The sequence below is a fragment of the Oncorhynchus keta genome, chromosome 17 (genome assembly GCF_023373465.1).
Source record: "Oncorhynchus keta strain PuntledgeMale-10-30-2019 chromosome 17, Oket_V2, whole genome shotgun sequence".
NCBI lineage: Eukaryota > Metazoa > Chordata > Actinopteri > Salmoniformes > Salmonidae > Oncorhynchus > Oncorhynchus keta.
This window is the reverse complement of record NC_068437.1, coordinates 16198534-16342712: the sequence shown is the minus strand read 5'-3', so window position 1 is coordinate 16342712 and position 144179 is coordinate 16198534. Positions and strand designations below refer to the sequence as shown.

At 42.3% G+C, this 144179-nt stretch overlaps 3 protein-coding genes and 2 long non-coding RNA genes across 12 annotated transcripts; 1 reads left to right on the top strand and 4 right to left on the bottom strand.

Moving 5' to 3' along the window:
* Positions 1-804: 804 nt before the first annotated feature.
* On the bottom strand, positions 805-4348 carry LOC118396522 (cyclin-dependent kinase inhibitor 1B-like). Its single transcript, XM_035790778.1, has 3 exons — positions 3672-4348; positions 3134-3263; positions 805-2229 (listed from the first exon to the last, which is right to left on the bottom strand). The coding sequence occupies exons 1-2, from the start codon at positions 4099-4101 to the stop codon at positions 3145-3147; spliced, it is 549 nt and encodes a 182-aa protein (XP_035646671.1). The 5' UTR covers positions 4102-4348; the 3' UTR covers positions 805-2229; positions 3134-3144.
* A 1789-nt stretch (positions 4349-6137) lies between these two features.
* On the bottom strand, positions 6138-15744 carry yars2 (tyrosyl-tRNA synthetase 2, mitochondrial). The gene is made up of 5 exons (XM_035790777.2): positions 14780-15744; positions 14372-14539; positions 13878-14033; positions 13577-13747; positions 6138-8571 (listed from the first exon to the last, which is right to left on the bottom strand). Exons 1-5 carry the CDS (start codon positions 15667-15669, stop codon positions 8412-8414), a joined length of 1545 nt encoding a protein of 514 aa, XP_035646670.1. The 5' UTR covers positions 15670-15744; the 3' UTR covers positions 6138-8411.
* An 18164-nt stretch (positions 15745-33908) lies between these two features.
* LOC118396520 (peroxisome proliferator-activated receptor alpha-like) lies at positions 33909-95662 on the bottom strand. 4 transcript variants are annotated; one of them, XM_052465616.1, is made up of 7 exons: positions 95560-95662; positions 56470-56712; positions 52721-52878; positions 48649-48787; positions 43868-44067; positions 39391-39847; positions 33909-39198 (listed from the first exon to the last, which is right to left on the bottom strand). In XM_052465616.1, the coding sequence occupies exons 2-7, from the start codon at positions 56663-56665 to the stop codon at positions 38954-38956; spliced, it is 1395 nt and encodes a 464-aa protein (XP_052321576.1). In that variant the 5' UTR covers positions 56666-56712; positions 95560-95662; the 3' UTR covers positions 33909-38953. The 4 variants fall into 4 exon arrangements, with proteins under 4 accessions (XP_052321576.1, XP_035646669.2, XP_052321575.1 ...); XM_035790776.2 differs by lacking the exon at positions 95560-95662 and adding an exon at positions 94806-94981; XM_052465615.1 differs by lacking the exon at positions 95560-95662 and adding an exon at positions 94811-94981.
* A 33991-nt stretch (positions 95663-129653) lies between these two features.
* Positions 129654-132930, bottom strand: LOC127908205 (uncharacterized). 5 transcript variants are annotated; one of them, XR_008066291.1, is made up of 4 exons: positions 132457-132930; positions 132381-132418; positions 132134-132190; positions 129654-132095 (listed from the first exon to the last, which is right to left on the bottom strand). It is a non-coding gene; the product is annotated as an uncharacterized LOC127908205 (long non-coding RNA). The 5 variants fall into 5 exon arrangements; XR_008066292.1 differs by having other exon boundaries at positions 129654-132038; positions 132096-132190; positions 132362-132930; XR_008066290.1 differs by having other exon boundaries at positions 129654-132190; positions 132362-132418.
* A 5097-nt stretch (positions 132931-138027) lies between these two features.
* Positions 138028-144120, top strand: LOC127908206 (uncharacterized). Its single transcript, XR_008066295.1, has 2 exons — positions 138028-139330; positions 143577-144120. It is a non-coding gene; the product is annotated as an uncharacterized LOC127908206 (long non-coding RNA).
* The last annotated feature ends 59 nt before the right edge of the window (positions 144121-144179 follow it).

The following is a 144179-nucleotide window of genomic DNA, read 5'->3' as shown; positions in this document are numbered from 1 at the left end:
TGTGGAGAGCAAAAAGTGAATCGTTTCAAACATGCCGTTAGACAAATGTAACTGGATGCAACAGCCGTGTGCTTTCCTTAGACATAACCGGATTGGAGGACTCAAACGTCAATCACCAGGCATATTTTTTTTTAAATACTCCACGATTTCATCATATTGGGAGTGTCACTGCGCAGACTGCGGCAGCCGTGGCACAGTTGATTTTAAACACAAGCTAAAATATATTGAAATAGCCTGATTTTGTAACCGTAGTAGTAGCAAGAACATCGTTTGTATTTACCGGATCCTATTACGTGCTACTTCAAGCTTCAAACATGCAAACGTAATGTGCCAAATGGTACTCAATACGCACGGTTTGGTTCCAGTTTGTCCTCGAGCCGAAGAGAATACACCAATTGATAAACATGTTAACTTAATTTACTGAAATACTGTATCTAATCATAAATCCTATGAAAATCACTAGAACCACAAAAATACGTTTTTATCGAGTTAAATCTTTGCATGCCTTTGACTTCATTCCAAAATGGTAAATGGTGTAAATCATACTTAAAGCAGTGGATATGGAGAGAACTGAGGTATAACACAATCACAGCAATCTGTTATTTTCTTATGCCTAAAAGCAGGGCCCTGAGGCATTTTTACTTGTGATTCACAAATAGGCTATATGAAACAAGTTATGAAGCAAAGGAATATAGATGTGAGTGTAATCTAAATAGAATAACTTTTATACTACTGGCTGAGAGATAGGAATGCTCTCCAGCCTACACAGTCTATCAACAGTGCAAACATGACCAACAAATCAAATAGATGTAATTTCTCAGTTTTAATTGATTGCAACATATCTTATAACCACACAATACAAAATGCACATCAAATATTTTTTTAATCAGGCTCAGGTTGCAACCTTATTTGATAAAATAAAAACTAGCAAAAATATGCTTTTACAAAAAAAACAAAAAAAAAGTATAATGTAAATGCCACTTTGGATAACCGTAATCAAAACCCCATTTTATTCTACATTTAAAAAAGCCTGACATAAATAAGTTAGTATAATTTCTCAGTGTTTTTACACAGTTATGTACACTTCAAAGATTTACACGAAATACACAGGCAGAGTGACTGCTTTTTTGTGTGACAATTCTTAGCCTCTGAACAAAGGCTGATTGTAACTGGGTGAAAAAAGTTATTTTCGAAGCTACATTTATATGATCAGCAGTCTAACAATGACATGGAGAAGAAGGGGAGGGGGGGGGGCGAACAAACTCTATTACCTTTCTTAATCACGCAGGAGTACAATGTCAAGGCAACCTGATGGTAAGTGAAAACGTCGACAGCCATATTGAAGCAACCAGGTATTTGGTATTGTAGGGCATTATTCCACCCATATGGAAACGCCTCATTAAAAAGTAACAACCATTAAACTAACAAAGACATATTTGAGCATGTCAGGGAGAGGATAGTCGATTCATACAACCAGTACAGTTAATTAACATAGACTATCCTTCACCAAATGATAACCTCCCACAACTTCAAATAGGCTACATTTTCAAAAAGGGTGAGAAGGAAAAATGTGATATTCCGGAATCTCTCAAAATACAAAAAAAATATTGGCTGACTTCAGATCTTTTTGTTGTTGTTGTGTCATAACAGAAATAGTTTGTGGGGTGGATGAGAACCCAGATTGAGTGACACTTAAATGACGTTAAAAAAACAACAAGGCCACACATTAAGTACCGTCCTTCTCTCCTTACATACAGAGATGACCTATGAAGATCTATAATGACGAGGAACAATTATTTTATCCATAATAATTCTCAATGGAGCAGATTTATTATACTTCAACAGGTTACACTCACTGCCTTAAGATACACAGCATTTTGAAAACAAAAATACACTGCAATTCTTCAAGTCAAATCAAATTCACGCCTTTTACATAAAGGATTAAAAAAAAACATAATACGTTTTATGTGCTACATATGAAGAGAAATATATACACAGGTAGTAAAAAAAATGAGCAAAAAAGGAAAACCTAATTGCACACTGCTACATTGACTGCTTTTAGAGGCAGTAACTTTATGAGTGCCAGAACTTTAGTGTTTATATTCAGTGCTTGCACAGCATCCCCATCCTTCAGGAGAATTGATATGTTTCATTTTCTTTGTAGTTCCTCTTCAAAAATCAACCAACACTGAGGCTTTTGATGACAAAAGGGGAAATACGGCTTCAGCTCTGCAGAGAAATTTTAAAAAGTTATGAGATCAGCTCTAATTTACAACCGTGAACATGATTACATACAAATGCATTCAAAAACAGTGGTAGTTTTGACATGACAAAACATTTCTAAGAAAGCTAAAGACAGCCAAATATTGAAGTCAAAAAGACACCCTGTGGACTCATTCAAAGCACCAAGACTCACCAGAAAACTTTCACTTTCCAAATTATAATTTGTTCTCTCCAACACACACTTGAAAGATTCATTAAAACTTTAGGCCTATTAAAAAAACGTTGATAGGCTACTATGCGTTCATTCACGAGAATGGACAGATGTTGAGAGGGGCCTAGCGTGCATAAGGCACTCTGAGGAGACCAGCCTCTTCTCCCTCTGGTGAGGGCAGTGGTTGCTGACGTTTTACTATAGTGTTGTTCTGAGACTTGTTTACAGTTTCGTCGGAAACTCAACCTCACCGTGGCAATGGTTGTAGTAAACGTCGCCTATGTGTAGCCTCTTGGACTTTAACCCTTTACTAGACCACATTGAACGTCACGATATAGTTCATTATGCATTTCGAGCTTCATTAACGCGAATAGTCACTTGGCAATTGCGCAAAACGTGAGAAATTCACAACTACTTAATATATTATTTAGACAGTAGGTCTTAAATGTTTACAGGAACACACGTCAAGTGATGTCTCTCTTCACAAAACCCAACTTGAGCAGTTTTACACACCCTGCAAAAAAATTGCCAATATATTGGGTGAGTTCCAGAACAGCATAGTCCATCTCACTGAAGCCAGTCAATATCTAACGAACTATGAAACTAGTTGCCTGAGCTAGAAATAGAGAAACTCCAGCATATTCCAAGCTCCAAGAGACCATAGTCCTTCTGTCCAGTTGTATCAGATAAGTTACTCACCTTTGTCATCTTCACGTTTGAGTCCTGGGACTGGTTTTCAAGGGTGTATGTTCTACAGAATGCGCCAAGGCTGGGCAACGAGTATTTTCATCCGAACTGCTGTGTGACCTTTTATTTTGGGACGAGAGGTCTGGAAGAGAAATAAAAAAAAGTTAAGATGTCAAAATTATATTCTCGAAATGAAGTTTTGCCAATAGCGCCGGGCGTTACTTTTTTAAATTATCTTTTGTGATTTTGCTTATCAGATTCTATGCCGTCTCAATTTGACAGTCATATACTACCGGTAAAGCCTAGTAAAAACGATGATAATACAGTGCAGTAACGCTTTTATTTAGAATAACTAAGTGGGCCATCTAACTGGTAAATTTCGACCATGTAGCAAACAAACAGTTTGCTACAAGGTTACAACGTCGAGCCTGGCTGATACAAAATTACATCAGCGAATGGGCCAGCACCGGAAAAGTAGCCAGAAGGCAGAAAGACAAAGTAGCCAGACTGACATCATGATCAGAATTTATCATTATTCATAAACGCGTACCATGGCAGGCTGGTCTTTTTCTCTGCCCGGTGCACTGCTCTTTGCTCTCCGACCTTTCTGTGTTTTCAGAGGGCTGCGGTGGAGTCACACAACTATTCCCATTAAGATCCACATTATTATTCCCAGAGGGGCAAAGGCCCTTTGCCGATCGTTGAGTTCTGCTGTAGAAACGTGGAATGTCGTTACTATCCACTAATTCCCATTCGAATCTCCCGTTTAATAGGGGCGTTTGACTTGAAAAATCGAAGTTCCATTTCGCTGAGGACGTCTCTTCAATCTCTTGCAAATGTCCCTTTAAATCCCTCCTTAACTCTTCGTGATCCACCGGGCCGAAAAGGTTCCTGCAGGCTGACGGTTTGGGGTGATCCGAAAACCGAGCATCGGTCCGTTCAAATGTTGGGCTCCCATTTGAAACACGAACATTTGACATTTTCCGAGAATCAAAGAACGTCCAAATAGAACACTTAAAAATGCTTATTTCCTCCTTGCTCGCCGCGATCCAAAACAAGAGTAAATCGGCTGATCAACACAAACGCATGCATAGGTCTGTAAAGAAACGCTAACTTCCAATATGGCAATATGAGCTAAAGTAGTCTCGACAGACCATCAAAACAAAGTGCCGTAACTGAAGCCACTCCTGTCAATTTCGTCTCGTAGTAAGAGAGAAGAAACAACAGACAAACCTTTTCAGTACCCAATATGGCGATCGAGGGAGGCTGACTAGGGTAGAAATGATTGACACAGAGAACGATTTAAAACGAAGAAGGGCATTCATTGGTTAAAGAGTATAGACCCGCCCATTTCCCTTAAGGTTATCTACACGCTACAAAGGCTTTCTTCTATACGTTAAACTTCATGAAACCTGCTGTAATCACAATAGGCATCTGTAACATTGTAGCAGTGGATGTAACGAAATAAAGGCCACTATAAGGAAACGTCAACAAACGAATAATGGATACTTTATGTTGAGAGAATACTTGAATGGCTCTGTGTCAAGAGTTTTTCAGCACCAAAATGTAACAATAAATATACAGGGGGAAATCTAATTTTATTTGTGAATTATAGAATTCTAATAGTTTTTCAATACATGTGGAGATTGAAATACCACCTTAATGATTTGAAACGTTTGAAAATACACAAGTCAGTGTGAAGCAACTTGTTGCATGAGGGAGGCACACTTCCATTGTCATATCTGTTAAGCATTCTACAAATCTGAACATTTTAATCATTTTACACACCGTTGACTTATTTCTCTCCAGGATTTAGATGACAATATTTACTTATTTGGGCGAAGTCAAAGTCACCAGTGGTCACCCCAGCAAAAGGGACAGGTCTCACAGTAGTGGCAAGCATCTCTCATTGGGAGAACAATCTTAATCTGCAATATATCGAAACAAGACAATTTTGAAAAAAATAATCAAACCATCAATGAAAAACTACCTATATAAGTTCCAATAACTTCTTCGCCATCTGCAATAGAGACAGACTTGGCAGTACAATGTGACAAACATACACTTGTTTTTAATTAGTGTGCATGGTGAAGGCAGGACACTGGATTTCTTACATACTTCTATTTATTACATTTAGAGCTGAAACTATTTAAGATATTAACAAGAAACCAACTTTCAAATGTGCAGACGGCCCCAACTTCCATTGATTTCCATTAAATATTTTTTTCAAGCAAAGGGCCATAGACTTCAATGTTAAAAATTATACAATTTGGCCGTGCATCTCTTCCTGAACCGTTTAACCTATTAACACCAAAAACAACATTGAGATGTTCAGACGGACCTTACTTAGATTGGTTGTCAAAGACTTTGATACCATTTACACTTTTTGAACTATTCTGATTTAAAATGTGCAATATTAACTTGAGAGTCAATGGTGACCATGAGAAGTAGATACAGTATTCACAGTGCCACTGCTTTCTAACCATTCAAGCTAGAAACTCCAAACCAACTTCAGGATGATGGAAACACTTCGTAGATTCATTCATTATTTAATTCCCCCATCCTTTAATCAGCTGACGTATAAGCTATAAACACAAAACCAACTTTCAAATGTGCAGACCACCCCAACTTTACTTGAGAAAATTCTATAAATATTTTTCTACAGCATCTATACTTTTTTTGTACTACAACAATATTTAAATGAGCTCCCAATGCACTTCAATGGCAATGAAAGAGCTATAGACTTACATGGGGAACATTTGGCAACACAACTCCTCTTGAACCATTTAACACTAGAACTGGGGCCTCGAGGGACCCCCCTTCAAGCTAATAAGCAGTCAATCTCACTGCAACAATCTAACAGTGTAATTAATACATGTCATATATGCTATTGCAAAAATAATAATTTGTGTTTATGATGAGCTTAGGTAAGATTAGAATAAGATTTTTATTTTTTTAATGTATAACAATAGCATTTTCATTAGTTTATGTTACTGTAAAACTAAAAACACCAACATTCAAGTGTTCAATCAATTTTAATTTGTGGAGTGCCTTTGTTACAACTATGAAAATCAGAAAGCATGTGTTGAAACACATTAACAGCTTATTTTAACAACAACCAAATAAAAAATACCCCAAACACCAAGCCTGTGTTCCACCTATATGCATCTGGTAGCGGCACCCACCAAGCTAGACACCATTCAAGCGAGACACCATTCAAGCTATGCATTCAATCAATCAGCCAATCAATCTTTCCATATACATACTTTTCCAACTATAACCTACTATCACCACCCATTATTACTGGAGTCACTACTAGTGATGCGCGGGTTGACTCATAATCCACATGGCGGATGGGTTTAGGGTCACTAAATATTGTGTGGCTGAAGGGTGGGTGCGTGGCAGGCGGGTTGAACAAAGAGAAACAATACCTTTAAAAAAAAATCCATAAAAAATGTATAATTCTTGTGCAATTTATATAGGCTACATTGAGGTTTTTCTGTCATTATTTTAGGCTACCTGGTATTAGTGCATAAACCTAAGCTCTAGATCTTAACTGTATGCTCCAAATAGCCTACACAGCCAATCACCAAATAATGCTTTTGGGAACGGGAGGAAAAAGTTAATGTCAATCCACGGAGGTTAAAAATGACATTGTGGAAGTTTAATTCAACAAGACCAAAGCTGTGAAAGAAGAGTTGACAAAGAAAAGGAAGGGCCAGAAAAGTCATGTTTGGGAAAGATTTGGTGAAGTGGTAAAAGAGGATGTTATGTGTGATGATTGTGAGGCGCTGTATAAATCCCACAGTCACAAGACGGGACTTCAAATAGGCCTATGGCACGTCAAGGGAACTGTTCAGATGGGTTAAATGGAAACTGAAATCTGGCCACTGACTCTAGATCTATAACCTCTCACATAGCCTTAATATTAACTCCTGCTGAATGAAGCATTTATTACAGTAAAATTATACACCAAATGTAGGCTAAATTTGGACTTAGGAACAGGAGTGGAGAAATATGATTTCTTTCTTTCTGCATTTTGATAGAATGCATTGCTCAGTTAGATAGATCTGCAGAGGTGCTGTCTTCATCATAAGAACAGCATAAAAGCTGATAGTATTTCAAACACATAAAATATGCATGGAAGCCAAACTGAAATATTATAAGAAACACTTTGGGTCATTTTCACAACTTTCTTTTCCCTCACAACTGGTCAAACTGATGTCATTTGGACATTTTGCACAGAAATCATTTTTGTTGTTGTTGCGTCATTGTATTTTCTCCCCAGTCCCTAAACGTATTTGCTCTGCAAAAGAAGACGGAAAAAACATGACTCATGTCAACTAGATTGAAGAATTCACTCTAGGGATCTATTACATTATTCTGGTGAGCAAGGGTTTATGTAGTCTTTTAGGGAAACATAATAATGACAGAAGAGAAGCTACATGCATCCAATTATTGGCAAGTTGACTAACAAACAGCCTACAAATATGTTGGAAATTATAAGCAGAATCATGACTAACAAATAACCTACCAATATGTCGGAAATTATATGCAGAATCATGACTAAATCATGCCTATAGCGCATTTTCTCCATCTTATTTCATCACATGTAGTCGTGCGGTTGCAGATGGGTTATTAGCAATTGCGGGCGGGTGCGGGTGAACAAACAGCTGACCCGCGCACCATTAGTCAGTACCACTACTATAACTTATTTCAAAAACCATAAATACTTTAAAACAAGCTAGCAAGCACACATTTTCTTCAGGAAATATACTTCCTTAATTTCCCATTCCTATTGTCATTTATTTTTATTTTGAATTATCATTTATTTTAGCTGTAAGATATTTCTGCCATTGAATTTTAATTTGTGGATGTAACTAGGGTCTCACAACCGAGCTTTGCTTCAGGCTTGCTAAAGGAGGCTTTTCCCGGTCCTCATTGAAAGAGAAGACAATACTGACACCTAGTGGTGAAATTCAATAGTAGGCAAATCTGCTATCTAATATCGAATGATCACAAAAATAAAACAGTTTACGGACACAGTATGTAACATACAACTAACAAGACAAAAACCGAACAAATATACTTATATACTTAATACCACATCTTACAGCATCATTCAATCCACACATATATAGTGCACTAAATCCCCTCAGACACCAACAGGTGTATTGAAACAATACAGGTCCATTTCCAATATCCATCTCCCTTCACCTAAGCCTCCCAGCTAGCGTTCCTACCTCCAGTCCACAAACAGTTCATAGTAGTTTTAAGGTCCCAGTGCCACTCACAGATTGAGCCACTTGATGATGTGGAAGTTCTTCTTGCCCACTTTGAGGAGAGAAAGTCCGTTGGCCAAGAGGTGCTGACCAGGGATCAGTACCTGCTCTGGGCTGTCTGTCTTACTGTGGTTGATCCATACAGCTCCTTCTGATACCATGCGATACCTGCAGCACATCACAACACATTACAGCACAGAAATAGTCAGTTAACACCGTTTGAAAGTCAGACAGACAAAAAAAGGAAGACTTTGAGAGAGAAATAGAGGGAGTGAGAGACATAAGCAAATAAATTAAGACCAGCCCAAAATAGCAATGTCCTGCTCTTTCCCTGACTTTACTGCTCATTTGTCTGAATTTTTTAATCACAAACAGAAAAGTATTTGGAGCTTAAATAAAACATTTAAAAAATCCCCCCACACCTATTCCCAACTTAACCCACCAAGACAATGCATTGTAAGACTTTGGTACCCAGTCCGGAGCTAATGTGTCTCTCTCACCTTCCTGAATGAATAACAAATGGATAAATGGGCAATAATTACACACGTTACTTTAAAATTTTAATTAGGACTAACTGAATGGTAAGGAGGTTGAAGAGGTTGATTTAATTAAAAACAACAGTGTAATGATGAGTTTGTATTATGCCTATTTATCAGCGTTGGCGCTCATGTTTATAGCAAATCATTTGACCGTGCGACTCGCAGGCTAATATTCTCTTTTACATTTCTGTGTGTTATTATGTTATAATGAAGTCTGATTTGATAGAGCAGTCTGACTGAGCAGCAGCAGGCCCGTAATCATTCATTCAAACAGCACTTTAGTGCGTTTTGCCAGCAGCTCTTCGCAAGCACAGCGCTGTTTATGACTTCAAGCCTATCAGCCTAATGGCTGGTGTGACCAATGTGAAATGGCTAGCTAGTTAGCTGGGTGTGCGCTAATACTGTTTCAAACATCACTCGCTTTTAGATTTGGAGTAGTTATTCTCCTTGCGCTGCAAGGGCAGCGGCTTTTGTGGAGCGATGGGTAACAATGCCTCGAGTGTGGCTGTTGTCGATGTGTTCCTGGTTCGAGCCCAGGTAGGGGTGAGGAGGGGGACGGAAGCTATACTGTTACACTGGCAATACTATAGTGCCTGTAAGAACATCCAATAGTCAAAGGTATATGAAATACAAATGGTATAGAGAGAACTAGTCCTATAAATACTATAATAACTACAACCTAAAACCTCTTACCTTGGAATATTGAAGTCTCATGTTAAAAGGAACCACCAACTTTCATATGTTCTCATGTTTTGAGCAAGGAACTTAAAACATAGCTTTTTTACACGGCACATATTTTACATGGCACACATTTTTACATGGCACATATTACTTTCTTCTCCAACACTTTGTTTTTGCATTATTTAAACCAAATTGAACATGTTTCATTTTTTATTTGTGGCTAAATTGATTTTATTGATGTTTTATATTGAGTTAAAATAAGTGTTGAATCAGTATTGTTGCAACTGTCATTATAAAAAAATATATTTAAAAAAAAATGTATTTAAATCGGCCGATTAATCGGAAGCGGCTTTTTTGGTCCTCCAATAATCGGTTGACCTCTAGTGGACACCCCTTCAAATGAGTGGATTCAGCTATTTCAGCCACACCCATTGCTGACAGGTGTATAGCCATGCAATCTCCATAGACAAACATTGTCAGTAGAATGCCTTAATGGCCTCAATAAGTCAAATTTCTACCCTGCTAGAGCTTCCCCGGTCAATTGTAAGTGCTGTTATTATGAAGTGGAATGTCTAGGAGCAACAACGGCTCAGCCATGAAGTGGTAGGTCTCACAAGCTCACTGAACGGGACCGCCGACCGCTGAAGCACCTAGGCCCCTTAGTTCCAGTGAAGGGAAATCTTAACGCTACAGCATACAATGACATCCTAGACAATTCTGGGCTTCCAACTTTGTGGCAACAGTTTGGAGAATTCCCTTTCCTGTGTCAGCATGACAATACCCCCGTGCACAAAGCGAGGTCCATACAGAAATGGTTTGTCGAGATCAGTGTGGAAGAACTTGACTGGCCTGCACAGAGCCCAGACTTCAACCCCATCGAACACCTTTGAGATGAATTGGAATGCCGACTGCGAGCCAGACCTAATCGCCCAACATCAGTGCCCGATCTCACTAATACTCTTGTGGCTGAATGGAAGCAAGTCCCCACTGCAATGTTCCAACATCTAGTGGAAAGCCTTAGCAGAAGAGTTGAGGCTGTTGTAGCAGCAAAGGGGGAACCTACTCCATATTAATGCCCATGATTTTGGAATGAAATATTCGACAAGCAGGTGTCCATATACTTTTGGTCATGTAGTTTCTTTAGACCTGCATAAAATAAAGATTATATTTATACAAAAGGGATGTATTCCATATCAAATGGATTTATTTGACTTTGTAAACGCAGATGTTCCAAAGGCACGTATCAGCATCTTGTACGCTGAGGCCTGGAGATGCTAAACATGTTGATGTTCAATGACAACATTTTGAGACTGCCACAGCCCTATGCACGTTACCTCACAATCGAATTTCAATGAGGCCTAACTGACTGATAAGGAGGGTGAAGAGGTTAGAACAACAATAGTGTAAAGATCTTGTGTTATGCCTATTTATCAGGGTTGGGACCCATTTGAATCATTTGACCGCGGGCCTTGCGAGTTGATATCATTCTCTTTTACATTTAACTTTTTAAAAAGACGCTATTGCGGGACAGTTTTATTTACTATAACTCTATTACTAATAAAATGCAAGATTGGGGGGGCAGGGTAGCCTAGTGGTTAGAGCGTTGGACTAGTAACCGGAAGGTTGCAAGTTCAAACCCCCGAGCTGACAAGGTACAAATTTGTCGTTCTGCCCACTGTTCCTAGGCCGTCATTGAAAATAAGAATTTGTTAACTGACTTGCCTAGTTAAATAAATGGTTCAAAACAATTATATCCATGACTCTTTCCAAGTTGATGAGTGCAGGGAAACAAACAATGCCAGTCAGCCTTCGAAGCTGGCCCACGAAACTACACCTAAACTAACCTGAAACTATTTTCACACATAATAAAAGTTATCCTGAAGACACTATTAAATTGATAATAGTCTGATGAGTGACAATATGACCAGTTGTCAAAATGCACATGAAGAGATGAGAGCACAGCTTGGAATTGACAGATGCAGCATAACTTCATCAAATCCTCCTTCAGAGTCACATGCAGGTTAAATGTTTTGATTTCAATACTGAACACAAATACAAACGCAACATATACAGTGTTGTTCCCATGTTTCATGAGCTGAAACAAAAGATCCCAGAAATGTTCCATATGCACAAAAAGCGTATTTTTCTCCAATTTTGTGCACAAATTTGTTTACATCCCCGTTAGTGAGCATTTCTCCTTCGCTAAGATAATCCATCCACCTGACAGGTGTGGCATATCAAGAAACTGATTAAATATCATGATCATACACAGGTGCACCTTGTGCTGGGGACAATAAAAGACGTGCAGTTTTGTCACACAACACAATGCCACAGATGTCTCAAGTTTTGAGGGAGCGTGCAATTGGCATGCTGACTGCAGGAATGTCAACCAGAGCTGTTGCCAGATAATTTAATGTTAATTCCTTTACCATAAGCCACCTGTGGGAACATCTGAGACCAACCACCCGGACAGCTGATGAAACTGAGAAGTATTTCTGTCTGTAATAAAGCCCTTTTGTGGGAAAATACTCATTCTGATTAGCTGGCCCTCCCAGGCCCATCTCTGGCTGCTCCCCTGCCCAGTCATGTGAAATCCAATGTCATGTCATGTGAAATCCATATGAACTGCAACTCAGTAAAATCGTTGAAATTGTTGCATGTTGCATTTATATTTTTGTTCAGTATATATAGTATCAGAAAGAGCATATTCTGCAGTTTCTATAACACTTACTGTGGTAAAATAAGTTAAAATTCAAGAAGTGCATCTCTATTTCCAAGAATAGCTGCGCTGTCCATGCGTTCAGCACATGCATGTCCACTCCGCTGTCCATGCGTTCAGCACACGCATGACCACGCCGCTGTCCATGCATTCAGCACACGCATGACCACGCCGCTGTCCATGCGTTCAGCACACGCATGACCACTCCGCTGTCCATGCGTTCAGCACACGCATGACCACTCCGCTGTCCATGCGTTCAGCACACGCATGACCACTCCCGCTGTCCATGCGTGTCCAGCAGCACACGCATGACCACTCCGCTGTCCATGCGTTCAGCATGACCACTCCGCTGTCCATGCGTTCAGCACCGCATGACTCCGCTGTCCATGCGTTCAGCACACGCATGACCACTCCGCTGTCCATGCGTTCAGCACACGCATGACCACTCCGCTGTCCATGCGTTCAGCACACGCATGACCACTCCGCTGTCCATGCGTTCAGCACACGCATGACCACTCCGCTGTCCATGCGTTCAGCACACGCATGACCACTCCGCTGTCCATGCGTTCAGCACACGCATGACCACTCCGCTGTCCATGCGTTCAGCACACGCATGACCACTCCGCTGTCCATGCGTTCAGCACACGCATGACCACTCCGCTGTCCATGCGTTCAGCACACGCATGACCACTCCGCTGTCCATGCGTTCAGCACACGCATGACCACTGCGCTGTCCATGCGTTCAGCACACGCATGACCACTGCGCTGTCCATGCGTTCAGCACACGCATGACCACTGCGCTGTCCATGCGTTCAGCACATGCATGACCACTCCGCTGTCCATGCGTTCAGCACACGCATGACCACTGCGCTGTCCATGCATTCATGGACAGCCGGAAGTGTCGAAATATGGCTTTAGGCGTACGTTCTTCACTCAGACTTTGTAGAACTACACAAAACATATCCTTGACTCTATCTAAACAAATATCGATTGATACATGTTTACATGGATATAATTCCACAAATATGTCTTCATGCCATTCATCATTTACAATAGTTGATGCACTATTTATGGTGCTTATGTGTTGGTGCTTGTGTTTGCGCACCTTGAGGGTTGATATGCATATGATGCGTATGCTAAAGGTGCGAGTAGCGAAACAGAGAGTGAGTGACCCTCTGTGTGAGGTAGTCGGGTCAGGTATAAGGAACAGAGGAACGTAAAGTGGGAGCCCTACCCTTTGCCCCCCTGGGGGATGGCCTCTGCCCTGCGGCAGGCATCCAGTACTGTGGTCCCTGGCTCCAGCAGCAGCTCATGGAAAGAGGCCTCTCTGAAGAGCTCCTGCAGCTCAGCATCGCTCATCTGCTCCAGGGCCTGTATGTTACTGTGGTACAGGGCATTGGTGCACCTGGAGGGAGAGAAACAAACAAACACACACACACAGCATTACTAATAGTGCCAAGCGAGACCTCATTAATGACACACGAATGACCTATGCACATGTGCACTCACATAACACACACGGACACACTCCTCACCTTTTGGCACTCTCCAGACCCTCCTTACCGTGGACCAGTTTGGTGATTTCGGCGGCGAGGCGTTTGTGTGCGGGCCGTTTGCCTGGCTCCTGTCTCTGGTGCTCCATCACCCTCTCCACCTCGGCCAGGGGTAGGAAGGTGAACAGCTTCAGATACCTGCAGGTAGCACAACCAACCCCGACTCAGTCTCCAACACCACCATACATAGGCTGCACTCAGGTGCTAATACCACCAGGTCCCATGTTCACAAAGAATCTCGGAGTAGGGGTGCTGATCTAGTTGCGCCTTTTAAATCATAGAGGGGGGACCTTGTCCTAGATCAACACTCATCACCTGAGACGCTTCAATACGGGCCCAATGCCGGTTTCACAGACTCTGGTGGTCCTAGTCTATACAAACAAACCATCAAATTATACCAGAATGAATATAAGCCTAAATAGAAGTTTCTGATAAGTGGGCCAGTTCTATTGCGGTCTCAGTCTCCAGCCACCTACCATTCCACACTGCTGTCAGGCTGCCTGAGGAAGAACTGATAGAGGTCAAACGGAGATGTCTTGTCCCTGTTCAGCCACACTGCATTGCCTGCTGTCTTCCCCAGCTTGTCCCCCGCAGAGCTGGTCACCAGTGGGATGGTCAGCCCATACACATCCTGTCCAGTCACCCTGTTACAGAGAAATTGATACACTGGATATTAAAGAGGCCATCAACGGTCAGTTAATGTTGAGGCAAGTGTGTGTTATTGCATGTTTACTACTGCGGGCTATTTATGGCCTTGAAGCATCACTCTGGTGTCTGATGCACCATGCAAATGCTAGGCTACAATATCTGGAATCAATGTGATAATTGGTCAGTACATTTGCAAATGTCTCCGTGTGTGTCCAATGAATCTGATGCAACATTACTTGTGTATAAACTCGTGCCCAGACATCAGGTTGCCCAGCTGGTCTGTCCCTCCCAGCTGGATCTTACAGCTATGATTCTGGTTCAGGTGGTAGAAGTCATAAGCTTGAAACAGCTGGTAAGAGAACTCAGTTAGGCTCATGCCCTCTGCACTCTTCAGCCTGGACTGGACACTGTGCCTACTGAGCAGGGTCCCCATTCGGAAACGTCTGCCAACTTCTGACAGAAAAGCAACCACATTCCAGTCTTTGTACCAAGCTAAATTGTTCAATAGGGTTACAGTGCCAAGCTTTTTAGAGTCGTTGTGGAAATGCAGTTCATGGTTGGTGAAGATTCGCTGCAAGCTGTCCCTGATAGCCCTTGTATTGTCCTCCACTACATCAGACGGTAGCTGCTCTCTCTCGCTCGTTTTCCCGCTTGGGTCTCCTATCTGTGCTGTTGCACCACCGATTAGAGCGATGACATTGTGTCCTGCGCTTCGAAAATGCAATAGCCCGACGATGGCGAGTAAATTACCCACGTGAAGGCTGTCCGCGGTGGGGTCGAATCCGCAGTACACGGTCTGGCACCCAGACTGCAGCAGTTGAGGAAGTTGATCTTGGGCTGCGTTTTCGGGGAAAGCATCCTTCAAAATGCCCCGTTTATTTAGCGAAAAAAGAAGTCCACTTTGGGTTGTTGCAGAGCGATGAAACGTGTATCTTAACGATATACATGGGAGTGTGTTTTTCAAAATAATACAAGAACCATGCCACGATACACGTGAAAAAAACCTGGCTATGGATGCCGCCATATTGGAAACTGTGACACACCGGACAGGAAAATGAAAGGGACTAATTAATGTATGACAGAAAAAGTATAGCGCCATCTGGTGTATTGTGTAACTATACCACATCCTGCCTGTTCCTCCTGACCTGTGGCCTTTTTATTCAAAGGAGCATCACCCTCACCACTGTGCACTGATTTCATCTGTAGTAAACTGCATGCTTTCCCGACGAGTGGTAGTGGGAGGACCACACAACATGTCATCACGTGACTCCAAATTTACTTCGGCATGATGGTTATTACAGTATATCATTCAAAACGATTCCACCAACATTTCTCACATAATTCATTTGACCAACACAAAAAGATTCCACCTTGTATAGAATATTTTGTTTAGTCAACATTTGGAAGGTTTAGCCTACCTGTTTCCATCAGGCCTGTCATGACATGTTTTATCCGATATGTAGGCTACTGTACTAGCATAAAGAAATTGGAAGGAAATCGGATTATTTTCCAGATGTCTTCTGCCCGTTCCCAAAAACTTTTGGCGATTGACGTGTAGGCTATTTGGCGTGCGTACATTTAGACTCTAAAGTTTAGATTTACACTCTTAATGCCAAAGTTCCCAAAAATTCTGGGGAAAAAAAATCTCAATGTACTCCATGGATATTAATTGCACAAAAAAATCTAAATGTATGGATTTTTGATTGTGTTCTCTTTATTCTACGATTTTGAAGCAACCGCACTGATTCCACTTGTTCTAGTACCTTTTCTAACACATCTGCCCCCAGAAAATCGAGCATTTTATGCAGTTGTGCAAGATTTTAGTTCTGGGTTTCCGATATTATACATTGTGTAACATTGTTCGTACATAGTTTCAATATTAAAATACGATCTCTAATATTGAGAATTAAGTGTCAGGACGACACTGACATTTTATATCAGCCAGTCGAAATTATGAATCAACATACATTGTATGGATATATACAAAGACATTTTAAAAACAGGTCAAACTTCGCTGTTATCCCCCAAAATAAATGCACTACTAAGCAGGTGGGGGGGGGGGTGCTTTTATTTTTAGTCTCCTTGTCTTTTGTCATTGACATAGAGGAGTAAGAAAACATGGTCAATTACACATGATTTCCATTTTCCAAATGATCCAGATTTAAATTCGTGAGATTTGAATGGGATATCCACATAACAGGCAAACGCACAACCCGAACAAATACTTTCTTTCATTATCAACCTGAGAGGATAATAAGACACACTATGTAACATTAAAATCAAATATATATAAATATTGAGGTTGTTATTCTGGTGACATGATGATCGTGTTTGGCTGCCATTTGACAAATTAAAATAATCTCACACTTTTGTCCATAATAATTTCATCATGTAGTTATAGGTATTCCCAAACTGGGGTACGTGTACCCCTGGGCAATGCCGTCAGGGGTTCGCCAAATAAAAACATTTAAAAAATATATAGTACTTTTTTTTTTTTTTTTAAAAGAACAAAAAAATGCAAATTTTCAAACATTCCATTTATATTTTCCAACGGGGCTGTACGTTTCAGTGAGGTTTTTATCTCACCCGAGTAGCATCGTTTCACTGCCAAATATAACATTAAACTATCCAGTGTTCAGCGTAATAACATCACAATGTCAAATACAGGTAGCCTAGTCAATTGATTAACATCCAATCACAATCACATCCAATCATCCAATCACATTAACCGTTACTCTCTCGCGGGAATTCCACGTTACCAAACGTAGCTGCTGCTCATTCTGTTTGCTCAAAAATAGATAAATGGTAAAAAATAAATAAATAAAAAAGTAAGGCCTGCGTCCATAGAGACACATACCAGCTCTACTGGTAGGACCGCTAATACCAGCATTACTACACCTGCACCTGTCGACGACACAAGTTGTTCTGCTTCCACGAGCACGTCCAATGCTTAGCTTCAGTAATTATACATTTGTTGTTAGCCCAGCTAGCATGGACACTGACAGTTGTGAATCTGATGCAGAGGTGCATTCCCTGAAAGAACCAAACAACAGACAGGGACGATGGACAATCGAAGAGGCACAAATATGATGATAACTACATTGATTAGGGGTTCACTTATATTGGGAGTAGTGCCTTTCCTCAGCCACAGTGTGTTATATGTGCAAAAGTACTATCTCACAACTCGATGAAACCTTCACTCTTGTGCAGACATTTCGAAACAAAACATGCCAATTAGAAAAATAAGCCACAGGAGTTTTTTGAGTGAGAAAAAGAGACGACTTTCGAGTAGTAAGACATGTATAAAAGCAACAGATATCATTAATAAGAAGGGGCTAGAAGCGTCTTATATGGTGAGCTACCGAGTGGCTAGGACAGTCAAGCCCCATACTATTGTGGAGGACTTAATTCGTCCTGCTGCAGCGAATATGGCTGGGGGAAAGGCCAAAAAAACTATATAGACAATGTCTTCATCAAACAACACTGTTTCACGACGCATCAGTGACATGGCAGGAGATGTTTTGAAACAATCACTGCTTTGCATACAAGCCAGTGAATTCTATGTGTTACAGCTGGATGAGTCAACAAACGTGGCGGGCCTGGCACAGATCCTGATATATGTTCGTTCCGTTTATGGGTGGTCAATTAAGGAAGACATCCTCTTCTGCAAACCAGTGGAAACCAGGAAATTAAATGTTTAAGTACTGGACAGCTTTGTGACATCAAATGGACTTTGGTGGTCAAGATGTGTTGGTATCTGCTCTGATGGCACAAAGCCATGACAGGGAGACATAGTGGAGTGGAAACGCGCGTGCAAGCAGTTGCTCCCAACGTCACTTGGGAACACTGCAGCATCCACGGAGAGGCTCTTCCTGCCAAGCTTGACAGCTTGAAAGACATTTTGGACACTACAGTGAAAATGGTTAACGTTGTTAAAGCAAGGCCCCTGAACTCTCATGTATTTTCTTCACTATGATATGGCCAGCAACCATGTAACACTTTTACAACATACAGAAGTGTGCTGGTTATCAAGGGGCAAAGTATTGACACTTTTTTTAAAATTTAGAGACAAGCTTAAAGTTTTCTTTACTACTGACCATCATTTTCACTTGTCTGACCGTTTGTATGATGACGTGATTCTCACACGACTGGCCTATCTTGGGGATGTTTTTTCTTGCCTGAATGATCTGAATCTAGGATTACAGGGACTCTCCACAACTATATTCAATGTGCGGGACAGAATTACAAAAGTGGCTCAGGTTACAAAGTGGCTCAGTGACTTGTGTTTGCATCTCAATGTGAAAAAAACTGTTTGCATGTTCTTCACAAAGAGGGCAACAGATGCTACTGAGTCAGATGTCTATGTGTCAGGGGAGAAGCTCCAGGTGGTATCCGATTTTAAGTACCTTGGTATCATACTTGATTCCAACCTCTCTTTTAAAAAGCATGTGAAAAAGGTAATTGAAATAAATAAATTCAACCTAGCTAATTTCCGATTTATACGAAATTGTTTGACTACAGAGGTAGCAAAACTGTACTTCAAATCTATGATACTCCCCCACTTAACATACTGCTTGACTAGTTGGGCCCAAGCTTGCTGTACAACATTAAAACCTATTCAGTCTGTCTACAAACAGGCTCTCAAAGTGCTTGATAGGAAGCCCAATAGCCATCATCATTGTCACATCCTTAGAAAGCATGAGCTCTTGAGTTGGGAAAATCTTGTGCAATACACCGACGCATGTCTTGTATTCAAGATTCTTAATGGCCTGGCTCCCCCTCCACTCAATATTTTTGTTAAACAGAAAACCCAGACATATGGCAGCAGATCCACAAGGTCTGCCATGAGAGGTGACTGTATAGTTCCCCTAAGGAAAAGCACCTTTAGTAAATCTGCATTCTCTGTGAGAGCTTCCCATGTCTGGAATACACTGCCATCAGACACACATAACTGCACCACATATCACACTTTCACAAAATGCTTGAAGACATGGCTAAAGGTCAATCAGGTTTGTGAACATGGTCCCTAACTGTGTGTTGCCGCTTTCCATGTTGTCTGTTGTCTGTAGCTTGTGAGGTGTGGAAACACTTTGTTGCTTTTATGACTTTTGTTTTGCTGCTTTTTGTTCTATGTTGCTCTGTCTGTATGCTACGTCTTGCTTGTCCTATGTTGATCTGTCTGTATGCTATGTCTTGCTTGTCCTATGTTGCTATGTCTTGCTTGTTCTATGTTGCTATTGTCTATATTGTAATTGTTTTTATTAACCTGCCCAGGGACTGCGGTTGAAAATTAGCCGGCTGGCTAAAACCGGCACTTTTACTGAAACGTTGATTAATGTGCACTGTCCCTGTAAAAATAAAAAATAAATAAACTAAACTAACTAAAACTAAATTGAGGCTATGATTAAGAAGTTGAAGCTCTTCTCTGTCTGCATTAACAAGGACAACATACAGGTCTTTCCATCTTTGTATGATTTTTTGTGTGCAAATGAACTCAAGCTCACGGACAACGTCAGATGAGATATAGCGAAGCACCTGAGTGAGTTGGGTGCTCAATTACGCAGGTACTTTCCCGAAACGGATGACACAAACAACTGGATTCGTTATCCCTTTTATGCCCTGCCTGTCACACCATGATCTGTTTCACCTGTCCTTGTGCTTGTCTCCGCTCCACGAGTCGCCCATCTTCCCCATTATCCCCTGGGTATTTATACCTGTGTTTTCTGTCTATCTGTGCCAGTTCGTATTGTTTGCCAAGTGAACCTCCTGTTTTTCTTCTAGCTGCTGGGTTTCCCCAGTTTCTGATTTCCTCATTCTCCTGGTTCTGACCCTTTCCTGTCCTGAATCTGAGATCACCTGCATGACCATTCTTCCTGCCCTTGACCTTGAGCCTGTTTACTGCCCTGTACCATTTTGGACTCTGACCTGGTTATGAACTCTTGCCCGTCCCCGATCTGCCTTTTGCCTGCCCCTTGGATTATAATAAATATCAGAGCTCAAACCATCTGCCTCCCGTGTCTGCATCTGGATCTCGCCTTGTGTCGTTATACTGCCTCCAGTCCACTTACCAATATCTGAACAAGAGAGCCTCACCGAAATTGCAACAAGCGGCTCTATGAAAATGGAATTTAATCAGAAGCCACTGCTAGATTTCTGGATTGGGCTGCGCTCAGAGTATCCTGACGTTGGCAAATCGTGCTGTTAAGAAACTGATGCCCTTTGCAACCACGTACCTATGTGAGAGTGGATTCTCGGTCCTCACTAGCATGAAAACTAAATACAGGCACAGATTGTGTGTGGAAAATGATTTAAGACTGAGACTCTCTCCAATACAACCCAACATTGCTGAGTTATGTGCATCCTTTCAAGCACACCCTTCTCATTAACCAGTGGTGAGTTATTCACAATTTTCAATGAACAAATAAAGTTTTATATGTAAGATGGCTAAATAAGGAGAAAAGTATTGATTATTATATTACTATTTGTGCCCTGGTCCTATAAGTGCTCTTTGTCACTTCCCACGAGCCGGGTTTTGACAAAAACTCACACTCATTCTTATGTTTAATAAATGTATCGTATAGTGTGTGATGCAGGCTTACAATGATGGCAAAAAACAACATTTGAGAATGTGCTGTACCCTGGTACGCAGCTGGGGGTTGAATGTTTGAAGGGGTACGGGACTACAAAAAGTTTGGGAACCACTGATGTAGTAGGTTAGAGCCAGAGTGGGCATATTATAGCCTATGAACCATAGCCGCGGGAAGTAGGGGTGCTGAGGGTGCTGCAGCTCCCCCGAAAATAAATACAAATAATAATAATTTAAAAACCTGTGCACTGGGCCTTTACTAGTATTAGCGGACCAATATCAGTCTGTCGCACTGGCAAAACATTTTTTGCAAGAACTTCTTTTTGGTCAAACAAAAGTTAGCTGTATAATTAAGAACAGTATCTTGCAGGATTCAATAGCTGGAATTGTAAGAGTTGTTGCCCCGTCACTTTGAATCCAGAAAGAAGAAGAAGAAGAAAAAGCAGTTTTTGTGCAATATTAATTTACCATCTTTACAAACCACTTAATGTAAATGTACGTTACTGTATTGTACATAGGCTGGTCATCTAGGTTTGTATCTGTATACTTTCCATCACCATGAAGAAAAACAATGTTCAATACAGTAATTGAGTACATTGAGACATCCAGTGGTTTGTGATGATGTGGCTCAGTTGGTAGAGCGTGCCACTTGCAATGCTAGGGTTGTGGTTAATGTTCCCTCTAAACTGAGCGTAGAGGAAATATCAGCCCGCGCAGAGAAGCACAAGACTGAACTTCACTCAACTTTCTATAGAGTTTTCTCCTTTAGTTAACACTGTTGACGTTTCCATCTACTGTGGGAATTGTGATTGAATCAACACAATATTAGCCACTTTCAGTGTAACATATCCCGAAACAAAACAAACTATGCAAGACCCTTTGAATGCTAAACTAACTGGGTAAGAGATATTCGTGTAGGTAGAGTGCATTGGAGTAGGATTCTGTTGCATTGACGAGCATGACTCAGGCCTGTCTGGACTGTGTTTAGGCTACAGTAGATGTGCTTGTTTGAGATCAAAGCAAGAGCTGCACGTAGCCACGTGTGCACATTTGTTCATATTCTTTGCTAGTTAGTGAGTTATTAGCCCAGTTATAGATCATTTTAGGTCTACAATGGGGGAGTGGTTGCTTACTACAATAGCACAACATTTTAGCCATCTTTGAAAAGCGAGGCAGGTATTATGTCTTAAAGGGGCAATGTTGTATTTTGAGAAGGTCTTGAATAAGCTAAGTAGCCAATATGCAGAGCGTATCATAATTTATCTGATTCTCTGTGATAGTGGTATGGGGATAATAATGAACTGTATTTTGTAATGTGGTTTCTTGCATCAAGCAAGACAACATTTTCAGTCACCGTGTCTGAAGTGGAAAAACAGGTTAATGTCAAGCCTGCGTGTTTTTTTCAAAAGTGTCATGGAATATAGGCCTTCATTGAACACCACACATTGGCTGCTACTGCGGCTGAATTATATAAATAGCTGTTCTATGTTAAAATGTTATGGGATGCATTTTTCTCCGAGGTTGTTTATGGTATGCCTACAGTGCATATTTTTAAATCAAAAATTCAAGCTGAAATATTACATTTACATACGTATATATACACTTTACTCAGTACTTTGTTGAAGCACCTTTGGTAGTGATTACAGCCTCAAGTCTTCTTGGGTATTACCTTACAAGCTTGGCACACCTACAGTTGAAGTTCAAAGTTTACATACACCTTAGCCAAATACATTTAAACTTAGTTTCTCACAATTCCTGACATTTAATCCTCGTAAAAAATTCCCTGTCTTAGGTCAGTTAGGATCACCACTTTATTTTAAGAATGTGAAATGTCAGAATAATAGTACAAAGAATGATTTATTTCAGCTTTTATCTATTTTATCACATTCCCAGTGGGTCAGAAGTTTACATACACTCAATTAGTATTTGGTAGCATTGCCTTTAAATTGTTTAACTTGGGTCAAACGTTTCGGTAGCCTTCCACAAGCTTCCCACAATAAGTTGGGGGAATTTTTGGCCCATTCCTTTTGACAGAGCTGGTGTAACTGAGTCAGGTTTGTAGGCCTCCTTGCTCGCACACACTTTTTCACTTCTGCTCACAAATTTTCTATAGGATTGAGGTCAGGGCTTTGTGATGGCCACTCCAATACATTAACTTTGTTGTCCTTAAGCCATTTTGCCACAACTTTGGTAGTATGCTTGGGGTCATTGTCCATTTGGAAGACCCATATGTGACCAAACTTTAACTTCCTGACTGATGTCTTGAGATGTTGCTTCAATATATCCACATCATTGTCCATCCTCATGAGCCATCTATTTTGTGAAGTGTACCAGTCCCCCCAGCAGCAAAGCACCCCCACAACATGATGCTGCCACCCCTGTGCTTCACGGTTGGGATGGTGTTATTCGGCTTAAAAGCTTCCCCCTTTTTCTTCCAAACATAACGATGGTCATTATGGCCAAAAAGTTCTATTTTTGTTTCATCAGACCAGAGGACATTTCTCCAAAAAGTATGATCTTTGTCCCCATGTGCAGTTGCAAACCGCAGTCTGGCTTTTTTATGGTGGTTTTGGAGCAGTGGCTTCTTCCTTGCTGAGCGCCCTTTCAGGTTATGTTGATATAGGACTTGTTTTACTGTGGATACAGATACCTTTTTGTACCAGTTTCCTCCAGCATCTTCACAAGGTCCTTTGCTGTTATTCTGGGATTGATTTGCACTTTTCACACCAAAGTACATTCATCTCTAGGAGACAGAATGTGTCTCCTTCCTGAGAGTTATGTCTGTGTGGTCCCATGATGTTTATACTTGCGTACTATTGTTTGTACAGATGAATGTGGTACCTTCAGGCATTTGTAAGTTGCTCCCAAGAATGAACCAGACTTGTGAAGGTCTACAATTATTTTCTTGAAGTCTTGGCTGATTTCTTTAGATTTTCCTATGATGTCATGCAAGGAGGCACTGAGTTTGAAGGTAGGCCTTGAAATACATCCACAGGGACACCTCCAATTGACTCAAATGATTAGCCTATCAGAAGCTTTTAAAGCCATGACATAATTTCTGGAATTCTCCAAGCTGTTTAAAGGCACAGTGAACATAGTGTTTGTAGACTTCTGACCCACTGGAATTGTGATACAGTGATATAATCTGTGAAATAAGTGAAATAATCTGTCTGTAAACAATTTTTGGAAAAATTACTTGTGTCATGCACAAAGTAGATGTCGTAACGGACCTGCCAAAACTATAGCTTGTTAACAAGAGCTTTGTGGAGTGGTTGAAAAACAAGTTTTAATGACTCCAATCTACGTGTACGTAAACTGCTGACTTCAACTGTATATTTGGGGAGTTTCTCCCATTCTTCTCTGCAGATCCTCTCAAACTCTGTCAGGTTGGATGGGCTGCGTTGCTGCACAGCTATTTTCAGGTCTCTGATGTTTGATCGGGTTCAAGTCCCGGCTCTGGCTGGGTCACTCAAGGACATTCAGAGACCTTTCCCGAGTATAAGGGCACAGGGCGAGACCCAAATGTAGACACAGGAGGCAGATGGTTGAGCTGCCTCCTGCTCCGATATTTATTATACCAAAATGGGTTGGCAAAAAGGCAGGTCGGGACAGGCGAGAGTTCATAAACCAGGTCCTAGTCCAAACAGTATGAGGGGATAGGCAGGCTCGAGATCAGAACAGGCAGATTGGTCAGGCAGGCGGATTGGGCGTCAGGGCAGGCAAGGATCAAAACTAGGAGGGCTAGGAAAAAACAGAGACTGGGAAAAATAGGACATTGGAGAAATGTTGGTTGACTTGGCAAAACAAGACGAACTGGCATAGAGGGACAGGAAACACAGGGAAAAATTCACTGGGGACTATTGGGGGAAATAGGATACACCTGGAGACAATCACAAAGACAGGTGAAACAGATCAGGGCGTGACACCGAGGCCACTCCTGCGTTGTCTTGGCTGTGTGCTTAGGGTTGCTGTTCTGTTGCAAGGTGAACCTTCACCCCAGTCTGAGGTCGTGAGCGCTCTGGAGCAGGCTTTCATCAAGGATCGCTCTGTACTTTGCTCCGTTCATCTTTACCTTGAGCTTTATTACAGACAGAAATACAGGTTTACAATGTTTTTATGCAGATTTTAGAATATTCGCATGAAGTTCTGTCACCAATTGGATGGAAACTTATAGACACCCTAAAGACTGACATGTGTGTGAGTTCAGTGTCACATTGATTGGACTAGGGTTTAATATTTTCCCGGTATTTTACAAATGTTCCATCCCGAGAATAATAACTTTTCTCCTGGCTAACCAAATATTTCCCGCCCAAACCTGAAGTGTCATTCTAAAGCATATAAAGCATATTAATATGTCTGGATTTGATTAGAGCTTTGAATACATATGATGAGCCCTGCATTATACATTTTATGAGCCCAAGCTCAAAAAAGCCCAAATGATTGTGCTGTTATCCAATACATAGCCTATAATATAGGCTACTACCCATTACGCGTGACAGAAAAACATAAAAGCCCATAGATAAAGCTATGTTCATAAAAAAGGTGACCCCTGAAAGCCGGATAGAGATGTGTAAAATAGGCGTGTGTCCAGTCCTTATAGTACTGTAGTGTTTGCTGCAGCAAATGTAGGGACCACAATAAAAATAAGTCCCCGATTTTATTGCGCAGTCCCGGTCACTTTTAAAATGATTTGTGTATATACAGTATGCCTTTTTTTAACTGACAAATAAAATCAATCAATCAATCCTAACTGTGCAGAGGCAATTTGATGAATGGAAAGAGACATCTGTTAAAAAACATCAAAAAGGGTAATGACATTGTCAAGCCAAACAAATTTGTTGCATATATTATATATCATAATAAATATTGTATATTAATGTTAAAACTCTGATTTTCCCCTGGCTGATCATTGTCTGCAACCGGCTCCGATCGTGAAGCAATGAAACAGGCAGAAGGAGTGAGCTCATCTGTGGTGGTCGGCTAACCTCAAGCCTCTGGCCCATAGCCCTGTGTGGCATCAGTTGTGCCACAAAAGCAAAGTCGATATCCACGTTTATTAACACAGGGTCACTACAGTTATTGTTATTTGTAGTGTCGTTTATTCATGGATGACAAAGGAAGCAATGCTTCCCCAAAAAATTTACCAATAATTATTTTTTCCCCCGATAAAGTTATGTATCTTTCGTCTCTCTGTGTTTCAGAATTTTCCTTCAATTCGCAAGAGACTGAATGTATCTCACAGGAGAAAGCAACCGAGTGAACGAAACAGCGCCCCTCTCTCTCTCTACGCATAGGCCATCTATCTGATGCTGTCTGGTCCAAACGGGTATGACATTGTTGCCGCCCGTAGCATTGAAGGAAAGGGAAGCATATGGCCACCCTTGACAAAAAAAGTATACAAATTAGCCAATCAGCTTTGAGCTAAACTGAGCAAGCTCATCTGTGAAAGCACACCAAAAGAAGTGTCAAGGGAAGCCAGCTTGGATTTGGCATCACTCCTATCAAATCCCTTTGAGAGCATATTTAATTCACAGAAAAACTAGCTAAAGTTGGCCCTTTCCTAAATAAGCCATGGATGGAGACAGGGATTTGTACGTGTGGTTTTACTTAATTATCCGTACTGGCCAATTATTATAACGGCAATTCTGATCCAACCATTACTTAATTCATTGTTGTGCCCCTGGCCTGAGAGGATGGAAGTTCAGTGATTTTACCCACGTACCGATACTGGTTATTTGTGGTCATAAATACTATTTTGAGGTAATTCTATGAAGGTGGAGGGTGTTCAATTTATTTGACAGTACAAAGGGAGGGTCATGTGAAAATGTTTTTATTTTTAAAGTCTGTCCCTAAGAGGAAAGCCGCTAAATGGAGAGTTGAAAATAGTGAGAAGAGAGGGCCAGAAATCAAATGTTCAGGAAAGATTTAGTGAAGTGGTGAAAGAGCATGATAGCAGTGAATGTTATGTGTGATGATTGTGATAAGCAATACAACTGTAGCCTGCTGTCGTTTTCACAGCTTTCTATGTCCTCGCAACCGGTAAAACGGCTGTCAATTGAAAATTTTTCACAGAAAATATTTGTATTGAATTATTTTGGGTGCGGGTGAACAACAAGCTGACCCAGGCACCACTAGCATTTGTCCAAGATGCTAGTGGTGCCTGTTCAAGACATCCTTTGCAGTTATGTCTGAAGACCAGCAGATGGAGTCCTCAGTCTCAACATCCCATGGCCTCATAGACTCATATGGCCTTCTTCTTTGGGATTGGGTTGGCGGATCGCATCCAACATTTAAGGTGCATACACCGCCACCTACTGCACTGGAGTGTGAGGCCAGTCGCTGCCTAACTACATAAATTCTCTTCATTAGTCCCGTTCTTCTAAGAAAGTGAAATAGAGCCCTAGACACCACTTCCCTCCTCTTTCCTCCCCACTACACCACCCAAAACTGACTGCCGATCCATATACTGTACAAAGCACCCATAATCCAAAGATGTCCAGATCAATGCCTGGTACATATACAGCAATGTTTTTCTACCTGACCCCCAATCATATCCTGCCACTACAGGGGGTTGGTGGCACCTTAATTGGGGAGGATGGGCTCATGGTAATGGCTGGAGCGGAATCAGTGGAATGGTATCAAATACTTCAAACACATGGTTCAATGCCCCAATGCAATTGCCGGCCGTATTTCTCTCTCCCCCAGTCCGTTCTGGCAGTGTAGATCGGCTGGCTTTAGGACCATTTGGAGGCCTCAGAGCCAGTGGAAATGCTGTTTGATTGGCTGGCTGCATCAATTGAACAGCTGCATCAATTGAACAATGCGGCTTGGGAGCGTGGTGAAACAGACGTGTCACAGTCTGAGTTTTTAATCTTTACATGACAAGGTCATGTAAGGCTATATCAATTACCATGTTAGAGGTTGGCTTCTTAGTGTTCATAGCAATGGTTATCATCTGTACGTAAATCACAGAAAATAGATGTTGTGGTGGCAGCTGCAGAGAAGTACTTGGGGGTACGAGATTTGACTTCATAAGAGTTACAGTGTGTGTTGAGTGGTAGTGTCCCGTCCTCCCAGTCCGATGGCATGGTGCAGGAGCAGATAGGGTCAAAGTAGTAGAATGGGGTCGTGGGTTTGAATGAGTCTAGGGCCGGTTGGAAGGGTGTTTTATTTTATTTTTATTTTTGTTGTTGTTTTGTATCACTAAGTATAATGGATTTATACTATAGTCCAGTAGGTGGTGGTAATGCAACATGTTGGATGCCAATAAGAGGTCTTCCCGGATCCACATGTACTTGAATACCCGAGACCCATTCTGCGACCTAAGCGGCTCCGCATCCAGACTTCTAAATAATGTCACAGGTCTGGGTGGGGTCTGATATTATTGTCACAGGTCTCGGGTATCTGTAATTATAACTGACCTGTCCGGAAGGGCCCGTACAGATCGAAACATGACTGCTGCAGGAGAGAGAAACTGTATAATTTATGCTGCTGCTCTTGCTTTTCACAAGAGTGGAGCGTGTAGCTTGTTGTTGCCCAATCAAAAGTCATCAAAGAGGAAATAGGCTACAGTCATAGAACCTTGCTCCGTGTGGCAAAAGTTAGGAGATATCTAATCCATGGAAGATGGAATTACAATGACAGAATTAAAAGTTGAAGGAGATAATGGTGCCGGAGGATATGGCTGCCGTTTTACGTTCTCCTAACCAATTGTGCTATTGTGTGTGGTTTTTCACATTATTTGTAACTTATTTTGTACATAATGTTTCTGCCACCTTCTCTTATGACCGAAAAGAGCCTCTACTCACCTCGTACAGGAAAAAAAAAAACTTTAACGAGTCGGATTTGAAGGATTTACTTCAGACACCCGACAAGGCCCAAATCCCTGTGATTCACATGAGAAAGAGACAGAGATATTGGGGACGTAGGTTGGGTTGGTAATCTGCCTCCACCATCACTACTATTAGCCAACGTACCATCATTGGATGACATAGACTAACTACGATCAAAAATATACTACCAATGGGACATTAAAAACTGTAATATCAGCTGGCAGGTTTTACGCCGCTTCGGCAAGTTAGAACAGCCGCCTCCGGTAACACACGGGGTGGTGGTCTGTGTATATTTGTAAACAGCTGGTGCATGAAATCTAATAGTAAGGAAGTCTCAAGGTTTTGCTCGCCTGAGGTAGAGTATCTCATGATAAGCTGTAGACCATTCTATTTACCAAAAGAGTTTTTATCTATTGTGGCAGACCAGGAGGTTGGGTCAAAACATCAAAACACAGATCAGACACGGACAGAGTAGGATTAGCTCAGTTTCAAAGGTGTTTATTAAAATAATAGTGCAAAAGAAAAGAATAGGTCTCCCCCAAGAGACCCTCTGCGGGATACCGTCTTCTTGGCTCCGGGTCTTGCTGTATCCTGTGGGGATCAAAAAGTGACCTCACTCATGTTACCTCTGCAACCATCCACAACTATACGGTAGTCCTTTCTTCCCCCACTCTCCCCTGTGTGCTGCCCTTCTGGCAGCTTTATGGGACTTGTACAGCTGGTGAGCAATCAGCCCTTGATTACTCACCAATCCCCAATCAGCCCTAAGTACTCCTGGCCAGCGAACACGTCGAGACTTGGCACGTCCAGCAGACGGAGCCATCGCCTCGTGATGTATACTCCGTCTGTCACCAGGCCTCGACGAGTCTCCCCCTGGTGGCTGACCTGCTGTATGCCACACTATATTCTTCGTAGCTGTCTATTTACAAAATATATATATATATATATGCCATTTAGCAGATGCTTTTATCCAAAGCGACTTACAGTCATGTGTGCATACATTCTACGTATGGGTGGTCCCGGGGATCGAACCCACTACCCTGGCGTTACAAGCGCCATGCTCTACCAACTGAGCTACAGAAGGACCACAAACCGATGCTGGCACTAAGACTGCACTCAATGAGTTGTATACAGGCATAAGCAAACAGGAAAATGCTTATCCAGAGGCGGCACTCCTAGTGGCTGGGTACTTTAATGCAGGGAAACTTAAATCCATTTGACCTCATTTCTACCAGCATGTTAAATGTGCAAACAGAGGGAAAAAACTCTTGACCACCTTTACTCAACACACAGAGACGCGAACAAAGCTCTCCTTCACCCTCCATTTGGCAAATCTGGCCATAATTCTATCCTCCTGATTCCTGCTAACAAGCAAAAACTAAAGCAATAAAGAAGTGGTCAGATGATGCAGATGCTAAGCTACAGGACAGTTTTGCTAGCACAGACTGGAATATGTTCCAGGATTCTTCCGATGGCATTGAGGTGTACATCACCTGAGTCACTGGCTTCATCAATAAGTGCATTGATGATGTCGGCCCCACTGTGACTGTACGTATATACTCCAACCAGAAGCCATGGATTACAGCCAACATCCGCACTGAGCTAAAGGGTAGAGCTGTCGCTTTCAAGGAGTGGGAGTCTAACCTGGAACCTTAAAATAACTCCTTCTATGCCCTTTGACGAACCATCAAACAGGCAAAGCGTCAATACAGGACAAAGATAGAATCCTACTACACCGGCTCTGACGCTCATTGGATGTGGCAGGGCTTGCAAACTATTACAGACTACAAAGGGACGCATATCCGCGAGCTGCCCAGTGACACAAGCCTACCAGACGAGCTAAATTACTTCTATGCTCACTTTGAGGCAAGCAATACTGAAGCATGCATGAGAGTATCAGCTGTTTAAGACAACTGTGTGATCACACTGTAGCCGATGTGAATAAGACCTTTAAACAGGTCAACATACACAAGGCCGCAGGGCCAGACGGATTACCAGGACGTGTACTCCAAGCATAAGCTGACCAACTGGCAAGTGTGTTCACTGACATTTTCATCCTGTCCCTGACTGAGTCCGTAATACCAACATGTTTCAAGCAGACCACCATAGCCCCTGTGCCCAAGAACACTAAGGTAACATGCCTAAATGACTACCGACCCATTGCACTCATGTCTGTAGCCATGAAGTGCTTTGAAAGGCTGGTCATGGCTCACATCAACACCATTATCCCAGAAAACCTAGACCCACTCCAATTTGCATACCACCCCAACAGATACACAGATGATGCACTCTCTATTGCACTCCACTCTGCCGAGCAAGGAGGGCCGAGCAAGCCCCCATTCTCATCGACAGGGCTGTAGTGGAACAGGTTGAGAGCTTCAATTTCCTTGGTGTCCACATCACCAACAAACTAGAATGGTCCAAACACACCAAGACAGTCATGAAGAGGGCATGACAATGCCTTTTCCCCCTCAGGAGACTGAAAAGATTTGGCATGGGTCCTCAGATCCTCAAAAGGTTCTTCAGCTGCACCATGGAGAGCATCCTGACTGGTTGTATCACTGCCTGGTATGGCAACTGCTTGGCCTCTGACCACAAGGTACTACAGAGGTAAGTGGGTATGGCCCAGTACATTACTGGGGCCAAGCTTCCTGCCATCCGGGTCCTCCAATACCAGGCGGTGTCAGAGGAAGGCCTGTTCTCTCTGCTACCGCACGGCACGTGGTACCGGAGCGCCAAGTCTAGGTCCAAAAGGCTTCTTAAACGCTTCTAACGCAGCTAATGAAATGTCTACCCAGACTATTTGCATTGTCCCCCTCCTTCTTTTACGCTGTTGCTACTCTGTTTATTATCTATGCATAGTCACTTTAACTCTACCTACATGTACATATTACCTCAATTCCCTCGACTAACCGGTGCCGCCGCTCATTGACTCAGTACTGGTACCCCCTGTATATAGCTTCATAGCCTTACTGTTATTTTACTGCTGCTCTTTAATTATTTATTTGATCTATTTTTATATTTTATTTATCTATTTTTTACTTCACCCTTATTTTTCTTAAAACTACATTGTTGGTTAAGGGCTTGTAGGTAAGCATTTCACTGTAAGGTCTACCTGTTGTATCCGGCGCATGTGACAAATAACATTTGTCAACATTTGATTCAATTTGATTTGATAAGGAAAGGCTACAACGACCAAGACCCACTGCAGTAGGCTGCTACTTAATATTCTGAATGGAGTTGTAATTTGTAACTGTAGGATCAGAAAGTGCTGCAGCATAGTTAGCCTAGCTAGCTTAACTAGCGTCTCGGTTTGATGCAGTCCATGACTGACACCATGTAATCATTCAGTATTTGATCATTAATAACCTAGCCATGGTAGCTATGGTAGCTACTAAAGCGTGAGTCAGCGTGGTTGGTTGTGTCACTCCTCCCCATGTCACTTGCTCACAGTACAGCCCCTGCCCTGCCTTCGAGAGCAGTACCTCTTGCACTTTATCAGCTCCGGTTAATAACATAGCTTAAAATGTTTATTTTCTGCTGCTTCCCTCACTCGGATTGGATCTGACCAAGTCTATATGGAAACGGGCCTCGGGTCCGTTCGGAACAGGTCTCTATATTTAAAAAATAATTATGCTTATCAGGTCCGGGTGGGAAAGAACCAGGTCCATTTTGGAGCAGACCCAACGTTTTGGACCCGTGAATACCTCTTGGAGCAGACCCAACTGCCGTTAAACCTGATCTTAGAAGAAGAACAACTCAGTTGAGTTGATGAAAGCATTGCAGAGGTGGAAGATGGCTGGGTAACTTCGGTTTGACTTGACAGAAAGCTAGACTCGTTTTTAATCCCGGTGCTGAGATAGCTAATAGCTAATTGCTCTAGGTTATGGCATGTTTGTTCAAGAATGTTATACACTGAGTGTACAAAACATTAGAAACACCCGCTCTTTCCATGACATAGACTGACCAGGTGAATCCAGGTGAAATCTATGATCCCTTATTGATGACACCTGTTCAATCCACTTCAATGGATTGAGACGATTGACACACGGATGTGTATGTGTGCCATTCAGAGAGTGAATGGCAAGACAAAATATTTAAGTGCCTTTGAACAGGCTATGGTAGTTGGTGCCAGGCACACTGGTTTGTGTCAAGAACTGCAATGATGCTGGGTTTTTCACGCTCAACATTTGTGCATCAAGAATGGTACATCACTCAAAGGACATCCAGCCAACTTGAGAACTGTGGGAAGCGTTGGATTCAACATTGGCCAGCATTCTTGTGGAAAGCTTGTGATACATTGTAGAGTCCCTGCCCTGAAGAATTGAGGCTGTTCTGAGGGCAAACATGGCTGCAACTCCATATTAGGAAGTTGTTCCTAATGTTTTGTACACTCAGTGTATATCTCCCGTTGCTTGTTTTGATCTGTTCTACAAATAGCAAATAGCATGTAGAAATGCAGTAAATGAGCTTAAACTTCCAAAAAAAATAATTGGACGGGGTGTTACCACTGAACATGTATCTAGCTTGAATATGGATCAATATGGATCTCTTCTTCTGGATTTCAATAAATTAGGGCAGTAACAAATGTAAAGTTATTTAATACATTGAATCGTAGTTCAAGACAATTTTCAAACGCTATTTGTGAAACAATTTGTTGATTTCCCATGGCCACCCATTTTTATTTAATTCGTTTTTTATTTAACCTTAATTTATATAGGCAGATCAGTTAAGAACCAATTCTTATTTACAATGACGGCCTACCAAAAGGCCTCCTGCGGGAACGGGGGCTGGGATTAAAAATAAAAAAATACATGACTGGTTCTTGGTGCCCCATTGGCCACCCCATCAATAAAAATCCTAGAATCGCCTGTTTCTTTCATATATTCAGCTCTCACCATCAATACAACGTTATTATTCACATAAAAAAACAGATGGACAATAATGTTGGATTTTAAAATCATTTTATTTTAAAGTCCATTCAAAGTCAACTTGTTTATTGTTTAAATGACTAAGATATACAGTACATTTGTCAAACATTTACAGTATTGATACAAAGCCACAGTACACATAAACCTCTAAAGATCATCTCCGGTATCTGTGCATGACACTAGCCATAAAAACACTGCATCAACTCCATGACATTTAGTAAATGAATACAGAATCAAAATCGTATTTCCTATATCTGATGCCCTCGTCATTTCTATGTAGTTTTATTTATTTGTTATTATTATTGCTATTATTATTTGTGTGCTGTATGGCAGTGCCCTATAAACTCAACAAGAAGAAGAGTCCCCCGCTATGTCCTAAACTACGACAACCTAAGGAAGACAACATTTTCCCTGATACTTGTCAAAAGTTGCTTGACAATTCAACACAAAATAATATACGTCACTAAGGGTAGCAGAAATCTCTAGTATTTGAACCATTATATTACCTTGTTTGTATTTTCACTATTGCAAGACAGAGATCTCTCTCATTTGGAAGATCGTGATTCCAAACAATCATTGTGTTCCACAGATTCAACAATAATCCGTCTGCCTATCACAATTCTGATACCTTCCCTAATTCTGTCACTATGTCATATCCTCTCTTTGTGTATCTCCGTACTGTGTAGTGTCACATCCATACCAGCACCTTGGTGACACAGACCTGTGTGCATCTTTAGGGCTATACTGTATTGTGTCTAATGTTGTATGGCATGGGTTAAGGCACGGGTTGTGTTTAATCCCTAATGTGTTCAGTTCACCTGGCGATTCTAGAATCTAGATCCAGGTGGCAGTGGATTAAAGCATCGTTGCATTCTATGGAGGCCTGACATTCCCGAGGAATACATACTATAGAACTACCACTACAGGCAGCTTGAAATAATTCAGCCCTCTAACATATGGCATGATTATGGTTAAGTTAGAACATAGCAGTGAGCGAGGAGGAGAAAGGAAGCAGGCAAAAAGCTTGATACAATGGGAGCGTGGTAATAAACAATATACTGCATCTTATTGCTGCATTTTTCTTCAACTGCATTTGACTGTTCTGAAATCGCTGTGCATTGTGTCTAAGTGGACAAGTTATGAGTGCATAATGTCGTATATATTTATCAATACAGAGAAGGGATATAATAGGGCCACAAAAACGACAAAAACCGCTTGGCTTGAAGTACACGGAGAGGCAATTATGGAGCATTTATGTTGTGAATCGTGAAACTACGCCCTAAACATCTCCTCTACTATTTAATCTTCAACCTGAGATGACAACGTAGAAGGAGACTTGTAAGTACTGTATTATTACCAGTCTTAACGCTAATTATTTACTTCTGTCTCTTCAAGACAAAGATTATATCCAGATCACGTTGTCTAGTGAAAAAGTAGTGCCAATAACCCATAGCAGGTTTCGCGGTCAAGTCTTGATATTAACTATGAGTGCTTTTAGTATCCCTAAAGCTAAGCACAGCACACACTGTACATAACATGTTAACTCTCCCTCTATAGTGTGGGAATTAACAAAAGGAATGTCCCCATTGGGAATCAAATCTATGGTTCTATCACCAGTTACTTAGTTACTCTTAGTTACTCTATTTACATTGCACTCTTCAACAGAACAATTTCCGATCTACTCATAGATATGCTTTAGCTTTAGTATAAAAATAAGATCCAACTCAATTATAACATGGTCAAATTAGGTAGGGCTTAAAATAAAAAATCTCCCCAAATCGATATTGTGGTCTTTTTTTCATTAGCCCATGTCGGCAGCCAAGATATTGGACTTCCAAGAAGCAAAGTGTCACTTGTCACATCATCACAATGATACAAAATGCATCATATGATGCGAAACACTTTGCTTCCTGAAAATCCTATATTTTAAAAACTTGACTGCTGACATGAAATACATTTTGGGACTGTATTAACAGTGGACTAATGAAATAAATACCAAAATATTTTTTGGTGTGGATTTGGCTTTTAAGCAAAAAACATACCTGCATTTCTGTACAATTGAAAACATTGAAAAGTATTTACCAGACAAAGAGGAATACAAAACATATCCAATATTAGTTCATATCTTGTAAACCTCCAGTTATAGTTGGGGCAAGCAATCACATAATCACTGAATCTATGTACAAAGCATTTATACAATGTGGTGCAGCGAGTGAATCTAGGTCCATTACATGAAACCAAATAATTGATTTATGGATTCAGATGAGAATTTGGTACGGTAAGCAAAGAACAAAAAACATTCCCTCACAGAAAATGCACTTAAGAACGTACTTCCGTCAGAAAAACATGCACACGTGAATGATTATTTCATTATGCTTTTGCAGCATTCCCATTAGCTCTGTGAGGGATCGATGGCTGGTTTGATGAAGCAGTTTTAGTGTGTCATCTCTACTAGATTCTAACATTCAGGTGTAAGTTGTCATCCATTAATATTTCAAATCACGGAGAGAGCTGGGTTAGTTGACATTCCATATTATACCAGTCAGAGTTGAAATGTTTGCTATTCTATTTTGTAAGAAAAAGAGAGCGCAACAATGGTCATCTGTCATCAATCCAAAAGAAAGTATCATCGATGTGTAGCATAATTCCCTGAACCTAAGGGCTCGGAAGATCTAACATTTAAAGGCAATGTTACCGCGTTTGCAGAGATTGCATTCACACTAAACGCTGCTTTTGTCGGCTCTATCGGAAATGAACTTTAAATGTCATCCGAGCTGCAACGCAGATCTTCCACACTACAGATTGAATCGGGCCCTCAATCTATGGGGCAAGAAAGAGGACCAAGCCAAATGAGGCACTGTGACAGAGAGAGAGCAAGAAAGGGAGAGAAGAGAGAGTAAGAGAGAGAGAGAGAGAGAGAGAGAGAGAGAGAGAGAGAGAGAGAGAGAGAGAGAGAGATGATTGAGTAAGAGAGTAAGTCAGATATGTGTAATGGGGGTGATAATATGAGTGAGAGAGTAAAATAACAGGCTTTCTGGTATTGCTTAAAATTGCTTAAAATGTGGTAAACCTGCTCTCAATCTGCATGTGTTAAGGTTTTAATGTAGTTTAACGTCGGATTAGACCTTTAATACCAGAACGCAAAACAAGATGGAGTGCCAAATATGTGTTTTTTTTTCTCAAAAAGGCATAGTTACAGAGGTACAGTATACCACATAGACTCATTACACATCTCGGAAGCATACTTGTGCTTTAGTGTTGCATTGTGGGTGCATTTACATAGTGAATCTCTGACAGTGGTCTTTTCTGAATGTCTGTTTTATGAAGAAAATCAAACTACTTCCAAACAAAATGTCCTGATAGAGCCATGTTCTGAAGGGTGGGGGAAACACTATTGACATGGTAGTTTGTTTCCCTTTGTTTGTGAAAGTACTGAAAAAAATCGGTTAAAGTTCATTGAGTTTCACATTGGTTTTATCAAATGAATATAATGCGCACCAAAGCCTCCCTGTTAGAGTTTGGTCTAGATAGGAGAGGAAAATGAGACGGATGGGAAGGGACGTGTAAACCATCCCTGTACAGCACATGGGGAATAATTCTCTGTAGAATGACTGAAGAGTAAACTGATGTTGGAACAACGGAGGCCTGTTGAGGCCAAGAGTGTGTCTGTCCAACTGAGGCTGTCGGTCTTGTGTCGAAAATAGCAAAGGACAGAATATTCAGAGAGATATAGAGGGAGCAATTACTGAAACTCTTTAGCCTCATCCATGATAACATAAGTGAACGTGACCATGTTAAATCAATGGCTAAATTATAGTTATATAGTTTTTGAGAGGAATCCCATTGATAATACATGATTTGTTATCGCCTAAGCAGGTGAAAGAATTTGATAAGGCACAGGAGAGCTTTCCCAAAATGAATGAAGCAATCTGTTACATTTACCTGTCCTGTGAGTTGGATTTTGAGCCGCTGCATCTGAGGGACAATAGTCTGGTACAGTATGGTGCATTAGGAAACTGACCATGCCATCCCATGACAGATGTAGGATCTTAAATCACTCTTTTAGTCGCTGAGAATTTTCCTGCACAGCAGGAAATGCAAACGTGTAGGGTAAAAGGTTTCTAGCGTTTGCAAATTCTCCTTTTACATTTCAGACTTGATTGGCACTAACGGAAAAGGTATCAACCCCCACAGAAAATGTCCATGAATTATAATTCACATTTCCTGTTGCTGCAGAAGTATTATCCTGCTGTAGCAAAACCATCTCAAATAAAAAACCTACATCTGTACTTCACTGGGGGAGCACAGCCAATCACTGAAAAAGCTGCCTTGCTGTGAGACACAGTCACTCACATCTAAAATCTGTAGTCGGCATTGAAGTCACTTGGGTGTCTTTACTGCAAAGTAGGTGGGCGTCACTATCATTCTTTCCTCTCGCTCTCACGTTCGGTACAAAAAGGCATAGTTATAAACATACCGCTGAAGTGGTGTTCTGAAGAGTAAATTCTGCTGTTCTTCACTCTAGTGCCGGAGTACGGCTCAGTGCAGGCCCCTTTAAGCGTGTACCTAAGCAGGGATTCTGCCGGTTATAGTCTGACTGAATCTTACTTACCCAAAACAGAAATCTATTATTTGATCTGTGTACTCCAGCCCGATACATGTTCTCTAGCTGGGAACTGCATTAGGATGAACACTAGGATAGGACAGGAGACTCAATTCAGCCCCACACTGCCCCTCCACACACGTAATACGGCCCGAGAGGTCCATGTAGGAGTAGTGGACCCTGCAGGTGCCCCAGAATAGTGTCCTGTAGTTCTGTCTTGTCCTGTGATGTCTGGGCCTCATAAACACCAATACTCTTGCTGCTGAGAAACACGAGCAACCCTGTATCTGGGGGTTCAGTGGTTCAACCCTATCACCGTGGGACAGTTCAGATAGACTGTTCATGCCTGCGTCCCCAAAATGGCAGACCACCTCTTTTCTAGGCTCAGTACATGTCCCCAAAATAGAGGGTGAGGTGTGTGTTCTCAGCCCCCAGGCCTTCTCCCTGGGCTCAATATCTCAGTACATGTCCCTATAGATCTCCTGCAGCAGGGGGTGGAGTGACGTGTCCTCTGTCTTCTTGATCTCCTGGACCAACTGCGCATGCTCGGTGACCAGTTGACGGAGGTCGGCAAGTTTCTGCAGCAGATTGGGGAAGAGGAAGGTGTCGTCTGGGTGGTTGGCCAGCAGGTGGAGCTGCAGCACCTGAACAATGTTCTCCTGCATGCACTCGATGTGGGTCACGTTCACCAGGCCAGGGCGGTCTGGGGGAGAGAAAAAAGGAGAGGAGAGTTAGAGAAAGGATTATGTCAACCCAAGAAGAGACATTATGATTGGCATTGAGGGGACTAGCAAATCCATCAAGAAGACGCGTAGTAATTAACACTAAAACAAATTAGTGTACCAATTAGTGGTCATTAACCCCAGATCCCAGCCTCTCCCGTTCTCTCTCTCACCTCCACAGCAGATGATGGCAGCCACAAACAGAGCCAGGTCACTGTCATCCAGCTCCAGCCCGTTGAACTTCATGGCAAACTGAAACTTTGGCTCCATCATGTCGCTGAAGGGCCTCCTCAGACTCTTGAGGAACTCCCTGGTGATGAAGCCCGATCCGTAGGCCACCAGGAGGCCATCCTTGTTCATACACGATGCCAGCAGGGCGAACAGTGCCTCGTACACGCCGTACTTCAGCAGAGTCACCTGGTCGTTCAGGTCCAGGCTGGAGAAGCCGGGGACAGACTTGGCGAACTCGGTTAGCTCTGTGACCGTCTCTACGGAGGTGCACTGGCAGCAGTGGAAGATGCGGACCTCAGCCTCCTTCTCAAGGAGATGGCCTCCGGCCGTGCCCACCATCTTAGCCACCAGGGTCTGCTCTGCCAGCTGGAGGGTCTCCATGTCATGGATGACGAAGGGCTGCAGGGGCATGGAGGGAGACAGGGTGGTGAGGAAACATAGTCTGTAGCCATGTGTAATGACAGCCCTGTATGAAGGAAGGCCGGTAGATAGGAAACTATTTCAAACGGAACCCTAGCCCCTACCTAGACCCTGTGGATGAGATACAGTTGAAGTCGGAAGTTTACTTACACCTTAGCCAAATACATTTAAACTCGTGTTTCTCACAATTCCTGACATTTAATCCTAGTAAAAATTCCCTGTCTTACGTTACGTTATTTTATTGTGAAACATTGTGAAATGTCAGAATAATAGTAGAGATAATGATTTATTTCAGCTTTATTTCTTTCATCACATTCCCAGTGGGTCAGAAGTTTACATACACTCAATTAGTATTTAGTAGCATTGCCTTTAAATGGTTTAACTTGGGTCAAACATTTCAGGTAGCCTTTCACAAGCTTCCCACAATAAGTTGGGTGAATTTTGGCCCATTCCTCCTGACAGAGCTGGTGTAATGGTGTCAGGTTTGTTGGCCTCCTTGCTCGCACACACTTTTCCAGTTCTGCCCACCTTGACTTTGTTGTCCTTAAGCCATTTTGCCACAACTTTGGAAGTTTGCTTGGGGTCATTGTACATTTGAAAGACCCATTTCCAACCAAGCTGTAACTTTCTGACTGACGTCTTCAGATGTTGCTTCAATATATCCACATAATTTTCCTGCCTCATGATGCCAACTATTTTGTGAAGTGCACCAGTCCCTCCAGCAGCAATGCACCCCCACAACATGATGCTGCCACCCCCATGCTTCACGGTTGGGATGGTGTTCTACGGCTTGCAAGCCTCCCCCTTTTTCCTCCAAACATGACAATGGTCATTATGGCCCAAAAGTTATATTTTTGTTTCATCAGACCAGAGGACATTTCTCCAAAAAGTACGATCTTTGTCCCCATTAACAGTTGCAAACCGTAGTCTGGCTTTTTTTATGGTGGTTTTGGAGCAGTGGCTTCTTCCTTGCTGAGCGGCCAATCAGGTTATGTCCATATAGGACTTGTTTTACTGTGGATATAGATACGTCTGTACCGGTTTCCTCCAGCATCTTCACAAGGTCCTTTGCTGTTGTTCTGGGATTGATTTGCACTTTTCGCACCAGAGTACGTTCATCTCTAGGAGACAGAACGCATCTCCTTCCTGAGCGGTATGACAGCTGTGTGGTCCCATGTTGTTTATACTTGCATACTGTTGTTTGTACAGATGAACGTGGTACCTTCAGGCGTTTGGAAATTGCTCCCAAGGATGAACCAGACTTGTGGAGGTCTACAAAACAAAATCGAGGTCTTGGCTGATTTCTTTTGATTTTCCCATGATGTCAATCAAAAAGGCACTGAGTTTGAAGGTAGGTCTTGAAATACATCCACAGGTACACCTCCAATTGACTCAAATTATGTCAATTAGCCTATCAGAAGTGTCTAAAGCCATGACATCGTTTTCTGGAATTTTCCAAGCTGTTTAAAGGCACAGTCAACTTGGTGTATGTACACTTCTGACCCACTGGAATTTTGATACAGTGAATTATAAATTGAATAATCTGTCTGTAAACAATTGTTGGAAAAATTACTTGTGTCATGCACAAAGTAGATGTCCTAAACAACTTGCCAAAACTATAGTTTGTTAATGAGAGATGTGTGAGTGGATGTAAACTTCTGACTTCAACTGTAGGTATTTGTAATATTACTACTACTACTAGAATGAAGGAACGATATGTTTCACAAACAGTCCTGCCTACATGTAGCGATAGTGAGCCTATATAAAACATTTATTGACAGAAAGAAAAGAGAGCCTTTATCGCAAGCAGTTGTAAATCCTCATTGTAACATAACCCAAGTCCTGTCCTTGATCCTAGAGTACGTTATAGAACACCTCCGTTCATCACAGTCTCAAAACCTACATTTTATTTTGGTTGTTGTTATGTAACTGTGAAGGTTACAGTAGCTTATTTCTGCTGGAATATGTCTGTTGGGGGACAGGGCAAACCGGGTCTAGATTAGCTGTGATGTCCTACACTGTAGCAAAACAAACAACAGGACAATCTCATCTAATCAGGTCTGTACCCTTAGATAGAGCCACGTCTTACAAAAACACGGCTGCCTGCGCTTCTTCAAGCAAGCACTGCAAGGACACCAGCTCCAATAGAAAATACACAAGGACTGTGAACTTAAACTCAACTGTTATCACTGACTCTCATGAGGTGTTTTCAACATGTTGTTTTTTAGAGTGTGAGGCTGCTAAACAACACGTATCTGGGTCACCGTGTTGGTCAGGCTGTAAGTACACGACCAGAGCTGCGGTGGTAAACAACACATATCTGGGTCATCGTGTTGGTCAGGCTGTAAGTACACGACCAGAGCTGCGGTGGTAAACAACACGTATCTGGGTCACCGTGTTGGTCAGGCTGTAAGTACACGACCAGAGCTGCGGTGGTGAACAACACGTATCTGGGTCACCGTGTTGGTCAGGCTGTAAGTACACAACCAGAGCTGCGGTGGTGAACAACACTTATCTGGGTCACCGTGTTGGTCAGGCTGTAAGTACACGACCAGAGCTGCGGTGGTAAACAACACGTATCTGGGTCACCGTGTTGGTCAGGCTGTAAGTACACGACCAGAGCTGCGGTGGTAAACAACACGTATCTGGGTCACCGTGTTGGTCAGGCTGTAAGTACACGACCAGAGCTGCGGTGGTAAACAACACGTATCTGGGTCACCGTGTTGGTCAGGCTGTAAGTACACGACCAGAGCTGCGGTGGTAAACAACACGTATCTGGGTCACCGTGTTGGTCAGGCTGTAAGTACACGACCAGAGCTGCGGTGGTAAACAACACGTATCTGGGTCACCGTGTTGGTCAGGCTGTAAGTACACGACCAGAGCTGCGGTGGTAAACAACACGTAACTGGGTCACCGTGTTGGTCAGGCTGTAAGTACACGACCAGAGCTGCGGTGGTAAACAACACGTAACTGGGTCACCGTGTTGGTCAGGCTGTAAGTACACAACCAGAGCTGCGGTGGTGAACGTTCCCACAGGAGCCAGTCCAGCACTTGCTCCTAACTGAGAGCTGTGTACAACACACAGCTTACTCAACTCACAATATGATACGCTCCCAACATCTGACTTGCAATGCAGGCCAGAATATTATTGCTGAAGGTGGCAGCTGGGTAAGAGCAGCTTGATCAACAACAGAAAACAAGGTCAGAAGACACTGCAATGTGCAGAAGACAGTACAATGAATTGCTAAAGGCTACGCTAAAGCTGAGTGGGATGTCTATCCATACAGTGTTACTGTGTCGTCGATCCACCACTTCTACTCACGGTTTACAATCCCGTGATCCTCCTCTCTGACGTCTGCCACACCTAAACCCACCGAAGATGGATTTCAACCACTCACCAGATAACCTCACCCTTACCCCACCCATTTATTCTCCTATGTGATGAAATAATGAATGGAGACCACAGATCTAAGGGGACCATCTTTAAAGAAAGAAAGAAAGAAAGAAAGAAAGAAAGAAAGAGAGGGAGGGAGGGAGGGAGGGGTGCAGTGGTCTTCCAACACTGTTGATAATGGTCCATTATAAGTCAGGGTCATACAGAGTTGTTCTTCATGTATTCAGGCAGATGTGTCCTTGTCCTGACACGTTGGCTTCTAAATGCCATTGATCAAGTTATTTCTGTCGTTGCATGGTTCTTTGGCTCCTAGTGGGTAGTGGTTGCCAACAGGTTATGTTGACACACAAGGACTGTTTGGTTTTCACATTGCATCCCATTCAAACCGGATCAAAATGCAGCCAACGCACTCCAAAGGGAATAAATCCAAATATAATATTGGACCCGTCTGATTGCACAGAAGACATGCAGTATCATCAGGGTTGCAAAAAATAGTATTGCATTTCCACATTTTAAATAATTCCCTTTGGAGAGTTAGTTTAATTTTTAATCCAAACACCCCCCACCCCCTCACACACAAACACAATTCTACACACTGCTCTTACTGGAGTGCTCGTCTTGCCAGTGAGGATGGTGCGGGCTTTGGCCTTGTTCATGTTGAAGTTCTTGAGGTAGGCCTCATAAATGTGCCTGGCCAAAGTCTTCTGGTCGGCCTGCTGGGGGTCCTCCACCTCCCTGTCACCCGTCAGGATCTCTGCCTTCAGCTTCAGCTTCTCAGACTGGGGCATCCGACCAAAACGGATCGCTAATTAGAGAGAAAAGAGGCGATTGCACAGATGAGAACGTACATGAAAAAAATTATATACAGTATTTACAATACAAAGGACAATGATGCATCTGTTTTGCTGAGAGATATATGGAGACTCAAGACAATTGTATATTGTTTGTCATATCAACAGAAAGATATGGAGACTCAAGTCTATGTGTATTTTTTTAAATTTGTTTGCCAAATCATGAACACTGTTGTTCAAAGGTTTTTGGGTGTAACTTGGAAGAGGTATGGTTGTTTCCAGGAGCATGTGGTAATGGAGTCTGATACGTTGGAAGTTATGGGAAACAAGATGGACGCCTGCCTCTTGGGCTGTCCCACCTCCTGGGCCTTTTGTTTCTGTTGTGAGATTTGTTATGTTTTCTATTCTTTGAGGAAAAATGTACTTACCACGACTGAGATATGTAGTTGTCTCACCTAGCTTTCTAAAGATAAATGCACTTATTGTAAGTTGCTCTGGAGAAGAGCGTCTGCTGAATGACAAACATGTTTTAAAAAAATAAGTAAAATGTAGACAGGCTATGGATCCCTGGGGACAGTTGAGAGAAGTGGGGGCAGGATGAGAGGCAGTTGAGGAACAATGTGTTAGACCGCTAAAGGAAATAGGACCAATCAGATAGCTAGTGCTAGTATGTGTGCGCGTGTGTTGTTTTTGTACAGAGCGAACTCTGACTCTTTCAGACAATCTGATCCTAAGTGTCTAACTAGGATATGCAACGTGGAGTGCCTGCATACAGCTATTAGCCATGGTATATTGGCCATATACAACAAACACCCGAGGTCCCTTATTGCTATCATAAACTGTTTACCAAAGTAATTAGACCAGTAAATAGTACTTTTCTGTCATACCCATTGTATACGATCCGATATACCACGGCTTTCAGACAATCAGCATTCAGGGCTCAACCACCCAGTTTATAACTGTCTTTATAAACCGGGTGGTTCGAGCCCTGAATGCTGATTGGCTGAAAGCTGTGGTATATGACAAAAAAGTACTATTTACTCATCTAATTACGTTGGTAACCAGTTTATAGTAGCAATAAGGGACCTTGGGTGTTTGTGGTATATGGCCAGTATACAACGGCTAATAGCTGTATGCAGGCACTCCGTGTTGCGTCGTACAAAAGACCAGCAATTAACCGTGGTATTTTGGTCATATACCACACCCCCTCGAGCCTTATTGCTTAATTATACTATGGGCACCGATAGCTAACAATCACCAGTAATTCCGGAGCTTGGATTTTTCATCAATGTTTATTTGGACAAATCACGATTTCACAGGTGTAGAGCCAACCACCTGGCTCTCCAGGCAGGCTAAAGCAAACGCTGAATGTATTTGAAAGATTCATTAGCGAAAGAGGAAGTAAGAGATGCTCTGAGTAGGGATCAGGATACCCAGGATAAGAACATCAGGCTAAGCTGAGGGTGAGAGGATGAGTCTCTGACCCTCTACAGCAGAGCACAAACAACAAACAACCCAACCTATGCTGTTGCAAGGCTTAAAGAGGAGGGAGGGCTGTAGTCCTGCTGTAGTCCTCCTCAGTGTATCAGGTTCCTTCACCCTCTCCCATGTCCTTTCCCCTGTATACGGTTACATTTAGGAAACACAACAGACGTGTTTCCACAAGGAGAAACTCGTCTTGGACACATCCCAGATGTGAAATAAATACTAATGTTGAGCATCAGTCCACATATTAGATTGCTCTGCAGCATGATAGTGTTCAATTCAGTGGTTTCATAACCTGAAGTGTGTCCATGAGTTCACTGACACTAGTCCCCAGGTCTACAGATGTAGGATCTTAATTTGAACCAGTTTGCTATAGCAGAAAAATAACCCTGCAGCAGCTGGAAATATTATATTTTAGATTCTTCAAAGGAGCCACCCTTTGCCAAGACATCTTTGCACACTCTTGGCATTCTCTCAACCAGCTTCACCTGGAATGCTTTTCCAACAGTCTTGAAGGAGTTCCCACATATGCTGAGCACTTGTTGGCTGCTTTTCCTTCACTCTGCGGTCCGACTCATCCCAAACCATCTCAATTGGGTTGAGGTTGGGTGATTGTGGAGGCCAGGACATCTGACACAGCACTTCATCACTCTCCTTCTTAGTCAAATAGCCCTTACACAGCATGAAAGTGTGTTGGGACATAGTCCCACAAAGCGCAAACCAGATTGGATGGCAAATCACTGCATAATGCTGTGGTAGCCATGCTGGTTAAGTGTGCCTTGAATTGTAAGTAAAATCACAGACAGTGTGACCAGCAAAAAACCTCCACACCATCACACCTCCTCCTCCATGCTTTACGGTGGGAACCACACTCTGTGTCTCACAAAGACACAGGGGTTGGTACCAAAAATCTCAAATTTGGACTCATCAGACCATGGACAGATTTTAACTGGTCTAATGTCCATTGCTCGTGTTTCTTGGCCCAAGCGAATCAATCATTTTTATTGGTGTCCTTTAGTAGTGGTTTCTTGCAGCAATTCAACCATGAAGGCCTGATTCACACAGTCTGCTCTGAACAGTTGATGTTAACCCTGATGTGTCTGTTACTTGAACTCTGAAGCATTTATTTGGGCTGCCATTTCTGAGACTGGTAACTCTAATGAACTCATCCTCTGCAGCAGAGTTAACTCTGGGTCTTCCTGTGGCAGTCCTCATGAGAGACAGATTCATGGCAGCGCTTGATGGTTTTTGCGGCTGCACTTGAAGAAACAAAGAAACAAAGTTCTTCATTTTTCTGATTGACTGACCTTCATGTCTTAAAGTAATGATGGACTGTCGTTTCTGTTGCTTACTAGACCTGTTTTTGCCATAATATGGACTTGGTCTTTTACCAAATAAGGCCATCTTCTGTATACCACCCCTACCTTATCACAACACAACTGATTGGCTCAAACGCGATAAGAAGGAAAGAAATTCCACAAATTAACTTTTAACAAGGCACGCCTGTTGATTGAAATGCATTCCAGGTGACTACCTCATGAAGCTGATTGAAAGAAAGCCAAGAGTGTGCAAAGCTGATATCAAGGAAAAGGGTGGCTACTTTGAAGAATCTCAAATATTTTGATTTGTTTAAAAAAAAAATGGTTACTACATGATTCCGTATGCGTTATTTCATAGTTTATGTCTTCACTATTATTCTACAATACAGAAATATAGAAAATAGTCAAAATAAAGAAAAACCCTGAAATGAGTGTGTGTCCATGTTTTACTGGTACTGGGGTTGATTCATTTTTCATTTGGGGAAAATTAAGTCTGCAATTTCAAAGTGGAATTGCAAACTTTAGAAGCCTTTTTGAAACCCAAATACACTAAAAGTTTGCATTTCCTGGTGTGCAGGACAATTCTCAGGAACAAAAGAACATACATCTATCTGTATGTGTGTGTCTGTCCTTCAGTCCATCTGTCTGTCAACTCTGACCGACTGCTACAGTGATCTTGCTAAGCCCCTCTTCACATCCCTACACACAACCTCGAAATTCTATTGCAGTCCATTGTAAACGGCAGGACATCGATCTTAGCTAAGGTTCAGAATGCCATGTTTTATGTTGACATAAAACACACAGGTAAACGACATCCATCCAATAGGGTCAAATAATTTGAACTAATTGTCCTGGATCAAGGTTTTTGTTTGTAGATGAACTCTCTATAAAGTAAAGATCCTTATGTTTATAGTGCTTGTAGTTAGTCTGTCTGTACGGTATGTATGAGGATGCATGTCTGTGATTTTTTTCTGTACAGTGAAATCTGTTGTATGATTTGTTTTACACTGTGTGTGTAGGCAGTAATGTTGCACTAGTAACGTATCCCATTGAAAGACACTGCACTACCCTTTAAAAGCTCTCTATCAGCCCTGGTCACATGACCGGCAGGCCCAGGCTGAGACTCACACTGTATATTTCTCTGTTCACACATCCACAGCTTAAGGGTGAGGAGGGTTCAGCCAACGCAATTACAACCCCACCTTATAGTTTTACTGACCTTCACAAGGAAACACCAAAGAGTCTGCATAGAGACCACCACACAGAGGCCGAGAGACGCATGCATCAATTGTATCGTTTTTGTCTGGATAAAGCGAAATATGAAATGGTGCAAATGTTGAATTATTATTATTTATTTTTTTAATGAAAATTGTATGATTCACAGCAGTCTCTCAAGTGATTACCTACTCTCATTAGTCTTGAAAAGCAACCTTCTGTGTTAATGTGGTGTTAAATTGCAACTCCCAGTTCCTCAAGAGTGTGGTTTTGAATGGCGTACATGTATGTGTGCATATGTCTACGTGCCAATGCGTATGTGTGTGTGTGTGTTCCTCTCTGGTTGCTGCTGGCAGGTTGTGCTGTATGCAGAAAGTAGTACTCAGGGACCTGGCTATGTCTGTGTTCCAGCCGGGATTGGGAGTCCCATAGGGCGGCGCACAACTGGCCCAGCATTGTCCGGGTTTGGCTGGTGTAGTCCGTCGTTGTAAATAAGAATTTGTTCTTAACTGACTTGCCTAGTTAAATAAAGGTTAAAGAAAGCTTTTTTTTTTTTTAAAGAAAATAAATCCTCACCATTGTGAGACATGCCCACAGACAGGCACTTCTGAAAGCGGCAGTATTGGCACTTGTTCCGGTTCTTCTTCTGTATCTTACAGCGACGCTCACACTTGTCATATTCCAGCTTCAGGCGGATGGTCCGCCGAAAGAAACCCTGCAGGCACAGAAAGAAGAGAGAGATAAATGTTCAGGTCGAGACCCAATAGACTGCACTCGTGAAAGAAACTCAGCCTCGACTCAGCAGGCCAACTCAACCACACACTACGGTGACTTGATAAAAGAAGACGATTGTCAGTTCATACCAGATATCTTGATATCTTGATATCTCTCAACTGCTAACTTTATTCATTTGCGTTCCGTCATCGAAGACTTTCTCAAGCTCAGTTATCTATCAGCGAAGTGAAGGCAGTGTCCCGACCTAGAACATGACACTAGCAAACCTCCAATCACCCAACAGCCACTTTCACCGTTAAAAAAAGGAAATACTGAGAATGGACCCAAATGACTGGAGCATGACACTATCAGCCTGGACATATATGCTTATCAGGTCTAAATGCGATTTCACTTATATTACACAACCCTGAGAAACAACCGTGTCTGGCTATGGGCAGCAGTAGATGTCCTGTGCTGAGTGGTTAAGAGCTTGGACTGGGGTTGGGGCAGGGGGGTTATTGAAATGGACAGGGAATTGCTTAAGAAGAACATATTTAGCCACCCCCATTCCAAGTCATTCATTTCCCAATTCTTGTGAAAGATCTCCTTAATGTGTCTCTGCACATGGCATGCACTAACACTTGCAAGGACACACACACACACACACACCCACCCCTCGAGGATCACATGAGGCCAGGGCAGAATGCCTGTCAGACACAACGGCCTCATGACCTGTCTCGTGTCTTTGTACGTCGTCCTATCCAGGGGTCAGTCCCCTCTTCTCCCCTCCCGTCCCTCTCAGATGACCAGACAGCTGAGGAGCAGGGCACACGTAGGTATGTGACATCAGAGAGGGGAAAGCTGGAATGCTGGTTTAGCCTATCAGCATCTAGGATCCGAACGTACAGTCTTATCAATCCGAATGTACTCACAGGTTCCAAATACCTGTGTGTGTATGTATTGTATGTGTGCTATGTACTGTGTGTCTGTGTATCTAGCTATGCCCTTCAGTGCTTCTCCATGTCTCCGGGAGAAACACCGGCCCACTCCGTGCTGCCCATCTGATTGGCCAATAGGAAGGTTCACAGAGTTCACTGTAAGAGCAACTGCGACCTCTGGTTTACGGCCCCGTACCTTGGCCAGGCCTGCTCCATGGACCACGTAGCACACATAGCTGGAGTTCCAATCTGGGACAGCTATGCTCGACCAGTTCAGGCAATGTCCACTCTAACCCTGAGCCAGGTCCAGCCAGGGCAGGGTAGGATACACTGTGGAACTCAGTGTAACAGTGTGTTGACATAAGGGGAAGGAGTGACTGAGAGCACCGCCAACTTCGCCATGTGAGATCCATACTCAGACAGCCCTGGCACTGGGATAGATGGGCTGGCCAGGGATCCAAGAAGGCATCACCCATACATTCGGCGTGAAAGACGGATGTAGCGGATGAAAACCCATTATCTTTGCCTGACTTTCATAGCAGGGTGAGAATTGACTCTTCTCCTGAGGGCATGGATATTCAACCTGGGGTATCGGGGGTACTGCAGGGGGTTCCGTCAAAAAATATTTGGAATAATGCAATCTTTATTTCTCAACTCCTAATATTGACCAAATTACACTAATTGGAGTTAATTACACTCAGTAGCTGACATTGGCTTTGAAAAAGCACTAGCGAGTACCAGTCGCGGCAAGTGCCTCTGGCTGCTTGTAAGCTTTCTTGACATTCTTGGCTTTTTGCCAATACATGGCTAACCTTTGTTTAACCATGTGTTTGGAGTAGGCTATGTTAGAGTTTACACTTCATCTTCCAATTACAGACGTAGGATCTTCATTTGAGACAGTTTACTACAGTAGGAAAATAATCCTGCACCAAAAGGAAATGTGAATTATTACGTGGATTATAATTAATGGAGATTATTGTTGGGGTTGATTCATTTTCCGTAAGGGAAAAGGCTCAGAAGTAATACAGTAACAATGTTAAAGGTCATGGGGTCAGCAACACCTCCTTTTGGGTCACAACTAAAGACTGGGATATGCTTACTTAGTGGTATGTGCGTCATAATAACACCAAAACGACATTATCTTACAGAGTGATATAGTGGCCTTTCGGGGGCAGATTGAGATCTCCTCTGTCCTCCAGTGACTTGTGACAAAACACATAAGCCTTGGGTTGCTCTTCAACAGGCCCAGAAATAATTAACCAAGAGAGCATCCACACCAGTGTCCTTGTTGTACAATGCAGTGGGGCAAAAAAGTATTTAGTCAGCCACCAATTGTGCAAGTTCTCCCACTTAAAAAGATGAGAGAGGCCTGTAATTTTCATCATAGGTACACTTCAACTCTGACAGACAAAATGAGAAAAGAAAATCCAGAAAATCACATTGTAGGATTTTTAATGAATTTATTTGCAAATTATGGTGGAAAATAAGTATTTGGTCAATAACAAAAGTTTATCTCAATACTTTGTTATATACCCTTTGTTGGCAATGACGTTTTCTGTAAGTCTTCACAAGGTATTCACACACTGTTGCTGGTATTTTGGCCCATTCCTTCATGCAGATCTCCTCTAGAGCAGTGATGTTTTGGGGCTGTTGCTGGGCAACACGGACTTTCAACTCCCTCCAAAGATTTTCTATGGGGTTGAGATCTGGAGACTGGCTTGGCCACTACAGGACCTTGAAATGCTTCTTACGAAGCCACTCCTTCATTGCCCGGGCGGTGTGTTTGGGATCATTGTCATGCTGAAAGACCCAGCCACGTTTCATCTTCAAGGCCCTTGCTGATGGATGGAGGTTTTCACTCAAAATCTCACGATACATGGCCCCATTCATTCTTTCCTTTACACGGATCAGTCGTCCTGGTCCCTTTGCAGAAAAACAGCCCCAAAGCATGATGTTTCCACCCCGAAGCTTCACAGTAGGTATGGTGTTCTTTGGATGCAACTCAGCATTCTTTGTCCTCCAAACACGACGAGTTGAGTTTTTACCAAAAAGTCTCCCAATCTTCTTATGGATCATCCAAATGCTCTCCAGCAAACTTCAGACGGGCCTGGACATGTACTGGCTTAAGCAGGGGGACACGTCTGGCACTGCAGGATTTGAGTCCCTGGCGGCGTAGTGTGTTACTGATGGTAGGCTTTGTTACTTTGGTCCCAGCTCTCTGCAGGTCATTCACTAGGTCCCCCCGTGTGGTTCTGGGATTTTTGCTCACCGTTCTTGTGATCATTTTGACCTCACGGGGTGAGATCTTGCCCCAGATCGAGGGAGATTATCAGTGGTCTTGTATGTCTTCCATTTCCTAATAATTGCTCCCACAGTTGATTTCTTCAAACCAAGCTGCTCACCTATTGCAGATTCCGTCTTCAATTTTGTTTCTGGTGTCCTTTGACAGCTCTTTGGTCTTGGCCATAGTGGAGTTTGGAGTGTGACTGTTTGAGCTTGTGGACAGGTGTCTTTTATACAGATAACACGTTCAAACAGGTGCCATTAATACAGGTAACGAGGGGAGGACAGAGGACCAAATACTTATTCTCCACCATAATTTGCAAATAAATTCATTAAAAATCCTACAATATGATTTTCTGGATATTTTTTCTCATTTTGTCTGTCATAGTTGAAGTGTACCTATGATGAAAATTACAGGCCTCTCTCATCTTTTTAAGTGGGAGAACTTGCACAATTGGTGGCTGACTAAATACTTTTTTGCCCACTGTATGTGTTGGAGTGCACTCTGACCAGGTGTGTGTTTATGTAGGCATATATTTATTTGTGTGTATGTGCATGCTCTGCGTGTGCGCGTGTGTGTGTGTGTGTGTGTGTGTGTGTGTGTGTGTGTGTGTGTGTGTGTGTGTGTGTGTGTGTGTGTGTGTGTGTGTGTGTGTGTGTGTGTGTGTGTGTGTGTGTGTGTGTGTGTGTGTGTGTGATGGCTGGTCACTCACCTTGCAGCCCTCACAGGCGTGAACTCCGTAGTGGTATCCGGAGGCGCGGTCGGCACACACCCGACACTCCAGGTTGAGAGAGGTGGAGGAGAACTCCTCCAGCCCTGCAGCCGCTCCATACCCCCCTGATGACGGGCTGGATGCTGGGGTCAGAGCATCTGGAGAACACACACACGTACATACAAACACACGCACATGAATAAAGTCATGCCCAGATAACAGACACAGACACTTATAACCAATGAACCAATAAACCTGGATACATTGATATTCCTATTAGGGTCTAGCCTGTGAAGCCTCTTTGCCCTAGCTGGCAGAATATTTGGTACCAGTGGAAAGTCACTGGCGTCTCATGCCTTTGGCCCAACACAGAGGAAGACCACATGTAATATGTGTTCCATGACATCTCTATAAATACGTTAGAGACAGTAATACACAGTCAGACAGAGCAACACTTCTATATTCAGGGGATGAGTCAAATATTGACCCTTGATACACACACGGTATCTTTCTTGTTACCTGAATACAGAACACACCAACCATAAAGCGTTCCAGGGATGGTGCAAAATAGAGCAGCACTAAATCATCCCACATGAGGTGGGTGAGAGAAGCCAAATCAGGGATAAATATTGGACTAACTGCATGTGACACACACACACAATACTCTACAGTCTACACTGTAACCGGGAAGAGAATATCACGTCACAGATACTACGTGTCTGCTTGTTCTTCCCCCCTCTCTCCCGCCTTCTTCACTCCATAAACCACCATAAACAACCAGTACTTCTCCAACACTCTCTCCATTACTTTTCCATGATATCATCATTGTTATTTTCCATGAAGCCCCCTCCTCCATTCCTCTTCCCCCTCTTAGTCCCTATCCCCTATTCCCAATACACCAACCCCTCTTTGCCTCTATGTTTACGTTCCAGTCACTGTTTCAATTCTATTTGCAAAATAACTAATACGTAGTAACATATTTGTTAACACATCCCAGTGGTTTCTATTAGACACAAAACAACACAATGTTTACAAAAATATTATTTACGGCACAGCAAATTGACCAGTGTTACCAAGTGTTGATTTTTCAGTGTAACACTTCTAGTGTTGATTCAGGAGTTCAATTAACTTTCTAAGAGTGAATTTAACACTTATTGGTGTAAAATAACCCCTAGTGTTGGTGTTAATAACCAGTGTTGCGTGTGAGAGTCTGATTGTGTACTCTGTGGAGAATAAAATGAAAACCCTGTCCATCATTATCACATTTCCCAGCATGCTCTGCTGCAGCTGGATATTTTCGGGATTGTTTTTAATGTGTGTGTTTTTGTATGTACATTGATTGATTGATCTTATGCCACACAAAGATAAATAACATAATTGTCTTCTAAACTAATCCAATCAGTTAGTTAGATGTATTGCAATCGTTACTGAAATGGTTGGTCTATTTTGAATGGTTTAGGTCGTTTCCATTATCGATGTTTCTAACCTTGACAGTTATTCAGAAGGCAGGTTGTTGGCTGTCCTAACTCTGGCTGGATTCCAGTAGGAATTAGACATCACTTTGCAAGCCAGCATAATATGACTTGTAAACCAGGAAGTTCCTAACACCACTGATTAGGGTAAAACCTGGCCGTCAAAGTAAGGCCTTATGATATGTGTAATGTGTTGTCATAAATTTAGAGTAGGAACTCACTAGGCAAAGTCCACTGGACTGGAAATGAATGAATTCACTAGTCGTGGTACCTTGTCCCTCTCTCTGTCTTTCTCTCTACCACACCTGCTGTCTCAACCTCTGAATGCTCGGTTATGAAAAGCCAACTCCTGAGGTGCTGACCTGTTGCACCCTCTATAATCACTGTGATTATTATTTGACTCTGCAGGTCATCTACAGTATGAACATCTTGAAGAACGATCTAGCCTCAATGGCCATGTACTCTTAGAATCTCCACCCGACACAGCCAGAAGAGGACTGGCCACCCCTCAAAGCCTGGTTCCCCTCTAGGTTTCTTTCTAGGTTCCAGCCTTTCTAGGAGGTTTTTCCTAACCACTGTGCTTCTACATTGCTTGCTCTCTTGCGTTTTAGGCTGGGTTCATGTAAAGACACTTTGTGACAACTGCTGATGTAAAAAGGACTTTATAAATACATTTGATTGATTGACTTGTAAATATTATTGTAATGTCTTTAACCCAACACTGTGCGACTTTGTGAAGAGATACTGCCCTATTGGTTTAATGGTAAAAAAAATACTACATGAGGTGTTATTGCATAACACTGAAAGTTTTCATTCCCTAACATTGACAAAGTGTAGCAGTGTCAATACTAAGCACAGTGTTAATTTAACACTCAAAAGTGTGGATTTGTATAGACACTGGCCCTTAGTTAAATTTAACACTGTCAGTGTTTATTTAACACTGACTAATTTGCTGTGGGGGAATGTCCGAGTCCAAAATGGCATCCTACTCCCTATAGACTAGGGCCTTGGTCAAAAGTAGTACACTATATAGGGAATAGGGTACCAGGTGAGACTCATCTTGTGAGTTGAGGAATGTGTGAGGATTTAGGAATTCTTCTGTGGAAGTGTGGGGAAGAGGAGAGTGGCCTCGGGGTGTGAATATGTAGGTCAGACAGACATTCACAGAACAGATAACCCCTCTGCCAAAAGCAGCTCTGTTGCCTTGAGGTAAGGTCAGAGGTTAAACAAGCCGAGTGTCCTCTCTTAACCCTGTGAGTCAGGATGAATTACAGATTAGCTATGTGAGGAGAGGTCCTGAATGATCGGGTAATATATGGTCAAACGATAACAACATAGAGCTGGCTTACGAAAGGATTACTACAGCGTAGGCTACTCATTCTTACTTTAAGTTAGAGAAGTTAGAGAAACGGGCCAGCAACCAGAGGGTTGCCAGTTCCAATCAAATCCCAGTGCTGATGGGGAGGTGGGTCGGTCGGGGAGTGAGCTGGCAACCACCGATGTTCCCTTGAGAAAGGAAATGAACCCCCTAAACTGTTCATTGGGTGCTCCAACCTAATGTGTGTTGTGTGTATATTTGGGGGGTTGGATGAAAACAAATGTCCATCTTGTGTGGACTAATAAAGTATACGCTCAACAGGCCAGTTTTTTAGGTACACCACCCCCTTCCCAAAAATGCCCTGCTCCTACAGATGGTGAGTCATGTGCCCGTGGCTTTGTATATAAAGCAAGCAGGCAGACAGGCATCGAGGCATTCGATTGAACGTTAGAATGGGAAAAATGACGATTGAACGTTAGAATGGGAAAAATGACGATTGAACGTTAGAATGGGAATAATGAGCGCCTTTGACCGTTGTATGATTTGTTGGTGCCGGATCCAGTATCTCAGAAACGGCCGCCCTCCTGAGCTTTTCACACAGGCCAATGTCTACGGTTTACCAAGAACGCGTGAAGAAGACAGAAAAACACCCAGTCAGCGGCAGTCCCGTGGGCGAAAACAGCTCGTTGACGAGAGAGGTCGAAGAAGAATGGCAAGAATCGTGCAAGCTAACAGGTGGGCCACAAACAGACAAATAACTGCGCAGTACAGTGGTGTACAGCGCAGTACAGAACGGCATCACGGAACGCACAACTCATGGATTCTTGTCACAGATGGGCTATTGCAGCAGACGACCACACCGGGTTCCACTCCTAAAACAAGAATAAGCGGCTCCAGTGGGTGCGCGATCACCAACACTGGACAATTGAGACGTAGAAAAATATCTATATCTATCTTACCTAGGACGGTGGATCCTTCGGAGCCGTTACTCGACTGGGACTGGTACTCAGGGACGTCCAAGGAGCTGAGGGCGTCACCGTCGATGGACTGGGGGATGTCCTGCAGCTCCTCCATGCCCCCAAGGAAGTCCCCACACACCGGGCTGCCCAGCACCGAATCCTCCAGGGGGGACGGCGGCCGGTAGTGGCTCGCCATGTCGACCACAATGGAGGACAGGACCAGGGGGGGGATTACTCATCAGACTAGAGAGACAGGAGGGGAGAGTGAGAAAGCGGGTTAGTTAATGGAGGGTCTGAACACTAACAAGCATTTCTAATGAAGTGTAGCCCTGACGACAACGATGGAACACACTCTGTTCTGCATGCTAATCAAAGGCTCTATACACAGTCAGTTTGCACAATCGATGTACGATGAATTTGGCACAATGGTGTATGGGGCATACGTGACCCATACAAGTAGGAAGAGCCTTCAGCTCTGCAACACATATCTAGTGACACAACACAGCCTGGTCAGGTCTGGTCCCTCAATGGACTCCTAATTTTAGAGACAGCAACCTGATCCCTCATACCCACTGTTATGGGGGAGAGGGGGGGCAGAACGCATGACTCTGGGCTGGATGAGGGGAGGGGCTGGAGGGGTGATAAAGACCTAATAGTTTTGGGTAGAATTTACCCTCAGTCACGGGGGAGAAGGACAAGCTACTCCATCTGAAGCCAGGGCTTGACCCTATTGAGGCGAAGTCTAACCTTAACAGACTCCATGCAGTACTCACGTCTATTTTGGGCTCTGGTAAATGGTGTCTAACAGTACATGCACCTTCAAAGAGAATTCCAGCCCCACACCTCTCAATGTATTCCCATGTCGCAGATATACCAATAAGAGAAATACATAGCATTTCGTTGAATCATAGTGTATGGCTGTAGATCTAAGTCAACACTGAAATGCATTGCATTTCATTGACGCATACTGTGGGTATATAATAGCTGCAGGTCAAAGTAATCACTGTAGCGGGCATTACGAACAGTGTTGGTTAACCCAGGAGAAATAGAGCTGGCCTCATTAACGAACATAGTCCTCCTGCTCCCAGAGGTCTTCATTTAGAGGACACCTTGTTTCAGGACATTCAATTCTCTCATTAATATGTCATCACAGCACGGGCCTTCCCATGACATCCACAGTGCCAGGTAGGGAAGAAATACAGTACCGAGGTTAAACACTGCTGTGCCAATGTAGATCATAAACAATGAGCAGAGTTGGTGTTACAGTAAGTAGCAGTTGACACTACCAATGCTGGTGCTGACTGACTGACTGACTGACTGACTGACTGACTGACTGGCTGGCTGGCTGACTGGCTGGCTGGCTGACTGGCTGACTATGGCTGACTGACTATGGCTGACTAGAGACATTGTGTAAACAGACACCTGTCACACAGGGTCCCTGATCACAGCTCACCCTTTATGGTTAGTCTCCACAGACATGACTGACACACTCAATGACCGCACGACCCCCACCAGCAGCAGCAGCAGCTATGTGCTCCAGTACTGCCCTACTCCACTATGCCCTAGTCCAAGAATATAACTTATAAATGCTTCATGAGCTTAGTTCAACTGTCATACCCCATTAGAACCCAACACATGAGCCAGTTTTACTCCGTTGTTTATAAACAATGTCAATGTCAACAAACACTGTACAGCCTCAAAACATGGTAAAAAATATATATCATTTTGATATCCTGGATGGTCAGTCGTTGCATCCATAGCCATAGTCTATGAATTTGAGAGTGGTTACATTTCTACAGACTCATCCCTCAGCTTTTTACCAAAACACTGGCAGGGTGTCACTTTGTTATTGTTTGAATTGCAGATGATCCCTTTAAGCTAGGCTGACAGATGTGAGGGGGGTAGGGTGGGCTGATCAGATAAACAGAATGAGAGAGAGAGTCAGATAGAGACATTGAGAGAGAGGGATGGAGAGATTGAGACAGAGAGAGACAGCGAGGCAAAGAGAGACAGAGAGCGACAGCGAGGCAGTGAGAGGTAAAGAGAGACAGAGAGAGTAACAGAAAAACAGATCAACATAGGGAGACAGAGAGAGTAACAGAAAAACAGATCAACATAGGGAGACAGAGAGTAACAGAAAAACAGATCAACATAGGGAGACAGAGAGAGTAACAGAAAAACAGATCAACATAGGGAGACAGAGAGAGTGACAGAAAAACAGATCAACATAGGGAGACAGAGACAGAAAAACAGATCAACATAGGGAGACAGAGAGAGAGACAGAGAGAGAGAGGGTGAAGAGGGAGAAAGGACGCCAGGCGGTTCCTACGGTAACAGCAGTGCTTTGTCCCAGAGGTCAACCAAGCCTGCTGAGGAGGGCACTGCACATACTGCACCGAGGACAAGCAAGGTCATCTGCATTCGTGTGTGTGCGTGCATGCAAGTTTGTGTGTGTTAGGGTTGTGAAGGGGAGGGCTCTGGTCTAACCCCGGGGACTGACAAAATACCTCTCCCATCAGCCACTGGGATAGCCAAAATCGGGAGGGGAAAACATTCCAAAACAACAATCTACTACCACTGCAAGAGTCTCAGAAATGTGTACTAGGAACAGAAAACAGGGAAAGGTGTACTAGGAACAGAGAAAGGTGTACTAGGAACAGAAAACAGAGAAAGGTGTACTAGGAACAGAGAAAGGTGTATTAGGAACAGAAAACAGAGAAAGGTGTACTAGGAACAGAGAAATGTGTACTAGGAACAGAAAACAGAGAAAGGTGTACTAGGAACAGAGAAATGTGTACTAGGAACAGAAAACAGAGAAAGGTGTACTAGGAACAGAGAAAGGTGTACTAGGAACAGAAAACAGAGAAAGGTGTACTAGGAACAGAGAAAGGTGTACTAGGAACAGAAAACAGAGAAAGGTGTACTAGAAACAGAGAAAGGTGTACTAGGAACAGAAAACAGAGAAAGGTGTGCTAGGAACAGAAAACAGAGAAAGGTGTACTAGGAATAGAGAAATGTGTACTAGGAACAGAAAACAGAGAAAGGTGTACTAGGAACAGAAAACAGAGAAAGGTGTACTAGGAACAGAGAAAGGTGTACTAGGAACAGAAAACAGAGAAAGGTGTACTAGGAACAGAAAACAGAGAAAGGTGTACTAGGAACAGAAAACAGATATATTATATTATAAAACAGAGAAAGGTGTACTAGGAACAGAAAGCAGAGAAAGGTGTACTTGAAACAGAAAACAGAGAAAGGTGTACTAGGAACAGAAAACAGAGAAAGGTGTACTAGGAACAGAAAACAGAGAAAGGTGTACCAGGAACAGAGAAAGGTGTACTAGGAACAGAGAAAGGTGTACTAGGAACAGAAAACAGAGAAAGGTGTACTAGGAACAGAAAACAGAGAAAGGTGTACTAGGAACAGAGAAAGGTGTACTAGGAACAGAGAAAGGTGTACTAGGAACAGAAAACAGAGAAAGGTGTACTAGGAACAGAGAAATGTGTACTATGAACAGAGAAATGTGTACTAGGAACAGAAAACAGAGAAATGTGTACTAGGAACAGAGAAATGTGTACTAGGAACAGAGAAATGTGTACTAGGAACAGAAAACAGAGAAAGGTGTACTAGGAACAGAGAAATGTGTACTAGGAACAGAAAACAGAGAAAGGTGTACTAGGAACAGAGAAAGGTGTACTAGGAACAGAAAACAGAGAAAGGTGTACTAGGAACAGAGAAAGGTGTACTAGGAACAGAAAACAGAGAAAAGTGTACTAGAAACAGAGAAAGGTGTACTAGGAACAGAAAACAGAGAAAGGTGTACTAGGAACAGAGAAATGTGTACTAGGAACAGAAAACAGAGAAAGGTGTACTAGGAACAGAGAAAGGTGTACTAGGAACAGAAAACAGAGAAAGGTGTACTAGGAACAGAAAAAAGAGAAAGGTGTACTAGGAACAGAAAACAGAGATCAACATGCAGTCTGGTTGGTCTAATATCCCTGCTTTAGTATCACTGTGCAGGCATTGTGCGCTGTCTCCACTGCAGAGCCCTGAGACAGCCTGTAAAGCAGTCCCCATGTTGTGGAAGAGATGTTATAGTGGCAAGTTCTAAACATGACCCAGGCATGCAGACTGCAGACAGGTAGAGGGCTTCTAGTCAGAGCTGTGTAAAATAATTGTTGCCAAGCTGAGCTTTTATGGTTCAGCTGAATTATTGACTGCTGTCTCATAGTGCAGAGTGCTGGTGGAATATACAGGATGGTATACAGTGGCTTGCAAAAGTATTCATCCCCCCTTGACATTTTTCCTATTTTGTTGCCTTACAACCTGGAATTAAAATAGATTGAGAGATTTGTATCATTTGATTTACACTACTGCTTTGAAGGTGCAAAATATTTTTATATTGTGAAACAAACAAGAAATAAGACAACAAAAAAACGCAAAACTTAAGCGTGCATAACTATTCAACCCCTCAAAGTCAATACTTTGTCGAGCCACCTTTTGCAGCAATTACAGCTGAAAGTGTCTTGGGGTATGTCTCTTGGCACATCTAGCCACTGGGATTTTTGCCCATTCTTCAACGTAAAACTGCTCCAGCTCCTTCAAGTTGGATGGGTTCCGCTGGTGTACGGCAATCTATAAGTTATACCACAGATTCTCAATTGGATTGAGGTCTGGGCTTTGACTAGGTCATTCCAAGACATTTAAATGTTTCCCCTTAAACCACTTGAGTATTGCTTTAGCCGTATGCTTAGGGTCATTGTCCTGCTGGAAGGTAAACCTCTGTCCCAGTCTGAAATCTCCAGAAGACAAACAGGTTTCCCTCAAGAATTTCCTTGTATTTAGCACCATTTTCTTTCTTCCTTCAATTCTGACCAGTTTCCCAGTCCCTGTCGATGAAAAACATGCCCACAGCATGATGCTGTCACCACCATGCTTCACTGTGGGGATGGTAATTCTCGGGGTGATGGAAGGTGTTGGGACTGCGACCAGACATTGCATTTTCCTTGATGGCCAAAAAGCTAAATTTTAGTCTCATCTGACCAGAGTACCTTCTTCCATATGTTTGGGGAGTCTCCCACATGCCATTTGGCGAACACCAAACGTGCTTGCTTATTTCTTCTTTAAGCAATGGCTTTTTTTTTGGCCACTTTTCCGTAAAGCCCAGCTCTGTGGAGTGTATGGCTTAAAGTGGTCCTATGGACAGATACTCCAATCTCCGCTGTGGAGCTTTGCAGCTCCTTCAGGGTTATCTTTGGTCTCTTTGTTTCCTCTCTGATTAATGCCTCCTTGCCTGGTCCATGAGTGTTGGTGGGTGGCCCTCTCTTGGCAGGTTTGTTGTGGTGCCATATTCTTTCAATTTTTTTAATGATGGATTAATGGTGCTCCGTGGGATGTTCAAAGTTTCTGATCTTTTTTTTATAACCCAACCCTGATCTGTACTTCTTCTCAACTTTGTCCCTAACTGGTTTGGAGAGCTCCTTGGTCCTCATGGTGCCGCTTGCTTGGTGGTGCTGCAGACTCTGGGGCCTTTCAGAATATACTGAGATCATATGACACTTAAATAAAGTCCACCTGTGTGCAATCTAACTAATTATGTGACTTATGAATGTAATTGGTTGCATAAGATCTTATTTAGGGGCTTCATAGCAAAGGGGGTGAAAACATATGCACACACCACTTTCTGGTTGAATTTTTTTTTATTTTTTTGAAACAAGTTATTCTTTTCACTTCACCAATTTGGACTATTCTGTGAATAGTTTTGCAAGGCACTCTACATGCTATATATATAACACACAGAGGGTAGCTACATTAGCCAAAACGGTTCTTCGGTTGTCACCATAGGAAAACACTCTTTGATTCCAGGTAGAACCCTTTTTGGTTTCCGGTAGAACCCTAAAATGGTTCTACCTGTTCTCCTATAGGGACAGCCGAATAACCATTTTAGGTCCTTTGTTTTCTAAGAGCGTGTTGCTACGTTCCATTAAAGGTGACCAGGATGTACCCATGTGCTGAAATAGTTAACCAGTCTGAGCCAATACTGATCTAGGACTAAGAAAGCCCATGGTTTAGCTTCCCCAAAAGGAGGAAAGAAAACAGTAGACCAACTGTTTTACAAACCTGGCAGCAGACTAACACAGAGGTGTGTACAGGCTTGTTTGCTGCAGGTAGAACACAACTGAACACGCAGTAATATTGCTGAATATAAAACTAAAATAAAGAGTTTCATCACAATTCCGTGGTAGACAACTGCTTATCAAATCATGCTGGTCTTATTCTCAAGGCTGGCCACTTTTCAACGTCCATGGATGTCCAGTGTTGATCGGCGCTCAGTGGGTGAGGATGCTGGTTACAGTAAATGGAAAGAGAGGGGGCTCATGGGTAGGTGTCAGTAAGAGCTAGGAGAGGTGGCATTAATTGGAGAGAGCGGTGAGAAGAGAGAAAGAGAAAGAGAGAGAGAGAGATATGTCTAGACTTTTCATATTCTTGCTTTGACCACCAGACGAATGAAAGAGAAAGAAAACTGTTATGAACTGAATATAATAGTATGTCAGTGGTTCTTGGGGACCTTCAATGCTGCAGACATTCTTTGGTACACTTCCCCAGATCTGTGCTTCAACAAAATCCTGTCTCGGAGCTCTACGGACAATTCCTTTGACCTCATGGCTAGGTTTTTGCTCTGACATGCACTTTCAACTGTGGGACCTTATATAGACAGGTGTGTGCATTTCCAAATCATGTCCAATCAATTGAATTTACCACAGGTAGTCTCCAATCAAGTTGTAGAAATATCTCAATGATGACCAATGGAGACAAGATGCACCTGAGCTCCATTTTGAGCCTCATTGCAAAGGGTCTGAATACTTACAGTTGAAGTTGGAAATGTACATACACCTTAGCCAAATACATTTAAACTCCGTTTTTCACAAATCCTGACATTTGATCCTAGTAAAAATGCCCTGTCTTAGGTCAGTTAGGATCACCACTTTATTTTAGGAATGTGAAATGTCAGAATAATAGAAGACAGATTAATTTATTATTCTTATTTTTTAAAATCATTTTCCCAGTGGGTCAGAAGTTCACATACACTCAATTAGTATTTGGTAGCATTACCTTTAAATTGTTTAACTTGGGTCAACCGTTTTGGGTAGCTTTCCACAACCTTCCCACAATAAGTTGGGTGAATTTTGGCCCATTCCTCCTGACAGTTGGTGTAACTGGGTCAGGTTTGTAGGCCTCTTTGCTCGCACACGCTTTTTCAGTTCTGGTCACAAATGTTCTATAGGATTGAGGTCAGGGCTTTGTGATGGCCACTCCAATACCTTGACTTTGTTGTTTTTAAGCCATTTTGCCACAACTTTGGAAGTATGTTTGGGGTCATTGTCCATTTGGAAGACCCATTTGCGACCAAACTTTAACTTCCTGACTGATTTCTTGAGATGTTGCTTCAATATATACACCTAATTGTCTCATCCTCATGAGCCATCTATTTTGGTAAGTGCACCAGTCCGTCCTGCAGCAAAACAACCCCACAACATGATGCTGTGCTTCACAGTTGGGATGATGTTATTTGGCTTGCAAGCCAGCCCCTTTTCCCTCCAAATATAACAATGGTCATTATGGCCAAATATTTTTGTTTCATCAGACCAGAGGACATTTCTCCAAAAGTATGATGTTTGTCCCCATGTGCAGTTGCAAACCGTAGTCTGGCTTTTTATGGCGGTTTGGAGCAGTGGCTTCTTCCTTGCTGAGCGGCCTTTCAGGTTATGTCGATATAGGACATGTTTTACTGTGGATATAAATACTTTTGTACCTGTTTCCTCCAGCATCTTCACAAGGTCCTTTGCTGTTGTTCCGGGATTGATTTGCACTTTTTGCACCAAAGTACGTTAATCTCTAGAAGACAGAACGGGTCTCCTTCCTGAGTGGTATGACAGTTGTATGATCCCATGGTGTTTATACTTTTGTACTATTGTTTGTACAGATGAATGTGGTACCTTCAGGCATTTGGAAATTGCTCCCAAGGATGAACCAGACTTGTGGAGGTCTACAATGTTTTTCTGTGGTCTTGGCTGATTTCTTTTGATTTTCCCATGATGTCAAGCAAAGAGGCACTGAGTTTGAAGGTAGTCCTTGAAATACATACACAGGTACACCTCCAATTGACTCAAATGATGTCAATTAGCCTATCAGAAGCTTCTAAAGCCATGACATCATTTTCTGAAAAGCTGTTTAAATGCCTTTAAACAGTCAACTTAGTGTATGTAAACTTCTGACCCACTGGAATTGTGATACAGTGAATTATAAGTGAAATAATCTGTCTGTAAACAATTGTTGGGACAATGACTTGTGTCATGCACAAAGCAGATGTCCTAACCAACTTGCCAAAACTATAGTTTGTTAACAAGACATTTGTGGAGTGCTTGAAAAATGAGTTTTAATGACTCCAACCTAAGTGAATGTAAACTTCCGACTTCAACTGTCTAGCCACGCAGAACACTGAACATCCCCTGTGCCGTTTCATGCTCTGGAATTGTGAGACAGAACAATATGTCATCGTGAATAGCGAACAAAAGTCAATGCATCTTGGCCCTCACAGCTAACGTCCATTTGGAGAGCATAAGATGGGGAGTTTTTGAGTCAGTTTGCTCTTGATAGCTAGCAATAGCATTCATTCTAAGTTTCACAGTGTTATCTGACAAAGGCATTGATGTGAGTTTCTGTGCCTCTGCCTCCCCACACATTGTTTTCACCATATCAGTTGTGGCCGGTATTACCAAAGCCCATGCAAATAGTGTGTGGTTTCATAGCATAGCGGGCTTAGCCATTCACCGCGGGAATGATTCAAGTGTAACGGTCAAGTGCGGCCTCTTCCCACGGACTAAGGGCACTCTCTGGTTGAACTTTAACTTTTAGATTTTAATCATTTTCGTTTAGATTAAGGTTACAATGATTGAGAGACAAAGAAGATATTATCATTTATTTATTTTACCAGGATTTTGGAAAGTTTCCCGGCGACCCCATTGTCATATCAGTCGACCCCTAGTTTGGGAACTGCTGATCTAACCGTACATTTAATGCCAACAAAAAAGTTGCCGTTTTTAGCCTACCGCCCAATGAGACCTATGCAATTGCAATGGCCAATGTGCATTTTGCACACTTCGTATTTCAAAGCCATAATAAATATCTTGGTTGTAAACATTTGAGTTGAGAAATAAAAAGTATACATTCAGAAAGCCGAGAACCTTCTCTCTAACTGTGACAACAGGGTAGCTGTGTTTCCCCCCCCCCCAACTGGCTTTTTAAATGTTATACTATATCAAAACACTTTTTCTCCAGGAATCTTTTTCCCCCCCCGGAAAAAGAGACAGTGTGGCTCGTTTGACACAGCAGTAGGCCCAACAGAAACAGGCACAGGGGAAGGCAGACACTTTGATTACAGGAATCATGAGGATACTGTACTTTACTGTTTGACCAAATCGTGGTTTGAACCTTCCGAAAAAATAGGGCGTTTTGAGTGAGGTGACCATGTAGGACGTGCAGCTCGCAACGATGCGACCAGTAAAAAAAATGTAACTCGTAGAGCCAAGTCAAAGGGTCGCAAAATGCGACAAAAAATGCTATATAGTGTAGTAATTTTGACCAGGACCCGCATAGGGCTCTGGTCAAAAGTAGTGCACTATGTAGAGAATAGGGGGGGATTTCGAACGCAACCTGTGTTTGCAGTGTTTCAAATTTTATTAGTCACATGCGCTGAATACAAAAGGTGTAGGTAGACCTTACAGGGAATTGCTAACTTACGAGCCCCTAACCAACAACGCACTTTCAAAAAATACGGATAAGAATAACAAAAGTAACAAGTGATTAAAAAGCAGCAGTAAAATAACAATAGCGTGGCTATATACAGGGGGGTACCGTTACAGAGTCAATGTGCGGGGTCACCAGTTAGTCGAGGTAATATGTACATGTAGGTAGGGTTTTTAAAGTGACTATGCATAGATGATAACAACAGAGAGTAGCAGCGGCTCGGCGTCTGACCGTGCCCAATGAACAAACAGAAGAGTGGCCCTTATCTGAGCCCACTGATACGCCAGCCACCAAAAGCACCCAATCATCTCTAAGGAGACCGGTCAAAGTGCAGTGTACTGGGTGGGATGATAGACACTGCACTGGCTGGGGTATTTTTCAGCAGGAGTTTAGTAGGTTTATGATGGGGTCACCCATGTGATGTGATATCTGAAGGTTCAAAACTACAATACTAATGGGACGTTTACCTAACTCATGTCAAGGCCACGTTATTAAATGTCAACATGAACTCAATGCTCCTTTAGGCCTACTCTAATGCTCCTTTAGGCCTACTCTAATGCTCCTTTAGGCCTACTCTAATGCTCCTTTAGGCCTACTCTAATGCTCCTTTAGGCCTACTCTAATGCTCCTTTAGGCCTACTCTAATGCTCTTTTAGGCCTACTCTAATGCTCTAATGCTCCTTTAGGCCTACTCTAATGCTCTTTAGGCCTACTCTAATGCTCTTTTAGGCCTACTCTAATGCTCTTTAGGCCTACTCTAATGCTCTAATGCTCCTTTAGGCCTACTCTAATGCTCCTTTAGGCCTACTCTAATGCTCCTTTAGGCCTACTCTAATGCTCCTTTAGGCCTACTCTAATGCTCCTTTAGGCCTACTCTAATGCTCCTTTAGGCCTACTCTAATGCTCCTTTAGGCCTACTCTAATGCTCCTTTAGGCCTACTCTAATGCTCCTTTAGGCCTACTCTAATGCTCCTTTAGGCCTACTCTAATGCTCCTTTAGGCCTACTCTAATGCTCCTTTAGGCCTACTCTAATGCTCCTTTAGGCCTACTCTAATGCTCCTTTAGGCCTACTCTAATGCTCCTTTAGGCCTACTCTTTAGGCCTACTCTAATGCTCCTTTAGGCCTACTCTAATGCTCCTTTAGGCCTACTCTAATGGGTTTAGGCCTATCTAATGCTCCTTTAGGCCTAGACTAATGTCCCAGTTCTACTCTAATGCTGCTAATGCTCTTTAGGCCTCTCTAATGCTCTTTAGGCCTACTCTAATGCTCTTTAGGCCTACTCTAATGCTCCTTACTCTAATGCTCTTTAGGCCTACTCTAACTGTCTTTAGGCCTACCATGCTCCTTTAGGCCTACTCTAATCTTTAGGCCATTTACTCTAAGCTCCTTTAGGCCTACTCTAATGCTGCTTTAGGTAATGCTCCTTTAGGCCTACACTGTAGGAAAATGCTCTTTTAGGCCTACTCATGCCAATTAGGCTTAAATCTTTAGCCTATTAATTATTCTAATGCTCTTTGCTAATCCTTTAGGCCTACTCTAATGCTAATCTAATGTCCTTTAGGCCTACTCTAATGCTCCTTTAGGTAGACTAATGGCTTTTAGGAAACCTTTAAACTCTAAACCAGGCCTATTAATGCTCTTTAGGCCTAAAACTTTAGGCCTATGATGCTCTTTTAGGCCTACTCTAATGCTCCTTTAGGCCTACTCTAATGCTCTTTTAGGCCTACTCTAATGCTCTTTAGGCCTACTCTAATGCTCCTTTAGGCCTACTCTAATGCTCTTTAGGCCTACTCTAATGCTCCTTTAGGCCTACTCTAATGCTCCTTTAGGCCTACTCTAATGCTCCTTTAGGCCTACTCTAATGCTCCTTTAGGCCTAACCATGCTCCTTTAGGCCTACTCTAATGCTCCTTTAGGCCTTAATGCTCCTTTAGGCCTACTCTAATGCTCCTTTAGGCCTACTCTAATGCTCCTTTAGGCCTGTCTAATGCTCCTTTAGGCCTACTCTATGGGTTGAGATTTTCCAAACTATAGAACACAATATTATAGTCACATCATATTTTACATTTACAGCAATCTGCTTTTAAAAGGACCAAAAGAGTTGGGTCGATCCAGTATCGCGATACTCACCATGGTTAGTAAATGTGGCAAGGAAACCAAACACAAACCAGATTGAACTTCTTGTGAAAATATGATGTTCTACTGCAAACATTATGTTGTCATCCATAGTCACATTTATATATTTTCCAAACTATAGAACACAATATTATAGCACATCATATTTTACATACAGCAAGTTTTTAAAAGGACCAAAGAGTTGGGTCCTTCTTCCTTTTCACCATGGAAGAAATGTTGTGAAATACTGTACTTTACTGTACTCTACTGTTCTCTGCTGTACTCTATTGGGCTCTACTGTACTCTACTGTTCTCTACTGTACTCTACTGGGCTGTACTCTACTGTGCTGTCTACTGTACTCTATTGGGGTGTACTCTACTCTACTGTTCTGTACTTTACTGTACTCTACTGTTCTGTGCTGTTCTCTATTGGGGTGTACTCTACTCTACTGTACTCTACTGGGCTGTACAGTACTCTACTGTTCTGTGCTGTACTCTACTGGGCTGTACTGTACTCTATTGGTCTGTACTGTACTCTATTGGTCTGTACTCTACTGGGCTGTACTGTACTCTACTATACTCTACTGGGCTGTACATTATGTACTCTACTGGGCTCTACTTTAATGTCCAAACTTGTAAAACATAGCTTTGATTTGTTCAGATTTGGTCTAGTCCAGACCAACCAAATGTGGTCTTGTTTGGGGGCAGAACTCATTAGAATAATAGCCAGTGTGTAGATTACTTAGGATACATCACCATGAAGAGAATGACATTCATATCCGTAATTATGCATTTATATGTCGTACAGATCACAATTCCGTTACATGGTGGAAATCCACTTCACTTACTGTGGTTGAATAACCCCAAAGTAGTTATTCAGAAATCAATGTGTCATGTCATAGCTGACAACCCATTATTTTAGCAGACGTCATTGAATCTTAATTCGTTACAGACATTGAACAGAGTTTTTGGAAAACGTGGACAAGGTAGGGAGACTTCTCTGTTACTGATTTCACTGTTACAAAATGCTGTTACCAAACTTTGCATCTGCATAGTTCTTCCAGTAAATGTGTTTTTGTAAAATGTTCAGTGTAAATTGTTAAAAGTAGTCATTGTGCATGTAGTTGTATGGTTTGTTAAACTTTGAAATCAATGTTTTTTTCCGTTTGGCATACATTTTAAGGAAACATTTTAGTTTAGGCGCAATTGCCCAAATCTATAAACCGTAATAGAAAAATGTGTGAAAATAACCCTTTATATACAACTTTTCCAGAGTTGACCAAATTGACTCCATATCTCCCTAAATGTGCGCTGGCATCTGGGATCACGTGGTAATCACGCATGGCAACTACTATGGAGTACGGGGACTAGGGATTCAGAGGAGACAGAGGGCGGGTATGTTTTCGGGGATAAGGGATGTGAGCCTTCAGCGTTGGGAGTCCAATGTGTACAGGTCTCCTGCCCATTGCCTCTCCTTCCGGCCAATTGTCATGTACAGTCTGCCGCTGGTGCATAGAAGCATTGAGAAATAAAACATTAAACCCCAAACATTACAGAAACTCGCCCACTAGACTTTGTCTCATGACTTGACAGCAGGTCCAGTGTCATACTGATAATCACTGTAACATTATAATATGTCAGAGAGAGGTCAGAGAGAGGTCATGAACAAAGCAAACACATGAACTGTAACTCTGTACCTTCACCCCATAACTCCAACACAGGTGTAGAAATAAACATATTTTTAAACTTGGGACCCGAGTAATAACCTAAATACAGAATAATGGTCTGGAGTCTTTCCTGGGCTTACTTAGGATGTGTCCACACCGGTGCAAATACAGGTGGATATTCAGTTCAGTTGGTATTCTGCTGCCCTGAATGGTCCAGTGTGTAGATATGGCATAGTTAGTGGCGCTGAGAGTACATGGGAACGTCAGGTCACACTGTCCCGTAATGCCAGAAATGTTTAGAGTTGAACCAGTGGCAGCCTTTCTTTCCCCCTCTGACATTTTTTCCCCCCTCTCTTTCCCTCTCTCTCTCTCCCTGTTGCTCCAAGCAGCACTTGGTAACAACAATGTCCTTAAGCTACACCTCAGCTCTGTGCCAAACTCTTGGTGGCCATGTTGAGCTTATTTCCAAATCAGCCAGCAGGATCAGATGCAGAGCAGCGTTACAAAACAACTCGGTGCTCCTTGCAACTGTATTGTACATTTCAGAGTGGGGAAAGACAAACGGCAGCAATCTGTCCCAGCTATTTTATCCACTGGACAGCTGGAGGTCTGGCTGAAGAGGAAGCAATTCTATCTGTACAGCACAGTCACTCACTACACACTATATTCTCCAGTAAGAGCAACACAATAGCCCTATAAAAGCCAAATACCTCCTATCTTGTCTAACTGAGACATACAGGAGTGTGTCCCTAAAAGGCCACTGTGCCAAGCTGCTCAGGCCTGGAAATTGAGTTGCACAGGAGGTTCTATCTACCAGGGCTATTAATGTGTGGATTGGGTTGGCAGGGGCCCTGGCTAACAGCTGACAGCCAAATTTCATCAGCCGTTGTCTACACGTGCTCTCTGACTGACTGACGAGGATGGAGTAGCATATGTGACATCGTTAAGAATGCTTTACCGTAACGTCTAGGATTTGGCTGATATTGAAAGGGTGAGTTGTGTTTCTTCAGAAAGTATTCATACCCCTTGACTTTTTCCACATTTTGCTGTGTAACAGCCATGATTGTTACAGCCTACACACAATACCCCATAATGTCAAAGTGGAATATGCTTTTAGATTTTTTTTACAGATGAATTAAAGATAAAAGCTGAAATTTCTTGAGTCAACAAGTATTCAACCCCTTTGTTATGGCAAAGCTAAATAAGTTCAGGAGTAAAAATGTGCTTAACAAGTCACATAATAAGTTGCATGGACTCACTCTGTGTGCAATTATAGTGTTCTAACATGATTTTTTAATTACTATCTCATCTCTATCCCAACAATTATCTGTATGGTCCCACAGTCAAGCAGTGAATTTCAAACACAGATTCAACCACAAAGACCAGGGAGGTTTTCCAAGGTCTCACAAATAAGGGCACCTATTGGTAGATGGGTAAAAAAAGCAGACATTGAATATCACTTTAAGCATGGGGAAGTTATTGTTTACACTTTGAATGGTGTATCAATACACCCAGTCACAACAAAGACAAAATCATCCTTCCTAACTCAGTTGCCGGAGAAGAAGGAAACCGCTCAGGGATTTCATCACGAGGATGGCTGTAATAGGAGAAAACTGAGGATGGATCAATAACATTGTAGTTACTCCACAATACTAACTTAATTGACAGACTGAAAACAAGGAAGCCTGTACAGCACAAACATAATCCAAAATATGAATTCTGTTTGCAACAAGGCACTAAAATAATACTGCTAAAAATTTGACAAAGAAATTCACTTTATGTCCTGAATACTAAGTGTTATGTTTGGGGCAAATCCCGATACAATACGTCACTGAGTACCACTCTCCATATTTTCGAGCATAGTGGTGGCTGCATCATTTTATGGGTATGCTTGTCATCGTCAAGGACTAGGGAGTTTTTTGGATTAAAAAAAACAGAAAAGCACAGAAAAATGGTTCAGTCTGCTTTCCAACAGACACCGGGAGACAAATTCACCTTTCAGCAGAACAGTGACCCAAAAACACAAGACTACCAAGACCACATTGAATGTTCCTGAATGGCCTAGTTATAGTTTTCACTTAAATCGTCTTGAAAATCTATGGCTGTCTAGCAATGATCAACAACTAACTTGACAAAGCTTGAAGAATTAAAAAAAATAATGTGCAAATATTGTACAATCCAGGTGTGCAAAGCTCTGAAAGACTTACCCAGAAAGACTCACAGCTGTAATCGCTGCCAAAGGTGGCTCTAACATGTATTGACTCTAACATGTATTGGTGTGAATACTTACGTAAATGTGTATTCCTGTATTTCATTTTCAATACATTTGCTAACATTACGAGGTATTGTGTGTAGATGTCTGAGAAAAACAAGTAGTCCATTTTGAATCCAGTCTGTAACACAACAACATGTGGAATAAGCCAAAGGGTATGAATACTTTCTGAAGGCACTGTAGTTTGCTGTCAGTGCATGAAGGGCAGCATTTGGTCAAGGTCCCTCTTTATTCCGTGGAGCGTGTAAATGGTGGTCATTTGTCACGGATGTGAAGTAAGCTCACCAAATGATTTTCTTACTTGTTTGTAGCACACCCGACGGGCTAAAACAATAGCAGACGCACAACAATGAGCTTTACTCCCCTTCGGATTACAGCAGGAACAGCATGTGCATGAAAATAAAACTGACAGACAGACAGATACAGAAAGCCCGAGGAGGCTGAGAACAGAACAGGGTCTGACCTCCCGATGTGTGAATGCTGTCTGTTTCTGAGGTGAATACTACAAGGTCAAATGTTGGGAGATGGACATTGGGAGCACTTCTCCCCACTAGACAGCTGTATGGGTCCTGTTACATTTTCCAGTATGACATTGGAGTCTTGTACTACCCCAGTCTGGCTGCCAAGTCAGCCTACATGTTTGTTAGGTTGGAAGCTAGGCATGCAGTGACGTGCGTACAGGCCTGGCGACGGACAGTTGGGTCATTCCACGAATAGAGTGCCTTTTATGTCTCTCAGACATTACATGCTGATCAGACATTTCGCGTTGCGTGCGCGAGCATTGCAAAATAAATGTACACATACAGTACCAGTCAAAAGTGTGGACACGCCTACTCATTCAAGGGTCTTTATTTTTACTATTTTCTAGATTATAGAATGATAGTGAAGACATCAAAACTATGAAATAGCACATATGGAATCATGTAGTAACCAGAAAAGTGTTAAACAAATCAAAATCTATTTTATATTTGAGATTCTTCAAAGTAGCCCTCCATTGCGTTGATGACAGCTTTGCACACTCTTGGCATTCTCTCAACCAGCTTCCTGAGGTTGTCACTTGGAACGACTTTTAAATTAACAGGTATGGAATTTCTTTCCTTCTTACACGGAACCCAAACCGACTGCGCACGTGCGCCATCGTGCATACATTTATTTTGTCCCCCCACACCAAACGAGATCACGACACGCAGGTTAAAATATCAAAACAAACTCTGAACCAATTACATTAATTTGGGGACAGGTTGAAAAGCATTAAACATGTATGGCAATTTAGCTAGCTAGCTTGCACTTGCTAGCTAATTTGTCCTATTTAGATAGCTTGCTGCTGCTCACTAATTTGTCCTGGGATATAAAACATTGAGTTGTTATTTTACCTGAAATGCACAAGGTCCTCTACTCAGACAATTAATCCACACATAAAATCGTCAACCGAATCGTTTCTAGTCATCTCTCCTCCTTCCAGGCCTTTTCTACTCTGGACTTTATATTGCGATTGGCAACTTTCATAAATTAGATGCATTACCGCCACCGACCTCGTTTGTCTTTCAGTCACCCACGTGGGTATAACCAATGAGGAAATGGGAGAGGCAGGACTTGCAGCACGATCTGCGTCAGATTTAGAACTGATTTCTATTTTAGCCCTTGGCAGCGCAGACGCTCGTTGGCACGCGCGAGCAGTGTGGGTGCAATAATTGAATAACATAGATTTCAAAATGTATTTTGCAACGCTCACACATGCGACGCGAGCGGTGTAGCCAGCCTGTTAATGTGTTTGAGCCAATCAGTTGTGTTGTGACAAGTTAGGGGTGGTATACAGAACACTGTCAAGACCAAGTCGATAATATGGCATATTAACAGCTCAAATAAGCAAAGCTAAATGTTAGTCCATCAATACTTTAAGACATGAAGGTCAGTTAATACGGAAAATGTCAAGATTTTCAAAAACCATCAAGCGCAATGATGAAATTGGCTCTCATGAGGACCGCCACAGGAAAGGAAGACCTAGAGCTACGTCTGCTGCAGAGGATAAGTTCATTAGAGTTAACTGCACCTCAGATTGTAGCCCAAATAAATGCTTCACAGAGTTCAAGTAACAGACACATCTCAACATCAACTGTTCAGAGGAGACTGCGTGAATCCCACACCCCCAGGCTGGACCCACACCTCTAGGCTGTGTAAGGGCTATTTGACCAAGAAGGAGAGTGATGTGGTGCTACATCAGATGACCTGGCTTCCACAATCACCTGACCTCAACCCAATTGAGATGGTTTGGGATGAGTTGGACCGCAGAGAGAAGGAAAAGCAGCCAACAAGTGCTCAGCATATGTGACCCGTTTCAGGAAACTAGGCTTATGTCGCAAGTCACGACTTGGGTGTCAACAGGCGTCTGCGTAGCCAGGCGCTAAAATAGAGCTTGGTTCTATTTCACATGCTTGACGCGTTGCACGTCCCACCTCTCCCATCTACTCATTAGCTTTTAAGAGCATGTGGGTGACTGAGGTCCACACTCTAGTCCAGATGGCAGCGGAAATGCACCTTAAAATTGGTTGCCTACCGCCATATAAAATCCACAGAAAAATAACAAGAAAATGAACGGGGAGAGACATTTATCAAAGAAAATTCAAAACTAACTAGGTTTCCCCTTTTTATCTGTCAATTTATTGTCAGAGTAGGAAAACACAATGTTGTACGACTCAAAAAGGATAAAAATTTGACAGAAATTCGACAGCTAAAAAAGGACCATATGCATTTCAGATAAAATAACAACCCAATGTTAATTTTCCAGGACAAATGAGCTAGCAGCAGCAAGCTAACTAAATGTCCATGAATGTTTCATGCCCATCTGTCATTTCAACCTGTCCCCAAATTAATACAGATGGTTCTCCAGTTGGTTTTGTTCACACTGTATTTTAACGCAAATTTGTGCCTACCATGAAATAAAAATAAAAAAATAATACAGAACATTTTTTCTGGTAGGGATAGACAAAATCTAAATCTGCACAATGCTACGCGCAGACGCATGCGCGGAGCATGTCTGGTCAGCATGTTAGGTGTGTACATTTTGATAAACCTCTCAATTTAACAGTTGAATCACATACCTCTTTGCTGTACCTAAACTAAACCATGTTCCAAAATTAGTGTTTCCATTAAAATAAGAAAAAATAAGTTAAGATGATATTGTCAACCCTATCACTTTATTATTTTTTTACGCACATTTTTCTCCCCAAATTGGGAGTTACAGTCTTCTCCCATGACTGCAACTCCCGTATGGACTCAGGAGAGACAAAGGTCGCACTGCTAGCTGCACCAACGTGTCAGAGGAAACACAGTACAACTGGCGACCGTGTCAGCGTACATGAGCCCCGGTCCACTACAGGAGTCGCTAGAGCGCGGAGGACGCTGGGCCAATTGTGCGTCACTTCATGGGTCTTCCGGATCTGTAGGGACGCCTCAAGCACTGCAGTGCCTTAGATCGCTGCGCCACTCGGGAGGCACTTAATGGCACTAAGTTGAATATGCCTTTAAACAGCTTGGAAAATTCCAGAAAATTATGTCATGGCTTTAGAAGCTTCTGATAAGCTAATTGACAACATTTGAGTCAATTGGAGGCGTACCTGTGGATGTATTTCAAGGCCTACCATCAAACTCGGTGCCTCTTTGCTTGACATCATGGGAAAATCAAAAGAAATCAGCCAAGATTTTGTGTGGTTCATCCTTGGGAGCAGTTTCCAAACGCCTGAAGGTACCACATTCATCTGTACAAACAATAGTACGCAAGTATAAACACCATGGGACCACGCAGCAATCATACCTCTCAGGAAGGAGACCCGTTCTGTCTCCTAGAGATGAACATACTTTGGTGCGAAAGGTGCAGGTACAAAAGTATTTATATCCAAAGTAAAACGAGTCCTATATCAACATAACCTGAAAGGCCGCTCAGCAAGGAAGAGGCCACTGCTCCAAAACCTCCATAAAAAAGCCAGACTACGGTTTGCAACTGCACATGGGGACAAAGACTGTACTTTTTGGAGAAATGTCCTCTGGTCTGATGAAACAAAAATACAACTGTTTGGCCATAATGACCATCATTATGTTTGGAGGAAAAAGGCGGGAGGCTTGCAGGCCGAAGAACACGACCCAACCGTGAAGCACAGCAGTGGCAGCATCATGTTTCGGGGGTACTTTGCTGCAGGAGGGACTGGTGCAGTTCACCAAATATATGGTTCATGAGGATGGAAAATTACAACATCTCAAGACATCAGTCAGGAAGGTTAAGTTTGGTTGCAAATGGGTCTTCCAAATGGACAATGACCACAAGAATATTTCCACAGTTGTGGCAAAATGGCTTAAGGACAACAAAGTCAAGGTTTTGGAGTGGCCATCACAAAGCCCTGAAAATTTGTGGGCAGAACTGAAAAAGAGTGTGTGAGCAAGGAGGCCTACAAACCTGACTCAGTTCCACTAACTCTGTCAGGAGGAATGGGCCAAAATTCACCCAACTTATTGTGGGAAGCTTGTGGAAAGCTACCCGAAATGTTTGACTCAAGTTAAACAATTTAAAGGCAATGCTACCAAATACTAATTGAGTGTATGTAAACTTCTGACCCACTGGGAATGTGATAAAAGAAATAAAAGCTGAAATCATTCTCTACACTATTATTCTGATATTTCATATTCTTAAAATAAAGTGGTGGTCCTAACTGACTTAAGACATGGAATTTGTACTAGGATTAAATGTCAGGAATTGTAAAAAAAAAACGGAGTTTAAATGTATTTGGCTAAGGTGTATGTAAACTTCCGACTTGAACAGTATGTTTGTTATGAAGTTGAAATTGTTTTCTTTATCACAAAATGTTAAAATTAGGTGAAATAAATTGTTATTTTGGACCAAATTATTTGATCCAAAAGGCCCTCTATTCGTGGAATGACCCAGTCCATGTAGTTTACTACACACTACTACCGCTGTTGTTTCATCCTGAGGGAGTTGTTATAGGGTTAGTGCAACAGTGCAACCTAAACTAACGGTTGGAGTTGACAAACAAAACTGTTCCTGGGCCAGCGGAACAGTCTGTTTGCCTCTTAAACACACACACACACACTACTATTTTGTCAGCTTAAATCATTATATTCATTCTAAACAACATTCATATGCTAAATAGGTTCTAAGATGATTTGAACTGCGACAGTTTCCCATACATATGTCTCTCTTCACAACACGGGTCAGTTTGACAAAGATTCACACACAGTCCAGTGTAAATGAGCATACAGACTTGCAGCATACAGAACCACTGGAAAACACCAGCACTCCTGACCAACCAAGACTCTTAGGTATCACCCTTATAAACAGTCTTAATTAAGCTCCAAGGAATATAGCAGGAACAGGCCTTCTCCATAGTACATTGTTGATAATAGCGCCTGTCCAGAGCAGCTTACATTAAGTTTGGCTATGACCCAGTATTATAGATGGGACTGAGGAACTTTACCATGGAAGATCTAGGTTGCGTTCCAAATGGCACCCTATTCCCTACGTAGTGCACTACTTCCCAAATGACATGTGTTTTCTGAGGATGTTCAAATTGTATCTCTCTCATAGGTCCCTGGAGCTAATCAAAAGGTTACTAGAGAGAGAGGGGGACAAACATAGAGGGAACAACAAAGACAGAGAGTGACAAAGAGAAAGCGAAAGAGACGTCTCTGTTATTTACTGTTGTAAGGTGTCCTCCAAGGACCTTAGTTTGTCAAAACTCTTGTGAAAAAAGGTTTGTACCCATAGCGGAACCCTTTTTTGTGCCCTCTATTTAGGGTTCTTCATAGAATCCACTATATATATATATATATATATTTCTACCTAGAACACTCTATGAAAGGTTCTGCCTAGAACCCTCTGTGAAGGGTTCTAACAAGAACCATTGTATCATCTAACGGCTCTTCTTAGAACCCTCTATGAACGGTTCCACCAGTGTTATTAGCCTTTACGATTAAATTATTTATGACAATACATTATTCACAGTGGGGCAAAAAAGTATTTAGTCAGGCACCAATTGTGAAAGTTCTACTACTTAAAAAGATGAGAGAGGCCTGTAATTTTCATCATAGGTACACTTCAACTGTGACAGACAAAATGAGAAAAAAAATCCAGAAAATCACATTGTAGGATTTTTAATGAATTTATTTGCAAATTATGGTGGAAAATAAGTATTTGGTCAATAACAAAAGTTTATTTCAATACTTTGTTATATACCCTTTGTTGGCAATGACAGAGGTCAAACGTTTTCTGTAAGTCTTCACAAGGTTTTCACACACAGTTGCTGTTATTTTGGCCCATTCCTCCATGCAGATCTCCTCTAGAGCAGTGATGTTTTGGGGCTGTTGCTGGGCAACACGGACTTTCAACTCCCTCCAAAGATTTTCTATGGGGTTGAGATCTGGAGACTGGCTAGGCCACTCCAGGACCTTGAAATGCTTCTTACGAAGCCACTCCTTCGTTGCCCGGGCGGTGTGTTTGGGATCATTGTCATGCTGAAAGACCCAGCCACGTTTCATCTTCAAGGCCCTTGCTGATGGAAGGAGGTTTTCACTCAAAATCTCACGATACATGGCCCCATTCATTCTTTCCTTTACACGGATCAGTCGTCCTGGTCCCTTTGCAGAAAACCAGCCCCAAAGCATGATGTTTCCACCCCCATGCTTCACAGTAGGTATGGTGTTCTTTGGATGCAACTCAGCATTCTTTGTCCTCCAAACACGACAAGTTGAGTTTTTACCAAAAAGTTATATTTTGGTTTCATCTGACCATATGAAATTCTCCCAGTCTTCTTCTGGATCATCCAAATGCTCTCTAGCAAACTTCAGACGGGCCTGGACATGTACTGGCTTAAGCAGGGGGACACGTCTGGCACTGCAGGATTTGAGTCCCTGGCGGCGTAGTGTGTTACTGATGGTAGGCTTTGTTACTTTGGTCCCAGCTCTCTGCAGGTAATTCACAAGGTCCCCCCGTGTGGTTCTGGGATTTTTGCTCACCGTTCTTGTGATCATTTGGACCCCACGGGGTGAGATCTTGCGTGGAGCCGCAGATCGAGGGAGATTATCATATGTCTTCCATTTCCTAATAATTGCTCCCACAGTTGATTTCTTCAAACCAAGCTGCTTACCTATTGCAGATTCAGTCTTCCCAGCCTGGTGCAGGTCTACAATTTTGTTTCTGGTGTCCTTTGACAGCTCTTTGGTCTTGGCCATAGTGGAGTTTGGAGTGTGACTGTTTGAGGTTGTGGACAGGTGTCCTTTATACTGATAAAAAGTTCAAACAGGTGCCATTAATACAGGTAATGAGTGGAGGACAGAGGAGCCTCTTAAAGAAGAAGTTACAGGTCTGTGAGAGCCAGACATTTTGCTTGTTTGTAGGTGACCAAATACTTATTTTCCACCATAATTTGGAAATAAATTCATAAAAAAATCCTACAATGTGATTTTCTGGATTTTTTTTCTCATTTTGTCTGTCCTAGTTGAAGTGTACCTATGATGAAAATGACAGGCCTCTCTCATCTTTTTAAGTGGGAGAACATGCACAATTGGTGGCTGACTAAATACTTTTTCGCCCCACTGTATATCAGAAGGCCTATTGTTGAGGGCCTAATTATATCCTAACACAGTGGTGTTAGGAAGCTCCTGGTTTACAAGCCACAAGTACGTTTGACAACGGAGCCCAGAGGCATGCGTCAAAATTGCTAAGCAGTTTGCTTCAAAACAGTGTGCTAATACTTGTACCACTTTATCAGAAGGACGTGTGGATTTTTGTTTTTAAATCACCCACAACATGCATTCAGAATTAAGATTAAATACTGAGACTACCTCAATCATCTAAACTGGAACAACCATCCCAGTAACGGGTGCAATGAGTCCTACTACTAACAGATTGTATGTTATTTATCTTTGTGTAGCATCACAAAGAGTGAGAGAGAGAGAGATCATGAGCAGATGGACTCCCGCATGTTTTTACAAAAAGATAGATAGAGTAAACTTGGATTTTTCCGCACGGACATATACAGGATACTACCCTCCACAACATTACCTTCACTCCAAATCAAAACTCCAAAACTAAAACCTGATGTTGGACAAAATTCCCTGGAAGGATTCCTACTACCAAAGATTCTTATTTCCAAGGTCTATACAGCAAAAGAAGCAGAAGAAACCTGAACACAATCCAACTTGGAACTGAGTGAGTAATGTTGAGCCTGAAGCTACTTTTAAAGGCAAGAAGAAAAATAAATTACAACTATATATTTTACTTTGTAAGGACTGAATGCTAAGTTAAGGCTACCAAGCTTGCTAGGCAGGACAGATCAGATCAATTAGCCATGAGGTGTGAAGTGAGGTTTCTCAAAGCCCTTCAACCCAACAATGGCAGGAGAGTTTCACAGCCTCCCCCACCCAAATGCAGAGACATTTGAAGCCCCCTCCCTCTGTGTAGAGGTCATTACAATACAGTAACCCTGGATTCATCTCTATTTTCAACTGATATGCAGCCAGGACCCTTCAATTGTAAATGACCTCAATAAGAAACAATATTGTTGCTTTGATCATATCAGAAGATATCCTTCTCGCAACCCCCAAAAGCCAAAACTGAAGAGATATATCTAGCTAATGACTTCCTTTTCCACATGGAGAATCAATGGTGGACAGAGACTTGCTACATCAGCTAGCTAACTGTGATTTTTTTTTACAAGGAATCTGCCTCCCGCAAAAAGCTTTTCCCCAAGTGAGTGTGACACCTACTCCCATTGCCTGCTGCACTGCTGTTTGGATTGCAACTGGCGATCTGTTCACCATCTGCCCTGGCCTGTCTCCCGTCTGGTACAGGTACCCCTGCCACAATCCCGCCTCTCCCGAGTTTTCACTTGCCTCCAGCACACACGCACTGACTCTGAACTTACAATGGCTAGCCCCAAGTCGTTATATATTTTTTATTGTGCTTTATTTGCCTCGTGACTCTTGCATGCTTTGTTGACTATGAACTTGCTTGTTTACCCAACCGTGGGACAGACTATGTTTGTTCCCACACTCGGGACTCTGGTTACAAGGCCTCCCATCCTATTCTAACCACTTCTCACCGGCTTTGTATTCATGTTACCTGATGATCCTGCTGTACAATATCAAATGCACATTCAAATGTCATACAACAATCAACACATCAGAGCTCTCCCTGTCCTCAGCTGTGCCTTGATTGTATTACTGCTGATGATATCTGGAAATGTGCATGTACACCCTGGCCCATCTACTGTTGCTAGCCCCAATTCTGACTTGTGCTCTGATATGTGCTTCACTGATTTCTGCTTTTGTAAAAGCCTGGGTTTTCTGCACGTTAACACTAGAAGCTTATTACCTAAAATGGATCAATTGAAAGTGTGGGTTCACAGCTCCAATCCAGATGTGTTGGTCATTACTGAGACGTGGTTAAGAAAGAGTGTTTTAAACACTGTTGTTAATCTTTCTGGTCATAACCTTTTTTGTCAAGACACATCTTCCAAAGGTGGTGGAGTGGCAATCTTTACCAAGTAACACCTTCAGTGCTCAGTTGTCTCCATCAAGTCTGTCCCCAAACAATTTGATTTGCTGGTTTTAAGCATTAAACTTTCAATTAGCTCTTTGTTGACTGTTGCTAGGTATTATCGTCCACCATCAGCAATGGCTTGTACCCTAAATGGCCTAAGCTCACTCCTGGCCAAAAGTCTGAATTTGTCATGCTAGGTGACCTAAACTGGGACATCCTTAAACCACCTGACCAAGTCCTAAAGCAATAGGACTCCCTAAATCTTTCTCAGATTATTACCAATCCCATTGTATGACTCCAAACACCCAGAAAAGGCTACTCTCCTTGATGTTATCCTCACAACTAATCCTGATAGGTATCAGCCTGGTGTTTCCTGTATGGACCTTAGTGATCACTGTTTTACAGCCTGTATTCATAATGGCTGCTCAGTAAAATGGCCTGTCCTGATTTGTCATAGACGCTTGCTAAAAAACGTCAATGAGCAAGCCTTCCTTCATGAACTGGCCTCTGTAAAATGGTATAGAATCAGCTTGGTCCCCTCTGTCGAAGACGCTTGGACCTTCTCTCTTTATATTTTCAGTCGTATTGTTAACAAACACGCACCCATAAAGAAAATGAGAAATTGAGAAATGAGTGCACTCAGGCTATCCGGAAGGCCAAAGTTAGTTACTTTAAGGAGCAGTTCTCTCTGTGGGTCAAACCCCAAGAAGTTCTGGAAAACGGATAAAAACCTGGAGAATAAACCCTCCTCCTCACAGCTGCCCATGTCCCTTAATGTTGATGATGTGGGTGTTACTGACAAGGAGCAAATGGCTGAGCTCTTTAATCACCACTTCATTAAGTTACGAGTCCTATTTGACTCAGCCATGCTTCCTTGCCCATCCAACATGTCCTCATCTCCTTCCCCTTCTAATGTGACTATCCCGATGCTCCTCCCTCTTTTTCCCCCTGCCCCGCTACAAAATTTCTCCCTGCAGGCGGTCACTGAGTCTGAGGTGCTAAAGGAGCTACTTAAACTTGACCCGAAAAAACATCTGGGTCAGACGGTTTAGACCCTTTATTCTTTAAGGTTGCAGCCCCGATCATCATCGCCAAGCCAGTCTCTCCTTTCTGGGGAGGTTCCCATTGCTTGGAAGGCAGCCACGGTTCATCCTTTATTTAAAGGGGAGATCAAGCTGATCCTAACTGTTATCGGCCTATTCTTATTATGCCCTGTTTATCAAAAGTGTTGGAAAAAAGTTGTCAATAATCAACTGACTGGCTTTCTTGAGGTATATAGTATTCTTTCTGGTATGCAATCTGGTTTACGCTCAGGTTATGGATGTGTCACTGCAGCCTTAAAAAGGTCCTAAATTATGTCACCATTGACCTTGATTCTAAGCCATGTTGGCTGCTATTTTTATTGACTAGGCCAAAGCTTGTGATACGGTAGATCAAGGCTCGATGCTAGGCCCCACACTCTTCTCAATTTACATCAACAACATAGCTCAGGCAGTAGGAAGCTCTCTCATCCATTTATATGCAGATGATACAGTCTTATACACAGCTGGCCCCTCAGTGGATTTTGTGTTAAACACTCTTCAACAAAGCTTTCTTAGTGTCCAACAAGCTTTCTCTGCTCTTACCCTTGCTCTGAACACCTCCAAAACAAACGTAATGTGGTTTGGTAAGAAGAATGCCCCTCTCCCCACCGGTTTGTTTACTACCTCTGAAGGTTTAGAGCTTGAGGTAGTCACCTCATACAAGTACTTGGGAGTATAGCTAGATGGTACACTGTCCTTCTCTCAGCACATATCAAAGCTGCAGGCTAAGGTGAAATCTAGACTTGGCTTCCTCTATCGTAATCGCTCTTCTTACAGCCCAGCTGCAAAACTAACTAAGATGCCATGCAAGAAAACACTCAAACTGTACAGTTTTATCTCCATCTTCATTCAAAGACTCATTCATGGACACTCTTACTGACAGATGTGTTGCTGCTTGACGTGATGTATTGTTGTCTCTACCTTATTGCCCTTTGTACTCTTGTCTGTGCCCAATAATGTGTGTACCATGTTTTGTGCTGCTACCATGTTATGCTGCTGCCATATTGTGTTGCTACCATGTTGTTGTCATGTTCTGTTGCTACCATGTTTTGTTGTCATGCATTGCTGCCATGCTGTTGTTGTCTTAGGTCTCTCTTTATGTAGTGTTGTGGTGTTTATCATGTCGTGATGTGTGTTTTGTCCTATATTTTTATTTTATTGTTTATTTTTAATCTCAGGTGGCCTTTTGGTAGGCCGTCATTGTACTTGCCTAGTTAAGGTTAAATCAAATATAAAATAATGAAATTAATCAACCAATCAATATATACAAACAATTCTGAAAATCACCTGCAATAGAGCATGCTGGGAAATATGATATATGGTTCTACATAGAACCCTTCTTGCCATCTGAAGAATCATCAAAAAACCCTTTGTTTCAAAAAGTTTTCTGATAAAAAAAAACTATCCCTCTGCAAAGAACCCTACTGGAACCCTTTTTAATAAGAGTGTACACAGGCTTGAGAAGTACCAGCAGGGCCGTGTAGTCTCTAACATCAATGGGAGGCCTGTGGGGTTACTGATCCCTTAGCATCTAAGAGTGGATAGCAGAGTAAAGCAAAAAGCATTGTCAATCCGGCGTTTGCATTGACTGTATAGCATTTACTGCGATGCGGCCTCTGCAGAAGTCAGGGGATTCATACTTCTTGCACTTTGAGGAGCAGAGCTGTTGTGAAGGAAGTTGTCAGCAAAGGGAGATTGTGTTTATACAGGACGTTTGCCTGACCTACCGTCAACCAATCATGTCAATGTGGCGCTATAATGGAGCCCTCTGCATTGTTAAAACATTTGGGAGACGCACGGCATCGCCATACGGAGCTTAATTTGGCATCCGGAGGTGCCGCAATTGTGCCACACCCTCCGTCCTGAGCCTCCGATCCACATCAAGCATCAATCGGCTTTAAGAGACTCGCACATATCCTCACATAGTCAGTCGCGCAGGCAGAAAAGTACACACACATAAACACGTCGACAAACAAGTACACACGTGCATGCAAGAACGCACGCATGCACTCACAGACACACAGAGTTACCAACATACCCACACGCTTGCCGATACCTCCATGAACACATTCTCTGTACTACAGCAGCCTCTTGATACTGCTCTATGGTGACATTTGTCTTCAGAAGGACTCGCCTCCCTAATGAACACGCATACCAGGCTTCTGAAAGAGGACGTGTGTTGTAAACAAATCAAATGTATTTATATACAAATCCTACTGACATGTTGTTTTTGGAATCACAGAATCACAGAGAATCAAATGTGATAAATGCAAGAAAGAAAAAAGTAAAGACGAAACCGGAAAGTCCTGTTTGAGGAGAGGAACAAAAATAAAGACCTCCCCTCGCTCTCTCTCATTCTTTCTATCTGTCTCTATGCAGCTGTCTAAAGCAGCCAAGCCAATTGCAGGTCTCAAGTTCCAGTGGTGTAAAGTACTTTAGTAAAAAATACTTTAAAGTAGTACTTGAGTTGTTTTTGAGGGTATCTGTACATGACTTGACTAATAATATTTACTTTTACTTGTCTTCGGGAATGTAGTGAAGTATGTACTTTTTACTCCATACATTTGAATGCTTAGCAGGAAAGGAAAATGGTCTAACTCACACATCCCTGGTCATCCCTACTGCCTCTAATCTGGCATACTCTCTAAACACATGCTGCATTTGTAAACGATGTCTGAGAGTTGGAGCGTGCCCCTGGTTATTCGTAAATAAATAAAATCTAGAAAATATGGCCGTCTGCTTTGCTTAATATAAGGAATTTGAAATGATTTACACTTGTACTTTTACTTTTGATACTTAACACATTTTAGCAGTTACATTTACTTTTGATACTTAAGTATATTTAAAACCAAATACTTTTAGACTAACTCAAATAGTTTTTTACTGGGTGACTTTCACTTGAATCATTTTCTATTAAGGTATCTTTACATTTACTCCAGTATGACAATTGGGTACTTTTTCCACCAATGTCAAGTTCCTAAAGACAAGTCTCTCACAGTGCAGCCAAGCCACTTAGAAACGTACTGCCTAAGAACAGAACAGGAGAAGTATCCCATAGCTCCCATAGGAATAGAATAAACACGTACAACACATGGTTAGGAAGGGACTATGTCCTGAGATTGTGGGTCGTAGACATTATGCAGGTACTATTCATCTGCAGTGGTTCTACACCATAGCGCTGTGCACCATGGTGTGAAGTTGCATGGAAAGCTCTGATGAGAAATTATACCTTTTTGAAAGCTAAAGAAGACCCATTGGGTTCTGTCAGTGCATGCAGTAACCAACTCAACAGGCAAATACCAACTTGCTGCTGGTAGAAGTGTCCGGCAGCTCAAATCACCCTGTATCATTGGTGCAGCGGGGAGAACAGTTTTGCAGGTGCACATTGAAGGGCTCTCTGTGGAATATTTCATACATCAATATCAGATCAATTTCTATAAAATCTTTGCAACTGAAAATGCTGTCCTCAGGAACTTCAGCTTGCAATCAACATAGTATAGCCTACATGCACAAAATATGTGAGTAGACCTCCTTGTGCATGAACATGAACACTTTGGGATATGCAACCATGGCCGATCATTAATGGATATTAAACCAAGAGGAAACTTTACAGCATGATAAGGGCCAGTGCGGAAAGTTTTCACTGATGGGAAGGTGACCTTTGAACTAAAGGCAAACTCCACGTCCACACAACCCTGACAGTATGGACAAGGGCCCCAAGGCAGCAACCAAAGATAATGATTATGTAACCCTCAACTACCACTGCAGTCAGTTTGTGTAGAGGCTAGAATGTAAAACAATTTCCAGTAAAATGTACAGTGCATTACTGGTAGCAATTTGCCAATAATTTATTGTAATTTATTTTACACTACAGCTATTGTATTTCATTTTATGGTAATCCATTTTACAGTACCAACATGTTTACTGCATTCTAATTTACAGTATATTACTGGAATTACCCATGCCGTGACATATTACCCAGTGTTCTTTGCAAGTTTTAATTTTTACATTTACATTGTGGTAATTTAGCAGGCACTCTTGCCCTCAGCAACTTACAGTCACTGCATTCAATGAAGGTCAATACAAATAACGCTTATCACAGTCATAGCAATTAAAACATGTCTATAACCGTTACTTAAAATGTTGTTATAGTTAAATGTTGTTATAGTTAAGGATCCATTGGTGAAAATAATTGAATACTGAACAAAAATATGAATGCAACTTGCAACAATTTCAAAGAGTTTACACAGTTACAGTTCAAATGAGGAAATTGGTCAATTGGTAAATTCATTAGGCTCTAATCTACGGATGACTGGGAATACAGATATGCATCTATTGATCACAGATACCTTCAAATAAATGGGCCTCGGGATCTCGACATGGTGTTTATGTGCATTCAAATTTCCATTGATAAAAATGCAATTGTGTTCGTTGTCTTTAGTTTCTGCCGGCCCATACCATAACCCCACCGCCACTATGGGACAATCTGTTCCCAACGTTGACATCAGCAAACCACCCGCCCACGATGGTGCCGGAGGAGATGGCTGCCGTTTTACAGGCTCCTAACCAGCTGTGCTATTTTGTGTGTTTTTTCCACATTGTTTCTAACTTATTTTGTACATAATGTTGCGGCTACTGTCTCTTATGACCGAAAAAATAGTTTATATCAGAACAGCGGTTACTCACCTCGAACTGGACAAAGATTTTTTCTTTAATGAGTCCGACGCGAAGGATATACTGCTTCTCCAAGACCAGGCCCAAATCCCCATTATTCGTGTAAAGAAAATACGGAAATTCAAGGGGCGGAGATTGGGGTGCCTTGTGAGAATTTGTCGGCAAGTGGGTAACCCGCCTCTACCATCCGTTCTTTTGGCCAACATGCAATTACTGGAGAATAAAGTGGATGATCTCCGTTCAAGACTATCCCAGTAATGGGACATTAAAAACGGTAATATCTTATGTTCCACTGAGTTGTGGCTGAATGACGACACAGATAACCCAGCCAACTGTTTATTTTCTGTGCATCGGCAGAACAGAACCGCTATGTCTGGTAAGACGAAGGGTGGGGTGTGTGTCTATTTGTCAATAACAGCTGGTGTGCGATGTCTAATATTAAGGAAGTCTCAAGGTATTGCTTGCCTGATTACCTCATGATAAGCTGTAGACCACACTATCTACCAAAATACTGTATTACACTGTATTTCATTGCTCTGGCATCAAGTTTTTATTTATTTCACCTTTATTTAACCAGGTAGGCAAGTCGAGAACAAGTTCTCATATTCAATTGCGACCTGGCCAAGATAAAGTAAAGCAGTTCGACTCATACAACAACACAGAGTTACACATGGAGTAAAACAAACATACAGTCAATAATACAGTAGAAAAATAAGTCTATATACAATTTGAGCAAATGAGGTGAGATAAGGGAGGTAAAGGCAAAAAAGGCCACGGTGGCAAAGTAAATACAATATAGCAAATAAAACACTGGAATGGTAGATTTGCAGTGGAAGAATGTGCAAAGTAGAGATATAAATAATGGGGTGCAAAGGAGCCAAATAAATAAATACAGTAGGGAAAGAGGTAGTTGTTTGGGCTAAATTATAGATGGGCTATGTACAGGTGCAGTAATCTGTGAGCTGCTCTGACAGCTGGTGCTTAAAGCTAGTGAGGGAGATAAGTGTTTCAAGCTTCAGAGATGTTTGTAGCTCGTTCCAGTCATTGGCAGCAGAGAACTGGAAGGAGAGGCGGCCAAAGGAAGAATTGGTTTTGGGCGTGACCAGAGAGATATACCTGCTGGAGCGGATATACAGGTGGATGCTGCTATGGTGACCAGCGAGCTGAGAAAAGGGGGGACTTTACCTAGCAGGGTCTTGTAGATGACCTGGAGCCAGTGGGTTTGGCGACGAGTATGAAGCGAGGGCCAACCAACGAGACCATACAGGTCACAGTGGTGGGTAGTATATGGGGCTTTGGTGACAAAGTGGATGGCACTGTGATAGACTGCATCCAATTTATTGAGTAGGGTATTGGAGGCTATTTTGTAAATGACATCGCTGAAGTCGAGGATCGGTAGGATGGTCAGTTTTACGAGGGTATGTTTGGCAGCATGAGTGGAGGATACTTTGTTGCGAAATAGGAAGCCAATTCTAGATTTAACTTTGGATTGGAGATGTTTGATGTGAGTTTGGAAGGAGAGTTTACAGTCTAACCAGACACCTAGGTATTTGTAGTTGTCCACATATTCTAAGTCAGAACCGTCAAGAATAGTGATGCTGGACGGGCGGGCAGGTGCAGACAGCGATCGGTTGAAGAGCATGCATTTAGTTTTACTTGTATTTAAGAGCAGTTGGAGGCCACGGAAGGAGAGTTGTATGGCATTGAAGCTCGTCTGGAGGGTTGTTAACACAGTGTCCAAAGAAGGGCCAGAAGTATACAGAATGGTGTTGTCTGCGTAGAGGTGGATCAGAGAATCACCAGCAGCAAGAGTGACATCATTGATGTCTACAGAGAAGAGAGTCAGCCCAAGAATTGAACCCTGTGGCGCCCCATAGAGACTTTCAGAGGCCCGGATAACAGGCCCTCCGATTTGACACACTGAACTCTATCAGAGAAATAGTTGGTGAACCAGGCAAGGAAATCATTTGAGAAACCAAGGCTATTGAGTCTGCCGATGAAGATGTTGTGATTGACAGAGTTGAAAGCCTTGGCCAGGTCAATGAATATGGCTGCATAGTATTGTTTCTTATCGATGGCGGTTAAGATATCGTTTAGGACCTTGAGCGTGGCTGAGGTGCACCCATGACCAGCTCTAAAACTAGATTGCATAGCGGAGAAGGTGTGGTGGGATTCGAAATGGTCGGTAATCTGTTTGTTGACTTGGCTGTCGAAGACCTTAGAAAGGCAGGGTAGGATAGATATAGGTCTGTAGCAGTTTGGGTCAAGAGTGCCCCCCCTTTGAAGAGGGAGATGACCGCAGCTGCTTTCCAATCTTTGGGAATCTCAGACGACACGAAAGAGGTTGAACAGGCTAGTAATAGGGGTTGCAGCAATTTCGGCAGATCATTTTAGAAAGAAAGGGTCCAGATTGCCTAGCCCGGCTGATTTGTAGGGGTTCAGATTTTGCAGCTCTTTCAGAACATCAGCTGACTGGATTTGGGAGAAGGAGAAATGGGGAAGTTACAGTGAATATCTCAGTATTGTATTAGCACTAACAAGATATAGTCAGATATACTGTATATCATAAGATATCTGGTGGTACTGAACAAAAATATAAACGCAACATGTAAAGGGTTGGTTCCATGTTTCATGGTCCCGCGTTCCATACGCACAAAAAGCTTATTTCACTCAAATATTGTGCACAAATTTGTTTACATCCCTGTTCGTGAGCATTTTTCCTGTGTCAAGATAATCCATCTGCCTGACAGGTGTGGCATATCAAGAAGCGAATTAAACAGCATGATCATTACACAAGTGCACCTTGTGCTGGGGACAATAAAAGGCCACTTTAAAATGTGCAGTTTTATCTCAAGTTTTGAGAGAGTGTACAATTGGAATGTTGACTATCGGAATGTCCACCAGAGTTGAATGCACAGAGATACAGGGATGTGATCCTGAGGCCCATTGTCGTGCCATTCATCCGCCACCATCGCCTCATGTTTCAGCATGATAATGCACGATATCATGTCACAAGGAACTGTACACAATTCCTGGAAGATGAAAATGTCCCAGTTCTTTAATGGCCTGCTTTATTCACCATACATGTCACCCATTGAGCATATAAGGATCGAAGTGTACGACAGCGTGTTCCAGTTCACGCCAGTATCCAGTAACTTTGCACAGCCATTGAAGAGGAGTGGGACAACATTCCACAGGCCACAATCAACAGCCTGATCAACATTATGCAAAGGAGATGTGGTGTCATACTGCGTGAGGCAAATGGTGGTCACACCAGATACTGACTGGTTTTCTGATCCACGCCCCTGCTTTCTTTAAAAGGTATTGGTAAACAACAGACGCAATAGCTGTACTCCCAGTCATATGATATATCCGTAGATAAGGACTAACAGATTTAATAAAATTGACTGATTTCCTTATATGAACTGTAACAGTAAAATCTTTGAAATGGTTGCATTTATTTTTCAGTATATGTTTATTCAGTATAAATGTTATTATTAAGTAACTACTGCCACATATCACTTCAATTGGTACAGCACTCTCACTAAAGGCTGCAACAAATATAACCACTTACAAAGCCTTAAAATATGTTAATGATCAGCGATTCTTTCTCTTCCCACAATATTTCTCCACAATAAACCATAATTTACAGTTTGCTGCAGTAAATATATAGCAAAACAGCAATACAGTACTTTGCTGTTGAATTGTATTGAAAATAAAATCAGCAATTTCTAATAGTGCATATTTAACTATATACACTGTATATTTCAGCATACCAACTGATATCTTGTGTTTTATATCACCTGCAATTTAGACCCTAACAAAAGCATCTAAACTGACAGTGACTACTGGGCAAAACAGATCAAAGGGACATGGCTAGCAACTCAAATATTAAAGGTTCTCTGGTCAGAGGGTGTGCTCGCCACCACCCGCCCCGAGATGCAAGCACGGCAGGGCCCCGCCCCCGGGCCAAAGTGATTTTCCAAGGGCAGTACCAAGTCCCGCCCGACACCCAGCTGAGCGTGGAATCGAGCGTACCCATAACTACCCGGACCAGCATACAGCGTGAAGCCAAAACCACAAAACGTAAATAACAAAAAGCAAAACATACAATAATCCTACGCCCACCCCCACCCCTGATTGGAGGAACTCAAACATTTACACTGTACATTTGTGTATATAACTATTTCAACGCTCAACAATTATACCCTTCAGACAGCCACAGATCAATCCAAATTTCCCAATAAATAATCATTGTAACATTTCCCCGAGCAATACATCTCTCCATTCTCCCATGGCGTCACACTCGGGACTTGAAACTCCCCATCTGCAACATTTCTGCCAAAATTGCCCTGAAAATAAACATTTTACCCAAGGCAGCAATGATATTTCCTATTGACTGACTGTGGTCCTTCAAATCGCCTAACAATAGAGTTTCCAGGTCCAACCGCACCCTGATATTATGGCATAGCAACCATTCCTGGACCTGACTCCAAAAACAAGCTCCCGACGGACAGTATCAAAAGAGATGCTCTACAGATTCTACCTCATGGCAGAGTCTGCAACTGTCTGACTGCTGAATTGTATATAATATCTTATATTAAAAAAAGCTAAATTGATGCATCAGTTGTTGTCTTGTATATCAGTTCATAAACCCGGTGCCATGGTATTGGGACATCGAAACTCTGTTCCCAACTATCTTGTATGTAGCATAGTGGCCAAACCTCTTGACCATAAGTGAAACAGATTTTTTACGATCTATATTGGCTATTTTAAACCATTTATGATGTTTAATTGGTGGCAGACAAACAAGTTCATTCCAACTCTGTATGGCTTCATTTAAAATAAGGTGACATTAAACAGGGTTCCATTGTCAATCCAATCCAATCCAAATTGATAGTTTTAATCTGTATAACAGCAAAGAGCCCCCTTTTAAACATCAGATGTGCCTCTCTAAGAGTAGCTTTGAGAGAGAGAGAGAGAGAGAGAGAGAGAGAGAGGTGTTTAATGCCTTGATATTTAGTAGTTTTAGCTCTCCAAACTCAATAAGAAATAAAAACAATTTGTTGCTGATCTGTCTCCTATATAAACATAATTGTTAGGGAACCACTACCACATACCATTTAAATTGGTACAGCATTCTCACTAACGGGTGAAACAAATATAACTGCTTATTAGACACACCTCAAAATATGTTAATGAGTAAGAAACAACAATACCACACACCCACTAGTGTTCAAAAGGGGTTTGCCACTCCAAAAATCCAGTATTGATATTGTATTCTGAATCACAGTAAATTACTGGCAGCAATTGGCCAGTAAGTTACTGTAGTGTTTCAGGACAAGGTTTGTAGAATTCCTGAAATACAGTATATTATCGTATTCTGTGGGGACACAGCATTCTCACTCACGGTTGCAACAAATATTGGCGGCAGGTAGCCTTGCTGCTGGACCTGAAAGGTCGCTTGTTTGAATCCCAGAGCCGGCAAGGTGGAAAAATCTCAACTGCTTCCTGGGCGTCTATTAAGGCAACCCCCAACACTTCTCTGATTTAAAGGTTGGCTTAAATGTGGAGGATACATTTGGTTGAATGCATTCAATTGTGCAACTGTCTAGGTATCCCCTTTCCCCAAATATAGCTTATTTAAGGCAGACCTTGAAATATGTCAGACTCCCTAAACTGAATAGAGTAGGTCACCGTAGAATGCACAATACCTTTATGTAAACACTGTAGAATGCACAGTAAAATACCATAAATGTGTTACACAGTATTAATTATGGTGCATTGTCAGAGACTCTCCTCCCACAATGCACCGTAATTAATACTGTAAAACACATTTATGGTATTTTACTGTGCATTCTACAGAAAGGTCTTGTGCATTCTATGGTAATCTATTGTATTCAGTTTATACAATATCATACTGTTGATTAATACAAGTTACTGATACAATTACAAAACGTCTAACAGTATATCCTTACCAAGCCTCACAGAGAATACTGTGACCCATGTGTAACAAATTCAGAAAAATAGTGGATGACTAAAAGAAGGCAACAAATGGGTTAAAATCTCAACTAGCCTGGCTGTGGAAAAACCCAGGCAGCATTCCTGTAGCTTGGGGGACTGGGACAGGTACAGCAGGATTTGGGTCAAGTTTCAGACTCACAGAGGAAGTGTGCAATTTGGCACTGAGTGCCACCCTCAGAGTGGGGTCACAGCCAGGGCCTGCCTTTATCAACAGCGACCCTGGAGCAATTGGGGTTAAGTACTGTACCTTGCTCAAGATTTTTCACCTTGTCGACATGGGGATTCGAACCCAACGCTCCAACCTCTAGGCTACATGCCGCTCCAACCTCTAGGCTACATGCCGCTCCAACCTCTAGGCTACATGCCGCTCCAACCTCTAGGCTACATGCCGCTCCAACCTCTAGGCTACATGCCGCTCCAACAACTGTACTCCCAGACAAACATTTTAGCTCCATCACTGAATATGTCCTCAACACCGCCTCTCACCCCTATTTGACATATCAAGAAAAACTTCAAAGTGTAGGCTAACTGGTGCATGGGACAATAAAACATATGTTTTTGTCTTAACTTAACACTTCTGCAATGAGACAAATCTTGAACATTTTCTATAAGTTAAATGCATATCCTAAAATAGAACATCTCTCTCAAGCTCTAATTATTAGGGTAAGGCTCCACTAGGGCCAACATTCGTTACTTTGATTCAAGGAGTGTGCAGTGCAACATGTAGCCTAGTCTATGCGTGGGAAAGAATAACTTAATTGTGCAACTTGGAGTATAAGACTGTCACAAAACTCTCATGGGCAGTTGTTTATTCATAGTAGTAACCGAGTACAAGAGTTATGAACAGCCATACATCACGAAAAGCATGTATCGATATCCATGTCGGATGCGCCGGCGTGCTCGATGTGAAATCAGATTATACAATAACAATGGCCCCAGATATCTTGTTGCAACAATATCCATTCATAGATTTTCTGTTATTTTGCTGAAACTATAAATATGAATGGAATAAATTCCCTCAAAAACATCAGTCGATGAATACAGGCAAATTCGAATCGTAACATTTAAATTCTATGTCAACACCATATAGACATAAAGTAATGCAATTCACATCAATATGTGCAGTAATAAAGCGCTCAAATTGATCTACCTTACAGTAGACAGCCCGATCTGAAGCCGCCATATCGTCAGAAATCTAGTTGCGTTGAGAAACTGTCAGTGCGAGATCCGGAGGAACGAGGAGAGAAAAATAGTCCTCTTCAACACGTCCTTGTTTGTCTCCTAAACAACGCTGTCGCTGTCAAAATTCCCCACCACACAGACCATAGAGCTCGACCCACCCGCCGGAACTGACGTCATAATTGACAGCTGAGGCAAAGAAGCACACACCCCTGACACACCTATCATTTCAACGAATAGAAAAAGTTCATTAAAATATCTCAATTGTCAAACCTCACGTCCTCGCTCATCGTCTCCTTCTCAACATCCATTGGATGAGAAAGCCAGATATCCCGCCTCTCTGTCCTTCTCCTCCAATAGATTTTGAGAAGGAGGAGGGGAGAGAGCACTCGAGAAGGATGATATTGAGATTCTCCCCATGTCTTTTCCTTGTTCGGGACGCTTCGAAACAATGAAATGACGTGAGGGGGAGCAAGGCAAGAACAGTCCGCATCATCCAACTCTGTCCACTCGTAGCTGTTTGCCAATGTAGTAGGAAAGAATGTCACAGAAGCATCAATAACACTAAATATGGGCATTATAAGAACTTTCATGCTCCACTTTTGTGCCCTCATATCTACATTTACTCAATGTTTATATACCTGTATTACCATGTTATAAACATAAACACACACACAAACACACAGGTCATTATTGTAAAATATAATGGGTTCTCAATGACTTACCTGTTAAATAGTGGCAAAATAAACACACACATTCCACTTCAAGTGCCCCTACGAGTTCCCTGAATCCCATGTCATGCCCCCCTCTGCCTCCACAGCTCACCACTGGCCCTAGAGAGTACACTCTTAAAATATGCTGGGTTATTTTTGACTCAGCCAGTTGGGTCACTTGAAAGCCTTGTTCACATTGGCAGTTTGAAGTGACTCAAATCCTATTTATTTGCATATCCGATTCAAATCTGTACTTTCTCCTGCAGTCTAAACAGCCAAAAAACACCTGTACTATGACCACTAGTGTAGCCATGTTACCTTTGTAGGTGGTTTGAAGTCAGATACAAATCGGATTCCTGGCCATGTGACTTGTGTCTGAATGGTCAAATCTGATTTATTTACCCTCAAGTGGCTTTAAGACTGTTATTTGACATATCTTGTTGCTTGCTAGCTACTCTGTTTAAAGTTTTGACAAGACTATATGGTAGCTAACTAGCTTGTTAATTGTTTACAAACAAATCAGTGAATGTGCTAGAAAGCTAAACAGCTACCTAGCTATCTAGTTGACTGCTGTGGCTAGCTATCTAGTTGACTGCTGTGGCTAGCTAGCCAGTTAACTACTGTGGCTACTTAGCTAGTTGACTGCTGTGGCTAACCAAAAAGGACTTGTTTTGTAAGTTGTATAATTTATTCTTTGAGGCTTTAAAAGTGTTCTTACACTATACTTTTGAACATTCAAAGCAACTGTGAAACATCCGTGGCCGGCATTGTTGCCACCTTAGCTTGCTACATAACTTCTGAGTGATAGGAAGCATGAGCACCAGCAATCAGCCTACACCACTGTGAACACACACCTGTTGTTACTATGACCACTAGCGTAGCCATGTCAGAAAATTACTGCTGTCTGAACACACACAAATTCGATTTGGTTACTTGTAACTTGCTGTTTGGACAGTCAGTAGTCCAAAATGGATTTAAAAAAACAAATCTGATCTGAGCATTAAGGCCTGCAGTGTGAACAAGTCTTCAGTTGGGTTATTGAGCTATGATCTACAGAGTTAGAGCAGAAGACTGGAGGCGTGGCTTAACAGGGCGTGGCTGTCAAATAGTTATTTTTGGCCACCTGTGAGAGTACATGTAATTCTGGTTAATCTATTCTGTTGTATTGTCAACACATGTTAAGGGTGAGCACTGACACTTTGGTAGCTTAATGAGGCTTACATAAGTTGAGTTCCTCAAATGCCTATGCGTATCCCAACGTTGGAGTAGTTACAACTTTATATTATTTAAACAATGTTATTAATTGTATATTAAAAAGGTCATTCTTATTCCCATGTTAAATATATTTTTGAGTGACTAAAATATTACCCTTAATATTTGTTTCAGATAAAAATGCTACATTGTGAAGAAAAATTACTTTATCACTCATGTCTGACTACTAAGAAGTTTGAACAGACATGCTGAGTGGGCATGGGGGCCTATATTCATGAGCTCACCCTAACTGACAGCTATTTGAAACACCTATGTCAAACAACTTGAATGTAGTGAGCAGCATTATTCTCTTATACTACTTTGGTGATACACAAAGCAACTCAAACATTGAAATTGTATCAATTATACATCTCCCATTTGCTGTAGTACACAGCAGCACACATGCATGTGTTGACTTGGCAACTATACCTTGAAAGCCCCCCTTTTTGTTCCAAGACCCCCCCTTTTGCACCAGACACAGATTAATAGTGAAACATATAAGTATATTTGCCATAGATTAAAACTGTAAACTTTGTTAATATATTTGCTGACAGTTTACAGTCAAATGTTGGCACCAGTAGAGTAGCTATCTTGCTATATAAATCACGCCCTTCTGCAAACACGCCTTCTCCGATGTTGGTTACAAGGCATAATTTAGTTAAATTGGGTAGAAGAATATCACGTTACCATTGGCGTATTAAAATGAGAAAGTTAGGGTGATGTTACCATGTGCCCTTAACAATCGTGCTTCCTAAATCCAAATTGTTTGACACAGGGCAGGGGACCAGTAACTTCATGATCAAACTTCTCTTTTTATTATTTGATCTGGTTTAATCAAAGTATCATCAAAATTCAAGAAAACTATTATTTTGACTGTTCATGACTATTAACATTTTTAAACAGGAAAATATTGAAGAACACTTAACGTGTACAAAAATGACATAATGAACAGGAATGACATGTTCGCTAACGGGTGGCCAAAAATACCTATTTCAAAGAAACACCCCCAATAGGCCACATCTCCTGAAAATAATCTATGGATCATATTAAAAAAAGACATCCAGTATGAAAGTGAATAAAAACTGATGGCTAAATTAACCCATGTTTGATTAATCCAAAGGTGTGACCTATTTGGGTCTTTGGCAACCCATGAGGATAAATGTCATTCATGTCCATCATTTTAAGTTTGTGCACCATAAATTTGTATTTTTATTCAATTGTTTTGCACATCACACCTTCTGATCTAAATTGCAAACATAACATGATATGGTGGATGGTCTCCTCTGGAAGGTGACCCCAACCATCCTGGTGGTCTCTGTTTTGCTAGTTTTCTGTTCTACCTGATAATTCATTGCACACACCTAACTCAGTCCCTAATTAGAGGGAAAAAATTAAAACATTTAGCGGAATTTGGTTCAAGGTCCAAAGTTGAGTTTGTGGGCGTTTGGTATATGACGTACAGCAGACACGTGGGAGTACCATCACTGACCTCTGGGTCTTGTGCTTCCAGGTGTGTCTGTTCGCTGCTCAGGTTGTCCTTCCTCTCCTCTGCAGATCCAACACCTGTCCCGGTTCCAGGTTTCCTCCAGATGTGACGCTTGACATTCAGGTCAACGAGTTCAATCTCAGTTTCATCAGATCAGAGAATATTGTTTCTCATGGTCTGAGAGTCTTGAGGTACCTTTTGGCAAACACCAAGTGGGCTGTCAAGTGCCTTTTACTGAGGAGCGGCTTCAGTCTGAACAATCTACCCTAAAGGCCTGATTGGTGGAGTACTGCAGAGATGGTTGTCCTTCTGGAAGGTTCACACATCTCCACAGAGGAACTCTGTCAGAGTGACCATCGGGTTCTTGGTATCCTCCCTGACCAATGCCCTTCTCCCCCGATTGCTTAGTTTGGCCAGGTGGCCAGCTCTAGGAAGAGTCTTGGTGGTTCCAAACTTCTTCCATTTAAGAATGATGGAGGCCACTGTGTTCTTGGGGACCTTCAATGCTGCAGAAATGTTTTGTTACCCTTCCCCAGATTTGTGCCTCAACACAATCCTGTCTTGGAGCTCTACGGACAATTCCTTCGACCTCATGGTTTGGTTTTTGCATTGACATGCACTGTCAAGTGAGGAACTGTAACGTAGTTCTTCGTTTGTAGAAAGAGAGTCGGATCGAAATGCAGCGTGGTGGTTACTCATGTCTTTAATGAAGAAAATCGGAACGATACATGAAATAACTAATAAATACAAAAACAACAAACGGAACGTGAAACCTATTACAGCCTATCTGGTGAACACTACACAGAGACAGGAACAATCACCCACAAAATACAAAGCGAAACCCAGGCTACCTAAATACGGTTCCCAATCAGAGACAACGAGAATCACCTGACTCTGATTGAGAACCGCCTCAGGCAGCCAAGCCCATACAACACCCCTACTCAGCCGCAATCCCAATAACCACAAAACCCCAATACGAAATACAACAAAACAAACCCATGTCACACCCTGGCCTGACCAAACAATCAACGAAAACACAAAACACTAAGACCAAGGCGTGACAGGAACCTTATATAGACAGGCGTGTGCCTTTCCAAATCGAAAGAATTTACTACAGGTGGACTCCAATTAAGTTGTAGAAACAAGTCAAGAATGATCAATGGAGAAAGGATGCACCTGAGCTCAATTTCGAGTCTCATAGCAAAGGGTCTGAATAGTTATGTAAATAAGGTATTCCTGTTTTTTATCTTTAATAAATGTGTATAAAAATGATAAAAACCTGTTTTCGCTTTGTCATTATGGGGTGTTGTGTGTAGATTGTTTAGGGATTTAAAAAAATATCAATTTTAGAATAAGCCTGTAATGTAACAAAATGTGGAAAAAGGCAAGGGGTCTGAATACTTTTCCGAAGGTGCTGTACATAGGCACTTAGGATACATTTACTTCGAAATGAATTACATTTTAAAGTTCAAATTAAATCCATAATTAATTTAAAATTCCAAAAAATAAACCATTCAAACAATACATAATCAATTTACATTAGATAAATAAACAAAGGGTCATCCAATCAAACAAAAACAAAACAAAAGCAATACATATATATTTTTTAAAGTCAGTCAATCAGTCACTCCGTCTACAATGTGTCTGTGTCCTTGTGTTGTGGTAGGGGAAGGGATGTGGTCTGGGCTGGCAGTTGCTGAAAGGAATTGGCAGGTGTGGTTGGTCGGTGCTGTTTCCAGGGTTGGTGCTGGTGTTGTGGCTTGGACTGGGAAAACCTGAGTTGGTACTTCTCTTGGGACTGGGACTGGAGGCCAAGGGTTGGTGCTGGGGACCGGGAAGAAAAAAAACAGGAACCAGTAACTGGGGCTGCTGCAGGTGCTAGGTCAAGATTTGGGTCTGTAGAGAAGGGAAAGGACAACCTGAGCAGCGAGCAGACACACCTGGAAGCTTCCATAGGTCAGTGATGGTACCCCCCTATCGCCTGCTCGCTCTGGGCATAGGTCTAGAGCTTTGTTCCTTCTTCCAAGCCTCTTCTAGTGTGCCGATGAATGGTTCCTAGTCCTGGTCTGATTCTGTGAGAGGAATAAGTGCAGAGGGAGAAATGGATGGAGAGGGAGCAGGGGATGGAGGGGTGGTGGAGGGTATGTCCATTGGCCTGGTGTTGGTGCATGAGTGATGCAGCGGCAAGGCTGGAAGAAAGAAGGAGCAAACAGGGCAAGGGATCAGACCCACCTGGCCACAGAGCACTTACAAACAGTTGGTAGGTGTGTTCAATGCTAGTGCTTCCGTGGGGCAGCTCAATGTATGTACCTTGTTTATAGATGGATTCCCTAGTGGGGAGGTAAACATGAACAGCCGTCTGGAGAAAGTCCTTCTGTTCGGAGTCTGTTGTCAGGGTCATGACGTTGGGTTATTGGGGGATGGGTCCAGGTCTGGTGTTGGCCTTGTCATGGCAGATTTTGATATGGACCTCTAGCGGGTTGCTTGTGTTGGGTGGTCTTGACATGCCTCCCCACTAACTACCTGGTGAAACCCTGTACTGTCTTGGTGATGGAATGGGGAATGCTGTGAAGGCAGTTCAGAGGGTCCAAGGGGTCTGGACTGAGGCTGGCTGGTTTGCTGTTGTGTGGGATCAGGGACAGGAAGGGCTACAGGATGTGGCTCTGGGTCATTAAGGAGCGGGGTGGAGGAGTTAGGGGCAATAGGGGGCATGATAGGGAGGTCTGGGTCCATTGGTGGTATGATGAGGGGTCTGGGTTTGGCGGGAGTGTTCGCTGGCGTCGGGGGTTTGGATTCTGGTTTGGCGGGTCGTGTTTGCTGGCGTCAAGGTTTGGGTTCTGGTGTGGTCTTCTGGTCTGGTCTCTTGTTGGTCTGTTGTTTGTCATTTTTGTCCAGTTTGGGTAGTTGTCATCTACAAACTGGAATTGTGTGGTGAGGGGGTCTTCTGGCTGTATGACCTCTCTCTGAGTTAAATGGGGCTGAATCTACGCACTTTCTGAATTTTGACCAAAAGTATTCTAGTAACTGGGGGGTCCTGAAACTGCATTCAAATGATTCCTGTGGCGCTGGGGGTTTCACGGGGCAGTTCACGTCAGACGGCACAAAGCCCATTCCTCTCTGGAGAACTACCCTGCTGAATTCCAGGCGGGTCATGGTTTCTGGTCTGGTGGTTGTTGTTGCTGGTCCTGCTGTTCCCTGGCGTTTGACGGCTTCATCCTTGGCAGGCTCCTCGTTGGAGATTAGTGTCAGCCTCACTGCATCGTAGTGGCTTATCGAAGTATGTATTTCAATACTTCTGAGTATTTTGTCATTTGTATTACACTGGGCTGAACTATAGTCCAATGTATTATGTATTATGTAACAATATATTTCCGGGAGCTTGTACTGAGATACAATTCATATAAGGAAATCATTCATTGTAAATAAATTCATCAGGCCCTAATCTATGGATTTCGCATGACTTGGAATACAGATATGCATCTGTTGGTCACAGATACCTAAAACAAAAAAGGTAGGGGTGTGGATCATAAAACCAGTCAGTATCTGATGTGACCACCATTTGTCTCATGCAACGCAACACACTCCTTCGCATAGAGTTGACCAGGCTGTTGATTGTGGCCTGTGGAATGTTGTCCAACTCCTCTTCAATGGCTGTGCGAAGTTGTTGGATTTTGGCGGGAACTGGAGCATGCTGTTGTAGATGTTGATCCAGAGCATTCCAAACTTGCTTAATGGGTGACATATCTGGTGAATACGCAGCACATGCAAGAACTGGGACATTTTCAGCCTCCAGGAATTGTGTACAGATCTTTGGAGACAGTTTACAATAAATTAACATTCAATTCTCTGGCAACAGCTCTGGTGGACATTCCTGCAGTCAGCATGCCAATTGCGCGTTCCCTCGAAACTTTAGACATCTGTAGCATTGTGTTGTGTGACAAAATTGCACATTTTAAATTGGCCTTTTATTGTCCCCAGCACAAGGTGCACATGTGTAACGATAATGTGGTTTAATCAGCTGCTTGATGTGCCACACCTGTAAGGTGGCTGGAGTAGCTTGGAAAATGAAAAATGCTCACTAACAGGAATGCAAACAAATTTGTGCCAACTCTTTAGAGAAGTACATTGTCTGTGCATATGGAACATTTCTGGCTTATTTTCTGTCAGCTCATGAAACATGGGACCAACACTACAAGTTGTGTTTATATTTTTGTTCAGTGTCATACCCTGTGTGCTTTGCAGTTCATTTTGGTATGTCCATTTTCACATAAACATTTACATATTGGTTATTTGGCAAACATGCTCATCCAGAGTGACTTACAGTCAGTGCATTCAACTAAAGCAGATAAACAACACATATCACAGCCATAGAAAATAAAAGGGTTCTGTAACCGTTACTGAGAATATTGTTGCTGTTTGTGTCGTATACTTGAAAATGTCCTTCCGTATTTTAAAATACTAAATACGTATTTAAATTAAATCAATTTCAAAAGACAATTAATTTCTAGATTATTTTGATACGTTGCTCTTTATTGTATTTTGTCATTGTAATTTGGTAGTTTTGCCCATAGCCTGATGAAAATTCATATAATTCTGTCCAAACAAAACAGGCATACCAGGGCAGGAGGACCTTGTCAATGAGAAGCTTGTATAAAATGTAAAAAACACTTAATTCTAAATAATTGTTTTCATGTAGCTTAAATTCTTCGGCCACGCTAATGTGAAAAATACGAAAACCAGTCCATATCATTGTGAGGAATGCCAAACGCATCATAGCGTGGAGTATTAAGTTACCCACAGTTCATATGATTTAGCAGAACATGCATTAAAACCTTGAGGAGAATGTGATAACATATGGATATTGCAATAATTGTTGCACTAAGTTCAACATTAGTGGACCATTTTTGTTTGTACAGGCCTGGCCAGGTGCTTAGTGTGCAACAACCCGTCCACTGATTACATTTCTCCTGCAGCCTGTTTCTTCATGTTCTGTCCCCGGTCTGGACTCCATCACACTGTGCCATTGGCAGAGTGCTGTGTGTTGCTCCATCAGATCCTGGCTGCTGGCCCAGATACCTTCCTCTTCTTCCCGTACCCTGGGGCCACTTTGTACCCTCCAGACCCCTGTGCTCCAAATACTGTGCTCCACACGCGCGCATGCACACACACATACACGGCCCTGTGGCAAGCGGTAATCGACAGCTCTCTGCATTCCCTGGAGCGGCGCCAAGGCCCCAGCCATGGCCCTGGACGTTTTTCCCTGTGAAGAAAGGATCATTAAGAAGATAGGGCTCATTTCAACACTTTTTGAACATGTCTCAGAGGGGTTGTCAAAAAAAAAGAGTGTCCAGCCATTGGATTTACAGTCTCTCTGTCTGCACCTCTTTGTTTGGTTTCACAATCTGAATCTGGGAATGGACACAAAATGTTTCCCCACAGCTCCTTCATGGGGGATCAACACATTGACTCCCAATGAGACAAAATGGCATAACCATACAGATATACAATATAAACTAAGCAAAAAAAGAAACGTCCCTTTTTCAGGACCCCCTTTTTTCAAAGATAATTCATTAAAAAAACAAATAACTATCATTGACTATCATTGTCTTCAAATATCATTGTCTGAACTACTGACCTACACTGAACAAAAATATAAATGCAACATGTACAGTGTTGGTCCCATGTTTCATAACCTGAAATATATGTATTTTGAAATGGTTCATATGCACAAAAAATGTTAGTGAGCATTTCTCCTTTGCCAAGATAATTCATCCACCTGGAAGGTGTGGCATATCAAGAAGGGGGGTGCTGAGGAGTATTTCTGTATGTAATTAAACCCTATTGTGGGGAAAAACTCATTATGATTGGCTGGGCCTGCTTGTGCCTTCCAAGGCCTACCCATGGCTGCACCCCTGCCCAGTCATGTGAAATCCATAGGTTAGGGCCTAACAAAATGATTTAAATTGACTGATTGCGTCATATGAACTGTAACTCAGTAAAATCATAGAAATTGTCACCTGTTGCGTGTATATTTTTGTTTTTCCTTCTTAATTGAGCCAATCAGTTGTGTTGTGACATGGTAGGGGTGGTATACAGAAGAGAGCCCTATTTGGTAAAAGACCAAGTCCATATTATGGCAAGAACAGCTCAAATAAGCAAAGAGCAATGACAGTACACTATTACATGAAGGTCACTCAATCCGGAAAATGTCAAGAACTTTCTTTTGAAATTTCTTCAAGTGCAGTCTCAAAAACCATCAAGTGCTATGATGAAACTGTCTCTCATGAGTACGGCCACAGGAAACAAAGTCCTAGAGTTACCTCTGCTGCAGAGGATAAGTTCATTCGAGTTTGCAGCCCACATAAATGCTTCACAGACTTCAAGTAACAGACACATCTCAACATCAACTGTTCAGAGGAGACTGGTTGAATCAGGCCTTCATGGTCAAATTTCTGCAAAGAAACCACTACTAAAGGACACCTATAATAAGAAGAGACTTGCTTGGCCCAGGCAAGTTGTGGTTTCCATGGAAATTAGACCGGTGGAAATCTGTCCTTTGGTCTGATGAGTCCAAATTAGATTTTTGGTTCCAACCGCCGTGTCTTTGTGAGACACAGAGTAGGTGAACGGATGATCTCTGCATGTGTTGTTCCCACCATGAAGCATTGAGGAGGTGTGGGGGTGCTTTGCTTGTGACAGTGATTCATTTACAATTGAAAACACACTTAACCAGCATGGCTACCACAGAATTCTGCAGCTATATGCCATACCATCTGGTTTGCGCTTAGTGGGAATATAATTTGTTTTTCAACAGGACAATGACCCAACACACCTCCAGGTTGTGTAAGGGCTATTTTACCAAGAAGGAGAGTGAGGGAGTGTTGCATCAGAATACCTGGCCTCCACAATCACCCAAGATCAACCCAATTAAGATAGTTTGGGATGACTTGAACTGCAGAGTGAAGGGAAAGCAGTCAACAAGTGCTCAGCATATGTGGGAACTCCTTGAAGAGTGTTGGAAAAGCATTCCAGGTGTATTGTAATCAAATCAAATACATTTATAAAAGAAACAACTTTTAGTAGGCACTCGTTTACATCAAGCCTGTCTTGAGCATTTGGCCATAGGTTCTCATCGACACAGTAAATGTCTTCATAGTTCATGCACCTGGGGAAAAACCCAAATCCATGCCTGAAGGAGGTTGGCATGCTCAAGGGGATGACAATCATACACCTTCCACCTGTATTGTAATCATGCATTGTATTTTACAGTATTGTATTGTATTTATGTACTTTAGTGGTCCTTTAGTGGCTCAGTTACTAAGCACATGGCACTAACAACACTAGAGTGGTGGGCTCGATTGCCAAAGGGGTAACTTTGGATAAAAAACCCTGCTACATAAATGGCATATATTACAAAACTGTATTGACCAATGCAATTTTATGAAAGCAGTGGGAAAGCAGGGGGTATGCTATTGAAAATGGTATCCACGAGTTCATCTGACTCGGAGGAGGTAGCGAAGGGGCTTCATTGACAAAATTCTATAGTAGCCCTTTAAAAGATTGCTGTCATTTCACAGTACACTACAGGGTACTAGTTGCAGTGAAAGTAAAGTGACACAGGTGGGTTAAGGCATTATTTTGTCACAGGTGGGTTAAGGTGTTATTTCTGTAGAAGGACAGTATACTGCTGATTAGTTGAGACTATACCTCCAGTGGGATTTGAACTCACAACCTCTTGGTTGCTAATGCCCTGAATTTCCTGCACTGCTGACAGGTCTGGGTGAGTGGCAGAGATTGACCACAGATTTAATGGCAAGAATACAGTTCTGCACTTTGCTAAATGTTGCCCAGAATCAAGCCAATAATTATCTGATTATCTGACAACACCAATGTAATAATAGCAGTGCTCAGAGACACTTGATGTAAAGTGTGCATAAATGCTTTGAGGATTTGAATCTTTTGGGCAGAAGTGCATTAATGTTTCGTGCCACCAGGTACATCTTTATTACGAAAGAGCATATATCCACATACTTTCAATATTAGGGTACCGTTAAGGTACAGTGTTTTTTGGGGGGGTATTAAAAGGTCAAAGGTACACGTAAGGCAACTTCAGAGGTACACATAGGACCCACATGGTTCTGGTCAGTTATTTGTTGGGTAGATATGCAGATAATCTAGCATAATGGTACATTTGTTGAGGTACAATCATCACTGGGCTTTGAAATGTAGGTTGGGCATTATACTGGTGGGGCTCATTACCATATTTGGGTACATGGTCTAATATATGTGTATTTGTGCAAAGCTTTATCATAAAGTTACTGGTCCCCTCCCCCATGTCAAACACTTGCTTAAGAGATGGGATTATTAAAGGGGCATGGTGACATCACCCTAACTCTAATTTTAACACACCGATGGTAACATGATATTCTCTTACCTAATTTGAAATAAGTACCACCTTGTAACCAACATCAGAAGGCATGTCTACAGAGAGCTAGCTACTCTACTGGTGCCAAAATGTGAGTGTTGTGTGTCAGCAAATGTATTTTAAAGTTTACCCTCTTCATCTATGGCAAAGATACTTATATGTTTCCCCTTTCATCTGTGTCAAACCTTGACCCAGAAAATATCAAAAACTATCGGCCTATATCGAATCTTCCATTCCTCTCAAAATGTTTTAAAAAGGCTGTTGCGCAGCAACTCACTGCCTTCCTGAAGGCAAACAATGTATACAAAATGCTTCAGTCTGGTTTTAGACCCCATCATAGCACTGAGACGGCACTTGTGAAGGTGGTAAATTACATTTTAATGGCATCGGACCGAGGCTCTGCATCTGTCCTCGTGCTCCTAGACCTTAGTGCTGCTTTTGATACCATCAATCACCACATTCTTTTGGAGAGATTGGAAACCCAAATTGGTCTACACGGACAAGTTCTGGCCTGGTTTAGATCTTATCTGTCGGAAAGATATCAGTTTCTCTCTGTGAATGGTTTGTCCTCTGACAAATCAACTTCCTCAAGGTTCCGTTTTAGGACCACTATTGTTTTCACTATATATTTTACCTCTTGGGGATGTTTTTCGAAAACATAATGTTAACTTTCACTGCTATGCGGATGACACACAGCTGTACATTTCAATGAAACATGGTGAAGCCCCAAAATTGCCCTTGCTAGAAGCATGTGTTTCAGTCATACGGAAGTGGATGGCTGCAAACTTTCTACTTTTAAACTCGGACAAAACAGAGATGCTTGGTCTAGGTCCCAAGAAACAAAGAGATCTTCTGTTGAATCTGACAATTAATCTTAATGGTTGTACAGTCGTCTCAAATAAAACTGTGAAGGACCTCGGCATTACTCTGGACCCTGATCTCTCTTTTGAAGAACATATCAAGACCATTTCAAGGACAGCTTTTTTCCATCTACGTAACATTGCAAAAATCAGAAACTTTCTGTCCAAAAATGATGCAGAAAAATTAGTCCATGCTTTTGTCACTTCTAGGTTAAACTACTGCAATGCTCTACTTTCCGGCTACCTGGATAAAGCACTAAATAAACTCCAGTTAGTGCTAAATACGGCGGCTAGAATCCTGACTAGAACCAAATAATTTGATCATATTACTCCAGTGCTAGCCTCCCTACACTGGCTTCCTGTCAAAGCAAGGGCTGATTTCAAGATTTTACTGGTAACCTACAAAGCATTACATGGGCTTGCTCCTACCTATCTCTCTGATTTGGTCCTGCCGTACATACCTACACGTACGCTACGGTCACAAGACGCACGCCTCCTAAAAGCCCTGGAGGCAGGGCTTTCTCCTATAGAGCTCAATTTTTATGGAACGGTCTGCCTCCCCATGTCAGAAACGCAAACTCGGTCTCAACCTTTAAGTCTTTACTGAAGACTCATCTCTTCAGTGGGTCATATGATTGAGTGTAGTCTGGCCCAGGAGTGGGAAGGGGAACGGAAAGGCTCTGGAGCAACGAACCGCCCTTGCTGTCTCTACCTGGCCGGTTCCCCTCTTTCCACTGGGATTCTCTGCCTCTAACCCTATTACAGGGGCTGAGTCACTGGCTTACTGGGGCTCTCTCATGCCGTCCCTGGAAGGGGTGCGTCACCTGAGTGGGTTGATTCACTGATGTGGTCATCCTGTCTGGGTTGGCGCCCCCCCTTGGGTTGTGCCATGGCGGAGATCTTTGTGGGCTATACTCAGCCTTGTCTCAGGATGGTACGTTGGTGGTTGAAGATATCCCTCTAGTGGTGTGGGGGCTGTGCTTTGGGGTTATATCCTTCCTGTTTGGCCCTGTCCGGGGGATGTCCTCGGATGGGGCCACAGTGTATCCTGACCCCTCCTGTCTCAGCCTCCAGTATTTATGCTGCAGTAGTTTATGTGTCGGGGGGCTAGGGTCAGTTTGTTATATCTGGAGTACTTCTCCTGTCCTATTCGGTGTCCTGTGTGAATCTAAGTGTGCGTTCTCTAATTCTCTCCTTCTTTCTCTCTCTCTGACATGATGACTCCTTGCTGTCCCCAGTCCACCTGGCCGTGCTGCTGCTCCAGTTTCAACTGACCTGAGCCCTAGGACCATGCCCCAGGACTACCTGGCATGATGACTCCTTGCTGTCCCCAGTCCACCTGACTGTGCTGCTGCTCCAGTTTCAACTGTTCTACCTTATTATTATTCGACCATGCTGGTCATTTATGAACATTTGATCATCTTGGCCATGTTCTGTAATAATCTCCACCCGGCACAGCCAGAAGAGGACTGGCCACCCCACATAGCCTGGTTCCTCTCTAGGTTTCTTCCAATGTTTTGGCCTTTCTAGGGAGTTTTTCCTAGCCACCGTGCTTCTACACCTGCATTGCTTGCTGTTTGGGGTTTTAGGCTGGGTTTCTGTACAGCACTTTGAGATATCAGCTGATGTACGAAGGGCTATATAAATACAATTGATTTGATTTGATTTGTCTGGTTTTAGCTAGTTACTGGCTAGCTAGGTCTTCATCTGTGTCTGGTGTTAGCTAGTTACTGGCTAGCTAGGTCTTCATCTGTGTCTGGTGTTAGCTAGTTACTGGCTAGCTAGGTCTTCATCTGTGTCTGCTGTTAGCTAGTTACTGGCTAGCTAGGTCTTCATCTGTGTCTGATGTTAGCTAGTTACTGGCTAGCTAGGCCTTCATCTGTGTCTGATGTTAGCTAGTTACTGGCTAGCTAGGTCTTCATCTGTGTCTGATGTTAGCTAGTTACTGGCTAGCTAGGTCTTCATCTGTGTCTGGTGTTAGCTAGTTACTGGCTAGCTAGGTCTTCATCTGTGTCTTATGTTAGCTAGTTACTGGCTAGCTAGGTCTTCATCTGTGTCTTATGTTAGCTAGTTACTGGCTAGCTAGGTCTTCATCTGTGTCTTATGTTAGCTAGTTACTGGCTAGCTAGGTCTTCATCTGTGTCTGATGTTAGCTAGTTACTGGCTAGCTAGGTCTTCATCTGTGTCTGATGTTAGCTAGTTACTGGCTAGCTAGGTCTTCATCTGTGTCTGATGTTAGCTAGTTACTGGCTAGCTAGGTCTTCATCTGTGTCTGATGTTAGCTAGTTACTGGCTAGCTAGGTCTTCATCTGTGTCTGGTGTTAGCTAGTTACTGGCTAGCTAGGTCTTCATCTGTGTCTTATGTTAGCTAGTTACTGGCTAGCTAGGTCTTCATCTGTGTCTTATGTTAGCTAGTTACTGGCTAGCTAGGTCTTCAGCCAGCATGAAACAAAAGGGGGAGGAGGGTACTTCAAAACTGACACAGTTGTCAGTGCTGCTGTGAACCGCATCATAAGAGGCCTGCCAAACGGGAAATGTACATCATTAATGCCATTTCAATGTTGTTTGAGTTGCTTTGTGCATCACCAAATTTGCTTGAGATGATTTTACTGCAACACTGCTCACTGCATCCAAGTTTCTTGTCATAGGTGTTTCAAAGAGCTGTCAGTCAAGGCCAGCTCATGAATATAAGCTCCCCGCCCACTCACCCTGTCTTTTCAAACTTCCCGGTGAGAGAAAAATAGAAGTACATTTTCTCACATTTTGAGCCTTTCTTTATTCTATATATACACAAATATTATAGGTGATATTTTAGTCATTCAGAAGGCTATTTAACATGGGAATCAGGATTTCTGTTCAGAACCTTCAAGCATTCTTTGTAGTGAGCACACTTGGGACCCAGCCTCAACTGGACTCAACCTTGAGGTTCGCATGTAAACTGACCTTCTTGCCACACCATCAAGTCAGTGGGCGTGACAGATCAACTACAGTAAGTCACTGTGAATGTCACAATAACTACTTGCAGCAAGCTGATTATTGAAAAGTAAACTTCCCAGTGACCAACTGCCACTAGGTCGTTGAGAAATTCACAGTAACCTGATATCAGCAGAACTTTTGATTGCCACAAACTCAAGCTGTTGATAACTGAGGTGCTCAACCTTAATTAACTAATGGTTGCCACATATACAACGTATTTTAGACTATACCCCTAAATATGGCGATGAGCCCCTCCCCAATACATTGCCCCCACATACATTTTAAAGCGCAGTGAAAGTGAGGTAAACAATAAAGTCATTTTACAAAAATAACACCTTTATTCAACTGTAAACAAATTATATTTTTACTGCAACTCAGTAGCAGGTACATTTTTACAGTGTGTGCCATAAGCACATCTAAAGCATCCTATAACTGTAGAACCTGTCATTGGTTCTACCTAGAACCAGAGGGTTCTTCATGAGAGGGTTCTAAATGGAACGTAAACGGGTTCCCATACCTACAGGGACAAATCAAAGGGATCCCCCCATAGGAACAAACAACAGCATGATTATTTGTTCTAATCTTATAACAACCTTTATCACACCCACAGATCCCTTGACATAGCAGGAAATACAGGTTGTTGGCACCGGAGAGGTTTAGTGTTCAAATCCCAAATGAGGTTGACTCCCAAGTAATCAGAATTGGGCTGGTCTGTGAAACTCGACCCAACATTATCATATTTCCCAGCATACTGTATTGCAGATAAATTCTCTTGAATTGTTTGTTTCAATATCTGTGTTTTTTTGCATGTACACTGATTTATTAATGAATGAATGTATCTTATGCTACACTAACACAAATAACTTACATTTTTCTAAACTAATCCAATCTGTTAGTTGACTTATTGCACCCATTACTGAAAGGGTCTTTCTTGTTTAGATGGTTTAGTTACTCTCATCCAGTTCCTTTTCTAACCCTGGCAGTCATTCTTAATGCAGATTGCAGGAATCCACGCTGGCTGAATTCCAATAGGAATAACACGTCACTTTGCAAACTAGCGTAATGTTACTTTATATTGGTTTTGCTTTAGATTGTACTTTTCACCAATGTTCAAAACACAACGAAGGCTGGTCACCAGCGTAAACACAACGAAGGCTGTTCACCAGCGTAAACACAACGAAGGCTGGTCACCAGCGTAAACACAACGAAGGCTGGTAAATGCCAGCATAACCAACTAGACCAGGGATGGGCAACTACAGCCTTTGAGGGCTTGATCGGTGTCACACTTTTGCCCCAACCACAGCTAACACACCTGACTCCAATAATCAGCTAATCATGATCTTCAGTTTAGAATGCAATTTGTTTAATCAGCTGTGTTTTTCTAGGGATGGAGAAAAAGTGTGACACCAATCTGTCCCCCGAGGACTGGAGTTGCCCATCCCTGAGCTAGACCATGCTGGTCAGAACAGTTTTTACCAGCATCTGACCAGCACTGACATGAATAGAAATTTATGCTGGTCTATGCTGTTTTTGTTTTAGCAGGGACCGTACATCTCTGATGTCAATATCAGATTTTTTATACCTACTGTGAAGTAAAATCGCAATAGTCCTAATAGTATAGTATATACCATACTTTATATGTTTATACTTTACAAACATACATTTTTATGTTGTAGTTCTCAAAATCTGCACTAGGAAAAACAGTAAAGATCTATAGGTTTATCAAACGGTTAAGTGATTATAAATTGAGAGCAGTAGGATTAAGTAAAACGCATTTTATCAAATGAAAATAAAATGATATCAAAAAGTAATGCGAGCATTGCACTGTGAAAGGAAATGACTTGATATGGTCGTGTATTGCAATGTGAAACATATATTTCGAAATGATTACGCTTGGCGAAAAAGCGACTGTGATTTTGTGTGTCCTACTTAGTCAATTGAAAAGGTGCTTAGAGTTTTAAAACAAGTGCCTTTTTGATGATCTGTTTAGAGTTTTGTACTAACAGTTGTACAACAAAATGTCCCACATACCTGTGAAAATTGCACCAAAGGGATTTTTTTAAGGCTCTGCAGAGTGAAATGGCCCTCTACCCCCACCTGCTGCTGAAATGCACACAGTGCATCAACATTCAATCAACTGAAATGAGTTCTGAGAACATCGCTTCTGAGCAGCTAGGGACAGCAGCAGTGTAGATATGTTATTGCTTGATTGTTAAGTGGCTCTGGTCTTGTGCACAAGCAGGCACTAGATGGCGATCTAATCACCTTTATGAATTCGAAGCAGTCATTTCACTAAAGTGGAGTAGATCTTCATACCAGTAAATTGTGTTACAAGTATTAAAGTGGAATACAACTCATCCAAATCATGCACATTATGTGACTACCTAATAGTGTGTTCATAATAGGGGATGGTAATATTTCAGATGAAGGTGTCTAGAGGACACTCATTTAAATGAATGCCTTGAAAAGGACGCAAATGAAGACAGTCACTGTAGGATTGATATGACCTCACCCCACAGGCAGTCACCACTTGAAATTAAAAATGTAGTCTAGATGCTAGGTGGAACAGGCTGGTGAGTGTCTCCCTGAGACAGAGTGAACAGAGCCATTGTGTCATGTGTCTTAGTATTCAGCTCACCCTCCTTTGTCACCAGGGCCAAGACTCACATCAATTCAATATGGTGGCCGGTCAGAGGACTGGTAAGAGGCGCAGGATCCATACTAATATAAGCTGCACTGAGGGTCTGAGAAACTACACACGCATACCAGTTGAAGACGGAGTACTGTATACACGGGTATTTATAATCAATATAAATGGAAAATGTGGCTGATGTACATGTACCCAGGGCCAAATTCTTGGCGTGAGAGATTTAAAAAATCTGTATGGAGTGCAGTTGCATTTTGCAATTTGTTGAGGTAAATTATACCTAACTCAAATGCTTTTTTTCAGATACTGTATCAAGGAGCTGTGATGAGCTTTGCTGAAGCGGGCACCCAGTTCAAAACGTTTTACTGCACTGGGCTAAATCAGGGTCACAGTGACTCTTAGTAGTCTTCAACAAATCTACTTTGAAACACCAGACACACGTGGTTATGAGCTTAGTAAAAGAAGGCACCTATACCATGTCAAACATAGACTTGATATTTATTTCATTTTGAGTTCGCATCCCTACATATATATCACACAAGACTGAAATGGAACAAAACTGTTTGACATAGAAACACCAGATTTTAGATGTTTAAAAAAGGTATAATCTTTATTAATAATGAAATAGATTAATAACATTCCACCCATGAGACCAAAGAAAGAGATACAGCTATCTGCCTGTGTGCTGCTCAAGGCCAGGCACTAAGGTAAAGGTCCCCGTGTGAACCTGAACCAGGCCTGGACCAGCCAGGGCAATAAATCTATCTGTCCTTGCTATGAGATACAGCAGACAGACTGCAGTCCTAGACAGTAAGGCACGTCTGAAACCCATATTGGCCCGATACTGACTGGCAAACACACTCCGTCTTCTCTCTATCTCTCTGCGTTGTTGGCTAGGACTAGGGAGCTAGAGTACTGTCTATCATTTGCTGAGGAGTTTCATATGATTCTTACATCCAAACAGAGCAAAATGAAAGACGAAGTACAGACAGTTGACATTTTATAAAATAATATTTTTTTATTGCTTATTTGAATAAATACTATTTCAAAGTGATCAAAGAACATGGTAGCTACATCGTGATACTAGATTGTCAGTAGACTTTACCTGAAACGCTGCAGTCACCTCTGTAGCTGATCAAAAGCTAGATGACCTCGTTCCAATGCTAGATTATCATGTGGTGCCAACAGCGCCCTCTGCAGTTGTCTGGTGTAGTGTTGCTGCCCTTCAGGGAAGGCAGTAAGTTGTATAGTTATCTCCTGATGGGGCAAAATCACTACCCTGAAACCACACAACCTACTACCTCACCCCGTGCGAACATCAGAGAGGCAGATCACTTTCATGGCAAAATAATAAATACATCATACAAACAAAAGTATTGAAATGAACAAAGAGCCATACCAAACCAGAACCAAATGATGCATAGATGCCATATGAATGACATTACAAGCATGTTATCATCTTGAATTGGTTCATATTCCCATCGAGGTCCGGGTGGCGGGCACGCTGCAGAGATGATGGATGATATTACAGCCACTTCAGGAAAGACAGTAAGTTGTATAGTTATCTGACAGGAAGGGTATGACCCTAAAACTATACAACCTACTACCTCACCCCAAAGGACCATCACAGACCCGGCGGCCTACACTGGTACTCCAGTACCTTAGTCCCAGTCAACCAGGTCAGGAACACAACTTGTTTTCATTTTTTTGAAAAGGAGATGAGAGTTTGGATCCACTATTGTAATTTCTCGATTTATTTTTGGACAGGACAGATGTTAAGTCCAAATCAAATCAAATCAAATGTATTTATAAAGACCTTCGTACATCAGCTGATATCTCAAAGTGCTGCACAGAAACCCAGCCTAAAACCCCAAACAGCAAGCAATGCAGGTGTAGAAGCACGGTGGCTAGGAAAAACTCCCTAGAAAGGCCAGAACCTAGGAAGAAACCTAGAGAGGAACCAGGCTATGAGGGGTGGCCAGTCCTCTTCTGGCTGTGCCGGGTGGAGATTATAACAGAACATGGCCAAGATGTTCATAAATGACCAGCATGGTCAAATAATAATAATCACAGGCAGAACAGTTGAAACTGGAGCAGCAGCATGGCCAGGTGGACTGGGGACAGCAAGGAGTCATCATGCCAGGTAGTCCTGAGGCATGGTCCTAGGGCTCAGGTCCTCCGAGAGAGAGAAAGAAAGAGAGAATTAGAGAGAGCATACTTAAATTCACACAGGACACCGGATAAGACAGGAGAAGTACTCCAGATATAACAAACTGACACATGAACTACTGCAGCATAAATACTGGAGGCGGAGACAGGAGGGGTCAGGAGACACTGTGGAGAGACAGACAGAGATGGTTACTGAAAGTAGTTTGGGGCAAAGGCAGTCGGTCACCAAGGGGGCATGTGTGGTCCTGTACCAGAAGAAGACAGCTTCAACACACCTCAGAAGACATAGAACAATCGTTAGGATTGAAGCATAAACACACAATCACAGAGAGAGAGAGAGAGAGAGAGAGAGAGAGAGAGAGACAGAGACAGAGAGAGGGGGAGAGAGAGATAGAGAGAGAGAGTAGGAGAGAGAGAAAGAGAGACAGAGAGAGAGAGAGAGAGAGAGAGAGAGAGAGAGAGAGAGAGAGAGAGAGAGAGAGAGAGAGAGAGAGAGAGAGAGAGAGAGAGAGAGATTGAGAGAGCGGTAGAGAGAGAGCCAGAGAGAGGGGGGGGGACACTGGCCTCACTCCTTCCTCCTCTCTCCATCAGGCTCTAAGCAGCTTGTCAGGTAGCAGCATCTGGAATGACCTAAGAGCTAAAAATCTATTACTTGTAGAAAGGGGAAAACTTAAACTTGATATTTGGCTTCTTGCAACCAAATGTAGGAACAAGGTAATTGTAAATTAGTTATTCCCTCAATCAAGTTCCCGGTGAAATGAAAATAAAATGAAATTGGTGTGTTGATGCAGAAGTATGCACCCAAGTACGCACATACATTCTCTCATTCACTTCACAGGGCCTGCTGTCAAGTCAATCAATCACATTGGATAGTGCTCCTCTGCTACTATATCCCCTAGGAGCAGGAGAGGACAGTACAGAGAGTCTTGAGAGGCCCATTGTGTCGGCTCAGTAGTAAGGAGGATTTTGTTGCCTGCATTATTAAACATAGCTTTGCTTACTGTTCTGGTAAGTAGATCACTGGAGGCTTGGCTTCTAGGTACAATCACACACATGGACACACATGGACACACATGGACACAAAGACACATGGACACACACTTTAATCCATGTTTACTGGAAAGGAGCGGTTTGGGTTCACAAGGTGAAAACACTTGACCTTAGCTTGCTGATTGGACATTATCTTCCAATATGGCAGACGGCTGTAGAGTTATGATCCATATTTGACACTATGCTGGTAAAGGAATTCCTTTGAACATGGACCAGCTGACAACATCCAGTGAGACGCAAACACACACATACCCACACACACTCACGCACTAGGGTTCAGATTTTCATACCATCATACCGTTTCTGTACCATACTGGTACAGAATATATATACCATATATACAGTATATATATACCATATATATAAGGTATTACCTAATGTGCAAACAAGGGGCGCTTTTTTGTAAAAAAAAAAACCTGCACAAAACTATTAAGGCAACAGGGATCTTGATCCAGGAGAGGATTGAATGTCTCTGCTGTAACCAAGAAGCTTGATCCGGACATCTAACCACTTAGCAAGTTAGCAAACCAAATGCATAGCTAGAGGCCTGAGCTGGATATCATTTATTTGACACATCTTAGATTTCTTATAGTTATATAGTTATACTTAACCAAAGCAGTGGCTGTCTACAGACAGAGGCTCACAGACCTTCCTGCCCTCCATACTGTACACAGTACCTCCCTACACGCCTGCACACATGCACACACACACACACACACCCTCTCCTCAAACGTACACCCCTCTCTGCATTCCCCCTGTCAGAGCTTCTGTAGACCGGTGTGTGTGTGTGTGTGTGTGTGTGTGTGTGTGTGTGTGTGTGTGTGTGTGTGTGTGTGTGTGTGTGTGTGTGTGTGTGTGTGTGTGTGTGTGTGTGTGTGCAGCGCAGAGAGGTAGCCAGGTGCAGACAGGAGGAATCCAGACAGACACGTCAGAGCGTTTAAATAGGGAAGCATGGCTTCTTAGCCCCCTGGGTTAACGGAGGGAGCAGGCATGGACATCTATTCATACCAGGTTTAGAGAGGGAGACGCATAGCGCAGGGAGCAGGTTGGCAGACCAGGTCCAGTTACACATGGGGGATTCTGGTCAAAGTCAGACAAGCTGACCTCCCTATAACCTCTGGTACTGATATGGGCCTCGAGAGGTGTCCTGGTGTGTATGCTGTGCATGTTGACTGTCTATGGAGTGATATTCAGCTGTGCATGTTGACTGTCTACGTAGCGATATTCAGCTGTGCATGTTGACTGTCTACGTAGTGATATTCAGCTGTGCATGTTGACTGTCTATGGAGTGATATTCAGCTGTGCATGTTGACTGTCTACGTAGTGATATTCAGCTGTGCATGTTGACTGTCTACGTAGTGATATTCAGCTGTGCATGTTGACTGTCTGTCTCAGCTGTGATATTCAGCTGTGCATGTTGACTGTCTACGTAGTGATATTCAGCTGTGCATGTTGCATGATATTCAGCTGTGCATGTTGACTATGGATATTCAGTGATATTCACCTGTGCATGTTGACTGTCTGTAGTGATATTCAGCTGTGCATGTTGAAAGTGATATTGCTGTGCATGTTGACTGTCTACGTAGTGATATTCAGCTGTGCATGTTGACTGTCTAGATATTCAGCTGTGCATGTTGACTGCAGTGATATTCAGCTGTGCATGTTGACTGTCTATGGAGTGATATTCACCTGTGCATGTTGACTGTCTATGTGATATTCAGCTGTGCATGTTGACATCTAACCATACACCTGTGCATGTTGACCTAGTGATATTCACCTGTGCAACCTCATCTAGTGATATTCAGCTGTGCATGTTGACTGTCTATGGAGTGATATTCATGCATGTTGACTACAGTGATATTCAGCTGTGCATGTTGACAAGTGATATTCAGCTGTGCATGTTGAGCATGATATTCACCTGTGCATGTTGACTGCTATGGAGTGATATTCACCTGTGCATGTGTGTCTGTCAGCTGTGATTCTCATCACACACACTGTATGGAAGCAGCATTAACCAACATTAGCTGACCAGCACCAACCTCACAGACAGACGCAGACAACATGCAGCATGGATCACCGGAGCAGGGAGCTTTACCCACCAGTTTCTCATCAGACAGACAGACAGACAGACAGACAGACAGACAGACAGACAGACAGACAGACAGACAGACAGACAGACAGACAGACAGACAGACAGACAGACACACACACACACACACACACACACACACACACACACACACACACACACACACACACACACACACACACACACACACACACACACACACAACCCTACCCCTTATCCCAACCCTAAACCTAATGACTAACCCTAAACCAAACCCCTAAAATAGCTCTTTTTACAAGTGAGGACAGGCTAAATGTCCCCACTTCTCTGAATTTTATAGTAAACACACACACACACACACACACACACACACACACACACACACACAAAAACTAACGTGATAGAAATGTGATTTTCCCAATTCTATAGCACAGAGAAACATGGCATTTGGTCCTCTCTCAAAAAGAATCCAGAAAGGCCAGCCATAACTGTAGCCTCCAGGCTCACTATTGTACAGGGACTGTGTGATCAGCAATATGACCCAAAAATACTCTTCTGCCCACCTGCTTTATGGCTCCTGTTCTATTCACTCCTCGGGTCTTATCGCCCCTTTGTCCTTCGTCTCAGTAATGGCCATAGTCCCACTAATACCCACGAGCCACCATGCTAACAGAAGCACTGATGGAGCCATGCATCTTCCTGGTGACCCGGAGGGCCCCCCGTCCATTAAGACAAATCAACAGTTCTGACACGTCCAACCCTCCACTTTGGCTGTCCCCCCTGCACCCCTCGATCTGACGGTACCCCAGCGCCTGGCCATCTGACGAGACTTGTGCCTGCCGCGGAGCGTCCTGCCTACACAGAGCTCCATCTGTCGTAGGGTCTATTAATAGAGGGTGGGACACATACCTCTCCTCTCCTCGCTCTCCCTGCCTCTGAACTGGCTGAGAGAGTGGGAGGACAGGGGGCTAATGTATATACAGTAACTTTGATGAACAGGTTAGCAGCTAGGATGGTTAGCTACTGTACATTTAGCTAGGATACAGCTAGCTACTATTGTACAGTTATCTATTGTACTGTTAGCTACAAATAGCTAATGTTAACTATAGCCGACATACAGTTAGCTACAGTTAGCTGCTGTATTTTACCATTTGAGCCCTTGGCAGGATCAGGTCTGCCATTAAAACCACTGTTGTCAATGCTAGCTAGCTACTCAGGTTAAGTATCCTCATGAGTCACATGGGACAATCATAAAACCCATTGATAACGGGAGAATAGAAAGAGAGATCAGAGATCAAATAAATAGCTCACGAGTCCAACTCGATTGTTCCTCAGGCGTGTGAGTGTGCGAGAGTGTGAGTGTGTGCGTGGGTGAGTGTGTGTGTGCTTGTGGCAGTGTCAGTAAGTGTTAGTGTGAGATATGCGCCCATGTTGCGCGGCCATCTGCTTTGTGTGTAACCATAAACAAACGCAGGCCCACCAGAGGCCAGGCAACTTCACAGTATCATTTCCACAAGGTCCGGTCTAGACTGCAAGCACAGGGAAATGTATCCATGCTTGCATGTCTCTGGGTAGATGATTCATAGATACGGTTATAACGGGAACGGTTATGCAATATAATTTATAATTCATCACCACAAATACAATATGTAGGCTGTTCTGTGCCATACTGGAGCACATGGCAGATTAGAGGAAGGATATTAAAGAGAGAGAGAGAGAGAGAGAGAGAGAGGGAGAGGGAGAGGGAGAGGGAGAGGGAGAGGGAGAGAGAGAGGATGAAAGAACTGAGCTATGGGGGTGTTGACTGTCAGAACAGTGTTCTACAGCCTAACGTAGGCTTCTGTTGAGTCTATGTGGGTCTACTGGTAGCCTATTGGCTATTGGCTAAAAGGGGGCAATATTTGAGTTTGCTAACATTGCTAATAAAGGAATGACGCACAGTTAGCTTAGCATAGCTAAACACCATGGGTCTTTGAAGCCTTGTCCCTTGTCCATATAGCCGTGGTAGTATGGCCAGGCAGCATGGGATCTATACACTATTATGTCTGTCTAATCGAATGCCTGGCATGCGCAGAATTCCAGAGCCGCGGGCAGTACTGGCTAAGGATTGGAGGTTTGGGGCTTAGCGTGGGTCTGAGGTTGGGGTCAGGGTTGGAGCTGGGGCTGGGGGCTTGGCTGAGGATGGGGCATGGGGCTGGAACTGGGGCTGAGGTTGGAGCTAGGGCTGGGGAAATGGTAGGGGCATTGGATAGAGCTCGGGCGGCCCCGGCTCTTCTGCACCATAAGCAGGCCAGGCAGGTTGTGTTACGGGTCAGGCCAGGCACAGACTTGCTGGGGGAGTCGAACCAGGGCGGGGCACGGAGGGAGCTGGGGTGGGGGGACGGGGTTTGTGCAGCTGCAGGCCTTGCCAGCATCACATTTTGGGCCAATGGAAAAACACAGTTTATGGCGTCTGTCCAAGGTCAGCTCTTTGAGAAGAGGAGCTGGGAAGGGTCTGTCTTCAAGGCTTCAAGGCTGTTTTTGTATGCAGTCAGTCAGTCAGTCAGTCAGTCGGCAACAATTAAACCTCCAAATAAGAAAAGAGCAGATTCTGTATTCCTTCCTGTCACTGTACATTAACATACCTCTCTCCCCCCAATATCCTCTGGACTAGTGCCCTCTTCTCTCCTCTTGCCCCATCTAGCCTACCCCATCCCTTCACTTTTACTCTCTCTGGACAACTCCTCTCTCTCTCTCTCTCTCTCTCTCTCTCTCTCTCTCTCTCTCTCTCTCTCTCTCTCTCTCCTCTCATCCTGCTACCTGACTACTTTGGCAGAGACACACAAAATGGATGGGAGAGCTGCAGGGGGCTGGGGGGAGCTGAAGGCAGAGAGCGGACACCATTTTGTAACGGTTTCAGGCATAGCAGAGAGATAGCGGTGGTTGGCTAGACATAGAACTTTTTATGCCCCAATGGATTCTGAAGATTAGGTACGGTGTGTGTGTGTGTGTGTGTGTGTGTGTGTGTGTGTGTGTGTGTGTGTGTGTGTGTGTGTGTGTGTGTGTGTGTGTGTGTGTGTGTGTGTGTGTGTGTGTGTGTGTGTGTGTGTGTGTGTGTGTGTGTGTGTGTGTGTGTGTGTGTGTTTTAGCCACCTGCACTTGGTAATTGCTATTTCAAATTAAGATGAGGCGGTCATAAATACTAAACAAATCCAAATCTATTCAATATGATATATTACAAATTGTATTATAAAATAGCTTACAATAAGTTACTTACTGCTAGGGCTGTCCGTTTGTCTGACCATGGGGTTCTCTAATTGGCCAAAAGTACCGTGTCAAGGTCTGAGTCAGTCATGCAGCCTAGAGAGAGAGAGAGAGAGAGAGAGAGAGAGAGAGAGAGAGAAACAGCGAGAGTGAGGAAGAAGAGAGAGATAGATAGATCCAGTCTCTGTAGTCTGCTGACTAATGAGCTCACCCCATATTCTCCCCATAGTCTGACTTGGGCAAGGAAACTCATTAGTGGAGGATGTACCACACCACAATCTCTCTGCTCTCTCTGCTGAACACTGAACACACACACCAAAACATTCATCGGCACCAACAAAAATCCTAGCAACCACAACACAACAACATTTTCCTCAACAAATGACCTATATCAAATGCCTTATAAGGCCTGGTGAAATAGCTCAGAGTGTAAGGTGGCTGCAAGGGTTAGAATCACAGATTATATATATTTTTTGTTTGAAAAGTAGAAGTTACACTGATTGTGGTAGTGTGTTCTTAAACATTTATTTTACCTTTATTTTACTAGGCAAGTCAGTTAAGAACAAATTCTTATTTTCAATGACATCCTAGAAACAGTGGGTTAACTGCCTGTTAAGGGGCAGAACGGCAGATTTGTACCTTGTCAGCTCAGGGATTTGAACCTTTCGGTTACTAGTCCAACGCTCTAACCACTAGGCCACCCTGCCGCCTTGGTAAGAAGGGAATGGCAGCCAACATCTTTTAAATAAAGATTCAATAATGAGGAAGTGCTTCTTCACCAAGACACACCGCTAATAATATTCCATATTACATAGACATGAACATTTAAATGCACAATGTTTTATATACTTTATTTATTATCATCTACTTCACATATTCGTTATTTGACTCAAAGACTAGCAGTAGGATTTTTAACAATTTAGTTTGTTCCAAGTGGGACTCGGACCCACACGGTATACAAAAGTTTCCAGGCTTGCTGCCGTAATGGAGACAGTTCTAACCATGAAGGTAAATTACCTGACAAAATCATGGGCCTCTTTTATTTTACAGAGCGAAAGAAGAATTTAAACGTATGTACATCTTGTATTATCGTGCTACATCTTTTCCCGTAAAAGTACAAGGATGTGCGTGATAGGAAAAAATGCTGAACGTAGTCAAGAATGCAAAAAAACGTGCCATTTGAATTTTGTCAAGTCAAGGACGCATGAAAATATATTGTCCTATGGTCTAAGACCTTGTGGAACAGCTAGACTTTGAACAAGGAGGATTTGCTATCTCTCTCTGTAGCACAAGTTGACCTATGTTAAAGGGAGTTTATGGAATGTTATGGAAAAACTGTTGACTTGTCTTAATGGACAGGGGGGCCGTGTGTGTGTGTGTGTGTGTGTGTGTGTGTGTGTGTGTGTGTGTGTGTGTGTGTGTGTGTGTGTGTGTGTGTGTGTGTGTGTGTGTGTGTGTGTGTGTGTGTGTGTGTGAGCGAGTGTGTGTGTGTGCCTACAGATCTCCCATGTGATGGCGAGTGTGTGGAGGTGAAAAGGACGAAGGACGGGGGTAGTTAGTTATCGTCATTAGTCAACGCTCAACAAAGCACAAAGAGAAGGAGAGAAGTAAAGGGCTGTTCCTATTGGACTGGAGGAGAGGACCACCAATTACCAGCCTCCACTTAGCCGTACTGCTGAAGGGTGATAATTCTGCACAAGGACATTAATTGCAGCTGCAGTATGTAGCCTTGCAGAGGCAGCCAGGGGTCTTTTATATATTGTTTCTAATGTTTGTAATTACAGTAGGGCAAGATGGCCCTATGCCCGTGCATGTTTATGGCCCTGCTGTGAGGAACCCGACTCCTGTGACGACGGAGCAGAGGCAGTGGAACTGTACTGTGTTGACAAGTCAAAAGGCTTGAAGAAGAAGGTGCAGAATGCAGAGGGCCGGGGACATACAGTATCTGTGATGTGTGGGTGAACCAAGACACACTGTAGGATGGCATAGTAAAACGCAACCATTTGAGCTATAAAGGCTTTACAAAGATGCCCAACTGTTAACAGCAAGCAACAAACTACTTTTTATTGTATTCTCCAAGCTCCAAGTAAGAGCATACTGTAGGTCCAAATATTCATTTTCTTCGCCTTGACAGTGCGAGGGTATTCACTTGTTCTACGACTACATGCATTTCCACAATAACCTTCACTTTTCATTTTTTGTTGTTGTTGCAATTAATGACGTAAATGTAACAATATCACCATCCAACAAATTACAAGACCTAGAAATGGTTACAACCAAATCAAGATATAACATGTTCAGATACATTCACTGACTAACAGTACTAAATCTAACACACCACATGTTCAGATACATTCACTGACTAACAGTACTAAATCTAACACACCACATGTTCAGATACATTCACTGACTAAAAGTACTAAATCTAACACACCACATGTTCAGATACATTCACTGACTAACAGTACTAAATCTAACACACCACATGTTCAGATACATTCACTGACTAACAGTACTAAATCTAACACACCACATGTTCAGATACATTCACTGACTAACAGTACTAAATCTAACACACCACATGTTCAGATACATTCACTGACTAAAAGTACTAAATCTAACACACCACATGTTCAGATACATTCACTGACTAAAAGTACTAAATCTAACACACCACATATTCAGATACATTCACTGACTAACAGTACTAAATCTAACACACCACATAATATAATAATAATATATGCCATTTAGCAGACGCTTTATCCAAAGCGACTTACAGTCATGTGTGCATACATTCTACGTATGGGTGGTCCCGGGGATCGAAAAGTACGCCATGCTCTACCAACTGAGCTACCACATGTTCAGATACATTCACTGACTAAAAGTACTAAATCTAACACACCACATGTTCAGATACATTCACTGACTAACAGTACTAAATCTAACACACCACATTTTCAGATACATTCACTGACTAAAAGTACTAAATCTAACACACAACTAAAAGCTTAACAATCTCCTTCTACTGGCAGTCTTTAGTTTGAAAAAATGGTGGCGAGGAGAGGAGGGATTGGAGTGGATGAAATAGCAAGTGGGAGATTTCTGGATAAACCCTCTGACACTCTGCTCCAGTAGCCTACCTCTAACTTTACACTTCTGCAGTCTGCAATTTTTCTAGGACAAAATCGCCATGGTGATGACTGAGGCCAAAAAAGGGAGGGAATATATGAGTGCTGGAAGAAAAACTAGTAGAGGCTCTCAGCCCAAATGCTATCTGGAATATCACTCAGTCTGGCAGGTACATAAAACAAGTATCCTTCCAAATGATGCATACTCTACTAAGGGGCCCTTTGGACGTGGTACACTACCCATTACAAACTATCTAAAACTTGACTAACTAGTGCCTGGAACTAGCCCAAATGCAAGTTTATTTTGCTGGTGATTTGACTCGCTCATTTGGTCTGCTGAGGTAAACTGATTGAGTGCAGGTCAAAGTTGAGACAAAAGGGCCTACATTGGGGACTTCCAGCGTTAGAGGAGGAAAATCATCATCATCCCCCAAACTCTCCCCCAGTCCAATATTATGTCATTATTACTATGCTCAGCGTCTCGGCGGAGCTCGTGTGGTTTCATGGATAAATCTCATGTGACGTGCCTGATGACATCCCGATAAACGCAGAGAGAATAAAATGGCCCCCAATCCTCAGTGGTCAGCGGCGTAATGGGCTAATGGCTTCCATGTGTGAGGAGAGGAGAGGAGAGGAGAGGAGAGGAGAGGAGAGGAGAGGAGAGGAGAGGAGAGGAGAGGAGAGGAGAGGAGAGGAGAGGAGAGGAGAGGAGAGGAGAGGAGAGGAGAGGAGAGGAGAGGAGAGGAGAGGAGACATGACTAGGGGGTCTGAGGGGAAACCTACACAGTATTTCTGCTTCTGCCCTCTCTGGCCCCATTGTATTGCATATAATCCTGCTTTACACAGAGACGAGAGGACCTGCAGTGTCCACTGTTACCCACTCTCGTCTTCTTTAGCCTCAGTGCTGTGAACCTGGAAAGCTAGACAACACAATCGATAACTGAGACCAGCCTTAAACATGCCAAATTTAAGTTTATTTAATTAATTTACATGGGAGAGTATAATTTAACTCTAGAATTGTATGACAAATAAAATATAAAGGGTTCTGTAAACAAACAAACAAACAAACAGCATTAGTTGTTTTTACATCTACACATACATTTATGAGCTTTAGGGCTGTCCCTGAAAAAAATAATATTGGTTGACTGAATGTCGTCTGTTTTTTAACATGTACTTCTCCATATATAGACACACCCTATGTGTTTTAATAAAATAAACTAATTCCAGTTTGTCTGATGCTTTAAGCTTACGGTTTGATGCCTGAAGAGGGCGCCAGAGATCTAGATAACCAGAAGGAGAAAAAATACACTTAACCTGACCCAACTATTCTCCTCCCATTCCTGCTGACTTTCCCATATTCTGCCATTACTCTCCTGAAGTTGCCAGTAATAGGCTACAGTAGGAGTCAGCAACCTTTCTCGTGTGGAATTCCAATTTATCTGACTATTTCTACTGATCTGTGTGCCAGTTATGGTTTTCATATGCACATTTTCATTTTAAAACATGTTTTATAATAAAGTCTTCATATCTCAAAATCAACATCATGTGCTTAATCACAATTCTATCTAAATGAAAATGATACAAACCTAAAAAGTAACTTCTATTACCATTGCCAATATGTTAAAAATAGCCTAAATAAAGCCAACACATAAAAACATTGCGGCCTGCAGGTAGAAAACATTCTGATAAAAATAAATATCCTATGAATCACATTGGCTACACATGGCCAGTCTGCAAGGAACTTGAAACATTGTGTCAACTATTAACTAAATGGGTCCGGTCTGAAGCTTGTGCTAGCGAACTTGCAACATTGTATAAAATATTTTGGGCCCTCAGAGTTTCCCCGCATCGGGACATTCACAGCTGTAGGCTACTTGCGCTTGGATAACAAGCAGTGGTTGACTTGGGCAGGAGCTCACCGGAGCTGAGTACAGGCACCTCAAATGATCTACTGCTCGAGCTCCTGTTCCCCTTATAGAATATTAGCTCAGAAGTATTGTGGAGCTCCTGCACCTAAATATAAACAGTACCAGCGCCCAAAATGAGTACCGGAACCTTTTTCAGTTCAAGTCAAGCACTGATAAGAAGCCTATTTTATGACATTTCAGAGCATGACATTTTACCCTTTCACTCTGAGTAGTTATCGAAACAGAGAGAGCTGGAAAGATGTTTTAAATACACTGAGAAACTATTGTAATTCTCAATGCATGTGAAAACAGACTTTGTTTGCTTGCTGTTTGAGGTGAAGAAAACGTTACTTTGAGAAGCTCCACAGGTCATTAGTGGTGGTGCGTTAAGCCAACCAGAAGTACTACTAGATCCCCAAATGGGCACATTTCTATCCCTACATTTGCTCGTAGCCCAGGTAGCCTATAGGAATACTTATATGCGTGCGTGCCCTTACTCAACATTGACAGGAGCGCTCCAAACAAAAGACTCAATTGTCAAAACTCGTAAATTAAATTAAATAATCCAAAACTTGTTTCTCACAAGTGTAGCATAGCTTGTGGACTCTGAAAACAATGTGTCCACACCGACAAGGAGAACAGGAATAAGAGAACAGGAATAATAATATTGAATGCATTAACAGAAATGACCGTAACCAAAATAACAAACATTGTAGATAATAAATTATAGGAATTAACAGTAAATGTACTACTGGTGATTATATGTAACTGGGAATTGATATACAATAACAATCAAACGCAAACAGTTCACACAATTAAGTTATGAAACAATGAATGTGCACATATTGGGAAAGAGCGCATTCTGGAGAGAGAAGTGCATTGTGCATCTGGGCGCATGGTCAATCAGACTCCTGCATTGGCCATGCAGCATTTACGGTGATACGGCCTCAGCAGAAGTCAGGGCATTCATACTTCTTGCGCTTTGCTGAGCAGTGCAGAGCAGTTGTCAAGGAAGTGAGTTTGTGTTTATACAGTATGTACTGCCCCCCACCTACCGTTTTTTTCCATCTACACACAATACCCAATAATGAAAACACACCTGAGTCAATACTTTGTAGAAGCACCCTTGGCAGCGATTACAGCTATGAGTCTTTCTAGGCAAGTCTCTATGAGTTTTCAACACCTGGATTGTGCAATATTTACCAATTATTATTTTCAAAATTCTTCAAGCTCTGTCAAATTGGATGTTGATCATTGCTAAAAAATATATTTTCAGGTCTTGCCATAGATTTCCAATTAGATATAAGTCAAAACTGTAACTCAGCCACTCAGGAACATTCACTGTCTTCTTGGTAAGCAACTTCAGTGTAGATTTGGCCTTGTGTTTAAGGTTATTTTCCTGCTGAAAGGTGAATTCCCAGGTTCTGGTGGAAAGCAGACTGAACCAGGTTTTCCTCTATTTTCATTCTGTACAGGCTTCCTTCTTTTCACTCTGTCAATTAGGTTAGTATTGTGGAGTAACTACTGTTTTAAAATCACCATTGGCCTCATGGTGATATCCCTGAGCGGTTTCCTTCCTCTCCGACAACTGAATTAGGAATGATGCCTGTATCTTTGTAGTGACTGAGTGTATTGATACACCATCCAAAGTGTAATTAATAACTTCAAAGGGATATTCAATGTCAGTTTTTTTTTTTTACCCATATACCAGGTGCCCTTCTTTGTGGGGCATTGGAAAACAATTCCTGGTCTTTGTGGATGAATCTGTGTTTGAAATTCACTGTATCGACTACCTTACAGATAATTGTATGTGTGGAGTACAGCGATGAGGTCGTCTTTCAAAAATAATTTGAAACCCTATTATTGCACACAGTCCACGCAACTAATTATGTGACTTGTTAAGATCATGTTTACTCCTGAACTTATTTAGGCTTGCCATAACAAAGGGGCTGAATACTTATTGACTCAGGACATTTCAGCTTTTCATTTGTAATTCATTCGTTTAAGAAAATGGTATTAACATATTTAGACTTTGACATTATGGGGTATTGTGTTTAGGCCAGTGACAAAAGAATATCTCAATTGAATATATTTTAAATGCAGGCTGTAACACAACACAATGTGGGAAAAAGTCAGTGGGTGTGAATACCTTCTGAAGACCCTGTTATAGCTAAATACTGGCCTTCCCTTGTGACTTACGGGTCAGTACATGCAGGTCTAAGTACCAAGGTTGGTGCTCCTACCAACTAACTGTCATAATAGTAAGAGTTGAACATTGGAATCCATTTAGCTAGTTGGGGCTTGTTGGAGCTGATCATGAACGAACAACAGTGTTGACTTATGCAATCTGTCAGCAATATAGAATATGGCTAGCTGAAACTACAAAACTCAACATATTCCTATGCGGATGGGCATATAGGCTTGTATGTACAGTTTAGGACTATCTCTTCTCAAGATAAATACAATCTTAATACCTAGGCCTAAGTATCGTCACAAAACCTGCAAAGTAAGATACTGTAAACCTGCATCTCAAATTCAGTTGAGCAACTAGTCACATGGATGCAAAGGACTTTGCCAACATTTTAAAATGCTTACAACAGCGAGCCAAAACCTAAATAGGGCTCTATCCAGCTCAGCATGTCTAACTTTTTATTCGATTTTACTAGCTCTGACTTTGCTGATAGGAAGAATGTACATTGAGGGAGAATGTACTTTCTATGACTGTGATATGTGGTTGTCCCCCCTAGCTATCTTAAGATAAATAAGATAAGAGCGTCTGCTAAATGACGAAAAGAAATCAAATGTAATGGTCAATATAATACATTGTTTCATATACGTAACTCAGAATGGGATGTCATATATTTTTTTTTTTTTTTTTTTGGGGGGTAACCTAATAGATACAGTGGATTACATAAGATAATATCATAGAAATAATTCAAGGCTAGATTGAAAATGACACAAGCCTGACCTGTATTTAGGCCTACCGATCCGCTGATCAACCAGATGCAGGAAAACATGATTTTAAAAAACACACCGTACACTAAATGTCATCAGGAATAACGGCTGGCCGAACCAGTTAAATCATTTCTAGTTTCCTAACTGGAGAAATTGAATTTCCGGTGGGCATTTTGGTTGTGATGATGTGCCACCATCCTCAGATCTGTGAGATCAGAGCAGAAAAATATTGGACGCAAATCACAATAATACTACATCTCTAATGAATATAAATCGAATTATTCTACATGACAATTTCTCCATTTAACAAATGAAACAAAGCACCGGTTGTTCATGGTTATGTGGTGCTGGTGGGTAATTCATTTTCAGTATGAGTGGTGGTAAGAGGACATAGAACATTGTGCCACATGAGTCAAACCACACAGAGCCTCAAAAGACCATTTGGGTAAAAATACACATCATATGCTGAAACCTAGTTACTGTAGAGAAAATGTAGGCCTATTGTAAGAACAGGGTTAAATCTATTTTCACTTTTCTTTCTTTCCGTCAACCATGGATCATCAATCCAATTTGTTCACGACAAACCTACTTTTCCGATAATACATATTTCTCAATCATCAAAAAGTGATGTGCTGAAATGAATTATGTTTCCCTTCGTCGTATGACATATGGATCACAATTGTACAGTAGGCCTATTCATTACATGAAGTATCGATGTACACATTACACTACGCTTGCAATGCCAAACAAGATGCTTATCTCATTCCTCCACTAAAATCTATTGAATGAACTGAGAATGAATGGTTTTATGCTGACAACTAAATTGAGTATGAATTACAGACTATAGGCAACTGGCTGAAATGTGCGAGCCAATATGCAGTAGGCTCTCTTCCAAGCCCTGAGTTACTGCTAGAAATCTTTTTTAAACAGAGAAATATACACATTTGATGATAGACAAGATGAATTGTGATGATTATTAAGTATGAACATTATATTTGTCTGGAATTTACCGTGCGATGTGAATTGGGCTGATCACACTCGTTCTAACTATTCAGAAGAGAAACTCTGTCCAGATTAGTTTCATTCCAGTCCTCATGAGATCTAATATAGTAGAACTAAGTCTCTAAACTGCTAACACACTGTAATAATCAAAGATATTTATTACTGTAATAACCATGAATAAAGTATTATCACACACACACGCGCGCACACACCCACGCACGTACACACACACACGCACGCACTCACGCACGCACGCACGCACGCACACACACACACACACACACACACACACACACACACACACACACACACACACACACACACACACACACACACACACACACACACACACACACACACACACACGATGACTCTATGGAACCTAGGACTCCCTGGAAAACAGTGGCAAGTGTTACTGAGTGGACTATCCTGGTTAAATAAATACAATTAAATGAATGACACACACACCAGCACACACAGACACACACACACACCTAATTTATATCTCAAAATTCTGCGAAACAGCATTGACCTATTTAATTCCCCCAAATGTATAAAAATTATACACACAATATATTAACAAAAGGGGATAAGAATATACTGTACGTTTTACCGGATCAAATAGTCTTTGATGGTCATTGCACTCAGTACAGTCATTCATTTAAAAAAATTATATGTGTGTGCATTGTGTCATTATTAAGGTCGTTAACCAATTTTATTTTTTTTAAACAAGTTAATGCAGGATTTGGTGCAATTATTTGCAAATTCAGAATTTCTTCAGAAATCATTACAAGAATATTGATTGACATCTTGATTTTGTCCAAAGTAACAGTAAGCAAAATCAGTTGAATTGATAAACACACGTTCTTTAACCTTAGAGTCAACTTGTTTGGACATCGCATTGTTGTGTTTCGCTGTATAGATCATGTATTTTGGATGTGTTCAGTGTATTCTGAACGCTTACAGACAATGCAATTAACCGTGATAAAGAAAATAGTGCACTGAAATGGCAAAAAGTTATTAAAAAAAAACTTGGGGTTAACCGATTTAACTCTGACAAGCCCTTGTAATTACGCAATTACATACACACATTGACAAAATGTCGCATTTCCAATGAGGATCACGTCACGCCATTGTCTGTATAAGTCAATTAGTTATTACATTTAAGCACCGCCGTGTACAGAGGTGCTCTCACTTTGCATTCGAGCAGCATACGTTTCTGCTGCATTGGACGGACCTATTTACCTTGGATGGGCCTATTTACCTTGGACGGGCCTATTTACCTTGGATGGGCCTATTTACCTTGGATGGGCCTATTTACCTTGGATGGGCCTATTTACCTTGGACGGGCCTATTTACCTTGGATGGGCCTATTTACCTTGGACGGGCCTATTTACCTTGGATGGGCCTATTTACCTTGGACGGACCTATTTACCTTGGACGGGCCTATTTACCTTGGACGGGCCTATTTACCTTGGAAGGGCCTATTTACCTTGGACGGGCCTATTTACCTTGGACGGGCCTATTTACCTTGGACGGGCCTATTTACCTTGGACGGACCTATTTACCTTGGACGGAACTATTTACCTTGGATGGGCCTATTTACCTTGGACGGACCTATTTACCTTGGACGGACCTATTTACCTTGGACGGGCCTATTTACCTTGGACGGGCCTATTTACCTTGGACGGACCTATTTACCTTGGACGGAACTATTTACCTTGGAAGGGCCTATTTACCTTGGACGGGCCTATTTACCTTGGACGGGCCTATTTACCTTGGACGGGCCTATTTACCTTGGACGGACCTATTTACCTTGGACGGAACTATTTACCTTGGATGGGCCTATTTACCTTGGACGGGCCTATTTACCTTGGACGGACCTATTTACCTTGGATGGGCCTATTTACCTTGGACGGGCCTATTTACCTTGGACGGACCTATTTATCTTGGACGGGCCTATTTACCTTGGACGGGCCTATTTACCTTGGACGGGCCTATTTACCTTGGACGGGCCTATTTACCTTGGACGGACCTATTTACCTTGGACGGGCCTATTTACCTTGGACGGGCCTATTTACCTTGGACGGGCCTATTTACCTTGGACGGGCCTATTTACCTTGGACGGGCCTATTTACCTTGGACGGGCCTATTTACCTTGGATGGGCCTATTTACCTTGGACGGGCCTATTTACCTTGGACGGGCCAATTTACCTTGGATGGGCCTATTTACCTTGGACGGGCCTATTTACCTTGGACGGGCCTATTTACCTTGGACGGGCCAATGTGTTGGAAAGACGGTAGATGACATGTTGCAGCATCAAATTGAACTTTACAGGACAGTGTATAAGACGCAACTCTTCTTTCAGAAAAAAAGAAGGAAATGGCTGCCCGCCACTATACTTTCAAAGCACCTTTGCAACCAACCGTCAATCAGTAATCCCATTTATATACACGTTTGGAGAAAACAACTGTTTGCAAAGAAAATATAACACAGCGAGACCTATTACCTGTGTGATAATAATCGAAACCAACTATCGAAGTTGGGGCCTTTGAAAAGAATTTGTCATATAGAATCCTATTACCTGATTTTCCATACGGTTTACAACCCACACAAAAACCCCACAAACTACATCTACGCTTGGTTTCACTGCCAATGCAGATATTATGTTGAAATTCTATGTCATCTATAGGACCAACCTCAATGGACAGGAAATGTCAGTCACAAAGGGAACCCAGAGTAAATGCAAGGTCAAGTTCAAGTACAAATTGACGTTTGAGTTCAAACGCTCAAGTTCAAATTCACAGACTTGTCTATTTTAAACCTGCAGTTTCCTATTTGCAACACAATGAGTGGTCTGCTTACACACAGTTCACAGCTTACACACATAGTAATGAAATAAGGAACAATACAGTAATTTAACAACATTTATTCAATGACCAATTATTAGAAATGGACAGAAAACAATCATTTTGACATTTTCACTCATAGGATTGCGGCTTTCCACATTTTAAAGATCTGCGTTTGTGTGTGTGTGTGTGTGTGTTTGTTGTGTACAAGGGCACATTCGTATGCTGAGTCCACCGGAATAATTGTCTGTATTTGTGTGTATCTACTGTACAGTATAATGGACTTCAATTCACAGTATGTGAAGGGCTGTCCAGGAGCTATGCTTGGGCAGGTATAATGTTACAGAGAGAGAGAGAGAGAGAGAGAGAGAGAGAGAGAGAGAGAGAGAGAGAGAGAGAGAGAGAGAGAGAGAGAGAAAATACTGCAATTGCTTATGACCCTGCCATCTGCCCCTCCACATGCAACGGAGCTAACTACCCCTGGTAGACAGCCACCCCCGCCAAAAAGGCCTTAGGACTGAGGTGGCGCACTCAACTGCCAGGCGAATTCATGTACTTTTGAAGATAAGCAAGTGGGCACATACAGTATATCCATGGCTAACTTAGGCCTACCTTTGTGACCATGAATTCCCCATGTATGTAATGGACTGAATGCAAACTACTAACACGCAGCCTCTCAGTAAAGGCCTCCTCGCCCATCCTTTGAAAAAGCGTGAAGTCGGTAATAATTTGGCCGATGCTTTTTAGAATGCAGAGTCTTAAGCAGGCATGTGTTAAACTGGCAATGCATTGCGAGATGTGTTTATCAATCGGCACACAAAATGACAGAGCAAGTTCAACATGTAACCAAACTCCCCATGTTCAGGAAAAGCGTGACAAATTGCTCGGGAACCTCACAGATAGGCATTTCACATAATTGAGTGAAAAGCTTGTATACTCAGACTGATTGTCCATGAGACAATTAAATGAAATATTCAATAGCATTATAGTGATACAATTTACGGGTATTGGGGAAAAGATGGTGATTGAGTGGTGATCTGCTGAAATAACATTTTGTGCCAGCAACACATAATATCTAGTCTGAATTATTATTATAGCTAGATAATTAGATTCTAATGTATTTTGTAGCAGCCAAATGCATAACAAAATCATAGGAGCCATATTATAATGAGAAGACACACTGAATATATTTGTATAAGTGTGAGTGTGTAAATTAGAAGTCTGATTTACTTATTTGCTTCAATATGAGTTTTTGTTAAGAAAAATGAGCAGAGTATAATTTATCAGATGGAAATATCTGTGCATTGCAGGGACTTGACTTTTTACTAATTGTATTAAAATTGCAATCATATACTGAAAATGTAGGTACGTATTAAAAAATGCTGTACTATGCTGCTGTATATATAAGGGGTATAATCGAGGAACAGGAGCTACGCACACACACGCACGCACGCACGCACGCACGCACGCACGCACGCACGCACACACACACACACACACACACACACACACACACACACACACACACACACACACACACACACACACACACACACACACACGCACACACACGCGCGCGCGCCTTCTCCTGTTGTTCCAAATAACCCATGCAACATGTTAAAGAATCGTTTCAATATAAATCAAGACTTTGACGAACAACAAATACACCTGTAAATAAATCATCATTCCAACCCAGCCTTAATCGGCAGATGAGTCATTGGGAAAGATATCACTCCACACACATTGTCACCTTACCCAAAACCGCATCACTCACATGAAATATCTCTTCAAACGTGAGCCCGTGATTACCACGAAATCAGATTAACTTGGCAGTAATCAATGGACCAAAACACCTCTGGTATTAAGAAAAACACATTTGCAATATTATTAAATAACGGTGTTGTGTAGAGGTCACAGTATAATACTTTTTGAGTTTGAGTACTAATACATGGTAATTTGCCATGAAAAAAACGCTTTCATAACCGACATAAAGTAGTACCTTTGTGCAATGCACGACTTTATGCAATGGATTCCGATTGCGGTTTTTGGTTCAGCACTTGCATCAAAATAAAAAATGTACTAAAGTGTATGAAGTCCATTATTTTGTACAATGAGTTTTATAAACCAAGATGATACTAGACACAATTTAACACATGTACGCAATGAATACACTCGCTCGCTCGCACGCACGCACGCACGCGCACACACACACACACACACACACACACACACACACACACACACACACACACACACACACACACACACACACACACACACACACACACACACACACACACACACACACACACACACACACACACACACACACACACACACACACACACACACACACACACACACACACACACACACACATAAAGAAACAGGTATTACTTACAAATATTCTGCAGTAGAGGCGATTCTGAAATGTTCCGAATCCGGGGGTGAAATTCTGAGCGGCTTCTCTCTTCCTCTCTTTTCCCCCGCTGGATCGACATCTCTGTTGAGGAGAATAGAAATCCATCAGCCTCTGTGTCCCATGCAGCTCTGGCAGAGCAGCAAGCTAGCCTGGCAGGCAGAGAGGCACGCAGGCCCCCGTGACTCCCCAGGCAGTCCCCCTCGTAGCCCAGCCCAGCCTCAGACCAGAGCCCCAGCCTGGGCTGCTGCTACCTCGCCTGGCTGCCGTAGGCTGGGCCCAGGCCTGGCGGGCCCTTCAACAAAAGGAGGCCATGAGGCTGTCTGGAAGGCTCCAGCTAAAACTCTCTGCTAGTTAACAAGTCTTTGAATGAGGAATGTTAGCAAACAGACAAACAGCATGTCTGATGCATGCAAATAGCACAACCAGTCCAGTCACAGCCTTGGCTGCCTACATGAATAATTCATCAGTCTGGAAAAAAGGAACCCCCCCTCCTCTCCTCTCTTCCCTCTCTCCGTCTTCCCAACTCGAATGCCTTCGCTACCCGACAAAGTGTATTCAGACCTCCGTTCCCCAAGCTTTCTCAGCACCTGAAATCAGTTTTAACACTTAACACAAGCATGCATCGGCGGCACGAAACGACATGCACGGTCACTTCTTATGTTTTCGCTGCAACATTTTTCCAAATTCAATCGCTGCATTTTTCTGTCATTGCCTTTTCCTGTCTTTTGTTTGGAATTGGCTCCTGTCCCAGAAAGAGCTCCAGCCCAGCATAGCGCTCACTCCCCTGTTAGGAAAAAGAGCCAGCGAGAGAGAGAGAGAGAGAGAGAGAGAGAGAGAGAGAGAGAGAGAGAGAGAGAGAGAGAGAGAGAGAGAACGAGGGAGGGAGAGAGAGGGAGCAAGAGGGCGAGAAACAGCGAGAGTGAGGAAGAAGAGGGAGGTGCAGTATTTCCAGGCGAGAGAACTGATGGCGCTCACGAAGGGCACGTCTGTGAACACGCAGACGTACCACACGCTCAGAGACCGGACACGTTCTCCTGCTTGTCATCCACAGACAGTCACTAGAAGGAAGAGCGTGAAAAAGAGAGAGGGCCTTACCCAGTAGGAATGACGCCCGTACGAACACAGCTACAGGAGAAAGAAGGCTCATCACGTGGCGAGATTACAAACACGACCAAACGGCGACAAAAAAAAGAAGACATCGAAAATAAACACCGCCAAAACTCTTTCAAAGACAAATATAAAACTCTGGGTATCAATGCAGATGAAAAAAATAACACCCAAAAAGAAGAAATAACACCAAGGTCCAAAGTGATGCAAAAATTGCCGCACAAAACTATGGAAAGGCCCCAAAAAAGCTACTTGTTGCCAGGTTTTTGCAGAGCCGTTGTGTAGATATTTGGAGGCAGAGGGTTAAAATCCAGCAAGTAGTAAAAAAAAATAAAAAAAATCTCCTCTATGGAAGGGCGGGCTGTGGGGAGGCCCTGACTGTAGAAATAGCAGCAAACCTTTGTTCTTTTTTTCTCCCCACAGAGCTCGAGTCTCCCCCCGTGCGGCTGGAGCTGAGAACAGGGGAGCGAGCGATAGAAGAGACGAGGCAGCAAGCGCAGAGTGAAGGAGAGAAAAGCTCGACTGATGATGAAATAGGAGGTGCGGCGGAGCACGAGAGCCAGCCACTTTTTCATCACACGTCCAACACGACAAGGAACTGTATATGCACTTGAGAGAGGGAGGGTGGGAGAAGGAGACCAAGAGGGAAGGAGAGAGAGAGAGAGAGAGAGAGGGAGGGTGGGAGAAGGAGACCAAGAGGGAAGGGAGAAGGAGAGAGGGGGGAGAGAGAGAGAGAGGGAGAGAGAGAGAGAGAGAGAGAGAGAGAGAGAGAGAGAGAGAGAGAGAGAGAGAGAGAGAGACGGGGAGATAGAGAGAGAGGGGGAGAGAGAGAGACGGGGAGATAGAGAGAGAGAGAGGAGAGAGAGAGAGAGAGACGGGGGAGAGAGAGAGAGAGACGGGGGAGAGTGGGAGGGCGGAAAGCAGTCGAGGGTGGGAGGGGGTAGAGGAGGAAGAATGACACAGAAATGCACTCCTCTGGCAGTGCGCAGACGCAGTGCACACAGTCACGCCATACTAGCACTCTCTGCACCCCGGCAATCAGCTACAGAAAAGAGCATTAAAAATAAGGAAACGAAAAAAAGAGAACGTACAAACAGTCAGAGTGGACTGCCCTGCATAAGGACATTTGAAATATGCAACAGTTCTGAGAGCAGGTTAAATGATTAACCTTATCTGGTACAGTACAGTACAGTACTGCAGCTCTCCCTCTCGTCAAGCTGCAACAGTCTGTTTGGATCACATGCTACAGCCAGCCACGGCTCAGACAGAAAGTATGAACTCTAGCATGCCTGCCACAGCAGCTAGCGTGAAAGCAGCATTGAGAAGACAAAGAGCATATATGGAAAAATGGGAGCTACTTGAGTATAATACTGTAGTGTAGCACGTGGCAGGGTAGAGAGCAGGGTTAGTAGAGTTACAGCACAGTAAGACGGTCCTCTTTCTGCCCTGGCTCTGCTTCTCCGAGGGGCAAAACATCGCACGACCCTTACAGCAAATCTTGGCAAGGAGTCAAAAGCCTGATAAGCGTTTTGGGTGAGACCTCACTGCTTTTCTGGAAGAAAAACAGCTGCTGTGATTACAACGTGATTGAGAATTCACAGAAAACACGAGTGGTTCTGATTTGTCCTGGCTAAAAAGGCACAGGATAGCTTGTCCAAATAGGAAAAGATTGTTGAGTATATTTGCTTCTAAACTATCCCTTACCCTGGAATCATCTAGAATCCTGCATTGTCGGGTGCTCCACCCGCCCTACACCCTGCCGTTTGCGCGTGCGCACACGCACACACACACACGCTACAAAACAGCACGGCAGACCAGTCCTCCACCATCTTAGTACATACCGATTATCATTTTGATTTTCGTTTTTTTTTTTCTATCTCTGTCTTTTTCATACTTCCTCTTTCCCTCCCTCTCTCTGTCCCACCACCTTCTCCACCGTGCGACCAGCGTTGGGCTTTTCCCATTTGTGGCAGATTACTATAACACTATTGTAAAACAACTTCCTGCCTCTTTTGGCTCTGGTTCCAAATAACGGCAAAGGCTGGGCTCACACGCTTGAACTTTTCCCCCCCTCTCTGTCCCGAAGTATCAGGAGCTCTAAATAGGAAAGAGAGAAAATGGGAAAAACGGTAAAATCTCTGCACGTCTCCTGTTCTGGACTTATTTTGATGCCTTATGTCTTTAATGCCAGATGAAAAGTATAGCAGGGGATTGCATGCCTAGCAGAGAAAAAGGTGGGGGAAACTATTATTTTGCTTCTTTTACTGTGTGTAGCTTTCTGTTGGTTTGTGGATGACATTGTGCTGTTAGGTTAGCTCAGACGGGACGAGCCCTCATGGCTGCTCCTGTTTTGGGCTCTCATCTCATCTGCAGAGTGGGTCTTTGAGGAGCACTTTCCTAACGCCACCACCCGTTCGTTCCTCGCTGGCTCCCTCGTTAGAACAGCACGGTAACAGACGACCGGTTCCTCCGCTCGCTTACTCCAAGGACTCTCCCCTCTCCTCTCCGCCTCTCTTCACAACAAGGTTCAATAAAACACAGGTGGCTACATTCAATGGACCTGCCGCTAGCAGGGACAAAAAAACAACTCTTTGTGTTTACTTACTGAAGAAATGGTCCAGCTGAGTTAGGGCGTTATTAGCAGTCTTTACAGTCTTCTTTTTAAAAACGAGATACACTGGGTTGGATGTGTCTGCCTGAGCTACAGTAGATCTCTAGAACCCCATCCAAAGCAGTGTAGCCTCACGTCACATCTCGCCATGTGTTTTAGCCAATTGAAAAAGCCACGTCTTTGGTTTTAAGCATATACATTGACGCATACAGTCTGAGGCTACGGTAGATGTATATTAAGATTGTGTATTTGATTGTATGCCCTGTTCAGGTTCTGTAGAGGATGTAGGAGACAAATGGACATGTAACTATAAATCTGTTTGAGATGTGGTTGGTTTGGAACTGTCTGCAGTTATCATTTAGCTTAGCGTGCACTTAAGAGTTTGCAACGAGTTCACTTGAGGATAGGGTTTTGGTTTTGGGTGGCCTGCCAATTTTCTACCACTGTGTGCCTCTACCTCGCTCCCCTCTTCTCTACTTGGGTTGCATTTGTCTGTAATTAATCACATGCCGTTTTATTTCATCTATAACGTGTGTTTTACATTTGTAAATGACCCCAACCATGCTTTCTTTAAACACCTTTCAAATAATAAATTAAGCAATGTTAACATGGCAGGTTTTCATGAAGTTATTTTTCAACTAAGATATTTTTTAAGGAACACAATCGTACACAGGTGTGCATAAGAACTTTGGCAAACAATACGGCTATTAAAGAAATTATGTTCTAGTGCAACAGAAAAAAAGCTTGGAGGAAGAACAGGGAGGTAAATGTAACTATTCCGTCTGTAGTATTTGAAGGGATTGTTGCACCGTATTGTTAATAAATATGATATGCTATGCATCTTACTCAGTATTAACTTTAGATAATATCAACTTGGATTAAAATGGTTGATGAAGTGAATATCAAACCTGTTAGTCGAAGCTATGTTCCTGGTTATGCTTTGCAATGCTACAAATCCACACAGTGAGAGGAGGGTGAAGGAGAACATGATCAGAGTAGAACACTAACTAACATGTCTGTTATTGTGGCTTGGCAATCAACGCGAGAATACAGATTCAGTCCCTCAGTCCCATCCAAGGAAATGTTCAACAAAATGGCGGAGCCGCCATGTCATTTACAGGCTTCATACAGAATTGTAAAGCATTGTGATACATTCAAAACATAACTTTGCTTGATAAAATGTATTCAAATACTACACATTTGCAAAAAGCTAACCATAGCAACTCCAGGAAAAATCAACAAACATTTTGTCTCTGTCTAGTCTTTTAACTCTTAGTTGACAAGCTGGTTATATACATTTGTAATGAAGTATTTGGAAAACAAACTCATAATTCAACATAAAATGTTACAGGTCCAATGCAGTAATTTTTTATCTTAATATCAAATAATTTCTGGGTAACAATTAAGTACCTTACTGTGATTGTTTTCAATTAAAATAGTCAAAAAAAGAAATAAAAATAGCAAAAGTAAATTTCTCAAGTAAGAATTTTGCTAGGACTGTCTGGGAGTGGTCTGAGTAGGCAAGCTTTTTGGAAATGTCTTTCTTATCGGTCTATTAACTCATTTACCACATGGTGATGTCACCATGGAGGGCCAAAACACCATCCCACCAAAACAGGATGACATTTCAAGCGGTCTTTTCAAACAGCTTTTACACTAAAGGGCATTATCATAATTTTCACAATTTCACAGTATTATTCCAACCTCATTGTGTTGAAATATATATATAAAACACTGGGAAATCTCGTTTTTGACTGCGCTGGGCCTTTAAGCACAATCAATATGAGAACTGCTTTGTGGTCTTGGGTAATTTCAATCTATCACAAAACAATGAAAATAATATCCAATAACTGCATATGAAGATCCTGTACAGATAACTGCATTCGACAGATTTTAACCCAGTAGTATTTCACTAGTATATATGGTAAAAAGCTCTTGCAATATTTTTTCTAACTGGCCCTACAGAAGTATAACTTTTGATAGTACGAGTGTTTGATCTTATCATGATCAGCAAACTAACGTGTAAGAAATCACATGTTATTTTGGCGTAAAATGAATTCCCGATTGTGCCAAATCTAGACTGTTGGATTCCATAATCGAGATCTCACTTCTAACCTTCCTCTTGAGTATGGGTAATTGTCAAATGCACACTGCTGAACACACAGGAAAGAACATTTCAAATGAAAGTGTCGGCCAAGGGAAGTTCAAACTAAATGCAATAAAGAATATATGAAAAAGTTAGAATCATGGCATTTTCGGATTTATCTCATTGAAATGTTTTTTCCCCCCTCTCTCTCACTCGTAAACTTTTTATGCTCCATCATTTTATACATAAGAGGAGTCACAGAGTAACAGTCACTGTACACCCATTTTTTCAAAACTGTCACACTTAACACATGATATTCCATGTAGGTCACATGGAATGAGGGGAGTCAAGAAATAATTAGGAGCCCGTTTGTTTTTCTTTAGTGTCTAGAAACACAGGAAACAGAAAGGAAGTCTGATGAATATGAAATTGCAGTGGGCAGTAGCTCCCCATAGACAGACATGATCTACACTCCTTTACCCATTAGTCAGCAACAGGAGTAAAAACCCACATTTCTGACTGTGCAGGATCAGGAACCGCAATGCCTCAGGATACCAGACGCACACAGCGACACATAACACAGAAACAATTGATATTTTAAAGGAAGCCATTTAGGAGGATAACACCAAACCACAATGCCGGCTGGCCCTACGTACGCAGGGATGAAAGACTTGGTCTCCCTCTCTAGGAACAGGGGCCCGAGTGAGTCTATGAGGTGGTCTTGCTCCAGCCTCGCACGTGTCTAAACAACTTCTCTATTACACCAGAGACCTCTGAGGGCACTCCCCATAGAGCAGGGAACAAAGGCCATGACCCTGGGGTCAAAAGCGTTACAGGGGAGGCCAGGCAGACCCATTGAGGGCATAGTGCTGTTTGCTTTAAGAAGGTAAAGATTACTAACACATTAACTAATGCCGATTAGGGGGTTATCCCCTGAGGGACGTCACTCACAGGGTCTACACATCACGTGTTATTAACACCCCATGACCTCTGATCTCTGGCCTGTCACTTCAGGCAGCAGAGTGTGACCGCCACTCTCCCTTTCTGTCTATGTGTTTGGATAACACACAAAACGGACACACTAGAAGAGAGTGGAAGGGTTGGGTGCAACATTGCCTGGAAAAAAATGAGCAATACGTGTTCTTATCTATACAAACTTGAAAAAACAATCACTGCAATTACTGAGTAACATTTCTGAATTACAAATAGTTGTAATCATTTTTTTTTTTTTTGTAGTATTGCCATGAGAATTAAAATATGGTCAACTTTTGAACTTGAAATCGGGCATGTCTATTTATGATTAGCTAATGTGTGTCTGTGTGTGACGTGTCATTTCACAATGTTCATGAATCATTATACCCTATAATACAATAGATTCAATAGAAGTGGTCCCTCAAAATGACCGGCCGTATTACTGCGCTGCAAGTGTTCCACAGCACATAAAATGGGGGCATTTAGATAAAGTTCTGATCACAAAATGGTGGACAGAAGACTTCCAGTGTTGCTACCCTGGATAGAACTACCACGATATGATACACTCCTTCAACAGCCCATGCTTTTTTTTCACACATTCTGTCTTCAATTAACACGTATGTATTGAGTGGGTGACAAATGAATTGTGTCTATGTGCACAATTGAAAGTTGACTTAACCCTATATGTCCTGACAGAGTAAACCTACATATTCATTACAGATGTACAGGGATGGCTAATTCTAAAGATCTCTTCCATCTTCACTGAATTTAACTAAATCTAATTTTAGTTTTCTTTTCAATTTGCTTGTAGGAATATAATCTCCAAGGCCTCTCTAAAGCTGGATGAATTGGTGCCTTTCAAAAGGCTGATTTGAGGACCTTTTTCACTGAATAATATGTTAGTTTTCTATGATTTTGTTTTGCTTTCATGTATTGATATGAATATTGATGTGTATTCATGTGTATTGATGTGTATACAGGGCTCATCTGTAAAATAGACTTTGGTCTCAGCATTACTCTCTGTCAAAATGAAGGCTTAAATAAAAAGTCTTGAAACTAAATGGACATTGTTTCATTTCATTGGGTGTCCATACTATGCAATCACTCATAATGTCATGCTAACATTTTCTGCTGAAAAACAAATACAAAATGTGAATATTATGGGTCTGAGTAAAATATGGTGATGGTGATGTTTAAAAATGAGACGGGTATGTGCTTTACATGTTTACACTTGAATATTATACAACATTAAAGAAAAGTGCAATTGTGAAATATTTCCCTTCACCGACACCCCTGAAGTGTAACTTTAAAAAATATATATTTTCACAACTAATTCAATGACTTCTGGATGTTTTTTTTTTTTTTTTTTTTACAAACGAGGCATGAAGAACACTGTTACTAAATCATTTGATTT

Excerpts from the sequence above, each read along its gene's own strand:
- yars2 (XM_035790777.2), bottom strand. The coding sequence starts at position 15,669 with ATGTGGTATAGTTACACAATACACCAGATGGCGCTATACTTTTTCTGT. Across the intron at positions 14,540-14,779 it reads GGGCACGAGTTTATACACAA|GGTGACTGGACAGGATGTGT; the intron begins GTAATGTTGCAT and ends TCTCTGTAACAG. Across the intron at positions 8,572-13,576 it reads ATCCCCCAGGGGGGCAAAGG|GTATCGCATGGTATCAGAAG; the intron begins GTAGGGCTCCCA and ends GATGTGCTGCAG.
- LOC118396522 (XM_035790778.1), bottom strand. The coding sequence starts at position 4,101 with ATGTCAAATGTTCGTGTTTCAAATGGGAGCCCAACATTTGAACGGACC. Across the intron at positions 3,264-3,671 it reads AAAAAGACCAGCCTGCCATG|ACCTCTCGTCCCAAAATAAA; the intron begins GTACGCGTTTAT and ends TTTCTCTTCCAG.
- LOC118396520 (XM_052465616.1), bottom strand. The coding sequence starts at position 56,665 with ATGGCGAGCCACTACCGGCCGCCGTCCCCCCTGGAGGATTCGGTGCTG. Across the intron at positions 52,879-56,469 it reads CGAAGGATCCACCGTCCTAG|ATGCTCTGACCCCAGCATCC; the intron begins GTAAGATAGATA and ends TGTGTTCTCCAG. Across the intron at positions 48,788-52,720 it reads ACGCCTGTGAGGGCTGCAAG|GGTTTCTTTCGGCGGACCAT; the intron begins GTGAGTGACCAG and ends CTGTGCCTGCAG.